The sequence below is a fragment of the Crinia signifera genome, chromosome 6 (assembly GCF_055691185.1).
Source record: "Crinia signifera chromosome 6, ASM5569118v1, whole genome shotgun sequence".
Lineage (NCBI taxonomy): Eukaryota > Metazoa > Chordata > Amphibia > Anura > Myobatrachidae > Crinia > Crinia signifera.
The window spans coordinates 130438691-130572018 of record NC_139222.1 but is presented as its reverse complement, the minus strand read 5'-3'; the positions used below and the strand labels follow the sequence as shown (position 1 = coordinate 130572018).

General features: G+C 44.2%; 3 protein-coding genes across 5 annotated transcripts; all 3 read right to left on the bottom strand.

The window, feature by feature from the left end:
* Window positions 1–37289: 37289 nt before the first annotated feature.
* On the bottom strand, window positions 37290–42108 carry TCAP (titin-cap). Its single transcript, XM_083145453.1, has 2 exons — window positions 41663–42108; window positions 37290–38663 (listed from the first exon to the last, which is right to left on the bottom strand). The coding sequence occupies exons 1-2, from the start codon at window positions 41878–41880 to the stop codon at window positions 38246–38248; spliced, it is 636 nt and encodes a 211-aa protein (XP_083001579.1). The 5' UTR covers window positions 41881–42108; the 3' UTR covers window positions 37290–38245.
* Window positions 42109–54122: 12014 nt separating this feature from the next.
* Window positions 54123–92884, bottom strand: LOC146008179 (melanoregulin-like). Its single transcript, XM_083147196.1, has 5 exons — window positions 92673–92884; window positions 79516–79675; window positions 64420–64510; window positions 62211–62374; window positions 54123–54978 (listed from the first exon to the last, which is right to left on the bottom strand). The coding sequence occupies exons 1-5, from the start codon at window positions 92750–92752 to the stop codon at window positions 54763–54765; spliced, it is 711 nt and encodes a 236-aa protein (XP_083003322.1). The 5' UTR covers window positions 92753–92884; the 3' UTR covers window positions 54123–54762.
* A 5155-nt stretch (window positions 92885–98039) lies between these two features.
* STARD3 (StAR related lipid transfer domain containing 3) lies at window positions 98040–118852 on the bottom strand. Of its 3 annotated transcripts, none has more exons than XM_083147189.1 (14): window positions 118834–118852; window positions 117438–117702; window positions 113025–113102; window positions 109912–109989; window positions 107318–107371; window positions 105980–106097; window positions 105799–105897; window positions 105501–105655; window positions 104691–104753; window positions 104498–104593; window positions 103834–103913; window positions 103653–103757; window positions 101188–101281; window positions 98040–99246 (listed from the first exon to the last, which is right to left on the bottom strand). In XM_083147189.1, exons 2-14 carry the CDS (start codon window positions 117648–117650, stop codon window positions 99139–99141), a joined length of 1341 nt encoding a protein of 446 aa, XP_083003315.1. In that variant the 5' UTR covers window positions 117651–117702; window positions 118834–118852; the 3' UTR covers window positions 98040–99138. The 3 variants fall into 3 exon arrangements, with proteins under 3 accessions (XP_083003315.1, XP_083003316.1, XP_083003317.1); XM_083147190.1 differs by lacking the exon at window positions 118834–118852 and adding an exon at window positions 118489–118643; XM_083147191.1 differs by lacking the exon at window positions 118834–118852 and adding an exon at window positions 118464–118621.
* Between the last annotated feature and the right edge of the window lie 14476 nt (window positions 118853–133328).

Sequence of the window (133328 nt, the reverse complement as noted above, 5' to 3'; positions counted from 1 at the left end):
AATTGGCCACCTTACTTAAAAATGCATGTAGCCATAGAGATCATTGGGGTAGATGTATAAAGAAGTGATAAGGTAGGGTAAGTGAGACAGAGGAGAAGTGGCCCATGGCAACCAATCCGCTGCCCTGTATAATTTTATATTATGCGTCTAATTTGAATATCCACCTGGCCTCTAGCTATGTCATTTACATAATTTTTTGCCCTTGTTCCTCAGTTTATGTAGGGAAAACAGAGAGGCCCTTCAAAGAAAGGATGGCCAACCATCGGTCGGCCATCCGGGCAGCGATTAAGAATGGTACCAGTGATCAACCACTGGCCCGACATTTCGCACAACATCAGCATGCATTAGCCTCTGTCAGATACACCATTATAGATCACATACCCCCCCTATCCTGGGGAGGTGACAGAGGCAAAAAATTTCTTCAGCTAGAGGCCAGGTGGATATTCAAATTAGACACCTTGGCCCCTAGGGGCCTCAACGAGCAACTCAGTTTACACTGCTTCTTATGATTTACTGCAGAATTGATTTCATTTAATAACATCCTAGTCGAACCGAGTTTAGCAGCAGCTATGCAACAACCACCATATGTATGTGTAACATTAACTGATAGAGTGCATGAGCTTACATCTAGTCACTCCAGTAAATCCCCAAATTGACAGTAGAAAGAACGGTTATTAAGGTGGAACGCAGCCATCCTTGTCATTAATTGTGTTTTTTTGTTACTACATGTATGTTACTATATGTCTTCCTACTGTATTGTTCTACCTCATATGCACTGTCACTTTAATAAGGCTAGCGCTGTCAAGTTTTTCAGGTTGACACATTTTAATTGTTCATGGTTTTGTGTGAAGCGTTACATGAGTTTTTCAGCACAGACAGCGGCCTTATCAATAGTCGTTTTTTCCCTTACTGTTCCAACTTAGTGTCACTATTAACTATATGTATATTCACCAGTCCTTTGCACTGATCACGTGGTTGCACATCATCAGACCTAACAAAACGTTATAGACACATGCCAAAATACTGTTGTCTTGTTTCCAAGACGACTGTTCTCCCGACCAGTGACGTCATACAGACCCGCCGAAAAAGGGTGGAGTCCTATGGCTGCTGTTCCCGCACAAACTCATGATACTGCTCTATGAATAGAGGTGAGTGTTCACTGATTTTTTTATGTAAGCTGTTTGATAAAAGCCGTGTAGGCTGAAACGTCACAAACTACACCTAGTGTGTGATTGTCGTTTGTTCATCTAAGTCCCGAGTGCCGCACACATCTCCCCGTATCCATTGGAGCTCTGCATCCGCAGCTCTCTCTGTGAAGGCACCGGGCCATTTCTGCTTTAGGAACGAGTGCCAGCTACCACCGACATTGTGTGTGTGTATGTATGTATGTATGTATATATATATATATATATATATATATATATATATATATATATATATATATATATATATATATATTAGTACTGGGCACGTTAACATACCCTCCAACTGTACCGATTTAGCCGGTACAGTACCGTTTTTTAATGGTCTGTACCGGCTAAATCTAACTGTACCGAATGTACCGATTTTTTTTGTAGCCAGCGCCTCTGGGAGTTGTAGTTTCGGAAACTGTCAGCAATGCATCCAATCAGAGTGAGGATGCTACAGTGAAAGTGCGAGCGACTTGACCAATGAGGGCTGTGCTGGGCAGAGTGATGTGTGCTGCAGCCAATGAAGCTGCTAGTTGTAGGCTGTGTGGGCGCGTGTGAGACTTGGTGACAGTAGCCGAGTGCGCCGGGTGTATCTATCGGTCTGTGCAGGCGAATACGGGACATGGCTGCAGCGCAGGATGAGATGCCAGTGCCCTGCGCCAGCTTCTCCCTGATACCTGCTTGACCTACTAGCGGCTTCCTTGTCGGGTGTGAGGGCCGCTCCGCACCTGATGTGCGGTGACCGGGTCTGGGTGCTGGGGAGTGGAGCGCTGGTGAGTCCTCCCCGGGGTTAGGACGGCATGGTTAGAATATATCATCATGCTGAGCAGGGGATACGGGGATGGGGCAGCCAGGCAAGGAGTATGGAATAAAAAAAAAATACACAGTACACATTTGGAAAGGGTGTGTGAACACGCCCACTTCCCCTGTGGCCACGCCTACTTCACACATGACCACACCCCCTTTCCGAATGTGTACCGATTCCTGCCCTTCAGATGTTGGAGGGTATGCGTTAACGCATTAATATCGCGTTAACGGCATGGAGCAAGTACTGTAAACCCCTCCTGGCATGGAGCACACAACCCCCCCTAGCAATGAGCAAGTAAACTCCTCTGGCAATAAGCAAGTAAACCCCCCTGGCAACAAGCAAGTAAACTTCCCTGGCAACAGGAAAGTAACCCTCCCCTGGCAAAAAGCAGGGAACCCACTATGGCAACAAGCATGCAATCCCCCTTGGCAACAAGCATGTAATCCCACCTGGCAATGAGCACGGAACCCCTGGCAACAAGATTTTAGGTAAGCGGCACTTATGTGCCTAATCGCAGTTAATCACAATAATTTCATGCGATCGTTTAATCATTGTCCACCACTAATATGTGTGTGTGTGTATATATATATATATATATATATATATATATATATATATATATATATATATAATGATTCTATTTCTCCCCCCAGAAATGTAATTGCTGCATAATGGGTGTGGGTTGTTAGGTCTACACCAACTAGGTCGACAAGCATTGGGTCCAGGGCCGGCGGAACCCACTCAGCAGAGGATGCAAAGCAGGGAGGCGCTGGGCAGGAGAGGCGCCATCCCTGCTCTGCACCCTGCCTGATGTCCTGCTGCTGCTGGCTGGCGCTGTGCCTGTCACTCTGTGTAACAGGCAGCAGCGCCAGCAACATGAAATTTTCACACACAGCTGAAGATGTCAACTTCTCGTGTGTGAGCACAAGTGGGGGTACAGTAGGTGCCGGGGATCAGGGGACAAGCCGAAGACAGGAGCAATCAGCAGAGAATGGCTCCAGACGGAGTTACTGCTGAGAATGCAGTACTTCCAGGAGCCACTAGATGCCCCCATCAGAACCCACTGTGTAGCTCTGCAGTGCACTAATTTCCGGAGGATCATTAGAGAGAGACAGCCCTGGAAGTACTGACTGAGTAAGTTATCTATCTATCTATCTATCTATCTATCTATCTATCTATCATCTACCTTTTTACCAAGTATTTATCTATCATCTACCTTTTTACCAAGTATCTATCTATCTATCTATCTATCTATCTATCTACCCACTATCTATCTATTTATCTATCTATCTGTCTACCCTCTATATCTATCTATCCACCAACTATCTATCTATCTATCTATCTATCTATCTATCTATCTATATATATATAAGATTTAATGGTACTTTTGTACTATTACGGCGCCCATCGCATCGCAGACCATAAGGCATGCGATGGTATGCGATGCGATGGTATACAATTGGCACCCGATGGTATACAATTTAAAATTGTATAATCAAATCTACCGTCTGTCTATTTACTATCTATCTATCTATCTATCTATCTATCGATCTACCATCTATCTATTTACCCACTATCTATCCGTCTATTTACCATCTATATATCTACCATCTATCTATCTACTATCTATTTACTATCTATCTATCTATCTATCTATCTATCTATCTATCTATCTATCTATCTATCTATCTATCTGTCTACCCTCTATATCTATCTATCTATCTATCTACCAACTATCTATCTATCTATTTATCTATCTATCAAAGATTTAATGGTTCTTGTGTACTATCACGGCGCCCATCGCATCGCAGACCATAAGGCATGCGATAGTATTCAATTGGCACCCGATGGTATACAATTTAAAATTGTATACCATTGTATATGGCATACAATGCGATGCAATGTTAAATTGTATAAGCACCCTAATGGGGGCTTACAATGTTAAATGCACCCCCACGCCACCCCCACTATGAACGTGAACCCGAAGCGTGGCGAGCGCAGTGAGCCCGCGAGGGGCGGCGGTATGCGTCCTCCGACCTTTTCTTACCCCCACTATCCACGTCGGCGTGGAGTTGATTTTATATAGTGTGGCGAGCGCACCGAGCCCCGCGAGGGGATGCACATTACTTCACAGGTATTACGTGTCCCCTCGCGGGGCTCACCACGCTTCGGGCTCGGTGGCTCACTGCGCTCACCACACTATATAAAATCAACTCCACGCCGACGTGGATAGTGGAGGTATGAAAAGGTCGGAGGACGCGTACCGCCGCCCCTCGCGGGCTCGCTGCGCTCGCCACGCTTCGGGTTCACGTTCATAGTGGGGGTGCATTTAACATTGTAAGCCCCCATTAGGGTGCTTATACAATTTTATATCGCATCGCAGTGCATCAGGTGTATGCCATGCGATGCGATTAAAAGTTGTGCGATTAAATATGGTGGGCGCCGTGCTAGTACACAAGTACCGATTTAATTAAGAGTTGAAAATCAATTAGCTTTGTATATATAAATAAATATACTGAAATATGTCAGACTCAAAAGAGAGCGCCACACATCTGAAAAGTTGTTTCAAAAGATTCATATAAAGATTTATTATATTTAAAGAGAAAAACAATAAAAATGCATATAAAATTACAGTACACAATATCTCGGTAAAGATTATCCCAAATAGGGATGCAATAAAGGCATTAGTCAATGGTTTCTCTTTATAGATTACTAATAAACCCAGCTCTAAAGCAGTATTCCTGCACAAAAATTAGTATAGAATATTTGATTGATATATATAGAGTCAGTCAGGTGGTAGCCCTGTATAATTCAGGGTAGAAGGACTGGATTTTGTTAAGCCGATTAAGTAGACCATCTTTATGGCTCTTTAGTTGAAAAGTATGCACATCCAATGCGTTAGAGTGTTTCTTAATTTATAAGGGCCTCCCAGGAGGTAATTTGCACTAGTATGTACGATGAGACCAGTACCTCTTAAGGTGTTGAAATCAGCTTGTGCGATCCCTGTGGTAGCCTTTTGTGTGTGCTCGCTTATACCCGCCTGGCTCCAGCTGATGACAGCGAGACTTTGATGTTTGTAGCGTGGCGGGGAGCAACCCCACTGACCAGTGTTGATGGACAGGTCCTCCGTGTCCGGGTTCCAAAGTAGGCAGGTTCTTTAGTCGGCTAAAGAACAGCCTAGCCTAGCCTGGCCTAGCGACGTGTTTAAGCACAATTGCTCAGCACATATCCTCTGTATGACATTATTTGAATTTGGGGATACTTTAATGTTACCACATACCAGCAGTTTTTTTGCAGTGCACCTGTCCCTTTATTAGGTGTAGGAGGTAGGGCGCAAATCTATTGTTTGCAGGTAGGCGCCGAACACCCTTGCACTGGCCCTGATTGGGTCGACAGATAGCAAGGTCGACATGGGTCTAGGTCGACATGGGTAAAGGTTGACATGTGTCTAGGTCTTGGGTCTAGGTCGACAGGACACAAGCATTAGTGGGCTAGGCCGAATGTCGACATGGACACAGTTTGAAGCGTGGTGAGCGGACACGTTACGCGTCCTCCCGACCTGTTCATACCCCCACTATCCACGTCGGTGTGGAGTTGATTTTATAAAGCGTGGCAAGCTTCGGGCTCGGTGTCTTGCTACACTTTATAAACTCAACTCCACGCCGACGTGGATTGTGGGGGTATGAACAGGTCGGGAGGACGTGTACAGTTTCCCCTCATGGGGCACGCTGCGCTAACAACACTTCGGGCTGGCGTGGTTAGTGGGCGTTTTTCAGGAACACATTCACACCTGCCTCCTCCTCTGTCTTTGGCAAGCTGAACATTGTCACAAGTTCTGCAGCCATTACACTGTCACTTCACCTTCAGCTATGACAGGGACACTGACTGTCTGACTACGCTGATTCTGCCAGGGACGCTTGCGGGAACACTATGCTACTTCTGACTGACTACGCTAACTACGATGGCTCTGACTGACTATGCTAACTAGTCGGCCGCGGGAACACTACGCTGATTCTGAAAGCGCCGCTATGCTATCTACCTACCGTGTGCCCGGCTAATACACAAGTAATAAATTCCTTATATCTAAATTAGAGATGAGCGGGTCCGGATTCCCAAGATCCGACAGATCCGAATATCGGGGATCCGGGCCAGATCCGAACCGGCTCGGGAGTTCCCGCCTGAATTCCGGACCAATAACGAGGCCGAACGTCATCATCGCGCTGTCGGATTCTCGCGGGAGCGGGATCTTATAAAAGACGCACGTGCGCCCCACCATCTTCACTCCAATCTTGGAGAGGGAAGAGGGTGGTTGGGAAGCTCAGTGTGCTCCGTGCTGTGCTCTGTGCCATGTGCTCTGTGACCTGACCTGTGCCCTCACTGCCCTGTGCTGTGCTCCGTGCCATGTGCTCCGTGCTGTGCTCCGTGACCTGCCCTCACTGCCCTGTGCTGTGCTCCGTGCCATGTGCTCCGTGCTGTGCTGTGCTCCATGACCTGCCCTCACTGCCCTGTGTTGTAGACTTATGGCCTGAGCCCTGTAGTGTGATTTAACTAACTAGGTGCTGCAGTGCTCACACGCAGGGGCTGCAGTGTCCACTGTCCAGGGGCTGTCCTGAGGCCCGTGCCCTGTTGTGATTTATTTAGCCCTAATAAGCCCTTGTGATTAATTTTATTTAGCCCTGAACCCTGTGTTTTTTTTGTGATTTAACTAACTAACTCAGTGCTGCAGTGCTCACACGCAGGGGCTGCAGTGCTGCTGAGTAGTACACTGTGTACAGGGGCAGCATAAAGGGGCTGTGTCCAGTGTGACGGCCTATATCTTATCCATTGTCCAGTGTCACAAGTCACTCACGACATATATCCTGTGTCCTGTCCTGTGTGACGACTGACGACATATCCTGTGTCCAGTGTGATGACATATATCCTGTGTCCAGTGTGACGACATATATCCTGTGTCCAGTGTGACGACATATATCCTGTGTCCAGCGTGACATATATCCATTGTCCAGTGTGACGACATATATCCTGTGTCCAGTGTGACGACATATATCCAGTGTGACGACATATATCCTATATCCAGTGTGACGACATATATCCTGTGTCCAGTGTGACGACATATATCCTGTGTCCAGTGTGACGACATATATCCTGTGTCCAGTGTGACGACATATATCCAGTGGCCAGTGTGACGACAATATATCCTGTGTCCAGTGTCACAAGTCACAACATATATCCTGTGTCCAGTGTGACATGTAATGTGTGCCGGCATATATCCTGTGTCCAGCGTGACATATATCCATTGTCCAGTGTGACGACATATATCCTGTGTCCACTGTGACGACATATATCCTGTGTCCAGTGTGACGACATATATCCTGTGTCCAGTGTGACGACATATATCCTGTGTCCAGTGTGACGACATATATCCTGTGTCCAGTGTGACGACATATATCCTGTGTCCAGTGTGACGACATATATCCTGTGTCCAGTGTGACATGTAATGTGTGCCGGCATATATCCTGTGTCCAGCGTGACCTATATCCATTGTCCAGTGTGACGACATATATCCTGTGTCCACTGTGACGACATATATCCTGTGTCCAGTGTGACGACATATATCCATTGTCCAGTGTGACGACATATATCCTGTGTCCAGTGTGACGACATATATGCAGTGGCCAGTGTGACGATAATATATCCTGTGTCCAGTGTCACAAGTCACAACATATATCCTGTTTCCAGTGTGACATGTAATGTGTGCCGGCATATATCCTGTGTCCAGCGTGACCTATATCCATTGTCCAGTGTGACGACATATATCCTGTGTCCACTGTGACGACATATATCCTGTGTCCAGTGTGACGACATATATCCTGTGTCCAGTGTGACGACATATATCCTGTGTCCAGCGTGACATATATCCATTGTCCAGTGTGACGACATATATCCTGTGTCCAGTGTGATGACATATATCCAGTGGCCAGTGTGACGACAATATATCCTGTGTCCAGTGTGACGACATATATCCTGTGTCCAGTGTGACGACATATATCCTGTGTCCAGTGTGACGACATACATCCATTGTCCAGTGTGACGACATATATCCTGTGTCCAGTGTGACGACATATATCCAGTGTAACGGGCTGTGTCCAGGGGCAGTGTCCAGTGACCACAGGCTGTGTCCAGTGTAAAAAATCAGAAAAATAAATAAAAGTATTACAAAAATTTTTTTTTGGGAGGAGGAAATAGTGGGAGATCAGCAACCTGATAGAACTTCTGAAGCTGCTACCACCAGTCAGATTCATGATGGCAAGGCCGATGGTCAAAGGCCTAGAGGCCATGTAAAAGCAAAGCAGAAATCTCATTTTACAATGGTCCATAAAAAAAAAATTAAGTCACGTGCGGAGAAAAATAAAATTGGCAATATGCCGTTCACCACACGCAGTGGGAAGGAAAGGCTACGGCCTTGGCCTTTGTTTCTGACTGATGGTACAGCGTCTCAGAAGAATGATGGTAGCCCTTCTGCTACTACAAAAAAAGAATGAAAGTTTTTAAGACAAAGGCGAGATCACAAATGTCACAAATCCCAGAGGAGAGTCTAAGTGTGTCCGCGGATGCCATATGTGAGCCGGACCTTTCAAATACTGTTTGTGAAGAGGAGGTTCATTCCACCATTTGCATGCCCTCTGCAAGCCCTCTGCAAGTGTGTGCAAGAGCATCCCCAGTCAAGATTTTGACCTGGTTATTGAGGATGCTTCTGAGGAATTGGATGTGGATTCTGTTGGTAAAGCTGGCACACAGAGGGATGCAGATGATGACGATGTTGGGGATGATGTTGTTTGTTTTAAGGCACCGACGGAGACAGTTGTTGTCCGGGGTGTGGAAAAGCCCATTGTCATGCCAGGGCAAAAGACCAAAAAATCCACCTCGTATGTATGGAATTATTTCTACCCAAATCCGGACAACAACTGTCAAGCCGTGTGTAGTGTTTGCAAAGCTATTGTAAGTAGAGGTAAGGACGTGCAGCACCTTGGGACCTCCTCACTGTTACGTCATTTGCAGCGCATCCATCAGAAGTTTTTGTCAAAAGAAACTGTGAACAAACATGTAGCAGTCGCCCAGCGTCACCGTCCTGCTCCCCTTTCTCTGTTAAATCCAAGGTCCTGCAATCTCCTCAAACAACTGCATCATCCCCATCATCAGAGATTATGGGATTGGGAAGTAGTCCTGCACCCAATGTCATGATCCTGACTGAATCCTCTCCTATCCTGGATTCCTCAGAAGCATCCTTATCAGTTACACCTGTTGCTTCTGCTGCTGCTGGTGCTGCTGCTGCTGCTTCAAAGAAAGGGACCAGGAATGCTAGTCCTGATCACTTAGCCAAGCAACTGACTGTAAGTCAATCCTTTGAAAGGGGAATGAAGTATGCCAGCAGTCACCCCGTTGCACAGCGTATTACTGACGCCATAACAACTATGTTGGTAATAGACGTGCGTCCAGTATCCGCAATTAATTCTGTGGGTTTTACCCAGTTGCTAGAGATCCTGTGTCCCCGTTACCAAATTCCATCTAGGTTCCACTTCTCCAGGAAGGCAATACCCAGACTGTACACGGACATTAAAAAAAGCGTTGTTACTGTCCTTAAAAATGCCTCTGTACCCACTGTCCACTTAACCACGGATATTTGGACAAGCGGAACAGGGCAAACAAAAGACTACATGTCTGTGACTGCTCACTGGGTGGATGTATTGCCTTCAGCAGCAGCACCAACAGCAGCAGCAACAGCAACATCATCTCCCATTGCTATTCAGAGGCAGGCTACACTGTGTATCACCGGTTTCAGTAAAAGGCACACAGCGGAAAACCTCCTAGAAAAACTACGGGAAGTCATTGCGCAATGGCTTACCCCACTCCTTCAATTTCTACCACTGGGGTTGCGAGGAAAAAGCTAAATTTTCCTAGGAGACCCACTGCTATTCAGTCCGGAAATATATTTGACATCTGGTCCGGACTGAAGGAGCTTCCTAGCATAATGGACTTGTCGACTGCTACTGACTATGATGCTATCACAATTGAAAGAATGGTGGATGACTACTTTGCCGATAGAATCGATATAGGTATGTCAGATTGTCCATTCCATTATTGGCAAGAAAAGAAGGCAATGTGGCGTCCTTTGCACAAACTGGCTTTGCTTTACTTAAGTTGTCCACCCTCCAGTGTATATTCTGAGAGAGTCTTCAGCGCAGCTGGGAACCTTGTAAGCGATCGGCGTAGGAGGTTACTTCCACAAAACGTGGAGAAGATGATGTTCATAAAAATGAATTTCAAATTCCACGAACTTGACCTCCTTCACCAGCACTTATGTCCTCCTAATACACACAGTCCTCCTGTATTGGTTGATTCCAGCGACGACGAATTAATTGTGTGTGAAGAAGAGGATGAGGCTGAGGAATCTGATGCTGAGGATGACATCTTGTAAAGCCAGTTTGTGCAATGGCCATTGCCATTTATTTTTCGTGGGGGCCCAAACAAACCAATCATTTCAGCCACAGTTGACAGTCCCTGCCGCTGAAGTCCCTGTCACTGAAATGATTGGTTTGTTAAACTGTGCATGTCCTGTATACTACATAAGGGTGGGTGGGAGGGCCCAAGGACAATGTCATCTTGCACCTCATTCTGCGTCGTTTTGTTGGCTGTTGTAGCGTCCTAATTTTTTTACCTCTTTGATGGATGAATGTTGGGGAGATGGGTGATTTCTCTCTCCACATCATCTATTATGGATGAAAATATGTCCTCATGGACATCCATGGTCTCATCCATTCCTACTGTATCGTACTTTTTGGATGGGATGTCCCGGATGGATGGATGGCTGGGTGGCAGGGCCCCAGCAAATCTTTTTCTTGCACCTCTTTCTGCGTCATTTGTTGGCTCTTTGTAGCGTCCTAAATTTTTTAATCTTTGATGGATGAATGGTGGGGAGATGGGTGGTGTCTTTCTCCACATCATCTATTATGGATGAAAATATGTCCTCATGGACATCCATGGTCTTATCCCTTCCTATCGTACTTTTTGGATAGGATGTCCCGAATGGATGGATGGCTGGGTGGCAGGGCCCCAGCAAATCTTTTTCTTGCACCTCTTTCTGCGTCATTTGTTGGCTCTTTGTAGCGTCCTAAATTTTTTAATCTTTGATGGATGAATGGTGGGGAGATGGGTGATTCGCTCTCCACATCATCCATTACGGATGAAAATATGTCCTCATGGACATCCATGGTCTTATCCCTTCCTATCGTACTTTTTGGATAGGATGTCCCGGATGGATGGATGGCTGGGTGGGTGGCAGGGCCCCAGCAAATCTTTATCTTGCACCTCTTTCTGCGTCATTTGTTGGCTCTTTGTAGTGTCCTAAATTTTTTAATCTTTGATGGATGAATGGTGGGGAGATGGGTGATTCGCTCTCCACCCCATCCATAATGGATGAAAACATGTCCTCAGGGACATCCATGGTCTTATTCATTCCTAGACCGAGTGCGTGGCATCGGGAGGAACACACGTGATTTGGTGAAGTGGTGAGGGAGGTAAGGGAAAACACACCTAGCCAGCCAGCTCAAACAAATTAACCTTAGCGGTGAATTGGGTGACAGATGTCGCAGACTAATTGACCCTACTACATAGATAGCGGTCTATAAGGGTAGACCTATATAGGGATCTCCTAACCTGGGGTCCTAGAGAGGTGGAGGCCACCAATTACCCCACCCCTGCCACCAATTACCCCACCCCCCTCCACCCATTAGGTGATGGATGAGGAGGCAACTGGTAATGCTCCCAGCGTTCAGAAACCACGTGACCTCACGCCAGATAGGGGTCTTGTCAGATATTAAACTGATATAATCAGATACTACCTTGCAGACTGCACGAAACGCCCACTGCTCCTTGGCTGAACATGAGGAAGAGTGCTCAATCAAGACAAACAGGGGTTTTGGTACTTGATTGGATCTTCTACCAGAGGAGCGCAGCTACTAGTATAGCTTTGAACGAAGATCGGTCCTTCTCTATTGGGGAAGAATAGATGTCATCAGTGACATCCAGAGTATTTATCCTCCTTTTGGGATAGTATGGATGGATTGATAAATGTTTGGGAAGAAGTAGTCCCAACAGCTTCTGATGGTCAGCGTACTAGACCAAGTGCGTGGCTTCGGGAGGAACACATGTAATGTGGTGAAGTGGTGAGGGAGGAAATGGAACGCACGCCTAGCCTGTCTGATCAAGTTTGATAACTTCACAAACCACGTGACCTCATGCCATATAGGGGTCTTGTTAGATATTAAACTAATCAAATGTTCTCTTCTCTTGCTAATGGTGTGGAGGTTCTAAAAGAGGAGCGCAGCTACAAGGGGGGGGGGGGGTTATTAAACTGCCACCCTGTCTACCCCTGTAGTGCTGCTCTGCTTCCAACATGTGCCAGGTTGGAAGTGTAAGGTCCACATGTATGTGATGCCCACTGCTGTCGCCTAGCTTAGTCATCCAGCTACCTCGGGATAACCTTATGGCCCTACTACAGTATATGAAACTAATGTGGAAACTAATGTTATTGAGCTTAATAACACTTTAGGGGCAAAAACAGGCCTGAAAACTATTATTTTAGCAATTGTTAGCATTTTTCCAAATAAATCAAGATCCAAAACCAAAACCAAAACCCGCAAGGGTGGTTTAGCCAAAACCAATCCAGATCCAAAACACGAAGGGAGATCCAGATCCAAAACCAAAACCCGAAAAAGTGGCCGCCGCACATCTCTAATCTAAATATAGATGAGCCCCAAAGCAGTTAGTAAGAGCTAATATACTCTAATATAATGTACTTGCTAAAGTCACTGATCAAGGATTGTTCACCTATTGTGTTTTATAAGTGGTTCCATACAAGTGGCCACAAGAAATACATGTAGCCATAGTAATCATTGTGTGTTATCACCAATGCTTGGAAATGGCACTGATGATTCAATGTAGAGTAAATGTATCTATCTCTCATTCCTTTTTTCCCAAAAAATGTAACACCTACTGTACATAATGTGGGCTAGATGAAATGAGGGAGATTGTTAGACTAATCAGGGAGAGAGGGAGATTTCTGCAATTTCAGGGAGTCTCCAGCAGAACGCAGGACGGTAGGCAGCTATGCTGCAGCTGCTGGTGGTTCCAGGTGGGCCAGATTGACAATGGGGCGGATGGAGCTGCAGCTCTAGGTCTCCACATAAAAACAAGTCTATTACCATGACAGCCTGATGATCAGCAGGCAGACACCAGATGGCCACATGGTTGGCCACAATAATTCATAAGTATTAAATTGCATTTCTATTTTACACAAGTATGCAATTTTTTGAACTTTTATATATTTATGGAGACATTGGGGTGTTTAGTGTTTGGGTTCTACATGCCTACATGGCATTGTTCTCAACTCCTGCACTCCTCATAATAGACCCTTCAACATTCTCAGCTCCAGGCCCATTAGGCCCTTAATCAGGCCCTGGGTGGTTCCCCCATGGTACATTCTAGGGAAAATTCATACTTGTGAGTAGCCCACCCAAAAATCCAGTAAATATTATTTCATAAATAGACTCCTAAAGGTTGGAAGGTATAAAATGACAGTCCTGAAATACTAAATACTGTCCAGGAAAGCCAAGGTGCTGCTGGTAGTGGACGAGCAGCCCACGGACAGGTCAGAGCGCCCACTGGGGGAGGGGGTCATGGGAGGCTGCCAGGGTATTGGGGGATGGGGCATGTAAGACTGCCAGGGTCCTGGTGAGAGAGGGTGGCAGGGCATGGGAGGGTGCCAGGTCGTGTAAGGGAAGAAAAGCACTGGGGGTGACAGGACACTGGCGGCAATATGGAATGGCAGGACATGGGACAGTAACAGGGCACAGGCAGTGGGATGGGGTGGCAGGGCATGGGAGGGTAAGAGGACATGTAAGGAAAGCAGGGCACAAAGGGGTAACATGTCATTGAGTAGAGGGTGGCAGGGCATAAGAGAGTCACAGGCCATTGGGTGGTGTCCATGAATGGGAGGATAACTGCGTGAAATGAGTTACCTGCAGCCAACGAAGCCCCCGCCCGCCGCCTCCCCGGTAACCCCGCCTGTGTCCCCGGTGCTCAGCAGCACCGCCAGTGGCAGCAGCTTCTACTCCTCCCTCCCCAACGCAGTAACACACACCACGGCCCCCCTGAGCCACCAGGTGTGCACGGCAGACGGGGGAAAGCAGGGCACTGGGGGTGACAGGGCAAAGGTAAAAGCACATTACATGGGGGAAAAGAACGGTTGGTGGAGCGCTAACATTTACACAATACAATTATTCAATGTTCACCAGGGCGTAAGAGCGCCCGTAGGGCGTGATGAATCACCTAGTTTAATAATATGTAAATGATGTTGACTTGGCTCTCATTACAATGATCAGAAAACTATTCTTCATATTGAATGGGAAGATCTTTTCATGAAGGAGAAGTGGCATAGCTTGTTGTCAATCATAAGAGATAACTAGAGCATGTCTGAAAAATATAGCATTCTTTTATACAGGCACTCGCTTCAATGAAAATTAATGAATAATTGTGCAATACCAGGTTAAGACAGTAGATGACAGTATTAGCAAGAAAAATAATTACCTAAGTAGTTCTGAACAGGAGCTGGTATGGTATGTTTAATGGAGCAGCTACTAAGAAGGTGGGGTAGTCAGTCCCCTAAATTCATAAAATGAACAATATATAGTAGCGCTAGGAAGTGGTATATAAAAAAAATTGCTTATAGGTAGGATGGATGATTGTCAAATGTTTTATGTATAAAAGTACATATTTCATAAACTTGCATGAGCAGGACCCTCTCTCCTGCTTTTTCATCTCTTATATAGGACTTAAGACACAGTATTGTCGACTCTTTATTTATTTCAACAACGAGTGCCGCACCGACCACCTTGTATCCTGCATCCCGCTTAACCTGTGAGGGCACCGTTGGCAGTTATCTCGTTCTTCTGGGAATGCCGGACCCCAACACCGATATATATATATATATATATACATAGACATTGGAGGGGCTCTGCACACACTAAATTAACTGATAATAAATAGTGGAGATTTGGTTCATGAATTGATCAATGCATTTAAGCCTGCAGCCCGTCAAGGGACCCCACTGTTCTGCAGGTCCTACCACTATCGCTAAAAATGGCTACAATACACATAGCTATCACATCAATGTTTGATACTAGGCATGCTATCTGGTCTGAAGCTCACAGCAGACTGTGGTTTTATAGGCGAGCAGCTACCAACACACCTGTCACTAATCATCTAGGGAAATGGCTAACACAAGCTATGGAATCTTAGTTAAAACATGGTGCATGAGAGAATGTGACCACAATAAGACTAATTTAAAAAATTAATCTAATAAACAATATATACACTTAACATCGGCACTCACCTTTCCTAGTTTTGGGGTGCCCTATGGCTTGTGACCACATTGTTTAAACAGACATTGGAGGGGCTCTGCACACACTAAATTAACTGATAATAAATAGTGGAGATTTGGTTCATGAATTGATCAATGCATTTAAGCCTGCAGCCCGTCAAGGGACCCCACTGTTCTGCAGGTCCTACCACTATCGCTGAAAATGGCTACAATACACATAGCTATCACATCAATGTTTGATACTAGGCATGCTATCTGGTCTGAAGCTCACAGCAGACTGTGGTTTTATAGGCGAGCAGCTACCAACACACCTGTCACTAATCATCTAGGGCAGTGGTTCCCAACCTTTTTTGTCTCCCGTACCCCTTGATTAGGAATTTCATTTATGAGTACCCCCTCGCGTATTTTTTAGGGGCGTGGCCTAAAAGGGGTGTGGCCTCAATTGAAGAGAGAGGGGGAGAGAGAGAGAGAGGGGGAGAGAGAGAGAGAGGGGGAGAGAGAGAGAGAGAGGGGGAGGGAGAGAGAGAGAGAGAGGGGGAGAGCGAAAGGGGGAGAGAGGGAGAGAGAGAGGAAGAGAGAGAGAGCGAGCGGGGGAGAGAGAGAGGAAGAGAGAGAGAGCGAGCGAGAGGGGGAGAGAGAGAGGTATCCCTGTGTGTATATCTCTCTACCCGCTGCCATCCCCAGTACAAGTGTAACCTACCCAACCCCACTAACCTGTCAGTAGAACAGATACCTTAAAGGCAGCTGGGGACTTGTCTTCTTGTAAGCTGCGGACCCGGCCGACACCGTCCATGGAAGTAAATGAGGTGTGGTGCTCCTGGAACAGCGGGTTCTCCCTCACCCCCAGCCGCTGCTCAAGTGTAACACACCAGGGCAATCACTTTACGCGCCAGGGCAGTCACTTTAAGCACCGGGGCAGTCACTTTACAGGAAGTAAAAGCCGGGGAGGGAGGGATGACTACAATGTCCAGCATGCACCGGGGGACGGCGGCACGCACTGAGGGGGGACTGGCGTAACTAAAAATATTGCTCCCCCCAGCCAAAATATCGTCTGGCGCCACCCCCCCCCCCCCCCAGGCTTTTTTTTATCAAGGTGCTGGTGTATCTCTATAGACATATATACAGTACATATATATCTCTCGATACACCATGTGTTACTACACTGGGTGTGAGAGGGGAGACGTAGGGTGCAGGGTGGGAGGAGGACATATTAGGGGGAGAGACACAGGGTGAGAGGGCAGAATGATGCAGGTGAGAGAGGGCAGATGCAGGGTGAGAGTGCTGACGCAGGGTGAGAGTGCTGACGCAGGGTGAAAGAGCTGACACAGGGTGGGTGAGTGGGTGGCTTGGACAGTGGCTCTGGGATCAATACTATATACTGTGTTTGTATAATAAATGCACACACGCGATTTCCTAAATGTAACCAGGATTACAGAGGGTTAAACTCACCAGTTTGCTTGTCACTCTCCGTGCAGCAGAGGGGGAGGGCTCAGTAACGGAGCACATGAGTAGTTCCGAATCCATGCTTCCTAGAGACCTAACAACACAAGCAGCCAGGAACAGGAACTAGCAAAGGAGATGCAGTGTCAGCCTATGCGGACAGAGTCAGACTGTGGGAGATTAACCCCTGATGCTTCTGGCTGCCGGCACCACTGCCTGTGTCAGGAAATGTGATGTGACGAAAAGCAGGACTCAGGAGCCAGTTAGGGTCGGGGAGATACATTGCAGAGCAGCGGAGAGAGCATAAGTAGGTGTGTGCCGGGCAGCGTTTGGACTGACGGCTGCGCATGCAGTTGTGGCAGCGAGTGTTAATTGCTAGTGTTAATGGTTGATAGTGGACGCAGGGGTGCGGGTGTTAGAGCAGCTCTATTTGGTGTCACCCCACAGAAGGGTGACACCCGGTCTGGCCCGCACCCCCCTAGCGACGTCACTGGGTGGAGGTGGAGGGGTTACTGCTCCCCACTGCTGGCACTTGTTGCTCTCGGCAGACGCTCAGAGACTGTCTGCGGCGCACAGTGAGCTCTGTGACCGCCACCCTCTCTGCTTCTGCTGCCTGATGAGCCGGCGGCTCCCCGCTGGCGCTTGCTCCCCCGGCGGGTTGGGGGAGCCTGGAGGCTTTTTTAGGAGACTGGAAAAGCCTCCCCTCTCTGCCGCGGCCGCCATTACAGGCTGGGCCACCGCGTACCCCCGAGCGGGTGGACGCGTACCCCCAGGGGTACGCGTACCACAGGTTGGGAACCGCTGATCTAGGGAAATGGCTAACATAAGCTATGGAATCTTAGTTAAAACATGGTGCATGAGAGAATGTGACCACAATAAGACTTCAGACCAGATAGCAGATAGTCTTATTGTGGTCACAAGTGTGCAGTGCATTACTGGGAGTTGACTAAGCCCCATGACACTTTGCATAAGAGGGCAGAGGCTGCTTCTCTACATGCTCATTGCCAAGGGTTCCATGCTCATTGCCAGAGGTTCCATGCTAGTTGCCATGTGGGATTACATGCTCATTGCCAGGCAGAAGTGATAGCCACTGACCGTGTCAGAGCCTGGCTGTATTCAGAGCACTGCAGGTCCCGGCTATTTGAAATAATACCCCTTTCACACCAGAAAATGCATTCCCAGGTTGGCCCCTTTTTACACCAGCCTAGTCCCTGCATTTTCTGGTGTGAGGGGGAAAGAAAACCACCCCTTCCCCCCTTTAACCAGTTATCTCATTTAACCGGCTATATCTTCGGAACCAACTGACCCATTTACATGAGACAAGTATTATATTGAAGAACTTTTGAGTGGGCTTTGAATGATTTTGGTCCAGTGAAACTGGAACGTTTGGTTCCAGAGTAATCTGCCCTCAAAAACATGAACAGCCATGAAATTACATTTCAAAAATAAGGAAATCGGTTTACATGCAATATCTCTGGAACCGATTAACCGATTTCGACCAGCCTGGTATCATATTGAAGGCCCAGCGATTTGGAATTGAATGAAATCAACCACAAGCTTCTGTGATGCCAGGGCGGGAACTGGCAGCCGTCGGAACCGGGTGGGGGTCGGAATTGACGGGTCCCATATTATCCTATGGGGAAAAAACGTTACAGGTTTGCCAGGCGATATCTCCGGTTCCCGGGGGGCTAGAGACACGGGGCTGGGCTCGTTGGAAAGCCCTGGTCCTCAGCTACAAAATAAATGACAGGGGGGGCACGTGCCCGGGTGCCCCCCTGAATCCGCCACTGTGTGTATTGCAGCCATTTTCAGCGATAGTGGTAGGACCTGCAGAACAGTGGGGTCCCTTGACGGGGGCTGCAGGCTTAAATGCATTGATCAATTCATGAACCAAATCTCCACTATTTATTATCAGTTAATTTAGTGTGTGCAGAGCCCCTCCAATGTCTGTTTAAACAATGTGGTCACAAGCCATAGGGCACCCCAAAACTAGGAAAGGTGAGTGCCGATGTTAAGTGTGTATATATATATATATATATATATGAAGAAGGATTCCCGGCACTCACTGTTGGAGGTATGAAGACTTTGGTGCCACACAATCCTGGTGTGGAAAGATATATGTTGAAGCAAGTGGGCACTCTTAAGATTTTTCACCCTGCACGGCGGCAGGTTTTAAAGGTAAATAAGTTGAAAACACACAAGTTTAGTGGGTCAACGTTTCGGGCTCCTGGCCCTTTATCAAGACATGTCTTGATAAAGGGCCAGGAGCCCGAAACGTTGACCCACTAAACTTGTGTGTTTTCAACTTATTTACCTTTAAAACCTGCCGCCGTGCAGGGTGAAAAATCTTAAGAGTGCCCACTTGCTTCAACATATATATATATATATATATATATATATATATATATATATATATATATATATATACATATATATACATATAATGTTTATTACTCCTTATTCCCCTCAATGGCACCTAACCCTGTGTCACTGCCACCCTAATGAATACTTCAGTGCAATCTCCCCTAATGCAACTATTTTTCTGTACCATGTACTATAAATTGCAAAAGTGAACATTTGTATGTATATATATATATATATATATATATATATATATATATATATATATATATATATATGTACAAATGTTCACTTTTGTTGTCCCTGTCTAAATTCAACATTATCTTGGGATAACAAACATTGAGGTTGATGTGTCAAGAAGTGAAAATAGTACAGAAGTGGACAAATGAAGAAATTGCCGATAGAAACCAATCGGCATCTACAGATTAATTTCAAGAATGCAGTTTATAAATGCTTCCTTAAAGCTGGTTGGTTGCTATGGATATATTCACTATTTTCACTGCTTGATACAGTAAGTGAGTGGTTTCCTAAACTTTTTTGAATCACAGCACCCTAGAGTCAGAGCTGCCGAGTAGTATGGCAAAATATTTGGGGCATGGCCTAATCATAGGAGTCGTTGTCTAATAGCGGGAGGTGTGGCCACGCCCTCAAAGAGGAAAACAGGGAAAAACATCTAAATCAGTCGAGGGGGGATTGTTATTTCACACCCCCATGTGCTGTCTGCGGTGCTGACAGGCTCACCATAAGTGTCTCATATGCTGTCAACACTGACAGCGTGAGAGCTCATGCTGCTGCTCGGGAGGGAAGGAGGGGGGGGGGGGGGCGAACAGAGCCCAGGTAATAAGTGCTGGCTTCCCTCCCTCAGCTGCCCTCAGGGCCGGATTAAAGCAGGGGCAAAAAGGATCAGTACCCCTGGAGCCCCCTGTGGTTGGCATGTATTTTTTGTTACTATTTTTCTTTTTTTTTAGCTAAAGGTTTTGTGCATGTGAGTGGGGTAGTGCTGCAGCTTCACCTATCTGCCAATGTGACAATGACTAATGGCGCTGAGCATGGGGTGCCAAGGCACACTGACTGCACAAGTGTGCAGTGCATTACTGGGAGTTGACTAAGCCCCATGACACTTTGCATAAGAGGGCAGAGGCTGCGAAGTTTGTGTTAAGCTCTGATTGGTGGAGCCCATTACATGCTTTTTAGGACTATGGAGGACAGCAGCAGCAGCCTAGTCATGGGAGGGTTTTTATCAGAGGCAGCACTAGGACTGTGAGGTCTCCTACAGAGTAATGTGCAGAGGGACAAACACAGGCTTTTCATGTGGTATGTGTATACTGTAATATTTTTCCATGCAGTTTCCGGCCAGTAAAGACAAGTTGCAAGGGGGGGACCCCCTGTCTAAAGTGCCCCAGGCCCCCCGAAGGCTTAATCTGGCACTGGCTGCCCTTCCTACAGTACCACTATTTTTTTTCATGGCACCATGAGCCAAAAGATTCATATTAAATGAAGTAAATTGTGTTTATATGTCACTCTTCAGTTGTGTGATAAGGGAAAGCACCTGCCTCTGTTTGTCCACACATTTTACAATTGGAAGCCACAAGAACTGTTTTTTTCCTATTATATTCACCATAAATATTTATAATTGGTCCACGACCACCAACCTACTGTACCGCTGCAAGTGCCTCAATAGTGTTGATTCTAGCACCCTGCACCTTTCAAAACCTGTGCAGTTCCTCATTCCTGCCTGGGGTGTTGCTCTCTGTTTCTGTGCTTCTAGCACAGCTGGTCTGTATATCACTGCTGAAATACATACCAGATTATGCAAGAAGCACTGATGTCGGAAGAACTACACAGGTTTTGAAATGTGCAGGTGCTAGAATGAACACCACTTTAAGGCACTCCAGGGTACCTAGGCACACTGTTTGGTAAACACTGCATTAACTTTGTTCCTTATTGTATTTCCTTATTCTAAATGTCTTTTTTGCCATTTTTATGTAACAATCATTAGTGACAGTTATAAAAAAGCAAACAATTGTAATTACATTGAATTTTTATAGAATTAATTATATCAGTATAGTATTTTCATAAGTGTTTTTTTTAATTAAAGGCCCATACACACTTGCAGACTTTGAGCTGAAAATCGCTCAAAACGGCAGTTTTGAGCGATTTTCAGCTGAAAATCGCCCAGTGTGTATGCCCCCCAGATTGCCGACTAGCGATGATGCGCGCTCCCGCATCATCGCTAGCAAGGTGGTTCATCTGCTGGTTTTACCAGCAGATGTAGCGATGATGGATGGTTTACCATCCATCATCGCTGTGTGTGTACGCTGCCGGGCTGAAAGATTAACCACTTTCAGCCCGGCGGACCGCCCCTCCGCCCCGCGCCGCCCCCCCCCCCCCCCCAACCCCCCAACCCCGCCTGTCATAATACTCACCCTGTCCAAGTGCTGCTGCGCCGGCTCCACGTATCCTGCTCCGAGTCCCGGGCTGCTTGTCCCACCCTCCTGCTCAGTGCTCACCACGGAGCACTTTTCCCTCACCCGGCAACAAACTCTGCTGGCCCCGCCCCCTGCTATGCTTAACACAGAGCACTGAGAGCAGGGGGCACTGCTGGCCACCAATGTTTAATGTTTAAGGCAGTAATATATACATTGCTGGCATATGCCAGCAATGTATATATTGCTGGAACCACTGGGCACCAATGTTACATTTTTAAGGCAGTAATATATACATTGCTGGTATATGCCAGCAATGTATATATTGCTGGCACCACTTGCCACCAATGTAATGTTACTTATAAGCCAGTAATATATACATTGCTGGCACAGGCCAGCAATGTATATATTATTGGCACCACTGGGCACCAATGATTATTAATTTGCTTACTGCCCACAAATAATTATGAATTAGCCAGTAATATATACATTGCTGGCACATGCCAGCAATGTATATTTTACTGGCATCACTGCCCACCAATGTTACTTACAGGCCAGTAATATATACATTGTTGACACAGGCCAGCAATGTACATATTATGGGCACCACTGCCCACCAGGTTTAAAGTGAGCAGGAACGGGGCGGAACTGCGTTCCATCAGTTCCATTTTGGAGGGGGAATGTTCCGCCTCCGTCCGCATCGCTAAACAGCTGACAGCCAGGCAGAGCGGTGGGAAATCCGGATGTCTCAAAGCAGGTCCATCCGTCCGTGGCGCAGCTATTTTAAAATGGCTTGTGAGCCAATCAGAGCTTGTGGGACGGCAACAAATGAGCAGCTGCCGGGCCGCGAGCACCGATTGGCTCGCGAGTCATTTGAAATAGCCACACCACGGACAGATGGACCTGCTCTGTGACATGCGGGTTTCCCACCGCTCTGCCCTGCTGTCTCCTTTCCCACACAGTGCACACCTCTGGCACTGGGCATGTTACCCCTGGCACTGAGAATGTAATACCTGGCAATGAGCATGTATGTAAGCGGCACTTATGTGGCATAATAAAAAATGGGCATTACCATGTTTGGCATATTGTGTAATGGGCATTACCGTGTTTGGCATATAGTATAATGGGCATTACGGTGTGTGGCATAATGTGTAATTGGCATTACTGTGTGCATTTCTGTGTCCCTGTCCCATAAAGCCATGCCCTTATTTTTTTGGCACAAAATGTCCTGTTTTTATTAGGTTTTGGGTCGTTTTGCACTGTGGGGCATCATTTGAATCAGGGGTGGTATTATGTGGCCCACATTATTCTTTTCCTGACTGTGTGGCTGTGACATAATGGGGGGGGGGAGAGTCAGGGAAGCGAATTTCCCCACCTCACCAGGACCACTTTAAGCACTGCTGCGCACCAATGTATAGTGATTATAGTTATTAATGTAAACACTGCTAGAGCAGACCTGCAATGTATATGATACCGCTGCCACTGGCCATCAATGTATATTTTTATGGCATTAATGTATACACTGCCGACGCAGGTCAGCAATGTATATGTTACCACCACCACTGCCCCCCAATGTATATTTTGTTGTGGCGGTAATGTATACATTGCTGGGGCAGGTGAACGGATTTCTCCCTACGTGCACAGTGGCAAATTAAATCGTAGTTGTGCACATGGGTGGGATTTTGCCCAGTCGGAGCAGAGTCAGGTAGCGTTTACCTGTTTGCTGGCCTCCGAATATAAGCCCAGCGATCAGTTCTGAATCAGGCCCCTAGAACAGTAATGCACTGAATAAAATGGCCCCTGCTTCCACCCATGGAATTCAAACCCCGCCCATTATGTAAATAGCCTTTTATATGAAAGATTTTCAGCAAAGTCTTTCGCCTCATGAAAATCTCTTGCTCTTTGGGGAAAGTAGCTCAGTGTGTACGCACTACTTTGGTGACAGATATATCTTTCACAGATTTTGGCAAAGTCTTTTGAAATGAAAATCTTCGAGTGTGTATGGGCCTTAAGGTCTCCATTATCACTGTACACTAGTTGCTTCAAGAAAATCAAAACACTATTGATTTGTCTGGTTATGTTTTGGCGCACTGTGACATTAGCCAGTTGGATTGTAGCACTGCAAGCCAGGATTGTTTCAATTGTGGAGAAAAGCTGCTGTGGGCTCAGAAATATGTATAATTATAATATATTATAATATATGGTGGTGGGAATTTTACAAAACGGTACTTGTTTCCTAGCACGGCCACACCGATCATGATCTTGGGCATCGCAGGTAAAAAAAAATGCGTCGGTCGCATCGCATGCGGGCAAAAAAATCGCATGCGATGCGACCGACGCGATGCCCGCGATTTCCCATAGGGAACAATGTTAAATGCCTCAATTTACCCAAATCAACATAGGGAACAATGGTAAATGGGCCAGAAACCCCCTAAAACACCCCTGAACAGTGAAATGACCCCCCAAAATTAGTTAACGCCACCCCACGATCAACGTGAACCCGAAGCGTGGCGAGCGCAGCGGTACGCGTCCTCCGACCTTTTCATACCCCTACTATCCACGTCGGCGTGGAGTTGAGAATAGAATAGTGTGGCGAGCGCAGCGAGCCACCGAGCCCGAAGCGTGGCGAGCGCCGCGTTTATCTGTAAAGGTACCCGCGTTTATCTGTAAAGGTATCCGCGTCCCCTCGCGGGGCTCGCTGCGCTCGCCACGCTTCGGGCTCGGTGGCTCGCTATTCTCAACTCCACGCCGACGTGGATAGTAGGGGTATGAAAAGGTCGGAGGACGCGTACCGCCGCCCCTCGCGGGCTCGCTGCGCTCGCCACGCTTCGGGTTCACGTTGATCATGGGGTGGCGTTAACTAATTTTGGGGGGCCATTTCACTGTTCAGGGGTGTTTTGGGGGGGTTTCTGGCCCATTTACCATTGTTCCCTATGTTGATTTGGGTAAATTGAGGCATTTAACATTGTTCCCTATGGGAAATCGCGGGCATCGTGTCTGGACCATTTAAGGCTTTTTTAGCCGCCTGCGATGCGACCGACGCGATTTTGACTTTTTTCAATGCATTTCAATGGGAAATCGCGGGCATCGCGTCGGTCGCATCGCAGACCACTAAAAATGACCCGCGATGCCCGCGATTGTGGCCGTGCTAGGAAACAAGTACCTACAAAACAATAGAAATGATAATGTCCCATTTCTTAATACTTGTTTAACTGAGGAAAAAGTCCATAAGCAATTATGCAAAATTAAGATAAAATAATTCTCCAGGGCCAGATGGCTTACATCCTAGGGTTCTAATAGAGTGAGTTAAGAAATAGCTTGGCTATCATACTTCATTTTCAAAGTTTAAATTTCATCAGGTTCGATACCAAGGGAGTGACAAATAGCAGATGTAGTGCCACTATTTAAAAAGGGAAGTAAAACACATCCAGGATATTATAGACCAGTAAGTCTGACATCAATAGTGGGGAAATTACTAGAGGGTATATTAAGGGATAGCATTCAGGAGTACATGGTGTGCAATAAGATTGGGAACAAGCATGGATTTGTAAAGGAGAGGGCATGTCAAACTACAGTAACTTGGTTAGCTTCTATAAGGAAGTAAGTGTGAACTTAGACCAGGCAATGTATATGTGGTTTATTATTATTGAACATTTATATATTTATTAATGACCTAGGTGATGATCTAGTGAGCAAAGTGTCCATTTTTGCAGAGGACACTAAGCTATATAAGGTAATAGAATTAGATCAGGATATAGCCTCTCTACAGAGTGACTTAAATAAACTGGAGGATTGGGCAACAAATGGAAGATGAGGTTTAATATTGATAAATGTAAGGGACTAGAAACAGCATGCAATTTAAATTGGGAAAATTATAGAGGAATCGTTAATGGAGAAGGATTTGGGGGTTCTCATTCACAATATACTTAGCTGCAGTGCTCAATGTCAAGGAGCAGCAGCAAAGGACAATAAGGTAGTTACGTGCATAAAAAGGGGCATCAGAGGCAAGAGAAGACAGTGCCACTGTATAAAACATTGGTACGGCTCATCTAGAATACATTGTACAGTTCTGAGCACTATTCCATAAAAAAATACACCATGGAACTTGAAAAGAATTAAGGGGTGTACACACGGAGCAAATTTGTGCTATTTTCTAAGCAATCTGACTAGATTGCTTAGAAAGTAAGCACAGATCTCTCCGTGTGTATGCTCCGAGAGATTGCAGTCACAATCTAGTAAGATTGCTTAGCAAATGACTGCAAATCTCTCTGTGTGTACAGAATGAGAGATACTGATCACAATCTCTCATTCTGAACCATTACCCTGACTTTTTTTGCTTAAGCAAAATTGCTTAGCAAAATCGCTTAGCAAAATCACTTAGCACAAAACTCTGCATGTGTATGTGCTCCCCATGGGAGATCTTGACACCAGCAAAATTGATTAGCAAAATAGCTTAGCAAAATTGCTCAGCACAGATCTCTACGTGTGTATGCCCCTTTAGAGAAAAGCAACAAAATTGATTAAGGGTTTAATGCTGTGTACACACAGTGAGATTTGACATTAGATTTTGATTATATAGTCAAAATCGCATGCAGATCGTAAGCAGATCGCACAGGTTTTTTACCTTTTGATCCCGATGCACGCTCCCGTGACAGCACAAACCCAAATAGACAGGGCAGCAATGACTATACAGTATAGTGCAAATCGAATGTAGATAGTATAAATTGTATGTAAATAGTACAGAGATAGCAAAGATTGTATAGCACTCGAATCGTAAGTCGAATAGCAAGGGAATCTCACCGTGTGTACACACCATAAGAATTCATAACATTCAGTTATGAGGAAAGGCTAGCCAGGTTACTTATGTTTATGTTTGTTAGAAAAGAGGGGTCTAAGAGGGGATATGATTAGAATATAAAAATACATAAAGGGTCAACACAGTGAACGGTACTTGTGTAGTTTCACGGCGCCAGTATGGCGCCGTGCGTCTGAGTCCCCTTGTGGGGCTCACTTCACTCGCCCACGCTGCGGGCTCGGTGGCTCGCTACGCTCGCCACGCTACTTAAAATCAACTCCATGCCAACATGGATAGTGGAGGTACGAACTATCCATGTTGGCATGGAGTTAAGTTACTTTTTTTAACATAGTTTGTGGCGAGCGTAGAACCCGGAAGTAGCACGGCGCCATGCTGGCGCCGTGAAACTACACAAGTACCCAGTGAACTATCAGGTAATATGTTTTCCAAGAGGACTGTATACAGGACACGTGGTCACACCCTAAGGTTAGAGGAGAGGACGTTTCTCACCCAGCAAAGGAAGGGATTCTTTACAGTAAGGGTAATTAAGCTATGGAATACTCTGCCAGAGAAGGTTGTGATAGCAGACTCAATTGATATGTTCAAAAAAGCGCTATACAAATTTTATCAGTAAAAAGTATCCATGGTTATAATCATTATAATGTACTATATTGAACTCAGAAATTTAGGTACTTGTTTCCTATCTGGGCGCCCAGGTTTTCTACGTACGGCACCGTAATGAAATCGGATCGCATCGCATCGTACACATACACGATATTGAACGATGCGATGCGATCCGATTCGATTTCCCATAGAAAACAATGTGAAATGGCTCAATTTAGCCAAATTATCATAGGAACAATAGTAAATGGGCCAAAAACACCCCTGAACATTGAAATGTCCCCCCAAAAGTAGTTGACGCCACCCCGCCATCAACGTGAACCCGAAGCGTGGCGAGCGCAGCGGTACGCGTCCTCCGATCTTTTCATGCCCTACTATCCACTAGGGCGTGGAGTGAGAATAGAATAGTGTGGCGAGCGCAGCGGATACCTTCACAGTTATACGCGTCCCCTCGCGGGCTTCCCAGGTGTCCATGGCGACGCGGACACCTGGGAAGCCCGCAAAGGGACGCGTTTACCTGTGAAGGTATCCGCGTCCCCTCGCGGGGCTCGCTGCGCTCGCCACGCTTCGGGCTCGGTGGCTCGCTGCGCTCGCCACACTATTCTATTCTCACTCCACGCCCTAGTGGATAGTAGGGCATGAAAAGGTCGGAGGACGCGTACCGCCGCCCCTCGCGGGCTCGCTGCGCTCGCCACGCTTCGGGTTCACGTTGATGGCGGGGTGGCGTCAACTACTTTTGGGGGGACATTCCACTGCTCTGTGGGTTTTTTTGGGGTTTCTGGCCCATTTACCATTCTTCCCTATGCTGATTTGGGTAAATTGATCCATTTAACATTGTTTCCTATGGGAAATCGAATCGGATCGCATCGCATCGCATCGCATCGTTCAATATCGTGTATGTGTACGATGCGATGCGATCAGATTTCTCTACGGAGAATAGCATGGTGCGCAATTAACTTAGCGGGTGCCCAGATAGGAAACAAGTACCGAAATTTATTAGACAGCCATTTTGTGTCATCTGGGATTTTGTTTTTTAACAGATAGGTACTGTAGTAACCTCATCCAGGTCATTTACACCACAGGAGATGAAATATAGTTTGAACTTAATGGACTTATGTCTTTTTAAAACCTCATCAACTATTACCCTTTTCAGACCCGACCCAGGTCCGATGCTTTCACATTAAAACCCTTTTTGCCCATTAAACAGAGGGCGACCCGGGTTTAACCATTCTTATAACCCGGGTTGAATTGCTGGGTTGTTCGACAAGGGTTATAAGCTTTGGTGCTTTCACAGCACACCTTGACCTGGGTTGACAAGGTAGCAACCCTGAAGTTCCGCGATTGCCGGCATTTGTCTTTATAGCTGAGGAGGGGATGCAAGTTTCTGGAGCCTCTCATCAGTTTTGGGAGGGTAGGCAAGTATGACCCAGTTAAACTCCATTGTATCTAGAAAACGGCCCCCACTGCAGCCTGGCATCGACCACAGAAGCCAAGTGCAAGTCCCCCTGTTCTTCGATTCTGGAGATTTGGCTCACCACCTCATCATCAAGCATCACGCTCTGCTGTAGACGTTGCCACTTACTTCACATCCTAGACTGACTCCCTAAGTCAGGACATCACATCCCACCAGTCCATCGGCAACCAGCCACCTCCTTTCCCTTATCACCCCTCCCCATATCACTTACCAACTATAACATCCTTCTCCCTTGTATATGGAGAGGAATTTATGACTCTAATACGCTCCCCCCTCTACCTCCTCACTTGACTCTATACCCTCCTGCCTCCTCTACTACCTCTCTCCTTCTGCCTCATCAATCTCTTCCTCTCATCAGGCACTAACTCCTCTGCCTTCAAGCATGCTGTTGTCTCCCCTATGCTTTAAAAAAAAAAAAAAACTACTTTTGATCAAAACAGTTTCTCCAACTATCATCCCATGCATCCCTTTTGCCTCCAAACTCCTTGAGCATAATGCCTACAACTGTCTTACTGTCTTTCCTTCCTCCCATTCCCTGCTTGATCCATTCCAGTCTGGCTTCCATCCTCTCCACTGCACTGAAACTGTCCCCACAAAAGTCTGCAATGAACTTCTTGCTGCTAAATCCAAGGGCCACTACCCTCTGCTTATTCTCCTTGACCTCTCTGCTACTTTTGACACTGTAAACCACCCTCTCCTTCTGCATATCCTTTACTTCCTTGGTCTATGTTATATTGCCTTTTTCTGGCAGTCCTCCTACCTCTCTGACTGTTCCTTCTCTGTCTCTAATCATGACTCCACCCCCACTTGCCATATCATCTCTATGCTGATGACACTAAAATCTACCTTTTCCTTCACTGAACTTTCCCCTGCTCTCTTCTTTCTCTTCTTGGATGTCCTCAACATGTCAGACTGAGTTTAAAATCTTCCCACCCTCCCACTTAACCTCACTTCACACAATCTCATTATCTATTGATGACACAACTATCTCCTCAAGCTTCCAAGTTTGTTGTCTTGGAGTAATTCTTGACTCCTCCCTTTCCTTCATCCACTCTCACAAACCTGCCATTTTCAGCTCAATTTTTTTTCCAGGATCAGATAGGTTCTTACCTAGGATGCTACTAAGAACCTTAGCCACTCTCTGAGGGGTACATTTTTTACTAAAGTTTCATAGCAACCAATCATTTCTCTATTGCATCCTACATAATGTAAGACATAATCTAATTGGTTGCTATGGGCAACATCACCTCTTAATTTTTAGAAGCTTTAGTAAATTTAGCCCTGATAATATCCTGACTGGACTAGTGTAATCTCCTATCTGGGATCTCTGACAACCATCTCTCTCCGCTTCAGCCAGCTCATCTTCCTATACAAACATACATCCACCTCCCCCATCTTACAAGCCCTACCCTGGCTCCTCTTTCCTTTCAAAATGAAATTCAATATTTTCACACTCTCTTACAAAGCCCTCACCCACTCCTCTCCCATTTACATCTCTGACTTTATCTCTTTTTACACTTCTGCCTGTACTCTTTGCTCCTCTAATGCATGCCGCCTCTCCTTCCTACTGATTACCTTCTCTCCTTCCTACTGATTACCTTCTCTCCTTCCTACTGATTACCTTCTCTCCTTCCCACTGATTACCTTCTCTTACTTTTACTGCCAGGATTTCTAAAATAAAGTCCATGCCAATGTGAATAGTTCACACCCCCACTATCTATGTTGGCATTGAGTTGATTTTAGATAGCGTGGCGAGCGCAATGAGCCACCGAGACCCGCAGCGTGGGCGAGTGAAGCGAGCCCCGCAAGGGGACACAGACGCTGCTGCGACTGAGACGCTGCCGCCGTGAAACTAAACAAGTACCATCATTTCTTCAGGAAAGCGGATGTTAATTTCCATATGAATACAATGCAAATGAAGCAGGAGGAGGAAAGATACACCCCCTGCATACATCTGCAATATCTAAGTGCTGCTACTGGCCGCAAGATCTTGTAAGCCATGGGTCTTCAACCTGTGGCCCTCCAGATGTTGTGAAACTACATGTTCCAACATGCATTGCCACATTTTTTCCTATAAGAGCATGCCAAAAAACCTCAGGGCATGCTGGGACATGTAGTTCCACAACATCTGGAGGGCCACAGGTTGAAGACCTGTGTTGTAAGCCATGGCCTGGAATCCTGCATCCAGTGATGCAGACCCTGGGCTCTGCTGGGATATAAAGTAAGTGCGAATCTCCCTTGTCCTGAAGAATGGTGCCAGTTGCTACTCCCGCTCTGTGCTCCCCCCCACTCCCCAAACGCTGCATCATGCCAGTCATGCTACAGCTAAGAGGGAGCTGTGGGAGATATTGCAACATCCGCATGTGCAGAATGGGTTTTGCGCATGTGCAGACCAATAACCATTGGATATGTATGTAAACCATTGAGTTCCTTATGTTCATTAAATTTAACCTTTGCCGTTTACATTTACTTTCACAAATGTATATTTATAAAATACCCCTCCAAATTTATTTTCAGCGTGTTCTATAATCTGTCTCTCAATAGCAACTGTTCCTGTGTTACTGTTGCTGGTGTGCCTAATATTTGGCTTGATAATAAAGGACAATGTTGTCTGTTGAGATATTAAAAGTAGGCCAGTCTACAGTATCTGCAGGATATAAGTGTTGTAAAGTCTTTGATTCATGTGTGGAAATAAACTTACTGGTTTATTCAGGGAGGGATAAAGTTATTAGAGAACAAGCTATGCTTCTGTTCAGTAATGGAGTTTGTTAAAGCTTTGGTTCTATTGTAAATGGGAATATAAAAGTAACCGACTAAGGTTTAGTCTAACAACAAATTATTGTACAGGGAGTACAGACCCACTCTGGGGACAGGAAGTACAGACCCACTCTGTGACCGCCTTGCCTCTTTCAGAGACTGCCACTGCGCGTTGGTTTGAGAGAAACAATGCTTGCGAACTGTCAACTGTGTGTGCTCAAAGAGGACTTTTGTATGCTTTTTACAAAAAAGGGCTGGGGACACTGAGGGGCCACAAGCAGTATCATATAACCCATATCCAAAGTTTTCTGTGTAAATATAAATTTATATTTAGAATATCTTTAGTAAAGAGGCCATCGGTTTATTGAATGTTGCTTTGGTACCATTACTTCAAAACTATAATGTTTGCAAATGGTTATAGTGTGTACAGTGGCATCACGGTTATTATTGCTGCCTAAAAATACTGCTGTAATGGTTTTTTTTGACTAAGACAAGATCTGTTTGCAAGTTGATTGACAGGAAGCTGATGTTTGGGGGTGGTAGCTGGACATTTACTGGGAGTGTCAAAAAAATGCAGGTGTGCCAAGCCGTTTTCAGGGAGGGTGTGTAACGTTAGCTCCGGCCTCGATCAGCCTGTTTGTATCGCACAGGCAGAGTAGGTTCTTATTTTGTGAGAAAACTTATTAGCCTACTCATTTGCTAGATGCTAATGACATCATTGGCGAATAAGACACAAAATGGCTTCCTGCTTTTTGAGTATGTGATTGTTGCACTTTCAGTATCTAAATGTATGATGCATGGCAACACACCATAGAGATGTATGACTTTTTATCAGTCGCTATGACAGGCTTAGCAGCGACTTAGTGCAAAATAAAGCAGGACATAAACAAGGATCTCCCTAGTGGCAGATTTTAATTAGCTGGTGATTTTCCATCATGATTCAGAGCTCCTACTGAATGAGGTGGCAAGCTGGGCGAATGATGTATTTATGTCACACTTTATTTAGTTACAAGCATCTTGTGAAAATCTGATACTGTAGGATCCAGAATTTGTTTACATGAGGTGAAAGCGTCTCTAGTTGTGCTTAGCTTTGTCATAGTTTTAATTTTGGTTCCACAATCCAACAACTTTACTTACTGTTTGTACATGCTTGTACATACTTTCTTGAAGCTTTTCTAAATATGAAAGTAGTGCAGTAGTTTCTGAATGTGCAGTACATAGGTTACAGTAAACAGTATCTGACGGATCTGGTTGTGAACTGTAATCACTGACTAAAGGTTTTGTGAAATGTCAAGGCACAGAACAGTATATAAGCAGCACTGCACACCAAAGAAATCAGCACTTTACCTTCCTTCATGAACTCTTTATGGAGCTCAACAGAGGTCACTGAAGAGCCATAACCTTCTATGACTACTAAGAGCGGTGTGTGACAGCCAGGGCCGTCTTAACAGCAGTGTGGGCCCCTGGGCAAAGCAATTCACTGGGGCCCTTCCCATCCTAGGGGTGGGGGGTGCTATCAGCAGCAGCTGTGATGTCCCACGGGTGGCAGGGGGTGCTCTATCTTCCATTCAACATGTAGGACCTGGAGCAGTAACTTCTGCTAATTACTCATTTACTGCACAGGTGGTGGGAGGGTGAACACTAACGTGTGGAAGATCACTGAGCTGAATGACGGGTCCCTTGTAAATGACTTTCAGGGTGGTAGGGGGTGTTTTATACGCAGGGGAGGGTTGGATAATGGAGTGGGTTTAATATTTGTCATTTTCCGGTGGATGGCAGCTTGCAGATATCGCCATTATTTGGAAATAGATTTCTTAGCCTTCAATAGTAAAAGTCCCAACTTTCAGGAGGTGCTGGGGACTTGGGGATCAGAGATCAGGAGCCAGAGCAATCCATTGACAAAAATATAAAACTGTACACCAGACGTTTGGAGCTGGTGCAGGGACCGGCTGCTGAAAGGCTGATATCTCTGGTTCTGGGCATAAGAGAGACAAGCCACTAGTGTCAGCAGAAAAGGGAGAGTACCAGCTTTTGCAATATACTCTCAGAAAAACTCTACATTAGAGAGAACCTGAGAAATATGACTGGGAATTGCAATTAACAGGTTGGATGTGGACTGCTGATATGAAGTTGGATATCTCCAGTTCCCAAGGGCCGAATTTCAAAATTTTGGTATCCCTAGAAAAAGGGGATCCTCGGCTATCAGCATAGGGCCCTTATACACCTGGGGCCCCTGGGAAAGTGCCCATTAAGCCCATATGAATAGACGGCCCTGGTGACAGCAGGAGCATTTTGATTGACTGCGATTTGCTTTTGGGGAGGAAGCATCGCCCCGAACCTCTGTGTTAATGCAGTTTCCAGAATTTTAGGGCAGGAAATGGTCCCTGGAAAACGATGAGCACTGCAGAGGCCGAAGACACTGTTGCTGCCATGCTTGGACATCAGGGTGACAAAGGCCCAGGTAGAGAGATAGATAGATAGGCATCTCACCAGGATCTATCCGCTTGATACTCCATGAAAACGCTTAAGCAAGGTTTCTGCATGTTGAATGCCCCATCAGCTGACTCAATAGCAGAAAGATGCTCATGTAACTTGGTGCCTCAACTTGCTGGCCAGGTTTGATAGTGGTTGCTCAAATTCTGTCTGGGAGATCATCAGTAGTCATGGCTCCTGGATTTACAGTTTTGACACCAAGACATATTAACAGTGGGCTCTGTGGATCCCAGTTATAGGTGCACCAGCACAGAAGTTCAGACATAAGACAGCGTGGCCAATCAGATGGTGGCTCATTTTGTGGCCAAGATTGATCATGTTGCTACTGTACCACTTGTGCAGCAGCACATAGTAACTGGGGCCTGGTATGTCAACCAATGCCTACTGCAATTGCTGGAAGATATTTCCAGGTGCTTTCCAAAAACTAGCACTCATGGTGCCCTTCTCCATCATGACAATACATCTGCCCACAGGTCCAGAAAAGTGGTGGATTGAACACATCCAGGAGTTGTTACAGTCCATCGAAGTTTACGCCCGGGACATGGCTACTCAACCATTCTGGCACAACGGTCCCTGTGTCTCATTGGCGTAGGGCCAGTGAACAGCAGCCAGGAGTAACAGACAGCTCTTCATTTTTCGGCAGGTTTGGTGGAGAATCCTCTGCCAACTCTTTGGAATGGGTGTCGTCTTCTCTGGTTGGTCACATGTAGCTCCGTGACCGAGGCTACTTGTATCCTCTAGGACAGGGACTGATGTAAATAGCCAAAATACCATATTCTCTGTAAAGTGTTGTGCTATATAAAATAATGGTAATAATACCCAAATAAAATGCATAGAGCTTATGACTTGGCCCCCAGACCATATACTGATTGGCTTGCACTACTATTAATCCAAGCTTTTTGCTCTATGTATACAATATACTGGACTGTGGTGATATCATACCTTTCTATGTCATGTCCCAGGTCACTTTATACTGCTTTGTATGACCATGCTGCAGCAGGACAGGCAGATACCTGAATTATTCCTATTATCATGCCGAGATCCTTGATTTTCTGTTTCTTCCTATCTCTTCACAGATCTACTGTAATTCTTTGATATCTTTCTGTATCCTCTCCCTCTATGGCTCTTGAGTTATGACAATGAATTAGATGATATAACATTGCGTTCTGCAAATCCCTGAATCCAAGTATGACAGCTGTCCCCTGTGTAGCCATGTGTGATAGCACAAGCTGTTCTGTCTGGGCTTAACATAGCCCATCTCAGTATGTACCACATTACATCATGTCACATTGCTCCTAGCTTTGTGGAGCTTCGGAGAGTCGGGTTCCAGTTGCCTTTATGAAGTGTTATAGTGGAGTTTGCAGAATGCCCTATTGTCTGATTATTGATGTTACTTGTGAGATACAGGTGTCTGTGGGATGGAATACTTGGGATTGCTATATATACTGCAGGATGTACATACTGTACCATCTATAGAGAGTTTACGTTTTGTGCATGAGGTGTCCATACTGTAGTTATAAACTGTCCCTAATTTATGGGCACTGCTCCATGTCTGCAAGGTACAGTATGTTCCTGGACATAATTGTTCCTAGATGATAGGAAAATGTCCTCCCCAACAGTACTGGCACTGGCTCAGCTGCAGTATATCCATAGAATTTATTAACAGATTTTGGAAAGTTCGTGGTTACATTTTGTTGGGTTCAATTTCCTGGTGATCATGTTATGTTAATAAAAAAATCTATTTACTGAAAATGTGGGATTTGGATTTCCATACACAAGGGGTTAACATCCTTTTAAACTTTTTTTCTGTCCAGCATGTGGCATCTAATAAAGAACACTTTAAATCCTCGGCTTGGCATGGTACATTCCGCTAGGTGTGAATTCCTAACACTGGCCAACTTTCCAATAAACCACTGAGACAACACACATAACATGTCCCTTTAAATATAACACACATGGCAAACACCCAACTCCCCCCCCCCCACCCCTTCCCCTCCCCTACACACACACACACACACACACACACACACACAGCGTACTGAACTATCTATAAATTAGTACATCTACACAGTCATGCGTCACACACGTACAGCATATGAGGAAATATTTGATCTCCCTATATACACTGTAGTTCACATATACCCACAAACTAGTCGTGCAGGACTAATGGGGCCTACACACTGGGAGATGTTGAAGTGTTCTGAGCGATGCTAAACTCAAAATGATTCAGCATAATCGCTCAGCACACAGCAATGTGAAATTTGGTTGTTTCGAAAAAGCCCTCAAATTGCACCGTGTGTAGGTCCCATAATCAGAGTCGCCATGAGGGGAGTGCTGTGGGTACAGCTGTCCTAGGCCTGGCCCGGCCTCTCTCAGAGAGAGGGAAGGGCCCAGGCAACTAATTTTGCCTAATGCCCACCTGCGACTGCCTAAATTGTACTAACTGCACTCACCTCCAGACGCCACAGCCATTCATAGCTCGTGTACCGGCAGCCGCTCTGATTGGCCAACAGTACGCAAGCTCTGATTGGCTCACCAGCCAGAAGCCTGCGCTCCTGGACCAGGGCTTCCTTCAGCAGGCTGAGCACAGCTGAAGGGGGTTGAGACCTGAAGCCGGTCAGTAAGCTGGACTAAAAATCAGTCCCAGGCCCCAAAATTCCTAGTGGCAGCTCGCCCATATCTGGTGTGGTTACTGTGTCATAAAGCAGAGGCTCTGTAACTCGGTCCTCAGAACCCCACACAGTTCACAGTTTTCAGGTCACCAGGCAGGTGCACAGGTGCATTTGTTACTCACTGACACATTTTAAAAGATCCACAGGTGGAACTAATTTTTTTCACTTGTCATTTTGTGAGGAGACCTGCAAAACAAGCACAGTGTGGGGTCCTGAGGACCGAGTTTGAAAACCTGTGTCATAAAGAAAGGCATTATAACTGTATTTTTTAGTTTTATTTGAGCACCCAACCTGTGGTTCAAGAGTAGACCTCATGTGGGCTTTTAAAGAGTTATTTTCTTGTAACTAGTTTGGTTTAGTGACTTCAGCTGTATGGAAATCAATTGTATTGTGTAAATGTAATTTGATTCAATTTGTGCAAAATATTGTATTCATTATTTCAGTCATGTTTTTTATTTGCTATTTTTTTTTTAAACATTTTGCAGCTTTAAATGTTGTCCACAATTCCAATAATGACACTCTTTTGCAGTATGTATGAAAAAGAAAAAAAAAAAAAACATTTTAAATGACTAGGTATCAGTCTCTTTTATACAGTATAAGAGGAACTATAGTACGCACATCCAGCCAGTTACTAGGGAGACGTCTGTAAAACCTGTAACTAGACATAGCGGTTTGGACAGTTGGCAGCTATGAAGATTATGTCATAACATTCTGCTTATTATATTACTTTGATTTAAATAGAGGCACACATACGCAGAAATATATATATAGATTTGTTTTATTACATCTAAAAAAAAATCCAATTATTGTTACATCACACAAATCTATAATACAGAAATGTATAAATAAAATGGTTCAGATATCTACATATAAAACTGTACTATTCACAGCAACATATAGTCTGTGTTAATTGTATAAAAGCATTTTCCCTTTTAAAGGTAAGTCAGATTTGTATAAGTAGCTTATATGTTTTGATAAACCAGCTTTAGTCAGCCACACACTTGGCTAACATCCATCCATAGAATTTTTCCTCAGAACTTTCCCTTTGTGACTCCGTAACTTCTCAGGCCATTATTCCATATACTTTCTTACCGTCCTTCAAATCAAGAGGAGGTGCTGCAATGTATTGCAGACCCCTGTCTGAGAATAGGTTTAAGGAATATCCGATCCTATTCTTCAATACCTCCACTAAAACCTGTTGAGTGCCCATTCCTCTTTCACTTACATTGACACTGCTTTAGCCCGTTGCCTATTGTTTGCAGTTACATATAAACCACAACCATTAACATTGTTTTTTTTCTCAAGACAACAGAAAAAGGGGCTTTCTATTCTCGTCTGTGTGAGATGTCCACCTCCTACTCAGCATCCATGGACATGAATGTATGGTTTATTTACAGAAACCATCAGACTCCATATGCACACTGATCCTGACTGGGATTCACTGGCTACTAAAAAATTAGCAAGAGACCAGCACTATGTAGCCTATACTTTACTTGTTAATTTTCTAAAAGAAAAACAAAAAACACCCATGTTTTTCAGATAAAGATTTTTTTCTTTCTGTGGTTTTTTTTTATGACACACTGGAAACTTATGTGTAGTTTGATTAATAAAAAAAAAAAAAAAACATTCAAATTAATATTTTACTGTTGGACAGGAACTGATATTCTAGTGCAAACACAATGCAGACACATCCTGCATTCTAATCTGTCCTTCCTATTACTGTCTATGGGTGAGATGGTACACACCCTTGCCTCTGTCCATCCATGTCCTTTACCCTCTCTGGGCTTCCTGTGACATAGACCTGGAAAAGGATTGTGCCAGTCCAGGTTTGCCATGCTCCATGCGTGCTGGCTGCATTACTGGTGGGAGCTCTTTGGTGATTTGAGAGACTGGTGTCTTGTCCTGGCACATCCCATCGCTCCCTGGGTAGCTGAGAGCCCTCTCAAACTCAATCATGCCACGCAGCTGTGGTGGAGTTGCAATGCGATCCATTTTTGTGGAAAGGTCTGCTGGCTTGAAGATGGGCAGAGGCAGTGTTCTCTGGTAGGGAAGCTGATACTGGGTAAGACGGTGCCCAAGACGACCCATTCTCATGACCTGTGCTGGAGAGCGCTGAACCAGGAAACGTGTCTCGCCCTGTTGTCTGAAGCTTTCTCTCTTCCAAACGTTGGCATCTCGGGCATTGCAGCTGTGAGAGACAAGTATAGAAATGAAACAATTTGCCCATAAAACTGTTAGGATAGCTGCAATATTCCCTTGCAAATATTTTTCCCACCTCCTAGACATTAGCTGTTCCTAAAGGCATTAGATGCAGTGGCGGCTCATACCTTTTGGCAGGAGGGGGGCTGCCGCTGGCCGCGATGCAGGCACCCCAACCTGCCGCCGCCGTTCCTCCGAGTCCACGCCTCAAGCGCTGTGTTCACGACGCCTGTACTATGATGACAGGTGCCAGGACTAGCACATGTGCAGTACACACCTCTGTACTGCGCATGCGGACAGATTCTAAGGGCTGCTTCAGCAACAGCCCATAGAAAGGAAATCACGGTCCCGGCTCCTGTATAATACAGATGACAGGCACCGGAACAGGCATGTACGCAGTAGGTACTGAGCATGAGCAATCTCCAGGTTTTAGGGATTTACGCTCAGCAGCCCATAGAGGAACACCTCCCAATGGGACTGCCTTGGTGACTGGCAGGTCGAACTTCCAATAGGAAGTCACTGCCAGTCACAGTGAAGCCAGTGCAGTCTCACTGACTGCATCTGACTTCACTACAATGGCAGATTTTACCTGGGGGTGGGCTGCAGCCCTGCAGCCCATAGGTAAAAACTGCCACTGATTAGATGGTACTTACTAGCACCACTTCTCAATCCCAACTGTACTTCCCATACTTTCAAATCATCCCTCTCAACGCACATAAACCCAGCCTTGTGATATGTTGTACAATCCTGTCCAATGCTAATATAGCCTTGCGTTGTCTGGTTTATCTCAAATGCATTACATAGGGCAGTATTCAATGCAGCCGGCAAGGGGGTAAGGGATCGCTGAAAACAAGCTCCCCTATGTCGGCGGCTCACCGTATTCAATGGTCCGGGGAACCCTCGCTGTCAGATGATAGCGAGGATTCCCCCAAACATCGAGGTTTGCGGCTAATGCAGGGAGCCACCTGCATTTAGCTGTGAGCCTCGCTGTTTTGGTGGCCGCACAGGGCATTTTCACATTGCTGTAAAAACCCAGCGAGATGGAAATGGCATGTGCAGGAGGTCAGCTGAATACTGACTGTGTGAGCTGGGACAGCGAGCAGTCAGCACTGTTCGCTGTCACAGCTTGCAAGAAGCATTGAATACACCCCATAGTGCCGCAGTCTGTATTTAATACTATTTATAATTTCGGTCCTCTGTGCTTCCCACTGTCTAATTTTGTTTTTCTATGTATTTCTGGGAAGACTTTCCTTAACAGAAATGGTATTTTTAGGTTCTCTTAATCAACTTTAATTACATACACTGCTATATATATATATATATATATATATATATATATATATATATATATATATATATATATATATATATATATATATATATATATATATATATATATTGGTTGAACAAAGGAGGCGGCACTCACGGATTTAAAGTCAATAAAAAACTTGTATTAGGCAAAACATCAAAAAACGTGTCACATGGTGTCCGACGTTTCGAGGCGCTGAGCCCCTTTATCAAGGTGTGAACAAAGAGTGAGGTGCTGATCTTACCTTAAATAGTGTGAACAAAGAGTGAGGTGCTGATCTTACCTTAAATATTCACCTCTATTTAAGGTAAGATCAGCACCTCACTCTTTGTTCACACCTTGATAAAGGGGCTCAGCGCCTCGAAACGTCGGACACCATGTGACACGTTTTTTGATGTTTTGCCTAATACAAGTTTTTTATTGACTTTAAATCCGTGAGTGCCGCCTCCTTTGTTCAACCAATATCCATTTCTCCTGGATGGCACCTCGGTCGTAAGTGAACAGCAACCAGAGTGCCGACCGACCTACCATATATATATATATATATATATATATATATATATATATATATATATATATATATATATATATATATATAAACATTGTATAGATCGGCACTGCTGCTGAAGATTATGATGGTCCGTGGTGCCTTCCAGAGAATTTTCAATATACCAAAGGTCCTATTGTGGCTGGCGAATCAGCTCCAATAAGCAGGCGGCACTCCAACGGTAAAAAGTTGAAAAGGTGCAATTTTATTTTCAAATAGCCAATGGCTATTTGAAAATAAAATTGCACCTTTTGCAACTTTTTACCGTTGGAGTGCCGCCTGCTTATTGGAGCTGATTTGCCAGCTACAATAGGACCTTTGGTATGTATATATATATATATATATATATATATATATATATAAATAAATTATGCTGCTTTCACATTGCCTAAACTTTTGAGACCCGCTATTTAAAATGGTATATTTAAGTTTTAAACCCCTTTCACACTGCACATAAATACCGGGTCTCAAGCAGGTTTGCAGTGTAAAAGCAGGACAGACAGTAGCTATAACACAGCATAGTGCATATGTAATGAGCCGCTCATTACATATGTGCATATATAATGAGTGCAGTGCATATGAATGAGCGGCTCATTACATATGCACTGCGCTCGCATAGCTACTGCCTGAGTCCTATATACTGTTTAAGAGCCTTTCCCACTGGCAAAAAAACAGCTCTTAAACGGGTAAAACACTGCTTTTTTTTACCCGTTTAACAAATACTGGTATTTGTTAAATGGGTAAAGCAACCTGGAGCTTTCCCCCTGCAGCTCTACCTGTTTAAAAAGACAAAAAAAAACGTAAATTTACCGTTTAAGAGCGGCAGTGGGAAAGGGGTATCAGGCTGCCTTGTAGACTTTTCAGCCAAATATCTTCCTATAACTAATTTTTTACCTTGGCTACTACACAAAGCTGTTCTCTGGATATAATTATATTAAAAAGCAGAGAATATAACTTAAGCAGCATTAACCTGAAGAAAAATATCTGCCAGATACTATAAAATACATTCTGAAAGGACAGTAGGAAACCAGAAACACTGAACAATGTAGTTTGTCAAAGCTGCATGTGAATAATATACACAATTCTGCCTTTGTCCCCCTGAGGTGTGAAGGCTGGGTCCCTGTTATCTCACCTCTCCTCTGGTCTGCTGAAGACAGAAGTGTCCAGCCATTCCGCAGAGTAGTGCTCATGGTGAGATAAGTTGTCTTCTTTCACCTGACAGCTCAGTTCAGTCATAGAGCTGGAAGTATTACTTGTCTCAGGCTTCCCCAGCATCTTGTGATGATTTTGTATTAACAGGTTACAGTGATTCTGTTTGTTGATTGTTTCCCCTGAGTCTTGTTCTCCCATACACTGCTCGACACAGAGTTTATATATACACTTGCCTGGGTCTATTTTAATTCTGCTTTGTCACTATCTATATCTGCTCTGACTCCCCCCTTCCTCCTTGTCCCCTCACACCAACACAAATTGACCACTGAATGACACAGAAGACAGATATAGAGCTGTACCCAGTCATCACTGCATATAGGAACATAGTCACAGCAGCAAGATGTGAGGAGTGTTATTAGATTTTGTCATCAGGATTAAGTTTACACAGTTCCCAGCACAAGCTACTCTCATCTGTTACAGGAAGGTGTCATCAGATCAGTGCAGATACATGACTGTATTTCAAGATTATATTCTATACTTGGAATTCCATACTGTGAATCAAATAAAAAATTGCAGCTCTTTGAAAATAACTTACGTCCACTGTGCTTCTGGAAGAGTCAACCAGGTGTTGCTAGGGTATCACAGATACCTACAACTTTGAGCTGTCTATTGTAAGGATACCCCAAATCTACAAGTAATAATACATTGTCAGATTACCCCTTTTCCACCAAAGCTACCTAAATTAATCCATTGGTCCTTTACTCTTAGTGCCCAAGGTCTATGGTTATTATCAGAAAGATCTAAGCGACAACACACATTAGTTCAGGGCTGGGCAATTGCGGCCCTCCAGATGTTGATGAACTACTCATCCCAGGATGCTTTGCATTAGTTTTGCTATGTGGCCATGCTGAAACTGATGCAAGGCATGCTGGGATGTGTAGTTCATCAACATCTGGAGGGCCACAATTGCCCAGCCCTGCATTAGTCCAATGGATCCCAAACTGTGTGGGGTGCCCGGACCCCATGCAGGGGTGCGCTGGGTTGGTGATCAAGGACAGTTCAAATTATTTCTGGATATTATAATAGGCAAAACCAAAATACCATCCCTCACCACCTAAACGACCCAAGGGATGACATATAAACACAATCTACTTCATTTAAGATTTTTTTCGTAAAAATGTGTTTTGGCTTGGAGACGCCATGATTCAAACAAGTTTGGGAACCACTGGATTAGTTTATTTTGACACAACAGGTACTAAGGTACTAAGACAATCATACAGGAAATATAAACATGCTGTGTCAAGTTAGTACCTGAGTGTTTCTTCTGAAACTGGCACTGCAGGGGCACTGTCATATAGTCACATGACTTTATCCACCCCATTTAAACCCCTCAGTTGCATCCCCTCATTGCCAGTACAACTTGCACCCTCTATATGTGTCTGGCTCCAGTGTAGACAGCAGACTCCTGGTTATTGCGTTCTTCTGGTGCACAATCCATTGTGCATATCAGTGTTTCTTCGTGTCTTTAGCTCTTTTTTTCTACAGCTTCCAGTTGCATTTCACATAATACTCAGGGTTCTACCTGGGTAGCTCCCAGGGTAGACATGGGATTGACCCGGATCTGAGTGCAGTGCAAATGGACATTATCTGGGTTATACCCAGGTAACACTCAGAGACTGTTATTGGTGCTTCAGCAGCACATGATGATGATGATGATGATGATTATGTCATCCATGGGAGAAAATCTGGGAGATCCTGAATGCATGCAGCCATCCCAGCAGTTTGCAGAGAATCAGGATTAGCACATCTTGGCCTCGCAGCAGCTTCTCAAAAAGATCTCTGGGCACAAGAAGGCATCTCAGCAGCTTCCCCAAAATATCGGTGGGCACAAGCAGGCATTGGAGCAGCTTCCCAAAAATATCTCTGGGCACAAGAAGGCATCTCAGCAGCTTCCCCAAAAGAACACTGGGCACAAACTGGACAAACACAGAGATAAAATGGCAAGCCTAATATTTGGGGAGAGGAAGAAATTAGAAGGCAGATGATAGGAACAGTAAAGGATGCTGTTGTGTACAAGAGCATATCCCTTTTGCTGGCAGAAAGAGGCATAAACAACAAGTGGTCAACAAATTGAAGGCACTACACACAATTTCTGAAAACCCACAACCATAATTGCAATAAAAGTGGTGCAGGATGGATTAATTGGGCCAGTGGCGTAACAATAGCCCTGCAGACCCCGCGGTGGCAGGGAGGCGCTGAGAAAGTGTGGGCGCCAGGGTGTCTGCTGGGCTATTGTTACCCTCTGCCGCCTGCCAGGATCTGCCGCATCTGTCTGCGGTCCCAGCTCTCCTGACACTTACAAAATGGCTGCCCCTATACAGCAGGCAGTTTTTGAGGAGGCGAAGACCTCCTCTAGCATCCTTAAAAACGTAGGGGGGCGCAAATGTAATAGTAACGCCACTGGATTGGGCATAATATGAAAAAACTGCCCTAACATCCCATAACACTATTGTTACCCAGCTGTGCTAGTAGGCAGATGTCAGTACGGGAGAACCATGAGGAAACACAGCACAGCCTGCCCAGCTCACAAAGCAGACCACCATCCCCGCTGCTTATATCTGACAGCAGTTTGGAAGAGTCAACCGGCAAAGATGATTCCATCAGGGATACAATTAAGTATGTAGTGGATTCTCAGGCCGAGATGTCACAGGCACCCAAAACCACAACTTTGCGCTCAAATAGTAAGTATTCCCATTTTAATTTGCACACACACATACTTTAAGCAGGGGTGTCCAAACTCTTGACTCTTCAGCTCCTTTAGAAGTACACATCTTAGCATGCCCTGCCACAGTTGCAGCAGTTCATAATACAAAATCTACCTCTATGTTAAGACATGCTGGGATGTAATAGTGTTTGATGTTGCCATGGAATCTACGGCAACATCAAACACTATTACATCCAACCCAATGACTTTAATAGACCTTAGAGTGTTTAAGAATTTAGTTAGAAAACATAATGGGTATTATTGCAGAGTATAGCTAGTGTGAAGGTGGGAGAAGGCCATGAACATGTTTGCTACCTCTGCTAAGTTTATATAGTGTATGCTCATTGTTTAATAAAAAAAAAATTGTATCCCCCTTCACAGTCTATAATGTTCCATAAAGAAAAAAGAGAAACAAGACAAAAGAGAACAAACGGTCCGAGCAATGACATCCATTATTGTGGATCATCTGCGTGCAGCGGATAGCAAGTTAAATGCCCAAGAATATGCAAGAATTGGCAGATCTCTGGCATCTAAAAAAGACAATCAGGATTAATTTATGACACAAATAGCGGCCATGCATGAGAGGCAGATTTTCTTTTTTGAGTGTATGTTTGCCTGTACTATAGGCAATAATACCCAAACACCACAACAAGACCCAGGCTACACCCAAGTACCATATGGGTAGTACAACATTCTCAAAATCCCACTACACCAAGCCTGCAATCCTCAGATTATTGGGTGTATAGGCAATTGCCTTAAATAAGGCATGTTGTTGATAGAACAATGTTTGTGGTTTAAGTTGCACTTTTCAGGTTATAATTGTTTGATTTGTACGCACTTTAATTGGTTGCCGTTTCATTTTTGTCAAAAATATTTGTTAGAACCTGATACCTGGAAATCATTATAAAATGGTAATAAGGGTACATCACCAAATATGTAGTGTACGTTTCGGCCACTAAGTGGCCTTTCTCAAGACAAGGCATCAGTAGACGTCTTCACAGCTCCAAAGTCAGGATAAACTGACACTGTCTCCAGTTACCCCTTAGAAAGCACTCACTAATGAATAGACAATGCACAGCTTTGCAGCAATGTACGAGTGCCTCACCAGTACATACTAGATGCATAGCATCAAAATGGGGCATGGCCTCGTGGGAGAGCCACAAGTATAGGCCACGCCCCCACAATTAGGCCACACCCCTGAAATTTTCAGCGCGCCTCTGGCACGCAGCAACTACGGCCCGCCTCCAGCTCAGCCTAAGTTGGGAGGTATTTAGATGTATCACTGTTATGATCCGCCTCATGCGGATTGGTGTATATTGGCTGTATATATTCTGTTTGCAGTTTGTATGTTTTCCCCTGGATCAGTACTCTGGGTTTTGCTGATCCAGCTTCCTTGGGATTCATGCATACCCTGCTGCTGGGGTGTGGCTGCATGCTAGGTTATTTAGTTAGGCCCCCAGCATGCTGACTCTGGCGGTTATAGTTCTGCTTTAGTCTTGTCAGAGTTTTGTTTAAGCCTTGTCTTAGTCTGGTCTTAAGTCTTGTCTGATTCTGTCATAGTTCTGAGTATTCCAGCAAGCACTCCTGCCATATGTCCTGTGAAGTCCTGCCTGTGATCCATTGCTGCAGTCTGAGAAAACTGTATGAACAGAGACCCTGTCTAACAGAGATAAGTGCTGTTTTTTTCCACCTTCAGTATTTCAGCTTATCCCTGTTAGAGTTTAGCTGTGTGGAGTATATGTCCTCTTTTATTATGGGTTTTGTCATCCAGCTTCACACAGGTTATATATTGTTTATTATTACCATCTTCATGCACTGTAGCATTTATGCCATTAGCCAGGACATACTGTGTTTGTATCCTGCTGTGTCTCTGTAGTGACTTAGTTTGGGTTTTTGGGAATTGTATTATTTCCAGGTTCCAGCTGTGCATTGTTGCACCCTTGGGTTAATTTCCCCACATATTGGTAGACTGGGTGTGAACGCCATCTCACCCCAACTTACCGTGTTTTCTACTTCCTGCGAGCCACCTTGTTCCACTCAAGACCAGGCGGCACTGGTCTGGTACCGGATTAATTTGGTCCCACGAACTTGGCTGTTATTGGTAAAGCCTTAAGCTGGGTACACATATATACAATTGTCGGTCCGTTCTTCCGTTCTGGGTCGGACGGCCGTTCAATTGAATATGTGTGTACGCTGTCCCGTACGAGCGATAAATGGCAAAAAACTGTCTTGACCGTCCATACTCGGTCGGTCGACTGTTCTTTGCTGTTTAATTTTCATCCGACAGGACGGCCCCAAATCGGAACAAAAGTGCAGTGTGTACGCACGTTCGACCGATATACTGCCGTCCTTGCGACTATACTGCCAAAGCTGGAACGCCCATGTGGGTGTTCCATAGCTGCATGATCTCTCGGCAGGGTGACAAAAAAATAAAAAAGAAACGGCGTGGGGTCCCCCCCACTGCCGAAACCAGCACCAGGCTGAAAGAGCCGGGCTGGTATTAAAAAATCAGGAAACCCGACAAATAGAGCTTCGCTGATTTTTTAAAACCAGCCCCAGGCTCCAGGTACGGGGCTGGTTCCCAAAATACGGGGGACAAAATGACTAGGGGTCCCCCGTATTTTAAGAACCAGCCCCAGGCCAAACCAGCCAGCAGGGTAATGCCACAGCCGGGGGACACTTATTATATATGGTCCCGCGGCCAAAGCATTCAGCCCTCTGACCGGTCAGCCTGGCCAGGGGTCCTGGGGGAGTGGGGACCCCCCCAATTAAGGACTTACCTGACCAGGCTGAAGCCTGGTGCTGTCCCCGGTGACCCTGTGCGGTGGTCACCGGGCTGATTGAGTGTAAAAAAAATAGAATTAAAAACTATTGTCTTTTCCAGTGGAACTATGAGTCCCAGCAAGCCTCCCCCGCATGCTGGGACTTGGAGAACCACAAGTCCCAGCATGCGGGGCATTAAAGGGCCCGCTGGCACTTGTAGTTCCACAGAAAAAAAATAGTCAAATAAACACACACTGACACACAATAAAAATAAAACTTTATTACATCCAAAGCCCATACATACTGATACTTACCTATCTTGAGCCCGTCGGTAGGTCCCTGGGTCCGGTGCCTTGGTTCCGGGGCTGGTCCTGGGCTCCAGGGCTGAAGAGTCTGGGGTCCTGGATCCGAAGAAATCCATGGGGGACCTGTGGAAGGAAATCCTACTGTGCCTTAATGCCTTAATTCTGTCACCACTGTTTGTTGGTACAGGGATGTGATCTATGAGCATCGATTTTATAGAGGCTACCTGGTGACCAAATTCCATACAGTGTTTTGCAACCGGTTTGTCCGTTTTGCCTGTCTCTAGGGCAATATTAAGATGGATTAAGGACATATTAAGATGTAAATGACAAACAAAGACGTACATGTCAGCCGATGTTTTATTTTCAAACTTTTCCCACTATGTGGATGTGCAACCGTGTCTCCAACAAGCATAGCATTGCAGGTTGTGCAACCCTTGTTTACAAAGTGTTCTGTTTGCACTTCAATATTGTATATTCTTACCTCAAAGATATCATTGTGCTGTGTACCCAGTCTTGGGCTGCTGTAGTGTTTACATTTTGTAATGTGTGTGCGTGCCTTATTTTGCACTTAGAAAAGGTTTTACACAAGCAATTTTGGAACTGTTTAAATAAAAAAGAAATACAAATAATATTTGAACAATTTTCATAACATAACTGCAATTCTATAAAAAAAAAATACAAACTAGTTCTGAAACCTAATGTGTCTGTCTCACCCAACTGCAACATTGAGGGAAGATTGCCTACAATGGTTGCCCTTATGCACTCCGTGGCAATATCATCCCCGCCCTCTCATAGCATGCTGCATTATGTACAGTGCCCCCCACCACCTGATCCTCCACATTCCACTCGGAGAAAGTTGTCCTTTCGGATCGCACAAATATTATAGAGAATACAGCAGGCTGCTACAATTTCCAGCATTTTTCTCAAATCTACATGATTCCTCTTCATGAGGCAGCTCCATCGTCCTTTTAAGCGGACAAAATCATTTTCAACTGCCATATGGGCAGAACCGAGGGCATGGGTATAGGCAATCTTTTCAGGAGACAGTTGAACATGCTGGCCTTACCTCTTCATCAGCCAGTGCTGCAAGGGGTAAACCGCACCACCGATGAGGTGGATTGGGATGTCCACACCATCAACAGTCACCAATTTCTATTCAAATATTAATAATATTCCTGGTGGAAAACATAAATATTAATTTAGGGTGAACGTTAGGTTAAGGATAAAAAATTCTTACCTCTCTAGGGGGACATACATCCACCTAGCTGGTGCTCTGGTCCCAGAAAAATGAATCCATTAGGCCTTGAGGAGGGGATGAACTCTGTTTGACAGACACAGCATGAATGAGGCCACAGGTGGAGTAGCACCATGGGGCTGCGAGGACCTGAAGAAGGGGAAAGTGGCTGAAGTTCATTAGTGCCAGCAACATCTATTGATGGGGCAAATGTTTCTATTTTAATTTCTGTGCAGTGCCATGGTGAAGGTGGAACTAGTTCCCCTACCATTACAGGTGGTGGAACCCCGTCCCCCTGCTTTAACCTCTGTTGCCCTCATAACAGTCAGGGACAAAAGCTACTGTAGTCATGGATAATACTGGGAGTGATGTTAAGTCACTGGAAGTCAAGACCTATGAGTCTTTATATACCATATATCTGGAGGATTGTGGCAGGATGCAGTAACAGTCAAGTGATAGTCTGTATGGGCATCATCTTTATGGTCTCCAGCTAGTGACCAGTGTGTAGATTCATTGTGTCTGAGTCATACCAAATACAGTGGGAACATTGATCAGTGGCATCACTTGTATTGGTGACACTCTGTATAGTGGATTTAATGTCTTTGTGTGTGTGGTGTGACCTGGTAAATAAGGGACGTAGCCTTGCAGAGAACACCAGTGGTGTGGGCTTCCCTGAAGAGCAGTGTTAGTGCTTAGTTAGTGCCAGCTTCTACACAGTTACAACAGCTAGGTGTTGCAACAGCCAGCTCTTGTAACTGGAAGAGAGTGGGCACTTTGATGTCATCCCATGACAGGTGACACCCAGGTGCAGCTCACAACCCTCACACCCCGTTGTGAAGCTACTGTCATTGGTTGAATGATGCACAAGTCACTTTGTTTCCATGTGTTCCCAGCAGCAAAAGCTAGATTGTAATCACAGTATGAAAAGCAGGATTCAATAGTGCACACGCAGTGAAGGGCCTTTTGAGAAGGGAAAATATCTGTATCCCTGTTTGGAGCTTATGTGCCCATTTACACCTGTAGTATCAATGCTCATTTCAGTAACAAGAGAAGTAGGAAATAGCTGTAGGTGTGGGCCTCTGTGTAGAGGATTCTAATGTACAAGTGAAATGGTCTCTGTAACTAGTATAATGCTTTATGGGCCTTATCCATGTTTGTTATGAATGGCGATGTTCACGCATTGGAGCGATTATCGGCAGACAGTGCCGCGATTGCGAGGTGCCACTATTATCACGCTTGCACGGCGAACTTTAATGCAGAGTGATTGACAGGAAAGGACCATTTGGAGTAGGTACTGGTGCGCGACAGCAAAATGAATGTGTGCCAAAGCCATTTTTAGGGCGTGTTACTGTCTTCAACTGCGATCATGTTTATAGAGGAACATGGAACCAGCTTTTCTTCTGTCGCGGCCAATCTGCCTACCTATACTGTAGGTCTGCTCCTTCAGTCGATGCTTATCATACTTGTGCTTAGTGTGTATACAGTTGCAAATTTATTATTACCAATTCCCTATCGTAGAAAATTGCAGCTGCGTAGGTTAGTGCATAAAACATGAATCAGGTCCTATTTACGATGGAGGATTTTGTGCAATGAGGAGACCGTAGCCTCAGGTGGGGGGCTCATTTAGAAATTGCACATCTCAGATGCATCTTTATTTCTATTTTCTATATTATCTTTTAATTAATTCCAAATATTAAAACATTGCTATCTTGCCTTCTTATATAAATGGCTGTTGCAGGGGTCATTGTGACCTTCACAAAGCTCCTCCACAAAATAAACAAGTTCAGGGTCATTAATCTCCGTGTCTGATTCCTTGCCAATTTGCAATCTGAGAAAGGCATTTTAAAGCGAGTACCCACACTGCTTGCAGATTCCAGTCGCTTACTTTCAGTTAGAAGAATAAAAATGACTCTGTTATAACTGAATGCAGTAGAGAACCGTACTTGCTTAGTAGGGAAAATAGACACACATTGCCTGTCGAAACAACTCACTTGTAGATCTCTTAACCGTTTGCATCACAAACCAATTTATTGCAGGTACAGTATTTAACTGCTGCCGTTAATTTACTGCAAATGGGCTAAAATAGTTAAGTAGTATATTGGGGGTACTCTTTACCTAGCATGGCGCCCACGATTTTGATCGTGGGCATCGCAGGTAAAAAAATCGCGGGCATCGCGGCCATTGAATGCACTAAAAATCGGGTGCGACGCGACCGATGCGATGCCCGCGATTTCCCATAGGGAACAATGTTAAATTTCTCAATTGACCCGATTTTACTGTTCAATGCCTCAATTGACACGATTTTTCCATAGGAAACAATGTTAAATGGCCCACAGAGGCCAAATAGGCACCCTGAAGTGTGAAATGGCCCCCACAATTGTTAACGCCACCCCACGATCAACGTCAACCCGAAGCGTGGCAAGCGCAGCGGTACGCGTCCTACGACCTTTTCATACCCCCACTATCCACGTCGGCGTGGAGTTGAGAATAGAATAGTGTGGCGAGCGGACGCGGATACCTTCACAGGTAAACGTGTCCCTTCGCGGGCTTCACAGGTATCCTCGTCCCCTCGCGGGGCTCGCTGCGCTCGCCACGCTTCGGGCTCGGTGGCTCGCTGCGCTCGCCACACTATTCTATTCTCAACTCCACGCTGACGTGGATAGTGGGGGTATGAAAAGGTCGTAGGACGTGTACCGCTGCGCTCGCCACGCTTCGGGTTCACGTTGATCGTGGGGTGGCGTTAACAATTGTGGGGGCCATTTCACACTTCAGGGTGGCTATTTGGCCTCTGTGGGCCATTTAACATTGATTCCTATGGAAAAATCGTGTCAATTGAGGCATTGAACAGAAAAATCGGGTCAATTGAGAAATTTAACATTGGTCCCTATGGGAAATCGCCGGCATCGCGTCGGTCGCGTCGCACCCGATTTTTTAGTGCATTCAATGCCCGCGATGACCGCGATGGGCGCCGTGCTAGGTAAAGAGTACCATATTGGGCTATCCTATTATAGCCCATTTTTATCCTGCCGTAAATAACAGGTGTGCCAGAGCAGTGGCGGTCAGCTGCCCCCCCCCCCCCCCCCAGACTCCGGTGCCAATCAGCTTGCGCTGACTCCCAGCGATGTTGGGATGTGGAGGGAGTTGTCAGGCTCCATTTTGCAATTGTCATGGATAATATTATTATTAATAAAATGGTACTTGTTTAGTTTCACGGCGGCAGCGTCTCAGTCGCAGCAGCGTCTGTGTCCCCTTGCGGGCTCGGTGGCTCGCTACGCTATCTAAAATCAACTCCATGCCAACGTGGATAGTGGGGGTATGAACTATTCACGTTGGCATGGACTTTATTTTAGAAAGTTTGCTGAGCACCGAACACGGAAGTAGCGGGCGGCCATGCTGCCGCCGTGAAACTAAACAAGTACCAATAAAAATAAAAAATAGATATAGTGCCAGAATTGCAATACGAAAACATGCTTAACAGGACTATGTGATTCAGTCACACAGAAAAAATGGTTTTGGGATCAGTAAGTTGTTTGAATAGACACATAGAATTATTGGTCTACTTATTAGAAGACAGGCCCTGAATTATTTAAGCCGCCCCAGGTTGGCAATATATGATGGCAATGTTCTTCACAGTGTACCTCTTTCAGGCCTATTTAAGTCTGTCACTACAACCCTCATAGCTATTGTCATCACCGAATGGAAAAACTGTATATACTGTAGAGTTGCTGGAATGAGTGTGAATATGATGAGAGCAAAGGGACCGCAACAAAGGATGTTGTGTTATAAATAAGAGCTGTATGTGTAGTTTGGCTTCGTGGAAATATTTTGGAAAATATATGCAACCAACATAGGGCTGACATAGAGTAGCAGCTGTAGAAGAACGTTTGACAAGTTATTTTAGACTAAATGCTACATTCAAAAATTATTGTAGTGCCAGCCATCTGGTTAGATGGAGACCAGTAATAAGGCAATATACAATGTAGAAAATTATGAATGCATGAATTACAAGTTTGTGTAGTGTGCCATACACATAAGAAACAGTTTATGATTATCGACTTGTCTGTCTCCTGCTTTGGGAACGGGCAGCCATGTTGCCAAACAGTGCTCGTGTTAGACATGGTGCTGAATTGTGCAGCACGATTATGTCATTCCACTGCCACAAACCATGTGTGAGAAAATAGGCATTGTATAGCAGTGGAGGGGTGTTATGAGATTCAGCACAAATTGCATTATCAGGTCCCCTCATACCACCCCCTCATGGTCTGTATGTGGATGGTCGAGGGGGTTATGGGAGCAAGTTGTCAAAAAGAGAGACTTGCCCACCTCTCCAGAGGTGCAAGGTGCTCCACATGATTTAAAAAAAAAAATGATGTGTGTGATGCGATCAGCGATCAGGTGGTCAGGATGTCGGCGTTCAATATACCAACGCCAGTATCTTGATAACAACTGCATGAAGGATGGTGCCAGATTAAAAAAAAACAGGATGCAAGTGTCGAAATCCTGACTGCCAGGGTGCCAAACACAAATAGGGTGTACACACACGGCTTGATGTATTCTATTTTTCTATTCAATTTTTCTTTTTTAAGCAAAATTGAATCTAGATCAAAAGGAAATTGAACGCATTCAATTTTTGATTCAATCCCGAAGTGTGGGCTCTGTAGCATTGAAATCGAATAGAAAAATAGACTGTGCAGGCGAGACTATATGGTTCACATCTGTACTATATAGTCTAAATCGAATGTGTATGCTGCGCCTTGGGACTGAATAGAAAAAGAGTTGCACCATGTGTATAACACTTAAGTACGAACATATGCCTGGGAAAGGGGTGGGGGAGGTTTAGACACTAGTAGGGGGACCTAAGGTGAGGATATGGGGAGGGGGTTAAGTACTTAGAAGAGGGGGATAGGGTTCAGATGTGTGTGCATTTTGGCATCAGTGAGGGTAATTGCGGTTAGGGAGGTCAGAGTTAGGCTACGGTCAGGGTTAGGGATAGGCACTTAGGAGGGGGATAGGGCTCAGGTTAGGTGGAGGTGGTGGTAAGGTTTAAGAATTAGTGTGTAGGGTTTGGGTCAGGCTGCAGGGTTTAGACTGCTGGAATGTAGGGTTAGGTTTTGGAAGTGGGGGGGCAGTGGGAGGGTAAATATACCTACCTATCCTGTTGGGATTCCCGACTTTGGTTAACTTTTTTTAATCTGAGAAATTTTTGCCTCACCTTGTATAAATATTGGCCAATGTCTTTGTATAAGAGAATAGTCCCTTTTTAGAGTTCCTCTTGGGCAATGAATGGCTAGGCATAGTATACATACTCCTGTGAATATATCACAGGAAAACAAAATTATCATTTGTAAATATATATCCAGATGTGCAGAAATGCTAGCAGAAATGCTTACATTATTTATTTATTAACAGTTTCTTATATAGCTCACACATATTCCGCAGTGCAGAATAGATGAACATTCACAACAGTCCCTGCCCCAGTGGAGCTTACAATCTTTTTTTCCTACCACATGTACATGCACACACAGACATTCTAGGGTTAATTGCCCAGGGGAAACCTATGCAAGCACGGGGAGAATATACAAACTCCACAGTTAGGGACATGGTGGGAATTGAACCCATGATCTCATTGCTATGAGGCAGTGATTTACATACTTATATTTCTCTACAGTCTCCCTAATACCAATGACATACTAAAAATGAGGATAAGGAAAGATTCAGCAGACATTCTAGTAGTTGAAAAATATTTTTTCTTTGGATGGTTAATTAAAGAAGCTAATTTCTTTTTTTTTTCTTTAACAGTTTTAAATACAGTAGGGCACTGTAGGATAAAAGTCAGATTTTAAGGACAGGAGAGTGCTACAAATGTTATTAAGCGGGAGTGAAGTGATTAGTAGGGGAGACTATGTTATATCAGTTGTATATAAGTATGCGATGACAAAAGAACACACAACTGCAGATAGCACATTGTTTGAGAGAAGGAACAGCAGTATCTGGAATCCATCTGATCATTTTCACTAGAGCAGATTTACTAGGAAATTATCTTCGTCCACTTCAATGCACTCTTCCTCCTTCTCAGCACTATCTTCCATGCCCTGCCAGCCAGGACTCACCAGGACAGCAGGACCGAGTCCCACACTCTCCTTCTCACTGCAATCCAATATTTCAGGGGGGTAAAAACGTCTGGCAATGGACAGAAACTCTGTTCCCATATCAAGAACGATGAGACGGTCCTGAAACACACAATTTCTGCTTCATAAATAAATGGTCTTTAGTTGTGTACGGTTTACAAATACAGCACAGGAGACACATTTGTGATATAGTTTCTAAACTACGCTTCACATGGGCTTCCTTATTTCTGTCAGCACTAACAGACATCCTCTGTGTAATAAAACACTCCAGAGCTGACATTTAGCACCTGTAATTATTAATTAGGGACTGTCGTGTCACCACTTGCAGAGTATCACACAATCCAGAAGACTGGGTAACATAGCCTGCAGAGGCCCAGAGGCGGAACCTTTATATGCTCTCCATAAATTCAAATACTCATGTGTTACACAGATTTATATGGTGACGCTGACTGTACATCCTGTTTAGAAACCATTTCTGTACAACTTAATCTGATTTCCTAGAACAGCCCCCAGGAGCTGGAATCTGTTTATGAAAATGGTTATGTTATGTGATGTAATAATGGATATTGATAAATGTTTTAGAGTGGTCTGGGTTGTATCTGGTGAATAATATCAGCACTAGAATTAATTTAATATACAGGGACTAAGCGTAACGGAATATGCTGCGCTATATAAGAAACTGTTAATAAAGATAAAAATAAATAATGGATAAACCACAGATCAAAAATATTTCATAATCTGAATTATAGAATATATGCATCTTCAAATCTGTACCTTGAAATGGGCATATTTATTAGAATCTGCATTTTTTTAATGTGCATGTGATATTTTATAGTAAATTTGCTAATTAAAATTTGCACACAAATTGCCCATGTTTATATTGAAAGAGACAGGATGTGATAAGAGGCTGCCCTTGCAGAGAGCTAGAAGCAGTGTTATAGCCAAACTTGCCAACTCTACCTGATTGTTAGGGAGACTCCCTAAAATAGTAGGAATCTTCCCAAATCCCTGAAGAGGCAAGCAATTCCCCCAAACCCCTGCATCATACCTTATACTAGCCTACTCTCCCAGAATGGTCGAGAGGCTACTGAAAATGCTTCCAGCCCTCCAGGAAAGTGGCCTAGTTTCCCAGGTTAGCCCACACCTCGCCACCCACTTACTGAGTAAAGTCTCCCAGCCGATGACAAAGTTTGCACTGAATTCCACCATCCCCCCACAGTTTAACAATCATTGTAATCTCGGGATTGCCATGCCTCAATAGCCTTTCACATTGTGTAATGGCTTCTCCACGCACAATACAACAAGCCAAACCCTCATCTCCTAATGCTGTGCCAACCCCAATGCCCCCTCCAGGTTTTTGCCCAGGTGCTTGCTTTTTTACTTTACTTAAAAACATAAATCAAGCCCAATGATCTCTATAGCTATATGCATTGTTAAATAAGGTACAGTACTGTATCTCGTGGCCACTTATACAGAACCACTTGTGACACACAATACATGAGGAAGCCCTAGGGGCTGATTAACCAATAAGCTAATTAGTCTGCAGCCTGTAGCACTGGGTCCTGTGGGGGCACAGTGCCAGCACGATAGATTGCACTGAGATAGGAGCACTTCCTGGAGCTGCTGGAGTTGCGGCCAAGCAAGGTTTCGCGACATCTCAGTTGGGAATTCTGGGAGTAGCTGTGCATGCTAGGATTTCGGAGCCCAAGATGCCCGGAAGGGGAAATGCTGTGAGAGCCATGGCTGAAGCTGTAATTGATGCCACTGCTGCCGTTGACAGCACTTCTAGGGTGGTAAGTGGATATATAAGAATCTAGCTGAATCCCAAGCCTGTTACAGATTTTTCGATGAGTAGGAGTGAAAAATTTGGTGGTGGGGAAGGGGGGTACTAGGGCCACTTCTGTATTAGCCAAGGTCGCTGGACTCCTTAATCAGTCCCGGGGAAGCCTTAAATATCTTTATAAGTCAACAAGTAGAAGTAGTTTGGGGAAGACACCTTTTTCCTTGCTGTTTTGACTCAACAGCCATGGAACTACTGGCAATGTTAGGGGATGCTCGACTGCCTTCCTCAGGACTGTAGGGGACCATGATCTCCTGGGCCACAAAAGTCAGGATGATGACTACTTGTGTTTGTTGCTCCCTCCCTCTATTATTTTCCTCAGAACCTTGGAAACAAGCGAATGAAAGGAAGAAGTAGCCTATCTTGAAATCCCACTTTGAGGACAGGGCATCTATCCCATGGGACCCTGCTATGTTGTATCGGGAAAAGAAACGTTTCAGATTTGTGTTCTTGGAAGTTGCCACCACGCTAATCAGAGTTCATGATGCCCCAGCTCCCATTCTGCTAGAAGGACCTGGTTGACCATGATATTCGTGACCTCCATTGGCCGAAAAAAAATAGTTTCCTATTGTTTCGTCCTGGAAATGACATATCAACATCCAGACTGCCCTCATCTTACATAGTTACATAGGTACATAGTAGTTAAGGCTGAAAAAAGACTTGTGTCTATCTAGTTCAACCTTGGTTTATTAGCTTAACACTTGTTTTATGTAGTGAATACTGATATTTTTAAAGACAGATTGTTATTCTTAATTGTACCCCTGGATGTTTTTAACCAATAAATATTTGTCCAACCTTATTTTAAACGTATTTATTGTGTCTGCCGACACCACCTCACCAGGAAGAGAGTTCCATAGTTTGTTTGCCCTGTCCGTGAAAATTTTTTTCCTTCTGAGGTAACATAATCTTTTTTTTTTCTAATCTAAACTGTCCTAGAGTCCTTCCTTGCAGTAAAAATGACGCTTGACAGTTCCATATGTTGGCCCCTGATATATTTGTACATGTTAAGCATGTCCCCCCTTAAACGTCTTCTCTAGCATAAACAATCCCAATTTGTTCAATCTGTCCTCGTAGCTTAAATTCTCCATTCCCTTTATTAGCTTTGTTGCTCTTCTTTGGATTCTTTCCAGTTCTATGATGTCCTTTTTATAGTGCGGGGCCCAGAATTGTACTCCATATTCAAGATGTGGTCTAACCAATGCATTTTACAGTGGCATAATTACTTATGAGTCCCTAGTTTTCATACCCCTTTTTAAACATGCTAGTATTCTGTTTGCCTTATTTGTTGGTGTGGAACAAGGGTCCGACAGCCGGGATCCCGACATTCATTAGCCCGACTTCGGGATCCTGACTGGCCGGACGCAGACAGCATGGTGAGCACAACTAAGCCCCTTGCGGGCTCGCCACGCTGCGGGCACGGTGGCTCGCTACGCAAGCCACCTATTCTATTCTCCCTCTATGGGGGTTGTGGACCCCCACAAGGGAAAATAGCAGGTGGCCCTCGAGAACCCGGCTGTCGGTGTTTTGACAGTCGGGATCCCAACGTCGGGTAAATGCCTGTCAGGATCCGACTGTCGGGACCCCGTCCGGCACCCCTTATTTGTTGCTATATGACATTGAGCACTACACCCCAATGTGTTATCTATGTGGACTCCTAGATCCTTTTCAAGTTCTGAATTAGCCAATGCCTCCCCGCTTAGGTTATAAGTAGCAGATTGGTTTTGTCTCCCAAGATGCATAACCTTGCATTTAACCACATTGAACCTCATTTTCCACTTTTTTGGCCACTCATCTAGTTTATTAAGATCGTTCTGAAGCGTGGAGACATCCTCGGTTGATCTAATTACTTTTGCTTAGTTTTATGTCGTCAGCAAAGATGGAAACTTTGCTTAGTATTCCCACCCCAATATCGTTAATAAATATGTTAAATAAAATGGGCCCTAGTACTGACCCCTGTGGCACTCCACTTAGTACTGGTATCATATTTGATACTGCACCATTCACAACCACTCTCTGTTCTATATTACACAGCCAGTTCCCTACCCATCTACAAATTCTTACCCCTAGTCCCAGTTCCTACATTCTGTTTATCAACCTCTTGTGTGGCACTGTATCAAAGGCCTTAGCAAAATCTAAGAAGACCACGTCTACAGCATTTCCATTATCAAGATTTTTGCTGATAGAAGCCTAGTAAATTTGTTTGGCATGAACAATTTTTCACAAACCCATGTTGGTTGATACTAATTAAACTATGAAGTTCTAAATATTTCTGGATACCATCCCTTAAAAATCCCTTAAATAATGTACCCACTATGGATGTTAAGCTCACAGGCCTGTAATTAGCTGGGTCATCCCTTTTTCGTTTTTTGAATATTGGTACTATCCGATGTAGGTGAGTTATCAAAAATGTAATACAGAGGGGTTGCTAATTCCTCCCTTAATTCCATTAGTACCCTAGGATGGATGCATCCCATCTGGGCCTGGTGGTTTGTTTGTCTTGATTTTGCTGAGCCGCAGTTTTATCTCATCTGTCGTGAAAGCAAAATTAAGATCTGGCTTGCACGTCCCATTTGTGGTACCTGTAAGTTCGACTGTCTGTTCTCCCCTGGTAAATACTGATTTAACAGTTCTGCTTTCCCCTTATCCTTTGTAATGCTTTTACCATCAATATTGGTTAATGGGCCTATGTTCTCTTTAATTATCGCTTAATTATTCGTAATCTTTCTTTAACTTAAAGGAGAACATGTTCTCTCGATGGGACCAATCTCCTTGACAATTCTTGCGTAGCAGATGAGCCTCCCATCTGCTTGCACTCGTGTCTGTAGTTTTGCACCAGAAACTGTGGATCAGTCAAAAGCGTGCTTCTAGATCTCTTAGAAAATGCCCCTACATCGTTCCATGTGTAGGGGCCAGAGCAATAGCAATGCACAGAGAACACTAGCCTTAAAGCTCATTGCGGTGTGCTGAGCGATCTTGCTGAGCACTCTGAGCTAGCATCGCTCAGAACGCTCAGCACATATCCCCATATGTAGGCCCCATTAGACATAAGTGATTGTCTTTCCAACGAGACAGCGACTTCTTTGCGTATATGGGGATCCTTTTCCAATGACCCAAGGGATCAGGAACCGTGAGTATTTCAATAAATCCAATTGAAGCACCCGCATCCTCCATCTCACCCACAGAACAATACCTATGGCCAAACGCATCATGCCCAATAGACTCTCTTAAACCTATTTATTAGCATACCCAGAAACTGAATACTTTGTGATGGCTTTAAATGACTTTTTTCCTGTTTAAAAAACACAAAATGGGTCAGCACAGGCCATGATTTTCACAATTTTAGGAAAATATCATGTGAGAGCGAACATGTGAAACTATTTGTGAGAATTTCTTATAATTAGAGGGTGGTGGTGCGCCCAGCATTCAGTAGAAGTAACTGAGTGTATAATGTCCTGCTCCCTGAGGCGGGCTATTAAAGAACCTTTGTAAAGACTCTTAAAGTAGAGGTTAACCCAAAAGGGAGGCAAGTGAATCTCAGATATTTCTGGGTAGATTGGAATATGGAAATAACAGTCTTTTAGGTCTATTAACACCAAAACGTCTCCTCTCTTTAGACATATTAGGATTGTCTTTAAGTTTTCCATATGAAACTTTTTATTTTTTTATTCTTTTTTTAAGGCTATAAAGATCCAGTATATTCCTGAATCCACCCAATCCGTTTTTCACAATAAACAGGAATAAAATTCCTTTCCTTCCTCTGCCTAAAGAACTCGCTTCATTAATTCTCTCAAACTCTATTGTAGAGCTGCAGTACCCACTTCTACATTTGGCAGTCTTGAATTCACAAACTTGACTTGTATTGCTCATTAATTCTATTTGGTAACCTCTGGTGACTACGTCTAGGACCCAATTGTGTTCTCCCTCCAGTAAATTTGCAAATATTGAAGTTCTTCCAGCAACCAGAATTGTCCCTGCTTCTGACTTCCTCTCCTATTGGGTTGGCAAAATGAATATCTTGACATTCTGTACCTGAAGAATATTTCTATTTATATGGATATCCTGATCTCTATTATCTCGCTGGTCTATACTGTTGCCTAGAAGACATTTCCATAAATCTGTTTCTCCTGTCCTTAGGCAATCTTCACGATTTCCCTCCAGACATCTTATGGATCATGAAGTCCAATCCACTTCCAAATATGAAAGAGCCTTCATAAGGCAATGTAGTCAACCTACTTTTAGAATGGAAAGCCCAAATTCTCAGCTACAAAGCTCTTCCTGCCATCACATCAGAAGTAATTGATTTAGATGAAAAAGCCCAAACATCTAAGGATGCTTCACATGCTGTACACAGGGCCGCCGACAGGGGGGTGCCCTGGTTACTGCTGTCCTGGGCCCCGGCCTCTGGATGGGCCGTGACGCTGCACACGACGGTGCCAAACCTTCCCCCCAGGCACCCGTACACCACCTCCCCCTCCCGGCAGACCCCCAGCCAGGCACGCACAGAGCAGCCTGCAGAGCACCGAGCTGAGGACACAGAGGGGCTCGGCGCTCTGCAGGCTGCACTGTGCAGTGTGCGCACTGTGCTCCGGACCTGACCTGACTGACGGTGGAGGCTGAAGGAGCGATGCCGCGTGATGGTAAGTAATGGGGTAGGGGGAGGAGGGGTGCTGGCAGGCACGGGCGGGCGGGGAGGGTGTGCGCGCATGCGCGATGGGTGCGGACAGTAATGTAGGGCGCTATGCCACTGGGGGCCCGGACTGTAGGTCAGTCCCGGGCCCCAACAATTCTAGTGGCGGCCCTGACTGTACATAATCCACTGTTTTTCTGAGTAGGCACCCTTTCCTGCAGATCATTACAATCTCATAGCTCTAGCAACAGAAACAATAGCCACGCCATATTTAATTGCTACTGTATTGGAGATAGATAACCTTTATGGATTTTCTTTTATGGATAGGAAAACATCTACCTTTCTAAACTTATCCTTGAACAATGTATCTAGAAAGTAGTGTATCCAGCACAGGACAAATGAGTATTTAAATTATTATATAGAAACCAGCAGTAGGTACCAATATCTCTTAATAGTTGAATTTGATCTAATTGGTGCTGGAAATGCCCCCAGGAATCAAATAATCTAATACTCGCAGGACAAATGGATGGTTATAAAGAGCCACCATACATTTACAAGAAGATTCATTTTGAGAGGCACACATACAAACATCGACATGTGGACATATGGACACAAGTGTGTCAGGTTAAATACCTCAAACTCCCATCTAGTTAGGTGCACAATTTTAGACATATATATTATAACACAGGAATTGAGCCACACTCCAAAACAAGATATACTCTGGTGCCTTCCAGGTAACCAAAATATACAGAGACGAGTGGCGGCACTCAGAAATAGAAGAAAACTCAAGGCAGGGTGCACCCCCGAATTATAGGGGGTACCCCCCACAGTTTGTTAATGTGAGTAGTAGACGCAATGGGTACATACCAGCACAAAGAGGTACCTCTCGGGTGGGATGGTGTGCTGTTCAAATATGCTGGTCTCCTGGGATAACAGATTAAGCAATCGACGAGCCTCGGTGGGGTCACGCATACTATTGTACGATGAATTAGAGGTGACAGAAAGCAGAGAATCTGCTTCATTATGAAAACCTAGACATGAAGAAGAGAATTCGAGATGATACGGGGGAGAAAGGGGTAGGAATTGGTTAGAATGTATAGTGAGGATAAGGCAGTTGTGAGGAATAACAGAAAGTTAACCAAAGATTATAAAAGAAAGCACTATAAGGACTGAGAGGGCCCATTTATCAATAAATATTTGCAGCATTTTCCCAGTAAATACCCATTTTCATGGGAAAGCTGCAAATGTTTAGTATCACCCATATGGATGATAGAAAAATCAGTTATTTAAGATAGCATTAACGACTAATGATTAGCCTGTCATAGTTTATGGGCTACAATTTCCATAAATCACAGGGAGAGGGTTCTGTCAAGAACCCTTTCTGGCAATGACTGGCCTCCAGGAGGAACGAGCAAGTGCCCCGGTCAGACCCCTACAAGCCCGCAGCCTCCTGCAACCAACACACCTCCCAGCACTAGTTGCAGTTTGGATATTCTAAGGGCCAGATGCATTAAGCTTCAAAAAGTGGTTAAGTGGAGAGTGATAAACTACCAACCAGTTCTTAACTGTCATTTTCCATACCCAGACTAACATGACAGTTGGGGGCTTATTGGCTAGTAATTTATCACTTTTTGAAACTTAGTACATTTGGCACTAAGCATTAGGGACTGAGGCTAAATGGTGGCAGAACCAGGGGTATGGCAATATGAAAAGCGTCATTGTGAACCTTGTCCCCTGTCTCGCACTGTCAGTAATCTCGGCATTGTACAGCAAGGGCAGGGCCAAGTCAGCCCCCGCCGCGCCTCCCACAATGCCCTGGCACATCCTCTGGTAAACTGACCTGGGTGTCGCCTCCCGAAGGGAGCAGCAATGATTTTCGGCATGTATGGGGTAAACAAATTAATAAAGGAGTGCCAGTCGCCAAGCTCTTAACTGGAAGGGTCTGATGGGATACAATGAGTGGGATTTTCAATTGACCACCTTTTATGTTAATGAAAGCAGGGAATCTTTTATGAGTTACATATTTGCATCTAAGAATAAAAATGATTCTGGATTTTTTTCTGGGAATCCACTGGCCATTTTTTAGGGTGAGCTCACTTGTTGAGTGGGTATACGTACAGATTACTGTGGATTCCCAACTCACTATTACAAGGACATATTGGTGGTGCCAGAAGAATGTATTCCGTACCATAAGACATTTGAAAGATCCTTACTAATGGTTCCTATGCATTGATGCTACAAACGACATTAGTCATAAGTAATATAGGTACTTGTGTAGTATCACGGCTCCCACGATGAGCATCGTATAGGAAAAAAGCGCATTGCATGCGATGCGATGCAATGCAATGCCATTTTTCACAGAAATCATTGACATGTGTTAAAATCATGTTAAATGCACCCCAAAGGGCATTTGTTACTGTACCACCCCCACTATGAACGCCAACCTGAAGCGTGGCGAGCGGCGGCGGTACGCGTCCTACGACCTTTTCATTCCCCCACTATCCACGTCGGCATGGAGTTGAGAATAGAAAGTGTGGCGAACGCAGCAAGCCACCGAGCCCGAAGCGTGGCGAGCGGACACGGATAGCTGTGAATCCCGCGAGGGGACACGGATACCTGTGAAGGTATCCGCGTCCGCTCGCCTCACTGCGCTCGCCACACTTTCTATTCTCAACTCCACGCCGATGTGGATAGTGGGGGTATGAAAAGGTCGTAGGACGCGTACCGCCGCCCCTCGTGGGCTCGCTTCTCGTTGGCGTTGATAGTGGGGGTGGTACAGTGTGAAAAAAGACATTTGGAGTGCATTTAACATGTTTGCTAATAATTTAAATGCATTTGGATGCATTTGTGATCAAAATCGCATGGCATCGCATCACATGGCATCGCATCGCATGGCATCGCATGGCATGCGATTTTTACAACAAATGCATAAAAACCCCCGGAAAAATCGCATCGCATGCCATCGCATACCACTACATATGGCATGCGATGGCATGCGATGGGAGCCGTGATAGTATACAAGTACCGTAATATATAATGTACTAGATAATAGATAGATTTGAATTATTTGGCTCACCTAGATTTTCCAATAGCACCCTCCATCGATCCATCACATCTTTGCGTATCTGCCTATGAGCGCTGATATCAAAACTTAGCCTGCGGTAACCCTGAGCAGAAAATGACAAAACAGAAAATGTCACAAACCCGGCCATTCACAAAGCATCCTAAACATTACTGTCATCATTTCTATCCATCTTTTCATCTTCTACTCTCGCTAACACAGTGATGTTCTTTAATCCCTTTACTCCAAATATGCTGATTTTTTTTCCCCTACCAATTTTTTTAATAACCTCTTACTCATTAATCTCAACTCATTGCAGGGAATAAAATTCAGCACAATGTGCCCCTGCACTGCTCAGAGTGCAAATTCAGTGGAAAAATAAGATCAGAGCACCTTTGTGCATGCAATCCTCATCTTCTACTCATCTGGAGTGTCCTGCATTCCTTATGGCTAAGATCAAGGCCCTTATTCAGATCTGATCGCAGTACAAATTTGTTCTCAAAATGGACAAAACCATGTGCACTGCAGGTGGGGCAGATGTAATATGGGTACTTGTTTCCTAGCACGGCGCCCGTCGTGGTACATCGCATGCCTTAACTTAAGGTACTTAAGGCATGCGATGGACGCGATGGACCCAATTTTCTGTCTTTAACTGGCTCAATTGCCGGTAAAAGTGAAAATCGCGTTGATCGCGTCCATCGCGGCCCCTAATAAGGGGCCGCGATGCGACCAACGCGATCAACGCGATTTCCCCATAGGGAACAATGTTAAATTGAAAATCAGGTTGATCGCGTCCGTCGCGGGCCATTATAATGGCCCGCGATGCGATCAACCCGATTATACATAGGTGACAATGTTAAATGGGCCAATATGGCCCATTTAACATTGAATATGTGTAAAAAGCATGGTTAATGCCCCCCCAATTTTAAACGCCACCCCGCTATTGATGCCAACCTGAAGCGTGGCGACCGTAGCGAGCCCGCGAGGGGTGGCGGTATGCATCCTCTGACCTTTTCATACCCCTACTATCCACGTTGGCGTGGAGTTGAGAAAAGAAAGTGTGGCGAGCGCAGCGAGCCCGAAGCGTGGCGAGCGGACGCGGATACCTGTGAAGCGGATACCTGCGCTCGTCACGCTTCGGGCTCGGTGGCTCGCTGCACTTGCCACACTTTCTATTCTCAACTCCACGCCGACGTGGATAGTAGGGGTATGAAAAGGTCGGAGGACGCGTACCACCGCCGCTCGCCACGCTTCGAGTTGGCATCTATAGCGGGGTGGCATCAAAATTGGGGGCCATTTCAAACATATGGGGGGTTTCTATAAAAATGGGGTGTTTTGGGGCATTTCACATTAGAATCAATGCAAAATCGCGTCGATCGCATCGCATGCGATTTGGTTGGCATGCGATGCGATCTACGCGATTTTTTCCGACGCGATGGTCACAATCAAAATCGGTGGCGCTGTGCTAGGAAACAAGTACAGTAATATGTGCAGAGAGAGTTATATTTGGGTGGGGTGTATTGAAACTAAAATCTAAATTGCAGTGTAAAAATAAAATGCAGAAAGTATTTACCCTGCACAGAAACAAAATAACTCACATAAATCTAACTCTCTCTATACATGTTACATCTGTCCCACCTGCAGTGCACATGGTTTTGCCCATTTTGTACTGCGATCATATCTGAATAAGGGCCCAAATGTAGTTTCCCATGTAAACTGGTGGACTTAAAGGCGCTCACAGTAGGTGATGGGCCATCACTTGATCCTCTGAATAAAAGGACATGCACTGGTGTTAGGAGCCACTTATGTACTAACACAATAATTTACACTGCACTTTATTTTTTGAGCTACACCATTTTTCTTTGCCCTGGCCTTCTGACTGGGGCAATGATGAGTTTTTATTTCTTCTAATCCAGCGGTTCTCAAACTCTGGATACTGACCACATAGTGGGTCCCAACCTTCTCAGCATGGAATTGCGATTCCGTGTTACTGACCATCAGGCTGTTATTAATTTAGACTTCTCCCATCACTTAGTGCCTCCACAATGCTGCCATGCATGTGCTGTCTGCTCACTACATGTGATGTGATGACCTTCTGCAGTCACTTGCTGGGGTCCTGTCATTATTTTTATTGCACTTTTCACCTCACCTTTTTTGTGAGTACACCCATAAGGTGCCTGGGGCTCCACATCCTCTTGGGTCTATGGTGTATTTTCTACAATGCATTGCCATTATTAATCTGGTACATTATTATGTATGCCAGTGGTTCCCAAACTGTGTGCCGTGGAACCCTGGGGTGCCTTGGGGAACTTGCAGGGTGCCCTGAATTTGTGGTCCATGTCCAAGGAAAAACTATTTATGTCCAAAGTATTAGGCAAAATGTGGAAAAACATAAGTGAATCCTGTCCATTACCAAATAACTGACACTGAGGATGAGATATAAACACAATTTACTTAATTGAATATTTTTTTTCTAATTATATCAATGAGAAACTTTTGCCCTAGGGGTGCCATGAAAAAATTATGTTACTTAGGGGTGCCGTGATTCAAAAAAGTTTGGGAACCACTGATGTATGCACTAGCAGTATTTACCATTGTTATTTATCAAGGGGTCCAGACCATGCAGTCTCTAATGGTTAGCCAAAAATGTGTGGCACATGGTCACACCTACCTCTGGAGACACACCTCTAAACAAGGGCCCCTAGAACTACATTCCTCAGTGGGCCCTTCATGCCCTAGAGCATGGGTCTTCAAACTGCAGCCCTCCAGATGTTGTGAAACTACAAATCCCAGCATGCCTTGCCACAGTTTTAACACTCCCTTATAGCAAAACTGTGGCAAGGCATGCTGGGATTTGTAGTTTCACAACACCTGGAGGGCCGCAGTTTGAAGACCCATGCCCTAGAGTTTGTCAGATTTGTGGAGTCTTGAATAAAAACCTGTTAGACTTCTGTATGTTTATTATAGCAACCACTGTTCTCAACTGTGCTTATAGATAGATATTGTCAGTGTATGTCTGATACTTGTTGATAAAGTTTTTCAGGTACTTCTTGTTTTCTCTTCCTGGTTGTTATGCAGTAGCTGGTGATGCAGCAAGCAGAGTGCAGCATGTCATCCAAGTTATATGTTCATCATTAAACGTTCTTCTTGAAAATCTTACAGCATCTACTTGTTCTAAATGCGTTCCTGCTAACAGGTTATGGGCCCAGGACTGCAGAAAGAGAAGTAACAAGAGTCAAAAGCACTCAAACAGAAAGGCAGAACCCAGAAGAGACATGGCTGCCATTAACAGTGCCTCAGCCAAATTCACAGTGATGAATCTGACTAACCAGAACTACCAGACATGGAAATTCAAAGTAAAGATGCTGCTTATAAGAGAAGGTATGTGGAAATGCATACAAGAACCTAAACCTCACCCTGTCACAGAGGAATGGACTGAGAAAGATCAGAAAGCCCAGAGTACAATCTCTCTCAGTATAGATGATGATCAGATCGTGCATATATGTAACTGTGACAGTGCAAAAGATATGTGGGATGTGCTGCAGAAAGTACATGAGAGAGCAAATTTAAGCAATAAGCTATATTTAATCAGAAAGCTGTATCAGACTAAACTGCTTAAAGGCCAGGACATGCAGGATTATATAAGATGTACTCTAGAGATGGTAGAACGTCTGCGTTGCATAGGAGAAGAAATAAAAGACTTTCATATAGCAGCCCTGCTACTCAGTGGTCTCCCAGATAGTTATGAGACACTTGTAACTGCGCTAGATGCCAGACCAGACGATGAACTTACATTAGAGTATGTGAAAGGCAAACTTGTGGATGAATATAAGCGCAAGACTGAGAGCACAAATAAGGATGAAGGATCCTTAGCAGAATTGGCATTAAAGGTGCAGAACTGTTTTAAGAAATCCACTCAGAGACATGAAACACGTGAATGTTTTGTATGTAAGAGACCTGGTCACATAAAGGCAGACTGCAGAGTTTGGAAAGCCAGAATGGATCAGTTAAAGAAACAAGATGCTAAGCAAAAAGCAAACAGTGCTATAAAGGAGCCAGGAAACACTTCTAATGCTGAATTTGCCTTTCATAGTAACAGCGGTACCTCAGTGATAAATGCGTGGTGCATTGACTCAGGAGCTACAAGTCATATGACTAATGATAAAAATTTCTTCACTCAGTTGGACCAAAGTAATTCAGAAAGAATAGCTACAGCTAATGGACATTACATGGTTTCAGGAGGGATAGGGGAAGGTTATCTTTACTGTCCAGTCTCTCCAACATTTACCAGAAAAATATTTATGAAGAATGTACTGTATGTGCCCAATCTTGACACTAACCTGCTATCAGTGAAAAAGCTCGCCAAGCAAGGACATATTGTGACATTTAAAGGTGACAAGTGTATTATTACAAATGGAAGCCACATTCTTGCAGAAGGAACTATCAAAGATGAGCTATATCAGTTAAAGTGCAGAGAAGTTGTTAATACCGCTAAGCAGGAGCATGTTAACTGCATCCATGTATGGCACCGTCGTCTAGGGCACAGAAATCCAGAAGCAATAAGAAAACTAGCCCAAGAACAGCATGCAAATGGTATCAAAATTGATCCTTGCACACAAATGATGAAGTGTACCAGCTGCCTAAAAGGGAAAATGACAAGAAAACCTTTTCCAAAAGCAAGTAATAGTATAATTCACACAGATGTATGTGGACCAATGAAAAATATGACCCCAGGACAGAAAAGATATTTTCTTACATTCATTGATGATTACTCCAAATTCACAACTCTTTACCTGCTGCAAAGTAAGGATGAAGTCTCAGAAAAACTTGAAGAATATCTTGCCCAAGTAAACAACAAGTTCGGAAGATTTCCAAAAATAATGCGTGCAGATAATGGCACAGAATACAAGAGTGGCAAAACACAAACCATTCTGAAAAGACATGGAATTACATTCCAGACTACGGTACCGTATAATCCAGAGCAGAATGGTGTCGCTGAAAGAATGAATCGGACACTATGTGAAAGTGGGCGGAGCATGCTCTTTGATGCAGATTTGCCAGCAACTTACTGGGGAGAAGCAATCATGACAGCCTGTTATCTCCAAAATCGTTTATTAGGTAAAACAACTGAAAAGACTCCATATGAACTATGGAATGGAAAGAAGCCTGACCTGCATCATATTAAAATATTTGGAAGTAAAGCATTTGTACATGTTCCAAAGGAAAAGTGCTCAAAATGGGATGCTCGAGCAGAGGAAGGAGTGCTCGTAGGTTACAGTGAGTCTCAAAAGGGATACAGAATTCTACATAAAGAAACCAACAAGGTAACAATAAGTAGAAGCGTTATAATTGATGAAAACTCAGTGTATCTTACATTTGAAGAAATGACACAGGCAGTGCAGCTTGAAGAACAACCACCGTCAGTAGAAGAAAACGATATTGAAGTTGCTATAAGTGATCCTGTTACTGCTGAAGAGGAAAGATTACCTCTACCTCCAGTCAGGAGTTCTACAAGGTGTAATAAGAATATTCCACCAAAGCGACTATCTTATCTTGCACGAACAGCACCAGAACCTGAACCAGAATCCTAGAAAGACATGCAAAAACTGCCCACTAATAAAAAGGAAAAATGGATTAAAGCAGCTGATGAAGAAATGGAATCTCTTAAACAGCTCCAGACATGGGAACTTACAGAGTTACCTGTAGGAAAACATGCAGTTGGATGTAAATGGGTTTTTAAAACCAAATATGACTCTGAAGGTAAAGTCCACAGATTTAAAGCAAGATTAGTAGCAAAGGGCTATACTCAAAAATATGGTGAAGATTATGATGCAACTTTTGCACCAGTTGCGAAACAGAGTACTTTCAGAACCTTGATGGCCATAGCTGCTTTAAGAAATATGGAAGTAAGGCATTTTGACATTAAAACTGCTTTTCTCAATGGTGATATTGAAGAAGAATTGTACATGGCTCAGCCTGAAGGTTATATAGTAGAGGGCAAAGAGCATCTTGTCTGCAAATTACAAAAATCTCTCTATGGTCTCAAACAATCAGCAAGAGCATGGAATAGTAAAATAAATGAAGTTTTACTAAACGAAATGTTCACAAGAAGTAAGGCAGACTCATGCCTATACTCCAAGTTTGAAGATGGGAAGTGGATGTATCTACTCTTGTATGTGGATGATTTGATTATTGCCCATGAAGAAAATGAAGAAATCAAAAAGTTAAGTGAAGTTCTGAATTCACACTTTGAAACTAAAGATCTGGGAGAGGTGACATACTATCTAGGAATCCAGATACAGCGGAAAGAAGATGGAAGTTTTCTGCTCAATCAATCTGCTAAAATTACTAAAATTCTCAATCAGTTTAAAATGTCAGGGGCTAAAGGTGTGACTACGCCAATGGACGCAGCTTATCTCAAACTGGAAGGAGAAGATGATCTCTTGCCCAATAATGAACAATACAGACAAGCAGTGGGGGCACTTATATATGTGGCAACCACTACAAGGCCAGATATTTCAGTTGCCATGTCTCATCTTTGTAGGCGTGTGAGTAAACCTCGTCAAAGAGATTGGAATGCAATCAAGAGAGTCATGCAGTACCTTAAACACACACAGGACTTGAACCTGACATTGTCAGAAAAAGGAAATCTTGAATTGACAGGATATGTGGATTCAGATTGGGCAGGTGATTACAAGGATCGTAAGTCAACAAGTGGCTATTTGTTCAAGGTTGGAGACAGCCTAATATCATGGTCCAGCAAAAAGCAAATGTCAGTTGCCTTATCATCAACAGAAGCGGAATACATCTCAGCAGCTTATGCCAGTCAAGAAGTTGTTTGGTTACGTCAGTTACTACAGGATTTTGGAGAGTCAGTAGCAAAACCAACGATAATGTTTGAGGACAATCAGGGATGTATAAAACTTGCAAACAGTGAAAAGATAAATGCTAGAACCAAACATGTTGATGTGAAGCATCATTATCTACGTGATCTTGTGGAGCAAAATTTAATTCTTCTTGAATATTGTGAGACTGACAATATGTTAGCTGATATTATGACAAAGCCAGTACCAAGGCCAAAGTTTGAGGATATCAGATCTAGAATGGGACTTGTTTGAGAAGCAGTAGTTGAGTGGGGGTGTTAGACTTCTGTATGTTTATTATAGCAACCACTGTTCTCAACTGTGCTTATAGATAGATATTGTCAGTGTATGTCTGATACTTGTTGATAAAGTTTTTCAGGTACTTCCTGTTTTCTCTTCCTGGTTGTTATGCAATAGCTGGTGATGCAGCAAGCGGAGTGCAGCATGTCATCCAAGTTATATGTTCATCATTAAACATTCTTCTTGAAAATCTTACAGCATCTACTTGTTCTAAATGCGTTCCTGCTAACAAAACCTTATGGGTAGCCCTCTCACCTAGTCTCCTGGGGCTCACTTCTTTTGGGCAGAGACTATGAACCCGTTCCCCAGGAGGAAGCATTGACCAACACTGGAGTGCAAAGGGAGACCCCGAGCTGTGTGGCAAAATGAATTCCTGAAGACCCTTGCTTCAAAAGTGGTCTTTTGGCAATGCAGGTCAAGGGTTCAAGGGGTCCCTCCAAGCTTTGGCAAGGTTGACTTGAAGATTCTCTTTTCACCTCATTGGGCTTTCTGGCTCTGAGAGGATGGGGAATTAGGTCAACAGTTATTAGGACGACATATGAAAAAGGTCGACATGGTCAAAAGATTGACACAAGCATTGGTCAACATGGACACCGTATTATTTTCCAAAATAGTTTTTATTGAAGGTTTTGTTCCGTTAACACGGAAGGGGAGGGGGATACAGAACAAAGATGGGGAAGGGGAGGAGGGGGGGAATGGGAACAAGTCAACATACATGATACACAAAAGAAACAGCAATCGGTGTAATAGGCATTAACACTGTCACACTTAATACAGAGAGCGAAATTGATAAAAAAAAAAACATAAAATATAATAATAACATGAAATGGTGTCAACAATAAAGCATGGTGAATGATATGTGGTACTATACCGGAAGAGTTCTCCAGTTATTTAGGCAATGTCAAATAATAGGTTCGCCCCTTCGGGTGAGGTGATATAATTCTGCCAGCAAGACCATGATGTTGTTGAGCGGGATGGATTAATGGAAGAGGGTAGGCCCATTGTTTCCATTTGGAATGAGTGGTGGATTTTCCTAATGATTTTACTGAGTGGGGGGGGAGAGGGTTTTTTCCAATCCTGGGCTATTGCGGCTCGTGCGGCTATGAAGATGTGGCCTAATACGTAACATTTGGGGTGGGGGATATCTGATGGGTAGACATGGAGTAACGCTGGCATAGGGGACTCTTGGACAGGGACTTCCAGGATCTTTGATGCAAGGGCGAAGACTTTTCTCCATATTGGTCTTATTTTCGGGCAGGCCCAGAAAATGTGGAAGCTGTCTCCTATCTCGTTACATTCCCTCCAACATAGGTTGGAGACTGAGGGCCAGATTCTGTGCAATTTAGCAGGTGTGAAGTACAAATTATGCAGGAGTTTAAAATGCATTTCTATGTGGTTGCTGCATTTCGATATCTTGTGTGATGTATTATAGATTTTTTCCCACTGTTGTTGGGAGAGAGAGCACGCCAAACTCTCCTCCCATTTTGTTTGTATAGGGGATTTCACCTCTGTGGTGTCAGCTTGCAAACCAGAGTACCAAAAACTTATTGAACCCTTAGAGTTACCCATGCCTAATTTTGTCAAAACGTTTGTGGGGGGGAGCAATATTGGACCTGACGTTCTTATTGCACTCTTGATCCAATGGACAATTCGGTTGTAAGAGAAAAGTTCCCTATCTGGGAGGTTAAATTGGGATTGCAGCGAGGTAAACGGGGTTATGGAGACACCATCTACTAATGCGGCAATAGAGTCAATGCCGCGTTCCATCCAATTGGCTAGGTTTATATTAGGTATCAATTTTGAGAGGGCCTGTAGGGACAGAGTGCGGGAGGGGAGGGAAACATATTTGGGGGCTATTATCAATGTGTCCCATGCCGAGAGGGAATCTGATATAGCTCGAATCTTAGTGAGTGCGGGGGGTCTTGATTGGGAGGGGGTCCACAGCAGATCCGTCAGTGGTATGCTTGAGAGCAGTTGGCTCTCCAAGTCTACCCATTGTTTTTTGCCTTTAGGTAGGGACCAGTCATTTATTTGGGCCACCAGGCATGCTTGTTGGTATTTCTTTAGGTCTGGGACTTCCAATCCCCCATGCTTCCGCAATCTAGTTAGGCTCTTATATGCTATACGGGGTGGTTTTTTCTTCCATATGTATTTCAGGATGATTGAGTGGATTTTGGTGATGGTTTTCTGTGGGACTTGGTATGGGATCGCGCGGAAGAGATACATTAATCTGGGAAGAATTGACATCTTAAAAGCAGCAATTCTACCTAACCATGATATTTCCAGGTTAAACCAAGCTTTTAATAGGGCATCTATTTGGGATATTAAAGGGGAGAAATTGATTTCTATGGCGGTAGCTAATGAGTTGGGGATGTTAATTCCAAGGTATACAATGTGGTCCTTCTTCCATTGATATTTGTAGGTCTGTTGGAAAGTGGCTAGTTTATCATCGCTTAGGTTAAAGGGTAGTGCCTCAGTTTTGGTTGTGTTTAGTTTGTAGAATGATGCTATGCTGAAACGGTCAATTATGTCGTGTAGGGTTGGAAGTGAAGTATCAGGTTTCGTCGCTAAGAGGAGAATATCATCAGCAAATAGACTTATTTTATGGGAGGATGAGCCCACTTCTATACCTGGGAAGTCTAGGGACTGACGGATCTTCATTGCGAGAGGTTCTATTGCTAAGACATACATGATGGGGGACAGGGGGCATCCTTGTCTTGTTCCATTGGAAATCTTGAAAGGAGGTGTAGTGAAGCTGTTACTGAACACTACCGCATTAGGAGAGCTATACAGAGCTAGTATAGAGGAGAGGATTGGCCCCTGAAGGCCAAACCTATGCAGAGTTTCGGTAAGGAAGCCCCAATGAAGCCTGTCAAAGGCCTTTTCAGCGTCTAATGCTAGAAAAACCGCTTCTTCTCCTTTATGAGAGATATATTCCGCTAGGTCGAAAACCCTTCTAGTGTTGTCTGTTGCTTGTCGACCTCTAACAAATCCCACCTGGTCAGGATGGACCAGGTTGGGTACCAAGGGGGCTAATCTATTTGCAATCAATTTAGAAAAAATTTTTAGGTCAGTGTTTAGTAAGGCTATAGGTCTGTAATTTTGACAAAGAGAAGGGTCCTTTCCTTGTTTATGGATTGTAATAATCCGGGCCTGTAGCATTTCTTCCGGGAGAGTACCCGTGTCGGTAGCATAATTAAACAAGGAGGTAAGGGAAGGGGTCAGTTCATTAACAAATTTTTTATAAAATGCGTTGGAGAATCCATCTGGGCCTGGGGCCTTTGCACGGGGGAGGGATTTGATTACCTTTATAATTTCTTCATCTGACCATTTCGCATTAAGAGTTACTAAATCTTCTGGTGAGACTTTGGGGAAATTTAGGTCCTCTAGGAAGGAGGTTATTATGGTTGGGGTGGGTTGAGGAGTTGTCGAGTCCGAGTTGAGGTTATATAAATTATTATAAAATTTGGCAAAAGCTGCTGCTATGTCGGAAGGGTTTAGGAGCTTCTTGCCTTCCTGCGTCCGTATTAGTTTAATTCTATTTCTAGTTTGGCGGAGTCGGAGCTTATGTGCTAAAAATTTGCCTGATTTGTTACCCAAGGAGTAGAATTTCTGTTGGAGTTTGGAGTACGCATACTTCATGCGATTTAGAAACAGTTTTTGAAGCTGATTGCGGATAGATACTATTTCCCGTTTCAGGGCTCTAGATGGGAGAGATCTGTTAAGGGACTCGGCCTGGAGTAATTTCATCTCCAGCTCCTCTTGTTCTTCTAAGCGTTGCTTCTTTAACCTGGCTCCGGTTTGGATGAAAACCCCCCTAAGGACTGCTTTTAGTGCACACCAATGGGTGGGTATTGAGGTGTCAGATGTATGGTTAAGTTCTAGATACGAGGAAAGGGTATGTGATATGATTACTAAGGTCTCAGGGGAGTCTAAGATGTAATCTGGAAGTCTCCATGGTTTAGGGAAAAAATGGGAGGGGTTGGAGCTCCACACCCATGTCACTGCCGAGTGGTCGGACCAAGTAATCGGCACAATACATGCTTTCGCGGTACGTTGCAGTGACCATTTATCTGCTAGGATTAGATCTATACGTGAATATGAGTTGTGGACATGTGAAAAAAAAGTATAATCTTTTGTGGAGGGGGAATGTGTTCGCCATACGTCATAGAGGTCAAACTCATTCAGAAGGCGGCTGAGTGTGGGAGTTGTACGGGTATTTTGGAGAGGCCTGGCAGGGGCTTGGGATTTATCCAGTTTTTCGTCTGGTATCAGGTTAAAGTCACCCATAACAACTACCTGGCCCTTACGGACCTGTTGGATTGTCTCGAAGAGTTTTCGTAGGAAAGCAATTTGGTTTGTATTTGGGGCATATAGTGATACCAGGGTAATTTCTGCGTCATCCAATTTCCCCACTAAGATCAGGTATCTCCCTTCTTTGTCCGAATATTGGGACCCTTCTACGAACTGTACAGAATTATGAAAAAGGAGTGCTACACCATTTCTTTTAGCAGGGCCATTTGAAAAATAGCCTATGGGATAGCGAGTGTTGTAGAGCTTGGGAGGGGCCGAGGCCATGAAGTGGGTCTCTTGGAGGGCAATTACTTTGGCACGTTCGGCATGGAAAGTGTCTAAAGCCTGACGTCTTTTGTTTGGGGAATTTAGGCCATTGACATTTAGTGACAGAAATTTAACCATTGGGAGGGAGAAAACGAGTTAGCCTTGATCTAATGATGTGTAAGTGCACGTTGGATCCCATAGTAGGGGGGAGGGAGGGGGGATGGGAGAGCGAGGGAGGGGAGAGACAGAACAGGGACAGGGAAACAGAATAAGCCCTGAAATCAGGGCCACTGTGTTTGCCACATGGAAAGGGTGGTGGCAAAACAAAAACCATTTGGGGGGTGGCCTCAAATGGGTCTCACAGATTTATCGTAATGGAATAACAAATGAGAACAATTAACAACATTACTAAGCAAACTTTGGGAGCCTCGATCAACGACACGTCCCCTAAATGCAATAGAGCTATTATATGAAGGCTACTATTAGCAGTGAAGATAAACATGTAACAACTTACTTATAACGGGCATGTTAGTCCAATGGGCCGGGGGACGGCTGCCCCCCCCAGGCGAGGGAAACTACTCAGCCCAAGGGGGAGACAGGCGATCCCAGCCGGACCGCATGGAGAAGAAACAAAACAAAAACCAAGCATAGGGGGCAATGCCCTCACTATGTTTGACATGCAGTCAGTGGGGGTATCTTACGGTCAGGTCGAAGATACTGGAGCCGGCACTGGAACTTTCGTTTGCGGGATCTGGATGTCCCACTCTTCAAGTAGTTTCATTCCGGCTTCAATTGAGGAGATTACGAATGTGGAGGAGTCATAGCGGACAATTAATTTGACCGGGAATCCCCACCTGTACTGGATATCATTGTCTCTGAGAGCCGTGGTAATTGGGCGATAAGAGCGTCTCTTGTCCAGGGTGAATTGGGAGAAGTCGGGATAGATTTGGATGCCTCCCAAGGTGTCGGAGGAGTCCGCTTCTCTAGCTGCTTTGAGGATGTCTTCCTTCACGTGGAAGAAATGGACTCTAAGGAGAACATCTCGGGGAAAGGAGGTGGAGTAGCCGCTTCGTGGTTTCGGCAAGCGGTGGACACGATCAATGATCAGGTCTTGTGGGGAGGCCGTCGGGAGGAGCTTCTGAAATAGTTTGGTGACATAGTCTCTCAATTCTAAAGGCGCCACTGAGTCGGGGATCCCCCTTATCTTAAGGTTGTTCCTCCTTGACCTGTCCTCGATATCAGCGATCTTTTCTCGGAGGGAGGCCACTTCATTTTGGGTCTCCGAGTGTGATGAGAGCAGATCATTGTGGGATGTTACTAACTCCTGCATTTTATCCTCCAGATGGTCGGTGCGGCTTGTGATGCTCACTAGGTCGGCTCTGAGGGACTGTATAGACGTGTCCAGGCCTGTGAGGATATCAGTACGAAAGGCTGAGAGCATTGTAAGCATCGTGTGGGTTGTTAGGGGGGCTTGAGGGTCGATGCCCGCACCCAGGTCCGTTGGAATATCAGAGGGTGGGGGACCAGTCGTGGTTGAGGGGGTGGCGGGGCGTGCGGACGTGCCCGAGGAGGCACCCCGACTTGTGGGTGAATTTTTAGGGAATTGTATAAGTGCAGGAATCTTGGAGGTCCTGTTCCCTTTTTTCCCCGGCATTGTAGTAAGGCTGTATAGACAAAGGCAAATTGTAGGGGTGCAGGTCCCTCGGAGGGAGGTCGCTGGGGCTTACCGGGTTAGTTGAGGTATTATAGAGGCTCCACAGAGAGTGCAGGGTTTAAACACCCATGGTGTAGGAGATGCTGATTATGGTGTGAGACCCATTTAGGTAATTGAAATTAGAGGGCCATTAGATGGGAGAGGCTTCTGTCAGTCTGAACTCCTGACGAGTAGCAGCGCGGCCCGCGGCGCCGCTCATACAAGGACGTCTAGGGCACGTACCTTCAGGGAGATGTCAGGGTGCTGTAGGTGCACGTGTTGGGGCCCCTGACGTCACTAAATGGGGCTGTGGGTAGCTCCTGTGGCTTGGTTGTGCACTGCCCCAACCACAGCACACCCTCTCTAGTATAGACCTTTATTTATTATCTGAGGGTGTATGCCTCAGTCACTTCATTAATTGGGGGGGCCGGGCTGGTGTTATAGCTGGGCTGGGGTCCCCCACTCAGTCCCCAGCTCCCCGGCCGCCTGTGTTTAACAGCGTGTGTGCAGCTGCTGCACACACGAATCCAAGATGGCCGCCGGGACAGGAGAGGGGGAGAGACGCTGGGGCTCCACACTCCCCACTGCGCGCTAGAAGCACCAGGTCGGGGGGGGAACGTCTGGGGAGGGTGGGGGGAGTCCCGCTGACCTTGCTGTGCCGAAGGGCACCCTCCGGAGTCCCGTTTTCGCCACTCGCGGGTCACGGAGCTCAGGAGCCGGCTGGATGCAGAAATTTAGTCCCCGGCTTGAGACAGGCGTAGGCCGCAACCCGCAGGGCAGGGTTTCCCCTACCCCCGGCTCCGCAGCGCTGCTCGCCTCTGGTCTGGGGGTCTCTCAGGAGTGGTGTTTGTGCCTCCAGGGCAGTGGGGCGATCTGGGGCTGGGTTAATTCGTTTTTTTTTGGGGTGTTTGGCAGGAGCTCAGGCAATGTCCGTCCTGTCCTCTCCAAGCGCTAGGCCACGCCCCTGGACACCGTATTATTGTACTGCAGCACTCCCCTTGCTTTGGGCACGGTGCTTCGCTGTACTTGGCACACTATTATATTCTTATTCTATGCCCACTAAGATGGTAAGTAGATTTTAAAAACCCTCAGATTTGAAGTGGGTGAGGATAGAACAACCTGTAGCCAATCAGATTTTAATGTTTGCCGCAGCACAGACTATTTTGAATTATTTTTTAAGCTAATTTTGTGGAAGCAGGGAGTTGTCTAATAAATAAGATTGTTTGGAAGATCTCCTAAGCCTGTAAAAAAACAGCCTGTAAATGTCAGATATGAGCTGATTGGCTGGTACTCTCTCTCTCTCTCTCCACTATATCTGTTTTCTAAGCTTAATGCCTCTCCCCTACACATGAGAAATGTAGGCAGGTATGATGTCAATACTGAAAGATACTGGAAGGAGCAGGGTTTCCAACAGCCAGGTGAGTGTTGTGAGACTGCCAAACAGATGCAGGAAAACTGTGGCATCAAATGCATCTGTTACCATTTGTCTTATCAAAAAAAGGATGCTATTTCTGCTTCAAGTGTCAAATAGGTTTAACACCCCCCCCCCCCCCAACCACCACTTGCAAATACTCTATGTGACACATGCAGAGAGAATAGCCCAAGCCAAATACATAACAAAATAAAGCAAATGTTTAGTGTGTGACCAAGTGTAATCACTGTGTTCATATTTATGACTTGACCTCAGTCACTGACCTCTGAACCACGTCGTGTCTGTGTCCTCTTTTTAAGCAAGTTGTATAAGTCCCGGTCATCATCCCTCTCAGTGTGAGATACATCTTGGGGCTCATTCCACAGGTTAGCCTCCTCTGCTCGCCGTCGCTTCACCTCACGATCGAAGTACAAGAGTGTATCACTTTAATAATAGAGGGAAGAATCCAGGAGAATAACTATATAAAATAGGAATTCAAATCCCCAAAAAACAGATGTTTGTACTGGTCTTCTGTAGGACTTAAAGGGCATACACACAGTTTGATATGGTCTATTTTTCGATTACATTTTGCTTATATATAAATTGATTCGATTCCCGATGCGCGGCCCCCCAGGATCTAAATTGAATAACAAAAATAGACTGTGCAGGCAAGACTATATATATATATATATATATATATATACACAGGTTGAGTATCCCGTATCCGAGTATCCGTTATCCAAATTATTCCGAAAACCATACATTCCAGAAAGTGAAAAAAAATATATTTTTTTTGCTAAAAACTCACTGGGGACATTTGTAACAGCACTACTGAGGACATGATATGTATCTGGCACTATATATGTACAAGAAAATGATTGCTTGGCATTCAAATTTAATATCTGAGATTTTGTTTCATGTTTTGAAACCTTGTTTTTTGAACAAATAAAATATATTTGTGTATTTTATGTGGTAATAAAATATATTTGTGTGTATTTTATGTGTTTATACAGCATACATGCAAGATAGTTCAAAATACATAACTGAAATATTAAAATATTCCGAAATACGGAATAATCCGTTATCCAAAATTCTCCTGGTCCCGAGCATTTTGGATACGGGATACTCAACCTGTGTATATATATATATATATATATATATATATATATATATATATAGATCTGTACTATATAGCCTAAATCGAATGTGTAAGCGATTTGATCCCAATTCGACTAGGATTGAGTAGAATGTAAATCGCACACAGTGTGTACACTACTTAAAGGATGGACTATAGAGGAAACTAGTTACCCACCCATCAAAATGATGAAACAACAGAACAGTAATATATCAGTGCCAGCTGCTGTGAATGCCCCAAATAGAGCAACACTTGAATTGCTCTGTCAGGAGCCATTTAGAATTGCCCTCAGATGGGAGGAGCAGTGTTAGCCTTTTTATACAGGATACTGGTATCATTCACATATAAATCTATAACCTATAATCTATATAATTTCTGTGAGATAAAACAAGGATGTGTGGCAAGAATATTGTCATAAAACATTCCCTGTTAGAGCATGCTTTTGGGAATGTGACAAAGTATTCATACAAGTGATGCTGGGTGCTAAGCATTGAGGGATCATTTATTAGGTGCAAGCACCTTCTCTGCAGAGTGAGAGATAGTGGGCACATATAGGGATGGCCATAGTTGTACACGCCATTGATGGTGATATTGAGAACCTGAGGGCTGGGGGGGGTGGAGCTATGCTCCATGTTCCGGCACCTTGGGGGGAAAAACAATACTCATTTATGCTGTGCCATCGATGTACGGAAACCATCTGGTTCTCCTCCATCAATTACAAAAATATCCTACATCAACCCTAAACCATCGATTAATATGAATCATTGATGGCTAATGGCCATCCCTAGGCAGCAGAGCCAGATTAAGGTCTAAATGGGCCTGGAGCTGAATGATCAAGGGCCTATTATGTGCAATAATAGGGGTTGTGGCCAGCACCTAATAATGTGGGGTGTATGACCAGTGTTCTGTTTGGATGGTCTGCTCATGGGAGTGTCTGTATTTGTGTAAATACTTTCAACTAATTATATATGCAAAGAAAAACACGTGGTGCAGATGCACACTCCACATTATTAATCAATCAATCAATCAATCAATCAATCAATCAATAACAGAGGTTCTTGGTATATCAATTGGCCAAGAAATATTTGCCCATATATAACTAATTATATATGCCTAGAAAAGGCAGGGAGCTGGCATAAGAAAAATGCAGGGAGCTATATTAGCGGGTGCACTTCAAAGGTGCACCCGCAGGACGTCAATGTCCTAAGATACTTGCGGGGTGAGGCGGCACTGCAGTCATAAAAAAAATACTGGGTACTTGTTTCCTATCTGGGCGCCCACTAAGTTAATTGCGCACCATGCTATTCTCCGTAGTGAAATCTGATCGCATCGCATCGTACACATACACGATATTGAACGATGCGATGCGATGTGATGCGATCCGATTCGATTTCTCATAGGAAACAATGTTAAATGGATCAATTTACCCAAATCAGCATAGGGAAGAATGGTAAATGGGCCAGAAACCCCCAAAAAACCCACAGAGCAGTGGAATGTCCCCCCAAAAGTAGTTGACGCCACCCCGCCATCAACGTGAACCCGAAGCGTGGCGAGCGCAGCGAGCCCGCGAGGGGCGGCGGTACGCGTCCTCCGACCTTTTCATGCCCTACTATCCACTAGGGCGTGGAGTGAGAATAGAATAGTGTGGCGAGCGCAGCGAGCCACCTAGCCCGAAGCGTGGCGAGCGGACGCGGATACCTTCACAGGTAAACGCGTCCCTTCGCGGGCTTCCCAGGTGTCCGCGTCGCCATGGACACCTGGGAAGCCCGCGAGGGGACGCGTATAACTGTGAAGGTATCCGCGTCCCCTCGCGGGGCTCGCTGCGCTCGCCACGCTTCGGGCTCGGTGGCTCGCTGCGCTCGCCACACTATTCTATTCTCACTCCACGCCCTAGTGGATAGTAGGGCATGAAAAGGTCGGAGGACGCGTACCGCCGCCCCTCGCGGGCTCACTGCGCTCGCCACGCTTCGGGTTCACGTTGATGGCGGGGTGGCGTCAACTACTTTTGGGGGGACATTTCAATGTTCAGGGGTGTTTTTGGACCATTTACTATTGTTCCTATTATAATTTGGCTAAATTGAGCCATTTCACATTGTTTCCTATGGGAAATCGGATCGCATCGCATCGCATCGTTCAATATCGTGTATGTGTACGATGCGATGCGATCCGATTTCAGTACGGTGCCAAACGTAGAAAACCTGGGCGCCCAGATAGGAAACAAGTACCAAATACTGAAAGCCGAAACTTGGTAGACAACATTTCAGCACCTTTTATGTGGTCACATAAATTTACCACACCATATACCCCTTATATAAATCATGCAACACAATAGTTACCCCCTTATACTGTACTTGCCTCTGTTACATTATGCCACATGGAATGAGCCAAAATTCACACTATGGCACACAGATTGAGTCACAATTCATGTTATGCCACACAGATTAAGGCAAAATTCACATTGTGCCACATGAATTGAGCCAAAATACACACTACACCAGGCATATCCAAACATTGGGGCAGATGAATTAAGCCTTAACAAGAGATAAATGCAAGGGTGATAAGGAGAGATAAACGTCCAGCCAATCAGCTCCTTACTGACTTTTTTCAAACACAGCCTGTAACATGGCAGGTAGCAGGTGATTGGCTGGACGTTTATCTCTCTTTATCACCCTTGCATTTATCTCTTGTTAAGGCTTAATACATCTGCCCCAGTGGCCCTTACATGTTAAGACACACACCATAATCTCCATTACGTATTATGCCAAACACCATAATGCCTATTAAAATGTATGCTACATAAGTGTTGCTTACCTACATGTTCATTGCCAGGAGTTCCATGTTCATTGCCAGGGGTTCCATGCTCATTGCCATGTGGGATTACATGCTCATTGCCATGTGGGATTACATGCTCATTGCCAAGAAGGAATACATGCTTGTGGTAACTTGGGGACAGCCGCCGCCGGGCAGAAATTACAGCCATTGACAGCCGGGCAGAGAGCACGAGGCTGCCCGGCTGTATTCAGAGCACTGCTATTTGAAATCACACCCCTTTCACACCAGAAAATGCAGGGATTTACCCGGGAATATGGTCCCAGGATCATGCAGGGACATTCCCGGACTGGCCCCTTTTGCAATAGCCTAGTCCCTGCATTTTCTGGTGTGAGGGGGAGAGAAAACCACCCCCGCCCCCCTTTAAACAACCAGCTATATCTTCGGAACCAACTGACCCATTTACTTCGAATGATTTTGGTCCTGTGAAACTCGGCCGTTTGGTTCCAGAGAAATCTGTCCTCAAACAACATGAACAGCCATGAAATTACATTTCAGAACTGAAAAAAATTGGTTTACCCGCAATATCTCTAGAACCAATGAACCCATATGGACCAGGTATCAGATTGAAGGCCCAGCGATTTGAGCTCGACTGAGATCAACCTCGAGCTTCTGTGATGCCGGAGGGGAAACTGGCAGCCGTTGGAACCGGGTGGAGGTCGGAATTAGCGGGTCCCATGTTATACTATGGGGAAAACGTTCCAGGTTTGCCTGGCGGTATCTCTGGTTCCCGGGGGGCTAGCAACGCGGGGCTGGGCTCGTTGGAAAGCCCTGCCCCTCAGCTACAAAATGGGCATATTTGAAGAGTGGGCCTGGAGCTGTAGCTCCATCAGGCCCATTGTTAATCCGGCCCTGCTAGGCAGGTGCAAGCCAGTGTTGTTAGGAGGGAGGGAACACAGCAGACAGGTGAGTGCTTGGGATGGGGGAGAGCAGCCAGGTGATTGCTTGCGGGGTAGGGGACAGAGGCTGGGTGAGTGCTTGGAGGGTCATAATAATAATAGAATTATCCTTAATGTACTGAGAAGTACTATGAATTTAGCAGGAGGTAGCCAAATAAAGAATATCTTTTTGTGTGCCATTGTTGTTTTTAAATGAAGATAACAGGTCATGTGCCTTCATGTAAATAAAATGATGGTAATAACAAAACATTGTTTATTGGTCATCTCTACATTAATAGTACCTTGTTCTTGGCACAGTGAGCACAGATATGCAGAATTTATAATCCTTTACTAATTACATATTGCTCCTAACCCAGTGCATGCTACACTTGCCGCCATGGCCATAACTAAAGTGTTGTGGCACAGATCACGATGCGGTGGGGGCAGAACCTGCTATGCTCCCCACAGCTGCCGCAATCCCTATTTCAGGGAACATGCTGCCAAACATGTTAAGGTAAATGTGCGTCCCGATCGGTTTTCATACATGGAGAGAGAATGTCTGAACAAGCAGGTGGATTGCTGCCATAGGAGCCCCCATTTATTATGGATTGCATATACCAGGGGTGGCCAACCTGTGGCTCTAGAGCCGCATGCGGCTCTCCCCCTGTTAAAGTGCGGCTCCAGCTCCCACTGCTGCCCGCCGCCCACCGTCTGTCCCCGTCCCCGTCCCCATCACCCGCTGCCGGTTCCTCGAATCCCTTCTCCTTCTGAGGGGAGTAGAGCGCGCATTGCTTATCTCTCCTACCCCTCACTGTGCATCCTTGTGACTGGGTCATCCGCCAATCAGAGCTCGCGGGCCGGCAGCCAATCAGGAGCCTGTCCCGCGATGTGGGGGCATAGCAGTTTGAGGCACTGTGGGGGCATAGCAGTTTGAGGCACTGTGGGGGGCATACCAGCTTTTTGGCACTGTGGGGGCATACCAGCTTTTTGGCACTGTGGGGGCATAGCAGTTTGAGGCACCGTGGGGCATACCCAGCACCGTGGGGGGCATACCTGGCACCGTGGGAGCATATGTGTATCTGGCACTATTGGGGGCATATGTATATATGGCACTGCTCTATTGGAGGCATATGTGTATCACACCCACCCAAGGGGTCCAAAAATACCATGCCCCTTTTTGGGCACGCGCGTCGAATGCGCGCGCATGTTGTTGGCTCTTTACCTCTGACCGGTTGGCCACCCCTGGAATATACAATGTGATCTAGCTGGGATCTTACCGCCCAGGATCGCATTGTAATGTGTGATCCCAAGGGCCATATGTAGGTCTCTGCTGACGCAGGGACAAGGGCTCCAAAAGGATCTGCTTTGCTGGGGGTCTGTACATCCGCAGTTTGCGCTGATCCCTGGATGACCAGACTGCCCTGCCGGCAATGCAGTAAGTAGCCCATAGGCTATGACATCTCAGAATGGCGGTAGCTGCGGAAGCCGATGCAATGCTGCCCAATATTGGTACATCGCAGCATCACATCCCCCATAGAAACCTACCTGCTGTGGCCTCTCCATGATACATGCCGGGGGGTACTTTATATTCGTGGCTTAACCACGAAAACAGAGAATTAGCCACAAATATTGAATAATAAATGGGCCCCATAGTCTCCTCCCACCAGTCACTCAGCCACCAGCATGGAGAGCTCTTTGACGAGCATACTGTTGCCTGAGAGGCTCCTCAAAAATTATGCTGCTACTATATGAATGGCCAAGGCAAATTTACCTCTACTGCCTCTCTGTGACTGATCTTGGCCGTAACAAGGCCTTTGAATTTTGGATAGAGCAGTTGGCATCTGTTCTTCTTGATGCTTTTTGGTGTGATTCTGCTGCCATTGGTGGTCCAATCAGGAAGGTATTCAGCATACATTACGTATGTATCCTTGGATCTCCTGGCTAGGCGGTCAGCCTTTGCTGTCTAAGCCAGGAGGTCTTATGGGAGGCTGATACATCTGAGTTATTATTTTGGTCCAGAGCTGGATTATATCATGCCTTTATGCTACAAGAGGTAAAATCTAATAATGGCCCTTGTTCAGATTCATCCGCTCCCCTGCATGTTCACTCAAGGGAGCTATGTTTTGTCCATCCGTTATGCGCATGTGCAGCCGCTGTGTACAAGTGGCTATGGCGAATAAATTATTTGCTGGCGCCTGCACACATCAGTGCGGGTGGGGGGCGCGGGTTTGCAGGCCGGGGAATTTGCCCTCAGGAACGCCCAGCGTTTCATGGACGTTACCAGGAAAACACTGGGCGTTCTCATGGTAATTCCCCGATGATGCAGGTATGAGGGGTGGGCATCTGACGTCAGCAGATGTCAGATGCCCGCTCACTTCCCATACAGATACTCGCAAGAGGTGTCTTTCATTTGCGAGCGCTAGAAAAATTAGTTGATGGTACCCGACCATCGAATGATTTTGTTCCCACACACAAGGCTGCGAATGGATGAGTATGCTAATCACCCATTCGCATGCCTGCGGGTAATAATGCCATACAGGGGGGGGGGGGGCAGGTGGCTGTGCGGGTGGTGGGCAGGGCCGGAGCTGGCGGCGGCAGCGGGGGGTCCCTGCAGTCAACATGAAATAACAAGCGCTATCCGCTGGGCAATGCGGAAGCGCTTCTGTTTTGGAAACACTGGCTGCACGGCGCCCGCTAATTGGCTGAATCTCAGCGCGCGGCCAGTGTTTCCAAAACAGAAGCGCTTCCGCATAGCCCGGCGGATAGCGCTCGTTATTTCTTATTGACTGCAGGGACCCCCCGCTGCCGCCGCCAGCTTTATATACGCACAGCGCCGCAGGACAGGTACCCGGGCGGCAAGGGGGGCGAAATACCGCCCTCCAGTGGCCGGCGCCCTAGGCAAATGCCTAGATTTGCCTAGTGGTGGCGCCGGCCAACGACTGGTGGACTCGCAGGCTTGCAAGTCAACCAGAATAAGGGCCAATATCTCAAATGCCTCCAGTTTGGGCCTTTTTAATTTTATGGACAGGTTTGTTCCGTGCCCTACAAGGATCAATCAGGAGCCTGGAGAAGAGGTCAGCTCCATGGCTGCTTCACTGCAGCAGCAAGATATTCTAGCCTGGAGTTAGTGAACAAGCAGTGATGCATAGTTTTAGTTTTGGGTAAAACATCTTCTGTTCCTTTTGCAAGAAGGTTGGGGTCATGGGTTTCGTAGGTCTTTCTTAAAAGTCACAGATTTCAGCCTGTCTCTTTTGTTCCAAAAAAAGGCTGGTCTTTAACTTTAAAGTACAGAACTTTAAACAAGGTGTTCTACCTTATGTCCCACCTGCTATGCACATTTAAATCTGGTCTTGGATTTCCTTTTGAAGGCCCATATTTCAACCTATTGAGTCTGAGATTAATTACTTGGTAGTTCTGCTTCCTGATAGTCGTTGCTTCTGTTAGAAGCGTACTTAAATTGGCAGCCCGGGCTTGTAGTTCCCCACTGTTAGTCTCCCAGTCTGAGCAACATTTCATTAAGGTTGTCTCCAGGTTTTATTGTCCTTCCAGTATATAACCCTTCCAGCTTTTCAGCAGTCTGGTTCCACAAATCTTCTGCATCTTGTGTGGTCCTGGCCTTCCAGATCTACCTTCATCACACTTTACAACTCCACCAGCCTATTGTTGCACTATGATGCTCATAGGAGAGACTGACTGTCCTCCAAGCATTGAATCGCACAGTGGACTACCACAAATATCACACAGGCTTATTTCCATGAACAGAAAGGTAACATATTTCATTAGGAAGCACTCACTCTATTCAAGCTGGGAGTATTTATTGGGAAAGGCAGGCACCTTAGTGAAGCAACTGCAGGGCAGCAACCTGGACAACTGTGGACACATTTATCAAGTTATACCAGTCAAAGAATGCCAGTTACTTGTGTACAGCCTCGACAAAGCATATCCCACATTTTGGCTTGGTTTGGGAGAGTCTACAACAGTGATGGCTACCCTATGACACACGTGTCACGCCAAGGCACTTTGAGTGACACACGTGCTGACCAACCGGTGTGCAGATAGGAAGTGAAGCGGCTAAGCCAGCACGCATGCTGAGCCGCCGCCTGGAAGGGGACAGAGGGGGCGTTGCCTGTCCGCTGAAGTTAGCAGAGCTAGCTGCAGCTCTAGTCCACCCCAGCGGCTGTAGTCAGGCCTGTGCTGCTCCTGCTCTCTATAGTCCACCCCCACTGCTGTAGTCGGGCATGTGCTCAGGACTACAGACCCGCCTCCTGCCACTGAGTCCTGGCACCTGATCGACAGAGGCTACCAGAGGAGCTTTGGGTGAGGACTGGGCTCCGGCGTCCATTTTGACCTTTCCCACACATTGTCTCTGTTGAAAACTCTGCAGGTTCCGAACACCACACTATTCAGTGTTTCTATTGGCACTAGTAGTTGCCTTTTTTGACAGACACTGTATTAGTGCAGCAGTTAAATTTTATATCTTGCTCTTTCACAATACTTTCATATTTATAATGGGCATCACGGTGTGTGGCATATGTATAATGGAGCATCACGGCGTGTGGCATATGTATAATGGGCATCACAGCGTGTGGTATATGTATAATGGGTCATCACGGCGTGTGGCATATGTATAATGGGGTATCACGGTGTGTGGGATATGTATAATGGTCATTACGGTGTGTGCAAATATCACCAAATTATTGATATTTCTTGAAGTGACACACAACTCAAGGAAAGCTACACCTTTTTACGTTTATCAATACACCAAGCTGAAAAGGTTAGCCATCACTGGTCTAGAAGCATCCCCAAATTGGATGCTACAGGACAAAGGATTTTTTTTTGGTATTCACCATAAAATCTATTCTTTGTACTACATCTGGGTACAGTGCACTCCCTTAGTATTGTATGTTGTTTCTTGTTAAGCAAGTTGTATGTTATGTTGTCCATTATGCTTTGTTATAACCCTATCAGACAGAAAATAAATTTGCTGGATGAAGCAGTTCATCCTGGTAATTTTGTGAATGACACAGGTCCTTTTTCTGTGTGAAAGGGCACACCCGTGTTGTAAATCCCATGTCTCTGACCCTGGAATTGACCAGGACACAGGATTTATGACCCGGGTTGACCCCTTTCACACAGAAGAAATACCCGTGTTATTCAGCAAATTACCGGGTAGAAATTTAAAAAACCCGGTAATTTGTTCTTCTGTGTGAAGGGGGGTCAAGCTGCTCCCGGCAAAATGACACGGCATTTGAAATGCCGTGTATTTGCTGGGATTTTCAGACTTTTCTGTCCGAAAGGGGCATTAGTTATACCCCTTTTACATCACTGAAATAACCTGGGTCACAACTTGGTATAAAATGATCCTTGAAGAATAACCCAGGTCCAGAGATCTGGGATTCCAACCCGGGCACCTAGCAGGGTTTGACCTGGGTAATAGGGCGGTATGAATTGATTTAACCCAGGTCCTGATTACAGCATAAGGATGTCATCTCCAAGCACCAGTAGAATAGTTGATACTGCATACACATGTAGAGTAAATGGGGCTAACCCAGAGTTGCAGTGTAAATGGGATCCATCCTGGGATAGAACCATGTTCCAAATTGCAGGCTGTACAGGGGATTTTTGTGTGAATGGGGTATAAACAAACTGGAGATTGTTGAAGGTAGGAGGGCAAAAGACGGGAGACCTCAAATTTAGTTTTAGTTTACTACAGGCATTCCCAACCATGGTCCTCAAGGCACACCAACAGTGCAGGTTTTGTAGATATCCAGGCTTGAGCACAGGTGACTTAATTAGTATCTGAGGGATTCTGATTAAACCATCTGTGCTGAAGCCTGGATATCACTAAAACCTGCACTGTTGGTGTGCCTTGAGGACCGTGGTTGCGAATGCCTGGTTTACTATGTATACCCATTCCTCTAAACCATGGGTCTTCAACCTGTGGCCCTCCAGATGTTGTGAAACTACATGTTCCAACATGCATTGCCACATTTTTTCCTATAAGAGCATGCCAAAAACCCTCAAGGCATGCTGGGATATGTAGTTCCACAACATCTGGCAGGCCACAGGTTGAAGACCTGTGCTCTAAACCAAGACTGGCCAAACTGGTCCTCAAGATCTACCAACAGTCCATGTTTTCCAAATCACCAAGCTGGTGCACAGCTGTAGTCATTACTAATCGTCACATTTTCAAACCTGCTGCATTCATTCCTACTATAGATCCACAGGTTGCCGAAAAACATGAACTGTTGGTAGATCTTGAGGACAGGTTCAACTACCCCTACTCTAAACCAAAGCATAGCAATGTCTTCTATATGGATTACCAGGAATGGATTTTACTGTGAGTACAAAATAACTCCCACTGGTATTTCTGGTTTTATGTATCTTATATATTGTTGTCAAAATATAATTAGAAGTTTCTTGCAACAATTCAACATACATTTGGCTATAATATGTTATGAAATACAAGATATGTTCTGCGATCTGTGAGACCCCCCCCCCCCCCCCCCGTTCTCCCCCACAGCTTTCCTAGCAATCTTATTCATGTAAAATATCAATGTCCCAATAACACATGTTAGCATGTCATCTACTAGCAAGAGGTATAAGGGCGTGACCAGGTCTAGAAAGGTCAGGAAGTGGTGGTCCTGGAATGCATTTTTCTCTTCCACCTAATTAACCCAATCCCCTCCCCCATTAGGCATAGACAGTGGTAAGGTTTTTGGCATCTTCCTGCAAACTATAATGCTTATTTGTTAGAATTAGTTTGAACTAGTTCCACCTCCTCAACTTGGTGGAGGCTGAACTAGTTCCACCTCCTCATCACAGGTGGTGGAACTCAATTCTAACATGTCCCCCACCACCACTTTAACCCCTGTGTATAATACAACCAGCCCAGAACACTTAGAAAAAGGGCAGCTATCATCCACTGGTGTACACAGCTTTACCACTACAAAAAAACTGGAGCAGAAAATTGGTGTTCTTTCAATTAAAGTGGTAAGAGCTGATTAGGACACAACCAAATATTTCATTCCATTTTCTACACTGCTCTAGAAAAGCATTTAGGAATCAATCCATGGTAATAGGTTACAGCACCAGATTAATCAGTAATGTAAATGAATGTGTAATATCTAATATCTATTATCTTCTAGAAAAAGGCATGTCCAAACTGTGGCAAAACGACACATCCCAGCATGCCTTGCCATAGTTTTAGCATTCCCTAATAGCAAAACTGTGGCAAGGCCTGATGGGACTTGTAGTTACACAACAGCTGGAGGGCCATAGTTTGGACATGACTGTTCTAGAAGGTGCTAAATAAGCAGAATCTGATATGGGCAACATCCCATCTTCAATAGAACTCCCATCTTAGTAAATGTACCCCTTCGTGAACAATGCAGTTCAGTAATATGAGAACTCAACTGAAGCACCACACCTTTCCATTAAGCATATATATATATATATATATATATATATATATATATATATTAACCACCATACGACCTATCCCTTCCTTTCCTTAGACTGGGTACACAATAATGATATATCGGCCATTCAAAACAACCACCAATATATATCGCAAGCAGGTCGACGGGTGTATGCATAGTTTACAGACAAATAGTCTTGGTCCTGCAGCATAGCTAATGGCCAAAATATCTTCAGATATACTGGCACATCTGGCTGTGTGTTCGGATGTTCCACAGACCCCATGCACTGGGTGGACAAATTTGAATGCCTGCCCAGGACGTATATATTGAGCAACCAATCGGTATGTGTAAATGCTTACCTGAATTGGCAGGACAGACATTCGAGGAACATTCTGCTGTGGTACTGTATGTAGCCAGAATAAAGGGCCTTATTTTGGTTCATTCTTTCTGACAAAATCCTTCTTAGATGGGCAAAACCATGTGCACTGCAGATGGGGCAGGTGTTACTTGTGCAGAGAGAATTAGATTTGGGTGGGGTTTTACTTCAAAGTGAGATCTATATTGCAGTGTAAAAATAAAGCAGTCAGTATTTTCCCTGCACAGAAACAAAATTACTCACCCAAATCTAATTCTCTCTGCACATGTTACATCTGCCCCCCCCTGCAGTGCACATGGTTTTGTCCATCTAAGAAGGATTTTGTCAGAAAGAATGAACCAAAATAAGGCCCAGTATGAGGTATCCAGTACAAGGTTCATACATAACAACTGAAAACAGTTATAGTATAAGCTGAAACATTCAGTCTACCCAGTGGTTATTTTCAGTTATCTAAAATGATTGTAAACTTCTCAAAATATTCTCTTAGAATATGTCAAATACCTCAGCTGCTGTCTAAGTGTAAACCCGGGAATGCACTGACATATGTTGTCTACCTCTACCTTTCCGTTTTCCAAACTGAATTTCTATATTAGGAAACTTTACAGCAGAATAAGCATAAAAACAGTAACCTAACCGTATGTATAAACCAAACGTTTAACATTTTGTAGATATTAAGTTCAAAAACAGACCTTACATGTACAGTACTGCTTACAGTGTCCATAGCATAAAAGAAGTCTATCCTAAAGCCTTTACTAATAAAGAAGTTTTGTTCTGGATTTTGCGCGTACTGTAGGACGGTTACCTGATTAAAGGACTTTTCTCTGGTCGGTCTTCACGGCAGCAGCAGCAGAAGAGACGGTAGAAAGATCTGCGCTCTGCCATACTGGGGGTGAAAACTGAAGCACAGGCGTTGTCGTTTTAGGGTCTAAGCATTGGTGGTGTTAAACAATTCATTCAGTGTAATTGGGATGAAAGAACAAGGCAGTCACATGGATGGCAGAACAACTTGCAGCCTCAAGCTAAGAAGCATGATAAGTAATGGATAGCATAATAGACACCTTTTATCATCATATGGTTTGCAGACAGGACACAGAAATATTCAGTGTGGGACATTCTCTGTGGTGTCGAGAGCATACATACAGCATTATAAGAAAGCAAGACGGAATATGTGAATAAAATACCTTATTGTTAAATATAAAGTAACCATATGCAACAAATGAGTCTTCTGGCTATATAATGCACAAGGCTGCTGCCTAACCTCATATTTAGATATTATATGTACTGTATATTTATATGTATACATCACTGACCATGATCTAAACAAGTCATGTGACAAGTGATGTCACTGTTCTCACAATAAAGAGCAACTCTGCGACATGCCCCAGCTATTCCAAGCAGTTTCATATGTGGCAAACTAACTGCACCAGAATTACCGTACCATACTGACAGCATCCCCTAAAAGTATAAGTCTATAAATACATCTATAGTTGTGCAGTATTCTCTCTGCTTCTTCTAGGACAGACCTAACAGGGCCCAGAGGATATTAATACTTGTTAGTGAGATTTTTTTTAACAACCTCTTTGTTCTCACATTTACTTTTAAATGTTCTTTTATTTTCATGAATAAACTCCTATTAGAATCTCACTCACCTACTGTGTAACAGCCTCTAAAGCCAGCCAATTCAACCAGCCTCTATACAAATGATTTTCAGGTTATTTTTATTTTTTACAGATGTAGTCATGTGGAGTTGTGCATTATACAGCAATGTATGTATTGTAGCGCATCTTTCCTCACAGGCTATAGCTTTAGTGTTCACTCTCGTACCCTGCATCTTTCAAAAAGGGTGCAATTCCTCATCCCTACCTGTGGTGTCCTAGGTCTGGTCTGCATATCAGTGCTGAAATACAGACCAACCTCTGCTAGAAGCAACACAGCAATCGACACCCCAGACAAGGAAAGGGAACTGCATGGGTTTTGGTAGATACATTGTACATTTTTCCCCCATGTTTCCCCCATGGATATTGGACTTCATTCAAAGTTGACTCTGCATTGCTGAAAACAACCACTAAATTGTCAAATCGGTGTGCATTTTTGTCAAAATACACATGGATTGGTGCGTCAGAGATTGAATAAGTCTTCTCGAAGCGTGGCAATAGTTTCAAACCGTCACCCCCTATACCTATGCAAAAACTAATCTTACCACATCACTAGCATCCGGACCCCTGTACATAAAATACATAAACTTTACCTGAAGACAACACTATCAATTACATTTAGGGATATTTTGTTAACTACATAAATTGCTCCTATGTCAAAAAATGAATTAATGTAGCATACATCACAATTTAGTGCATGGACTGTAATTTAATGGGTACGACACATAAAATAACTGGCCAAAATGGTAAAGATAGCTATTACCGTTTATTGCCATTGTGACCATACAAGACCAAGCAATAGCAGAAACCAACCTGCCCCTGGCCACCCAATATTGGATGTCCAGGATCAACTTCACACATTTATTCTACAGTGCTGTGTGTTTAATATATGGGGTAAGAACATGTTCTTGTATCCTTAGTGAGCAATGGCTCATGCATACTGGACCCCTCAGTGATGTTATTGATACCAATGTGGAAATTAGGCATAACATAAATATCCCACACAGTGATATTGGCAGACACGTGTATTTTCAAACATTTGTTCAATCTGCAAACTGGCTGCTTCCTTTATAGAGGTGAGGACACTTCTCAATGCGAGCTTAATGGGCATCATTCAGGTGTGGTTGCACCTGTGCCCATTGTTACAAAATACAAATTTCAATGCAACGCACCAGGCCTGTCCTTTGCATGTATGAAAGGGCCCTGCTGCATAGGACTCAAGAATACATTTATATAAGAAGAAACCGGTTTGTATAGAACATCTTAAACTTTTGTTTGTAGGTGGTATAGTGAAATACAAATATTAGGCTGCTTAACCACAACAACCCCTGAGGGTTTTAGGGGTCCAGTAACCACAAGATCTTCCCCAAATGTGGTATAGCGCCAATCAATTAAATGAGTCCATGTTCTCCAAATGAAGCAAACAAGAAGAAACTTCCAAGTATGGCTTTGGTTTTATGAAATTTTCATTTATTTATGATCCCTAATCATCAAAATAGTGACTTCAAATCCATGACTCATACCCCTTTTACACCACCGCAAAACCCCGGGTCAGCGGAATTGTAAATGGGACACGCGGTGTCCCATTTACACTGACCTGGGTAGAACACGGTTAGGACCTAGGTAGAGGGTGGTGTAAATAGCGTCCGCAGGTTGGATGAGGGGCACAGACATCCTGCGCTGTTCATTTCATTAAATTGGCGCTATACCACTTATGGGGAAGATATTGTGGTTACTGGTCCCTAAAACCCTCAGGGACCTTTGTGGTTAAGCAGCCTAATAATTGTTTTTTTTTTAATTGTGCTGGCATATAGCTTGTATTGAATATATATATATATATATATATATATAATGTCACATAAAACCAGCAATGGCTAAGTAAATAGAAATACCGGTACTTATGTAATATCTGGGCTTCCGTTTTTCTTATGAGACCGCATCCGCTCGCCACGCTTCAGGCACGGTGGCTCGCTGAGCTCGCCACACTATATAAAATCAACTCCATGTGTAGTTGGATAGTAGGGGTATGAAAAAATGGGGTGCATTTAACATGGGAGTCCAGATAATACATAAGTACCGAAATACCTACACCAAGTTAGGCTTCTGTTTTTTTTCTGTATTGTATCTATTAGTGCAATGTATTACACATACTTCATCACCTCTGCATGTCTATCATATTGTACATTTTGAATTTCTTTTTCTTTAATATTGGGAACAAATCTCAAGCTCTTATCTAGCTTTGGGTTTCACAGGATCAAAGCTCACATAAAAGCTAGACTGTGGTTACACTATGCCAGAACAGAACTATACAGAATAGCCTCACTCATTCTCCCCATCCAATGAGCCGTAACTCATTTTAAGAGAATAAGGTAAGGCAGCCAGAAAAACCCTTGGAGGGGGGGGGGGGGGGATGTCTTTAGGTCTATTTCCGCCATAAGGTTCGGATAGGCCTGTTTCTCAAGATCAGATGGAGCATTGCACAGGTAACTGAAATTTCAGGTCCCCTAAGGGAGGCGTAACCTCTATGACTTGGGGGGAAGGCCTTACCAACCACCCTCTGTTTTTAAGCAGGAAACCAGCATGGACTGCACTGAGACAGAGGCAGAATTCCAAGAAAGTCCTATTTATTTGTTTATATAAAATGTGGGGTTGGCATCAGGGCGTGGGCTGGACTGTCTCAGGGCATCACAACTTAAATACACAGTCACTTTTTATATCATGTTTGTCTTATTTATGTATGCACTCTTTTTTTCACACACTCTCTACCTCCAAACATATAGTACGGACCTTCATACATATTGTGATGCCCTGGGGGTCCTTAGCTGGATCATGTTTCGGGGGTTCCCTGCGTCCCAGGTGGTGACCCCATAGTGTTAGGGACCTGCTCGACAAGAGGTGACCTGGACGATTGGTGGGCAGGCCAATATCACTGGCCAATGATATACTAACAACCTCTTATTATATTGTAATTTAATGATCGCATAGTGCATTTGCACCCTCTCTCTCTCTGTGTAACCCATTTTATTCTCAGCAGATGGCACCTTTCGTTACTGAGGGTGTGCAATTTAGAGCCACTTTTCCCTATAATAAAAGGTAGTTTGTGAACACTACTGTGACTAATACAGCGGAGATGACAAATCAGAGGTAGAGAGCTGCTTTACCATGGTCCCATGCTTACTTCATGGTGTAAATTTGCAAAGTGGCTGTTGGATCATTTTTTAACCTTGAAAATAAGAGGACAATGATTTTTTTAAGCAAAACATGGGCCATTTCACTTTAATATCATCGCTAGTTGAAATTTCGAAGTAAATATGCCCTTCTGTGGATTCACCTAAAGTATGCAGGAAAATGTATTTGTAATTAAAGTGCTACGGTCATCTAAGTACTTCCACATTGTTCACAGAACCAAGTGATATTATCCATCTTTACCAACGTGTTCAGTATGATTTCCCGACATTCAAAATACCGAAAAGCATTAACACACAGCGAAAATACTGACATGTTTAAAATGCTGACATTCATTGGCCCGACATGGTCAAAAAAGTAGACTTTACGACACCTTATAAGTAGGTTTAGGACGACATGGACACCGTATAAAAGTGAACCGTGTCCCCTCTCACATGGATTGCTGCGCTCGGCACATAATTCTAATCTAACCCTATGCTTACTTGGATCGATAAGTTGGTTTCAAAGAAACAAAAAACACATGAAAAACACAAGTTGACTTTTTAAATGTCAGCTTTTTGACCATGTTGGCATTACGAATGTCAGCATTTTGAACATGTCGGTATTTTGAATGTCGGTAAATTGGCTGCATTCCTTATCAACCTCTTCACGTGATGAAATGTAGGGCTGCAGTGATTATAATTCTTTCTCTTCCAGAAGAATGGATTGATGAAATGCAAATTGGAGTGTATAACCCAAATAGTCAGTGGCCTGGACCCCATTCCCATTTTCTAGTTTGGAAATATATGCTTATAGTAGATTTTAAGCTTAGAAGACCTTCAGGGTCTGTTTCTGTAAGGGAGGGGTCGTGGTTGCGGATTAGTTGGTACTTTATCTCGCTCAAAGCTTTAATATACCTCCCACTAAGGGGGTATTCAATCCGGTATTCCAACTGTCGGAACGTCCCAGGAGTTGGAATCCTGGGCTGGTTTCACAAAGTTCAACTGTTACAGGACAGTCGGAACATTGAGTGTCGGAAACCAGGCGGGTCAGCAAAAACAGCCACGAATTGTCAAAAAACGGCCAGGACTTAGACAACCCACCGCCGTTCACGACAGAACAGATCAAACTTGTTCTAAAGTTGGATCTGTTTTGTTGGAATCTGCCTTCAATGCTGTTGGTAACGGCAGCAATGAATAGGAAACTACCATTATTTTCACAGCTGGAAATAACAGCCGGGATTGAATACCGCCCTTACACTGTTACACAGATTTCAGCAATGTGAATTAGGTTTTCTTGAACTACTGTCCATTTGATCACCACACCCCTCAAAAAAAAAAAAAAACACACACGTTCTCAAATTTATTTAAATGTTTTTATCAAGATTTGGTTTTTGTTCAAAATTTGAAAAAAAAAAAAAGTCTGATATTGCGTTAGAAAAAAATAGCAAAACTGAACCTTCTTTAAAAGAATCTGACAAAACACTGATCAATAAGGTTTCTGTAAGGATTGGTTAGACACCACCAGGAATTGCATAAAACCCCTCTGTACTTTGTGATTGCTGAGAGATTAGTGGAACACAATCTTACCCAGCCATTACTAAGCTCTCAGTATGGGGGTATGCTGGAAATTATAACATAAGTAGGCACTGTATGATTTTGACATAAGTAAAAAATAATAATTTGCAGAATAAAAACAAGTGAAATTATGTATGCATTGTGATTCTAGGTAAAGAAAACATTAAGATGTGTTAACACCTTGCCAAATTAAGGTAATGGTATTTAAGGTGTTAAAACAATGACATTTATTTTGTGAACAAACAGCTTTCCCAATTCTTCAGTGCACCCCCTCTACTTACTTTTCCGGGGTATCCTCAATTACTCACTACAGTCAAAAGAATAAGACAAGCAGTCCAAATCTCATTCAGATTTGTAAACTGGATCTCTGCAATCCATTCAAGTCACTTAATTTGGGAGTCGTTAACCCTGCATGCCCAGCATAGGGTAAACACCTAAGCCCCCAAATAAACAGGGAGCGCTGCCAGTCAGTTTAATGTATATAATAAAAAAATCTTGATTAGTGGCTCTATTAACGTGCAACATTCTCCGCTATAGGGGTCATCCACAGTATGACAGCGCAGTGACTGATGAGGCAGGAACATGGTACCACAAACATCAGCACTCGACACGCGATCCTACTTGGAATAGGACGCATGACCAAGCTCCTCCTCATTCTCCAAAAAAAGTCCAATAACATTCTTTAGTAAGATGTGTCAGAAAACTAGTATGAGTTTTCAGTAGCCACAGGGAAAACTGCATGTGTTATGCGGGACGGTCCTTCCTCCGGTTAGGCTCAACAAAGAATGAATAGGCAGAAAGCATCTGCCAGGTCAACAATTTAGCCAATAGCTAGAAGGCAGCACAGTGTAGGACTACTGGCTGGAAAAGTCTATGTTGATCCACTGTAAACTTCCCTGACTCTTTTACGCAAGTGGCTGCAGAATTCAAACATGGTGGCAGCCAGGCTCTGGTGGATGAGGTAACGGGGAAGACGACCCTGCACAGGAAGAAACAAACAAAGCAGTCATTGTGGAGACAAGAAATTATAAAAAAAAAAAAAAAAAAAAACAGGAATACTAGTATACATAATAGATGACTCTTGCAGAAGAGAGATGTAACCACTAAAAAGTGCTATACCATGAATTATATTACTGCTCTATGCTAATTCTTCTACACAGTAATGCTGTGTACACACGGGTCTATATGATTGCTGGGGATATATTGCTAGCAATATATCCCCAGCAATCATATTGCTAGTGTCTCCTTTTCATCAGCGATGAAAAGGAGACACTGCTACGGGGCGGAGGCGGAGCGCAGCAGCAGGTGACGGGAGGAGGGAGGGAGCAGCGTCGCAGGGCATGGGAGAACAGCGCTGATTTCTCCAGCGCTGACCTCCTGCCCGGCGATCGCTGGGGGAAGCCGCTGGTCGCAGGAGCATGCTCCTGCGACCATGAAGGGCTGGCCGCGGGAGCGCGCTCCCAGCCATCTATCGCCGGCTGCACATGAAATAACTGGCAATATGGTCGCTGAGCGACCATTTTGCCAGCGATTTCATACATAATTGCACCCGCGTGTACGCACCTTAACAGACCATCTTCTTAATTTTGTTCTTGCAAAACACAATTCCATTCTGGGTACAGAGGACACTGATACTAGGGTGATCACATGTAGGAGATCAGAGCGGTCATCTGCATGGTGTAAGGTTCTACAAATGGTAGATTTTATTTTGCCTTCTAATGTTTTAAAGATGGGCAGGAGAACTGCTTTTATGTGTCGGAATAGCAATAGTCTTTATAGATGTCCGATCCATACTGCTCAGTTTCTGTGTTCTTTGAAGTAAGAGCAACTTCCCAAGTGATGAACAGATCCTAGGCATGATCAAGCGTATAGGCCTACTTTGTACTCCTTCTGTAGGCCACACACACTGTGATATCAGCAAAGCATGCAATTGACTTATCGCCAAATTATCACAATTTCCGATTGGTTATCGGTTGTCAAGTATTTTGGATAGCCAATAAGATCCGAGTAAAACTGAACCTACTCGGCTCTAATACGGATGCATTACCTGCTGCAAATGCACAAAATACACCAATGAATGAGATAATTGTAGAAGAGTCAACTCACATCCCAGGCTTAATTTTATTGAAACAAAATCTCAAAATGTACTCTTCTTTATGAACAAACTGGAAACAGCATAATTAGTTGTACAATACATCAGTGGTCGCCACAGACTATGAAACTCCTCATAAAACCAATTATATAGCAGCTTCCCTTACATCCGATAACAATAGATAAAATGTAATAAAACCCAACACATACCAAAGAAACCCTAAAAACTGTTTTGTTCGCCAATGCTTTATTTGAACAGAGCATAAAATCATACGATAAATACACAAGGTCACAGAAGGTTGTTCCTATAATAGTATACCTATATTAAATCCAATGAAATGTAATTATAGAAGCACAATGCCCACACCCCAATAGGTCACAAAACCAACAGCTGTTTCACACAAACACAATAATCCCACATTGACAGCTGAATGTCCACTTTCCACAATTTCTTTTAATCAAGTGAAACTGTTTTAGGAGCTGTGTTATGACCTTCTGTTTCTGTGGATGCATGTATTTATTTATTTAGCTTTGACCTGAAGGCCGAATGCAATAGGTAGTTTATATAAAGAAACTTATGATTGTGGATGCTGTGCAATTAGATTACTTATGTATATAAATAAAACCAACTGGGTAGGTTTTGTTAACAATCCAGAACAGGTGCTAAGGTTATAACAATTCTGTTATAATGAATGGAGTGAGGTTTCTATCTATCGCTACAGTGTGTATGTATGTCTATCTATCTATCTATCTATCATCAAGACAACATGAAAGTACAGGACATGTAATGAACAAAAAAACAGATTGCATCACAAGACACCTGCAGTACCTTCAAATCAGTGTTGAGGATCCAAATAAATGTACAAACGGAAGTGTTCCGAGAACTTTTCAGAACAACGAAACCTCCTGGTCCATTCTCCCCCCTGAACAGTGAAAAAGGGTATACATTAATTCAATTCAAGGCTTCCTTCCCAACTCCCTTTTGTCATTACACAGTGCAAAAATTAAAAACATAAAATAAAATGCGCCAGACACAATTAAACATTAATTATATTCATTTAATCAAAGATTATTCACTGGCCAGTGAGAATATATAAAAAATACAGCAATAAAATTTATAAATAAAAGACGGTGCACCTTGCACTAGACACTGACAAACATAGAATATAAAAATCCTGTACTTTGTGGGTAATAGGTGGATAAGTAACACTGTTAGAAATGGTCACATTAATCATCCATCTGTTTGTGGTCTTTTGGGTAGCAATTAAATGGTTATTTCTTATAGTTGTTAGTACAGTCCTCTTTTTAGAAAACGGCTTTAGTAGCGTAACTTACTGTCTGGCCAGACTTTTGTAAGAAGTACCTGCACTGGACTGTCCTCTCGCAGTTGCTGATCCAATGGAAATGCAGCTATCTCTGGAGTACTTCTGGCAGTGGGTTATTTGTAAATTTCCAGGCAGGTGGGTATTCAGAACCCAATGGTGCAGTTTTAGTATCAAAATATAATAAAACTGCACCATTGGGTTCTGAATACCCACCTGCCTGGAAATTTACAAATAACCCACCGCCAGAAGGACTCCAGAGATAGCTGCATTTCCATTGGATCAGCAGCTGCGAGAGGACGGTCCAGTGCAGGTACTTCTTACAAAAGTCTGGCCAGACAGTAAGTTACGCTACTAAAGCCGTTTTCTAAAAAGAGGACTGTACTAACAACTATAAGAAATAACCATTTAATTGCTACCCAAAAGACCACAAACAGATGGATGATTAATGTGACCGTTTCTAACAGTGTTACTAATCCACCTAGTACCCACAAAGTACAGGATTTTATATTATATGTTTGTCAGTGTCTAGTGCAAGGTGCACCGTCTTTAATTTATACATTTTATTGCTGTATTTTTATATACTCTCATTGGCCAGTGAATAATGTTTGATTAAATGAATAAATTAATGTTTAATTAATTCAGTCTGGCGCATTTTATTTTATTTATTTTTTATGTTTTCGACATATTCAAAGTATACTGAAAGCAAGGGTTTCAAGGTCATGTAAAGAAATGCTTTGCTAGCACTATGACTAGCATGGATGCTGGGGCATATTTGGTCTTAATGCCAGTAACCAAGACAGCTCTACTTGCTACCAGATCCACAAGTACAACTCCACCATTGTGCATGAATACAAAGCGAAAGGCAAGAAATGAGAACAATTTCAGATCCAATTATTGTAAATTTACATCCTTCTTGAACAAAACATACTGGCAGGCTCAATGCCTTGGTTCATAGTTGTCATGCTGGAAAATACCTTTAAGCGCCATTATGTTTGAGGTTCTTATTTTAATTCCTCTACAAGTTGTACAATATAGACCGACCCTTTAAGTTTAAAAGGGCTAGTTTAAGCCTTTATGCCACATTGCATTTTTTCTGTGTATCCCAGTGATGACATTGGTAAAGTAGTTATCTGCATGGCTGATAGACAACGTCTAGACAACGTCTAGGTCAACAGTCAATAAAATGACACCATATTGTGAACATACAATGTCTTAACTTTTTTGGACTTTCATATTTTTACAATCCACGTGGACTCCAGATGGAAGTGGTAAAGTGTGCCGAGCACAGCGGTACTGGAGTTGGACACTTTGCATGAAGCATGGTAATCGAACGCAGTACACAAATTGGAGGTCCATGAGCTCAGGTGTCGACAACATTAAAAAAACATGAAAAATTCATGTCAACCTTTTCATTTGTCCACCTTTTACCAGTGTTGATCTTGTGCATGTCACCTAGACCACAACCGGTGAAGTAGACAAATGAGGCAATAAGTAACCCCAAAAATATGTGTTTTGGTCACTAGTTTATAGCACATAAAGCATTGTAGCTTGTACACCAAGATTTGTTCTAATTTGATATTATGATACTCTTGCACCTGATATAAAATCCACAGTATTTTCATAACTTTTGACTATATTTAAAAGGGACATTAGAATTTGAGTGACAACCACCATCACAATTCAATCTATGCAACCCATTCTTTTTATAATGTCCATTTAAATGAACAAGTAGTCAACAAGGGTTAAGGAGACAATATTGTACAAATTCGGGCTTGCTTTTTCCCTCACTAGACAGTTGCATGTTGCTTTGCGTACTGCACCACCTACTGGCAGATGGAAGTAACACAGAACAGTAATCTGGAAGGAATTCATATACAGTATGATGGCACATCTCATGCTACATGGACATTGATGTTTATTCACAAAGGATATTAGCTTATTATGGTAAAAGCACGAAGAGACTCCTCACCTTACGTATTTTGTAAGAGGAGGTCTGGCATGGTGTGTGCCTGCAATACCCGCTGATAAGTATCGGTCCTTTCTTCTCTCAATCCGCCGAATGTTCACAAAATCCCTGGTGTGCAAAAAAAGGGATTAGAGTTGGCAAGTTGTAAAAGCAAGTAAATCATAGAGGGGAAAAAGCTACTAACCTGGGAGACACCACCCCACCTGCTGCGCCTGATGACACATCATATGACACGAGAGTGTTGTCATCCACCCGCTGGAGGATCTGTGTAGTAAATTACAGGGATCAGGTGTTTTATTTTGAGATCTCAATGGAAGAAGAATGTGGTGCGTAGAATGAAGTGTTGCACACCATCATCTATCTATCCATCTATATATCTATATATCTATCTATCAATCTATATCTATCTATCTCTATATGTCTAATGTCCGTGAATCTCCGAAACACTGCCATCTGCTGGCATCTCTTTCTTACACATGCCCAAACACAGAAGGTAGACTATCTTTCGAAGCTTTTGCTTCGAGCGAGATTACTAGTTTGTAGATCTCTATTCTCACCATAGCCATGGAGTGGTAGATAAGAGCAAACACCTCTATTAAGCCGGTTAGCCTCAGCACCTGTATTAGAGATTTACATTTCCACCTCAAGTAGTGCATGGAGTAGCTGACTGGACAATAGATTCCATAATACAATCAGCAACTACATACCACTCCCACCCCTGCACTAACTGCTTGTACAGTAGAGAATGGGAACCACATGCATGTAACTTTGGGATCCAGTGGGATAAACCCCCCTCCCCCCCACCGGAGCTACAAGGTAATATAGCTTTCACATCCTAAACCGCTGACCTGGCATACAGCCACCGTCCTGTTCCATAAGACCATTTTCTCAGGTTGTAGGATTACCTCTTGGTACACAATCTCTGCAGGGCACTGCATAAAAGCCTAAGAACAGCGGGCAGAGAATTATCAGGGGATTGACCATATATAAATGAAATGTATTATCCAGTTCTCTTATCTTACCCTTTAACCACAGACTTACCTTTAAGATAAAGGTCTTTCCGTGAAAGGGGATGTCAATTGTGTACACAACGTCTCCAACATCCTAAAATTCAAGGAAAAGAAGAAATGAAATCTATTGCTATACTCAGCAGCCACATAACAGCATGTATGTGTCCTGCACAAGTCTTTACATTCATTTCTATTAACAGCAAATCAATATCATGGTCCTGGTGGGGAGTTGATCACACATCTGCCATTTACAACCCTGAATGGAAAGAGCAATGGCAGTAAGCATCTATGTGGACTGCTCACCTCTGTCTGCACTGTATCAATCATAATTATAAGGGAGCAGCTTACGTATAAAAGGCCCCCATACACTACTACAATTTGAACGTATTTCAACCATTCCCGACGGACTGTCCGAGAAATCTGCCCAAATCAGATGCGATTGAGGTCCCATCAGATCCAAAGCGTGTTCCTGTGCACATCAGACCAGAGTAGATCGGTCAAACCGACTTGGATCCCCTTTCCCAGTGGCGGGGAACAGGGGTCACATGCGATATATCACAAGTTTGCAATCCTGCTGCCCAGGTATGTCACAGGTGGCTTGCAGGGAAATGGGATGGCCATACACCTCTGCAATGTATCGCAGTAGTGTGTGGCCAGCTTAACTTGTATGCATAGCCCACAGCTGCATTAACATTAACTTCGTGGAGTTTGCCTATATGAACATGTCCCCTTACAGCACAATTACACTTCACTTGAAATGAGACACATGGCCTGGGCTAGCCTAAGCTCCATTCTGGAGCATGTGCATGAGAGAATACATGGCTGGATGTGGTATACTTACATTGTTCTTTTCAAACTTCCAGTTGACTTCCTGTCCTAATATTTGCTCTACAATTTCCATAGCTTCTTTTCCCTTCCTTACATAATCCCGGTCTTGAGAAGTAACAGCATTCCTCCCCAGGGCTTCATCATCGTCATCACCCTCATCATCTGACCCTGTGGTTTTAAACGAGACATGTTTAATACATTATTCCTTCCGGAAACTTTGGGGCCACCTATGATTACAAATAATTAAAGAAGGACAAGAGTCATGGTGGGGGATATTTATAGACATCTCCAATGTGATGAACAGATCTCACCTGCAAATGACTCCGGTGGGGAGTAAAACTGTCCATCAGAGGTAGCCCCTGGGTACATAAGAGGAGGGCGAAGAGCAGCAGCCTGAGCAGCCAGATACCCTGGTTATACAAACATAACTGATAGTGAGGAAAACACACAACCCCTAATTACAGACTACAGTTTACCCCAATTTGCACTCACATCGATCCTCCTCTGCTTCTTGTGTCAATACCTTGAAATCCAGGAACCATGTCTCCAGCCATGCCAACACAAAAGACATAATGGGCAGCAAATACCCAAATGCCCCTTTGGAAAGAAGCTGAGAAAAAAAATTCATGTACAGAATAATTAAGGCAGATCGTGTTATATATATAGTTTTTTTGGTACTTGTTTCCTAGCACGGCCACAATCTTATGGATCGTGTACCTTTAAGTTAAGGTACACGATCCATACGATGGACCAGATTTCCTTTGAAATCAGGTCCATTTTGCCGGCTAGGAGACAATATCGGGGGCATCGCGTCGGTCGGGACCATTAACATTGGTCCCGACGCGACCGACGCGATGCCCCCGATATTTCCATAGGCTTCAATGTTAAAAAATATTTTAACATTGAAATCGTGTCGGGAAAGGTAAAATATCGGGGGCATTGCGTCGGTCGGGACCATTAACATAGGTCCCGACGCGATGCCCCCGATTTTTCCATAGGCTTCAATGTTAAAATATTTTTTAACATTGAAATCGTGAAAAAATTTGAAAAATGTGAAATGGGCCAATATGACCCATTTCACATTATAGATGTCCCCGTCGTCTCCCCACGATAGACGCCAACCCGAAGCGTGGCGAGCGCAGCGAGCCCGCGAGGGGCGGCGGTGCGCGTCCTCCGACCTTTTCATTCCCCTACTATCCACGTCGGCGTGGAGTTAAGAATAGAATAGTGTGGCGAGCGCAGCGAGCCAGAAGCGTGGCGAGCGCAGCGAGCCCCGCGAGGGGACGCGTATAACTTCACAGGTATACGCGTCCGCTCGCCACGCTTCGGGCTCGGTGGCTCGCTACACTATTCTATTCTCAACTCCACGCCGACGTGGATAGTAGGGGAATGAAAAGGTCGGAGGACGCGCACCGCCGCCCCTCGCGGGCTCGCTGCGCTCGCCACGCTTCGGGATGGCGTCTATCGTGGGGTGGGGTGTACGCCGTGACATTTGGGGGGGTTGGGAATATTTTACATTGAATCCAATGTAAAATCGGGTCCCAGGGACCCGATTTAAATTTCATTAAAAAAAAAAAAATCGGGTCCAAAATCGGTCGGTCGCATCGCATGCGACCAAATCGCATGCGATGCGATCGACCCGATTTTTCCGACACGACCACCCCGATGTAAATCAGTGTGGCCGTGCTAGGAAACAAGTACCGTTTTTTTAGTTACTTAAGATTGGTAACAAAGTGGATTGTGGTTGTGCACTGCTGCAGACTGGCCAGCTCACAGGAGGCTCACCACACAACCCATTTCTGGAACGTAATACATAGTGGAGGCACTCACCTGTGACATAATAACTTTGGCAATAAGAAATGCACTGGTGACCAGGGTTGTGACCTAGGAGATAGCAGAATGTATGGTTACTTCCTCATTTATCATTCTATAATAAATTACTGCAGTACATAGTTTATAGAAAGGTAATATGACTATACAAGTTTAACTTCTACTTGTTCATATAAGCAACAACATACCGGTGGACCGGTAATCAGTGACCTGAGCAAAGAGGGACTGTAATCCATAGCTGTTAATCCATAAACTGTTAATTAAAAAGGACAGCTGGATTCAAAATAATTACTGTATTTTTCACACCATAAGATGCACTTTTTCTCCCCCCAAAAAAGTGTGTGTGTGTTGGGGGGGGGGGGGGGAAGAGTGTGTGCGTGCGTCTTATGAAAACTCATGGATGCTGCTGCACCAGCATCTCAGGAGCTGCAGCGGAGCCCGCTTCCCCCCCCCCCCCCCCCCCGGTACTTGTCAGCAACTTACAGAGGTCCGGGCAGCGAGGATCATGCAGCGTGCTGTGGGGTCTGTTCGGCGAATGGGATATCATCGGCAGGGTCCCTGCCGAGATGGGAAATAGTAGCGCCACTAGTAATGCGGGCATTACACTATTTGGTCCAGAATATTTTTTACCTGTTTTCCTCCTCTAAAACTAGGTGCGTCTTATGGTCAGGTGTGTCTTATAGAGCGAAAAATACGGTACATTTTATGCTGTAGCCTATGGACCAGTTTTTATGCAGGTCATCCATTACATAACAGAATATTACACTACTTAATTTTACAATATTATTGAAAAGAAAAAAGAAAAGCCTACATTTTGCTATGAAATACACTCAGAAAAAATGAACATATGAAGAAGCTAACAAATAAGGCAAACAGTTATTTCTAAAAGCCAGCACTGACAATTATGAACATTGGGCCCAATTCTTATCTGTATGGTATTCACGCAGTTGAGTGATTGCCTGACTGCGCAGGTGTTGTGATTGCTTTAAACCCACTGCACTCAGCGAGAATCTACAGACCGCATGATCGACCAGAAGAGGCAGTTTGGGGGAGGTATTGTAACTGGGTCTGGCGAAAAAAAGGGTCCCGAAGACGAGCTATATGCCCGAAACGGCATAGATCATTGCAAATATATATTTTTTATCACTAGTCCTGGAAGGACACCTATATCTATCTATCTTTCCGGGTGTGTTCAAATTGATGCTGGTTCCCATAGTAATCAATAGGACTGCACTGAAGTGATTGCATAGCAGAAGCATATGCCCTCTATGCCGAAGATTGTATGGCATAATGCAAAAACATAAATGGACACATCTACCCTATGGGTCCATTGTAGAGGTGGAGAGAACTTCTGTTTACCCACACATTTTATCACAAGCAACTGTCAGCGCTGCTATTGCCAATCAAATTAACCATAAAATACTTCATCCGGTTCTACTATCAACCCATGATGGTACCCTTTCTAGTGCCTTGTGAAAGCCCAGGCTGTCACGGCACGTAGTTGGTGAAACACTGTTAGAAAGTGTGAGATGTTGGAACAGAAATATTATAAAGAAAATGTAATGGTACTTGTTTCCTAGAACGGCGCCCACGATATTGATCTTAGGCATCGCAAGGAAAAAAATTGCGTCGGTCGCATCGCATGCGGCCAAAAAAAAAAAAAATCGCATGCGATGCGACCGACGCGATTACCGCGATTTTACATAGGGAACAATGTTAAATGGCCCAATTGACCCGATTTCACATAGGGAACAATGCTAAATGGCCCACAGACCCCAAATAGCCACCCTGAAGTGTGAAATGGCCCCCCCAATTGTTAACGCCACCCCACAATCAACGTCAACCCGAAGCGTGGCGAGCGCAGCGAGCCTGCGAGGGGCGGCGGTACGCGTCCTCCGACCTTTTCATACCCCCCACTATCCACGTGGAGTTGAGAATAGAAAGTGTGGCGAGCGCAGGTATCCGCGTCGGCTCGCCACGCTTCGGGCTTGGTGGCTCGCCACACTTTCTATTCTCAACTCCACGCTGACGTGGATAGTGGGGGTATGAAAAGGTCGGAGGACGTGTACCGCTGCGCTCGCCACGCTTCGGGTTGACGTTGATCGTGGGGTGGCGTTAACAATTGGGGGGGCCATTTTGCACTTCAGGGTGGCTATTTGGGGTATGTGGGCCATTTAACATTGTTCCCTATGTGAAATCGGGTCAATTGGGCCATTTAACATTGTTCCCTATGTAAAATCGGTAATCGCGTCGGTCGCATCGCATGCGATTTTTTTGGCCGCATGCGATCGACGCGATTTACATTTTACCATGCATTTCTATGTAAAATCGCGGGCATCGCATGCCATTATAGTGGCATGCGATGTACATGCGATGCCCGCCGTTCTAGGAAACAAGTACCAATGTAATCCTCTGTGATGGTTAAAACCAGCTATAAAGTTCTATTATACTGTATGGGAGACAGATTTACAGCACTGTCTGCACATTGTGGGAGAACCAACATTTGTTGAATGCTGCACTGCATCCACAATCTGCTGGCCATAGAGAGGGTACAAAAACAGGTGAGAATAACAAACATAAAAATAAACACTTACTGCTATAGCCCACCAGTGCCGAAGACGAAGAATGGCATAACTAAGAAGCAGCGCAGAGAACCTGAATACCGCCAGAAGCTGCCAAAAGAAAACAAATGATTTAAATGTACAGATTTACTTTATTAAGAAAACAGCACACAAAGGAATGGAGAGAAATAAGGGACCAAATCAGAAAAGGATGCAGATAAAAACAAAAAACCAAACCCGCTATTCTGAGATTTTTGCCAATCTGCGCATGCATCAGAGGCAATGATGCAGCACTGCAATGTTGCCAGCTCAGCATTGCAGGGGGGGGGGGGGGGACGGGGACGGTCTGGACAACACAGGCATGCTGCACAGCCAGGGGACTACCCTTGTTATACTATTATTCACATAACAGTGAAGTGACCCCAAAATCTTGCGGCTGCATCGCTGGGAGGGACTCAGCATGTGGGGTGGCCATGCTCTGTGCTGGACGGCCCCTTGCATGCTACTGCTGGCAGTCGTAGTTTTGTGAATATTCCTGAGCCGGGTGGGGAGACACTGGGAGCCAGCAGGGGGACGCAGAGAGACGGACGAAAAAAAAAAAAAAAAGACATACAAATGAATGGGCAGCCACTGTTTGGCTGAGGGCTCGCAGCCAATCAGCGGCCACCCAAATGGGAGGCCGCTGATTGGCTGAGAGAGCTCTCAGTCAATCGGTGGCTGCCCATTCATTTCTATGGTTATTTTTGCAGTCTGACTCCCGACTCCCCCTGCCCGGCATCCAGCTCCCTGGGAGTTGCATTGATAAATCGCATGCAAAAAAACTTAGCTTGCCTAATCGTACTTGAACCCTCATGGGGAGCTGCCGGGTAAATCAGGTCTGGCTTTTTCGATTTAGGTGGGATGTGTTCAAACTAAAAACTAAACTGCGGTGTAAGAATAAAACAGCCAGTATTTACCCTGTAACTCTCTCTGCACATGTTATATTTGCCCTCCTGTAGTGCAGCATGGTTTTGCCCATTTTGAGAACCAATTTGCCCTGTGATCAGGTCTGAATTAGGCCCGTTTTCTTGACACAAATAAACATTTAACTAAAGCTCTACTAAATGAAATCATCCATGGTCCTACATGGCCCTGGATGTTGTTTTCTTTTTATTTTTTTTAAATACTATCACAACACCAAGCTACTATTGTCTGGCTGTGCACACACACACACATTTTATTACTATGCATGCCTATATCTATGTCACTGCAAACAAACACCTGGGGCCAAATGTAATAGGGTGAGAGTTTCAGAAAGTGAGAGATTTTGGGAGAGTTTTGCCATGTTTTTTAAAGCAGCAATCAATTACCTGGCAAAATCAACCTGGCTTTGCAGTGTAATTGATTGCTGCTTTAAAAAAAAAGGGGAAAACTCTCCCAAAATCTCTCACTTTCTGAAACTCTCACCCTATTACATTTGGCCCCTGGTGTCCTATAACCAGGGCTTAAAGTGGCCATGCACTTACACTCCCTCATTAGGCAGAGACGCCAGTGGTTGGGTTTTTGGCATCCCCTTGCAAACTAGAATGCTTTTCTGTGAGTATTCCAGTGCAGGGCCAATGTGGAGGTAAACATGTTCCACCTCACCATTAGAGGTGGTGGAACTCAGTTGAACCCCGTTCCCATTACTCAAATAAGTGAAAATCTGTGGCCACAATATCATAGCACGAAGCAGATTTGAAAAAAAAAACCCTGCATTTGCACTGCACAATAGGATTATTTGCTTCATTAAAGACCTTGGTGTAGGAATGTCATGTTTTAAACTAAAACACACAATACATGAGAACATAGCAGTTCATTACAGTTTTTAAGTTCATTTGTATGCAGATTTTTATCATCATGGAATAAAATAAGAAAATTCAATGAAACCTCTATAAGCGTGAAACTTCTTATCTCACCGGGAGTAAGGGTATGCCACCCTATCTTGAAAAGAAACCTTGATATGCTTTTAGTTTAATTTGAATAGTGAGTCTTGGTACGCCATATTCGACTCATTTATATGAAGTATTAAGATTGGTAAAACCATCCTACACATGTTGCCTTTTCTTTTCTTACTTTTATCATCTCGGATGAACCCTGATTGAAAGACCAAAGGAAGACGGATCTTTGCTGTTGAGGATTTGGGACTAAGATATCACAGAAGGGGAGTATTCTAATTTTTTAATTTCTCAAAGTGTCCATAAGAGGAGCGCCAAAAGTTAAGAGTATATTATTTTATATACATGTTTTTGTCTGGGGAATAAGGGTATATTCCCCTTACTCTGAATAGGGGAACTTCTATCTTATTAGCGCCAAGAATATTCTAACCTTTGCATCCAGATAAAACACACAATACCGGTCACTATAAATGAACATTGGCTGGTTCATAGGTAAACCTAATACTGCCTATATGTCAACCTTGCTATTTGTTCCAGAACCGCTTCAGCAGAATTTTAGTAATGTAAAAAGAAATAGGGCTCATAACATTGCGCTCTGCAGAGATTGGATATAAAAGATATTTGACAGACCCTTGCCCATATACACTAGTGTTTATCAAACACTGTGACTGTCTCAGGTGTTAAACCAATGTGGAATAGAAATAGAAGAGTCCTGCTGCATTGGAGTCTCACTTCTGTCAGTATAGAAACTGGAAGGAATAACCACACCAAGAATTTTAGCAACATCAAAAAATCTGTCACTTTTGTGCCTGCTCTGCTGGCACCTTCATTTTACATTGCACCCTGCTAGAGAGGAGCAACATAGCGATTCATTAAGAACACGGCAGGAAATACACCTATTATTCGGTGCCATAAACAAAGATTTGTTTTTCAATTTTTTTTTATTTGAGTTGATATAAGAAATGTGAACGACACTGGCATTTTAGTATATATTTTGAACGTCTTTCAGAGATGCTGGTACTCAAAGGGTTAAAGACACTAGTTTGGGGCTGCATTTTAGGGACAACTATAATAGGATGCATGAATCACAAATATATAAAGATTTTGCGAATCAATTGTGTATGGGCAGAGGGAGTGCTATTCATTGAGATTGCTTGGACAAGACTGATAAACCCAGAAACCTAGTGTAGTCTGAAGGGTGGCACTGGCTGGGAGATGATGAACACTTACAAATATGTCAAAGAATGAGGAGCTGAAATGGTAATTGATGATCTCGTTTTCCAAATTCTGTTTAATTCCATTATTAGTCTAGGAGAAAGAAAAATAACAGTGTCATTAGCTTGTATGTAACACTACAGGGTACTTATGTAATATCTGGGCTCCCGTTTTTCTTATGAGACCGCGTGCGCTCGCCACGCTTCAGGCACGTTGGCTCGCTGCGCTCGCCACACTATATAAAATCAACTCAATGCGTAGTTGGATAGTAGGGGTATGAAAAAATGGGGTGCATTTAACATGGGAGCCCAGAACATACATAAGTACCCACTACAGCAACACATACAACAAATCGCATCTCCCACCACATGACATTATCAATGTGGAAATGCACAGATATAGACCAGTAACAAACATAGCACAAGGCGCAATTATTCTACAAACCAATAGTTGATTCTATGGGCAGTATTTAATGTGAAAAATTCTCCGTGCACGGCGAGAGATTTTTTCTCTCGCCATGCACTCTCCCTGTTCCGGAGGGCTCGCTGCCACTCCTGCTCCCACTATTCAATGTGGTTAGGATGCAGTAAATATATGAATATCTAATGAGCGGCTCGAGAGCTCCGGCCCCCTGCTGGCTGCTCTGTGTAAAAAAAAAAAAAAAAAAACTTACAAAATTAAAAAATATATATATTTTTTTAAATTAAATATATATTCATGTGCTATAAGCACATGAATAAAAATAACATGCCCCTTCATAGAAAAAAAATCCTGATTTTTTTACACAAAAAAAAAAAAAAAAAAACACCTTTTAGTTTAAAAGTTCACATTCCAGTTCTCCATGAAAAGATAGAGAATTGCTACACGGAGAGACACGGCGGAAATCACTTAAAAAGACGGCGAAAATATCACATTGAATAGGGTGGTTCACTTTTGGAGAGCAAAATGCTCCTTCCAACGCAAAAACAGTACAAACTCGCCATAAAACAAGGCAAATTTTTCTCATTGAATACTGGCCTATAACCTGAGTGTTAAACACATGTTGATATCCTTAAGGACTAACTTACCTGGATAAAGCCCCATTCTGTGGTAACAAATTTTCTATTTAATATTATTATGTTAGACTAGTAACCAGCCTGTCAAAATGGAACAAAACAATATTACCGCAAAACACTTGAACTCCCCATTAAGGTGGGGAACCGCATAATCTTTTATTGTATAGGATGCTTAGAAGATAATATAGTAAGAAATTGTACGGATTGGTCTTTAGTAATCAATCGCGTTTGTACTCCGAGAAGTCATATATTAATCATTTCTCTCTTTGGCCCAGATGTTTTAAACTTCAAAAAGTGATAAAATGGAGAGTTGTAAATAACCAGCCAGTCAGTTCCTAACAGTCAATTTTCAAACCCAGCCCGTAACATGGCAGTTAGGGGGTGACTGGTTGGCTGTTTATCATTCTCCATTTTATCACTCTTTGAAGCTAAATACATCTGGCCTTGAGTTTTTTGGTAATCTGAAAAACCTATTTAGGAGCGCCAGGAAATGTTATATAAAGGATTTATAAAAATAGATTAAAGAGGACTGATGGAAAGATTAACTTCCATAACTAGCAGTGAGACTGACTCTGTGACATAACAGAATGTAACAAGTGCCCACAGGTTACCGGTTAGTTGAAGAGGAAATACAAATAAATAAAAGTAGGTGGCAAGGAGTTCCCATTCAAAAACAATTTTGTAGGCAAACCTATAATAAACATTAGAATTTAGTAATGTAAGCCTTTAAAGAGCCAACATTGTACCATATAGATTGCCATGCCGCATGACTGGCCTGCTCATCAGGGCTTGCTATTGCATACAGCAATATTCTGTAGTACTATATCCATCAGTTGCTATTATTTTCAGCATTGTACAGTAGTTTTCATTTGCAGAGCAATAGCCACCCAATGGTGAAACAGTGTATTGCAGGCTGTGTATCTTGCGCAGGGCTGGGCAACACCGGCCCTCCAGATGTTAGTGAACTACACATCCCAGGATGCTTTGCATTAGTTTTGCTATGTGGCCATGCTGAAACTGATGCAAGGCATGCTGGGATGTGTAGTTCATCAACATCTGGAGGGTCGGTGTTGCCTAGCCCTGCTCTCGTGCCTTAGTACACATTAAGCTGGCCATACACTTGAGTCACTTCTTCCCTCAGAGAAGTCGCAGGTGATCCCCCCCATGAGCTGCCAGGGACCTTCCAAGGCAGCAGAATCGCATGCGATAGATCTTGTGCAGTCCTTTTGCATACGATCCCAGCCAGGCCTCCATGGCTTGGCTGTGCTCCGACATGTCTCACCTGCAGCTGGTGCGACTCGAAGGCTCCAATGCGATGCACATGGGAATGTGCATTGCATTTTGGCCTGATGTCAATCGTATGCAACATATCGCCGCAATGAAATTAAAAGTGACCAAATTGCATGGAAATCGTCCTGGTGTATGGGCATCTTTACCTTGCCAACCTGTGCTATATTTATGACACAACTAGGATGCTTGTATAGTGAAGCTAGAGCAAGGATGACCATGGAATCTGTATGCCTGCTCTGCTACTCATCAGTGAACACTTGCTCTAGCTTATACATGGTACAAGTTTTATGCCAGGCATAATTATGCCTACATTCTAGTTTGCATAGCCGACATATGGGTCCTCATGCCCTCAATCTTTACCCACGTGAAAACACCTCATTACAGCCCAGTTATACATCTTCAAAACTGCAAATGGAAAATGTGAGTGAAACGTGTACAAGTCCATGAGTCTAAATCCAGAGTCTGTACAGTGCAAAAACACACAACAGGCATACATACTACCCTGCAACAGCACCAATGTCTACTAAATCATCCATTTTGCTGCCTTGTCAACTGCTTTATAAGCTGTATACCTGACACTTCTTCGGCTCAAACTCTCATTGTGCCCTAAGTACACAGAGCATCACTGACCTAAAGTCTTGTGGCCAGAAGAGCAATCAATCAATTCTAACACGGTTGCAATTCTGGGTGATAGATGTGCTGTCTGCCAGCTGACCTCTTAATTCTAATTTCTTTTTGCTTTTACTTTGACAAATGGCCTTATCTCATTGGGCCCAGGAGCAGAAAGGAACAAGCCATCTAAAACAATAAGCTGTACAAGGTACATAGATTGTAAGCTCCCAAGGGCAGAATCTATTTGCCCTTTTCCTATTGACATATGCCTCATTAAAGAACACACTGCAGGGCATATTAAGAATACATGTTTTTTCCTCTTGCAAACCATATGTACTGTTCATTCTAGCACTCCCCATCTTTGAAAACCCATGCACCCCTGCCTGGGGTGCTGCTGGTCTGCTGTAGTGCTTCTAGCACAGTGTGGTCTGTATATCAGCACTGATATGCAAATCAGACCTATGCTAGAAACACCACAGCAGACAGTGACACCCCAGGCAGGTAAGAGGAACTGCATGGGTTTTCAAAGTTGGCGGGTGCTAGAATGAATACTACATATGTATATATGCAGAAATGTATATATAATCACAAATGGGAGTCCATAAAAGATCCAGTTTATTGGTTTGCAGCAGCAACGCCGATATCGGTGGTACTGCCAGGTGAACGATATAGCGAATACACACTGAACAATCATTATTCAGTGACATCACTGGGTTCCTTCGTATGCAGTTGTCTGATGATATATCAAATTGAGCTGCATGCCCAGTGTGTACACACCTTAAATCAACAAGGAACTAATCTACCCAATAACTCCCATTGGCCATACCAAAATGTTGCACCCTAACAGATGTGCCACCCTGGAAAGATTCTTGCTAGTCTGTCCCATGTTTGAAAGCAGCAATAACATAAGCCAAAACCAGGTCAGTTTTGCACTTTTTAACTATTGTTGCTGTAAAACATCCGGCAGACTCGTTGATGTCTGTATATTGCAGGATATTATTTCCTCATAGTCTTTTTTTCTTCTTTTTATTAATCTCCAAAATTCATATAGGAACAATGAAGGTAAAATGCAGCAGTCAATAAGATACCGTCACTCTCTTTTTGGCTAAAAAATAAAACATTACCAACAGAAGTTTCATCCATACCCATATGGCCAGAACTATATAAGTTATAGAAATATGCATTAATAGCCCAGTTTGCTCAGACAACTCTTCTCAACCTAACTACTTACTGAATGAGGGACATAGACGTTTTACGAAGTGAACTACCACTGCGTTGTGAGCCAACCAGAATCAGGCCCTACATGTACAGTTAGCATATTAATTAAAATTTTCGATTTTATTAAGACTGCAGTGATATATGGTACTTAATTCCAAGAGTACACAAACCAGGATTGGGGACCAACTATAAAATGGATGGATAATACTGGTTAGGTTTTGAAACTTTACATAACTTTGAATAATATACTCACATTGAGCTCAATAATCCACAAAAGGGATATGAAAAGCAAATCAAATGTGACGAAAAGGCAGAATGTACGGCGGACATCTGATATGACCCTGCGCTGTTCTGGATGCAAGTAGTACTGCGGGGAGAGGCTCTGGCTCAGTGATGAGTTTATAGAGGCAATAGCAGGAAGGCTCCTCTCTAGATCAGCCTTAAAATCTCCAGGTAGCTTACTCATCTTGGCCAATTCAAGAAAATATTCAGAATCAGCAACAGTGTCACCTGTCCATCTGTAAGAAGCAGAGTGGGATAAATATAATTGTCAATGTACAGACATCTACTGGCCAACACATCTTCATACTTTAATCTCACCACATAGACCAGCCTCTACCAACCAAAGCAACTAAAACCAGCAAAACCAGCCCCCAGCCCTTACAGTCACTTTTCCAGATTACTCATACCTGTATCATCACCTACAACAGCATTCCCTAACTTCATATCCCCATGCTTTAGCATATATGTGGGACAACAATTCATTAAAACTTTTACTACTGCATACTCTACGTTCATCCAAATACTCCTGCCACAACCACACACCACTGCCCCCCAGTCCAAAGCTCCCCACCACCAGATGAAACAATGACACCCTCATGGCAGCTCGCTCATCTCACTACACTTTGAACATTATCCCAAACTTTATTTCCACCCCCCAACTCGAGAACACCCTTCTAAATGCTATTTGCATCATTCACCCTCTCCCCCAGCTCCACAAACACTCCCTGTGCCACCTACCCATCTCCCTGTGCTCAGCACTCCCCTCAATGATGTGCCCCTTATCCTCCTCCCTGTGCCACCTACCAACCTCCGTGCTCCATACCCCTTCCATCTGCCACCCACCCCTCTCCCTGTGGTCCTTACTCCTTCCTGTGTCACTGCACACTCTCCAAATCTCATACAAAATCTGTCCATAGACAGCCCCGACCCTATATTATTGACAACGTCCCATTTTATATTTGCTCTCTGATCCCGCTATAGAGGAATGTCTATGTACCGCGTCTCCCAACAGGTCCTCTCACCCCGGTACCGCAACTTCCTCCTTCCGCCGCCGGTCGCACAAGCACCCGGATGTAACGAGAAACGGAAACTCCTGCGACATCACATGACCTGAGCGGGCGCAGCGCTGCAGCCGGTGGGCGTGGCCTGTGCTGTGCAGTCGGGGTCAATGCACGCTGCCAGTGTATAGTATCTATGTATGTATGAATAGTATAGGACAACGTGGGGGTAGGTAGTAGGCAGGGAATGGATCCCCTTCCCCTGGTGTCTCTGAAGTATGTTTAACGCATCCCTGCAGTCATGCCCTGTGTATTTGGGTGGTGTATTATGCTCACTTGCTATTTTAGTCTTTATACAGGGTTGCCTACCTGACGCTCTCTTCAGGAAGAAAATGCTCTGTTCCTGGACTTCCCTGGTATTGTATGATTGCCATCACCTGCATACCTCCCAACATGACCTTCTCCAGGAGGGACACATTGCTCTGCTCTTGGACTTACCTCGTAATGCATGATTGCCATTACCTGTGTTGAAGCACCTTTTTTTTTTTTTTTTTTTTTTTAATCAATTAACCTGTTCAACACAGGTGATGGCAATCATACATTAAGAGGAAAGTCCAGTAGCAGAGCAATGTGTTCCTCCTGGAGAGGGTTATGTTGGGAGGTATGCACCTGTGGTGAAACACCTTTCTTATCAATTACCTAGCTCCCCCCAGGTGATGGCAATACTACAATACAAGGAATGTCCAGGAACAGAGCATTTTCTCCCTGAAGGATAGGGTCAGGTAAGGAACCATGCTTTATTATCCATTTTGTCCTGTGTCCCACATAGAATTTTCTGGTTCTCTTGAATGAACAGAGGTTATTTTTATATATGTAGTGTTCCAAAAGGTTTCTGAAACAACACACAATGTACATTTAAATGCATACCTTCCTACATGACCCTCTGCGGGAGGGGATACAGTCTTATTGTCGACAGTACTTAGATCGACAGTCGTTGGGTCGACAGGTGTCTAGGTTGACATGGGTGAAGGTCGACAGGAGACAATGTTGACACAGTCTTAGGTCAACATGGGATTTTTGAGCCGGCATGTGATGACAGGTGGTATTTCATGTCCTACCATCCACTGAGGTTGACTTCCAACTGTCCATGTCAGGCAGCTGACATCACCGAATGTCAGCTGCCCGCCCATCTCCTCCTGAGGGTGCATGCATATGTAAGGTTGCTCAGAGCAATACCTTCTGTTGGCGGCTGGGGAGGGTCGCAGCACGTGGAGCTTTGTTCTCCCATCCACGGAGCTCCACCACCCTCGGCCTCCAGAGCAGCGTTGTGGTGGCAGGGTAGGAGATGGAGAAAGCAGAGGAAGGAGGCAGGTGAACCGAAAGCTTAGCGGAAAGGAGAGGGCTGAGAGGAGTTCCGAGTGCAGGATGCAGTGACACCCGGGCCGGAGGCGGCAGCGCTGCAGCCCCCGGCACCACCAACCCACAGCACCACCATCGATCACTTCAGCCCCTGGCAGCACCATCCAGCACCCCCGGCAGCACCATCGATCACAGGTCAGGTGAGAGGACCATCTCACTCGGCGACCCCCCCCTCCCCTGGACGGGACAGGAGGCACATTGGTCATGGGGCCCCGGCATGACACCCATAGGCCGGCAGGATCACTACACACCCCCCTCCTCCTGACTCTCCCCCAGCCTTAAAATATGACAACAATAGTACTGGTATATATTATGATCAATAGAGCTGCCACCACATCATGCAGTTAAGGGACAGAGCAGAGCTGCTGCATATGCCTAGTGTACCAGCTTCTTATATCACCTTTACTGCCCTCAAACATTGCAATGGACCACAGAGTAGCTGGCAGGAGGAAGAGACAGGAGCCTTACCATGAAGAGGGAGATTATGAGCTTAGAAAGTGCAGTACTGGTTCTATTATGTCTGTGTATTTATATATTATATTTTTAAACATTTCCTGATTATTATCTTTGTTAAATGTTTAAAACAGCCTATACTATAGACCATCTGTACTGTTAAATATTACAGTATCCAGTGTATAAAAATACCAATTTTCAGGGCTGTTAGCACTCCCCCAGACTCCCGTACTTACTCCAATGCACTGCAGAGTAGGAGATTTTGGATTACATTTTGAAACCCCCCTCTAAAAATCCTGCTTTTGCCACTGCAGTCCCTGCTTATATTGTTACCTACCTGGCTGCTGCAACGACCAGTGGCGCCGCTGATGGCTGCCTAGGCGCTGTGCAGCTCTGCGGGTATGTGTTCCCTGCGTCTATATCCCCCAGGGTACTAGCGTATACCTGTTGTGTTTGTATGTCTGTCATGGTTTAACTGTACCTAACTGGCTGTTGCACAGCAGTCCAAATCAAATTCCTAGTATGTGCAAGTATACCTGGCCAATAAAGTTGACTTTGATTTTGATTCTGATATGCGTTTCCGTTCCACATCATTCGATAGTCGCAGACCATCGAATGATGTAGGTTTTCCCCCGCAGCATACGAATGGATGTTTATGTTAAACATCCATTCACAGCCTGTGTGTGGGAACACACGCTGCGAAGGGGATGGGGGGTGGGGTTTGGTGGACTTGCAAGGCTGTGAATTTGCAGTCTTGTGAATCTGCAGTCTTGTGAATCAACCAGAACAACCCCCAGAATATTTAATTTTTTATTTTGTAGTACCATTTTGAATTGATGATTTGTAAATCAAGGGATTTAGGTTGAATTCCTTATATTAATTTCCTTATATGTAAAAAAAAGTTTGTTCATTTTAAAAATCACTTATAAATGTGTTCTACATTTGTAGATATATTTAAAAATCTTTACCCCTGATGAAGTCTCGCAGTGAGATGAAACGCATTGGGTATATGGTTTCCATCTAAAGAACCAAGAAAGCCACTCCTATGATTGAAAACTGCTGTGAAATGAGAATTTTATCCTAAATATTTTAATAAATGTTTTATTTTGGTATATATTTGTATATGGAAATACTGCATTTATCATAGAATAACAAATAACATGAACTGGGGCATATATATATACATTCTCCCTATTCTTTATGCACTTGCACCTTGCACTTTCAGCGCACGTCCAGAGGACGAGGCTCCAGTAGTCTCGAAACGTTGACGACCCTTGCTATGTTTTGATTTTGCAACCCTCTATAAAAATCTTCTACAAAAAGCCGTCTGAGTGCCACCTCCTTTCCTGGGGTAACCCCTTCAAGGCTCTCCCCCCGGATCTCCGTTTTTTATATATATATATATATATATATATATATATATATATAAGTCACAGTATCCGGCACTCCCAGTAAAGATCAGCTTAGATCAAGTGCTCAGGTGCCTTCATTGAACCAGTGTCCATTAGAATAGAATAGAATCAACTTTATTGGCCATGTGTGCTTGCGCACACTAGGAATTTTTTGTGGATTACAGTGCAGCATCAAGCAGGGATGAAATGGGGGGGGGGGGAACAACACATTACATGCATACCATTGAGACATTAAACGCATTACATTGAGAGCATTAAGACATCACTTGCGGGGATCACATGCCTGCCAAGCTGCACAGCGCCTAAGCAGCCATCAGCGGCGCCACTGGTCGTTGCAGCAGCCAGGTAGGTAGCAATATAAGCAGGACAGTACATTTATCACATAAGGGACATGAACCCGCCGAGCTGTACAGCGCCTAGGCAGCCATCGTCGGCGCCACTGGTCGTTGCGGCAGCCAGGTCGGTAGCAATATAAGCAGGGACAGTACATTTATCACACAGGGAACACATACCCGCCAAGCTGCACAGCGCCTTTATTCACCACAATCAGTACCTGCACCAATCAGCAGCGTTCCTAATCAGTCTGAGCACCTGCTCTCACCTGTGGATCTAGACTTACATCCAGCCCACCAGGGAGAACAAGGCCCAGGCTGATCAGGTTAATTGGTTTAACCCACGATATCCCGTGAAATAATAAAAAATACATAACAACATATAAAAAAGATTCTGCAATACAGAGGAATACCTGCAGCATAGTACAATTAGCATAGGACAATTTATAAAGATAAAGCATTACGTTATATCAGACAAATCGATATTGCATACAGACCTATCGGCAGATAATTGAAAAAACTAAACCATAAATGGCCAGAGAGGTTTGTCAAGATAAACCATACATTAAGCAGAGGACTCATAAGAAACAATGCATACCAAGTTTTTCATTCAGGCCACGAGGGGCCAAGGTGTCTAGTTTCATTATCCATCTGCTTTCGCAACGAAGCAACAACTTTCCCCTGTTGCCACCTCGCCTCAATGGGGGGATGTGATCGATAATTTTGGTGCGCAGGCTAGAGACCGAGTGTCCTGCATCCAAGAAGTGACGCGGCACAGGCATATCTGTTGTACCGGTCAATAATGCTGATCTGATTGAGGCTCGATGATTAGCCATGCGCTCTCTAAAACTAGTTTCAGTTTTGCCGACATAGACATATTCGCACGGACAGTATAATAAATATACAATAAATTTAGATGTACAAGTAAGTATATGTCTTATACTGTATTTTTTACCACTGTACGGGTGCAAAAAGTGGTTGCCCACCAATAAAGAGCTGCAAGTGGTGCATCCCGTACAGCGGTAGCAGCCTGGGTGTTTGGTCATGAAATGTGCTGGTCTCTCAGATTTTGTCAAGTCAGACATATCCAACCTGACAAGCCGATCACGTAAATTGGGACCTCTAGAGTATGCCGGCATTAAGCGCACATTGTGCAGTGTCGGCAGATTTTTGTCAGTGTTGACAATTGGCCAAACCCTCTTAACAAATTTATTGAGTATAGGACTACTATTGGTGTATTGATTAACCCATGGGATAGTACTATGTGTTTGAGAGTCAGCAATTGATTTACCATATATACTCGAGTATAAGCCTACTTTTTCAGAACATTTTTTTTATGCTGAAAAAGCCCCCCCTCAGCTTATACTCGAGTGAGGGTCCCACTTGAGTCAATAAGTTTTCCCAGTTTTTTGTTGTAAAATTAGGTGCCTCGGCTTATATTCGGGTCGACTTATACTCGAGTATATACGGTATCAAGACCTTCCAATCTGGATAAGGTTAAAACTCGGGTTTTAGCTTTACACAAATCTGTAGCTGGGTAACCTCGTTGAAGGAAACGGACAATCATTTTATCAATGGTGCTAATAACCTCCAACTCATCACTCACAATTCTCCTTGCTCTCAACATTTGAGAAAATGGTAAGCCCTTACGTAAGGGCAATGGGTGAAAGCTGTTATGTTTTAATAAGGAGTTCCTATCAGTCTCCTTGGTATATAAACCAGTGGAGATTTTCCCTGCTGTGTGATTAATAAGTACATCAAGAAAGGGCACCGATGTGTGGCTGGTTATAAAGGTAAACTTAACAGCATGGTTCACAGAATTATGTTGATTAAGGACTTGCAACAAAGATTCCTCTTCACCCTCCCACAAGAACAGTAAATCATCAATAAAGCGGACATATAGCCGCAACTGGCCGTCTATTTTGAGGGGGGGGGGAAAGTTGCGTCTCCAATGCCACCATAAATGCATTGGCGTACGATGGGGCCACTGAGGACCCCATCGCAACGCCATATATATATATATATATACAGAAGAAAAAGGCGCCACTCCACTGCTTAATACACAAAATAGCACCCCGTGCCTTCCTCAGCAACAGTCTGTTTCCAGGCTGTTATATGTATAGAAGGACATAGGCGGCACTTGGGTGTCTTGGAGAAGAAAAAGACCACACACAGGTTCAAGATCTTTCGAGATTTAATCCTGATGACGAGATTAAATCTCGAAAGATCTTGAACCTGTGTGTGGTCTTTTTCTTCTCCAAGACGCCCAAGTGCCGCCTATGTCCTGTGATACCCGTGCCTGTGCTACCTGGCGTCCTGCCCGGCGTGTGTCCTTCCAGCTCGTGGATTCGGAGTCCTGGCAGCGCAACCCAGCGCGTGTGGTCCCCTTCGGTCCGGAGCCTGTGGATAGTACATCGGAGCGGTGTGCCCCTGGTATTTGATTTGAATCTTGTGGTAACCAGCCCACAGTGTTTATGTTATCGGTACGAGCACTTGCTTTTACTTGATTTAATATTTGTGCTATACATCCATTAAATATCATTTACATGCACAATGGAGCGATCCTCTTCTCCTTCTATATTTATATATATATATATATATATATATATATATATATATATATATATATATATATATATATATATATATATATATATATATATATGTAATTCCTACACAAGGTAGAAAAATGGTCTGCACACCAATTTATGCAAATATGAAAAAAGCTTTTATAAGCAGAAAAGTCAAAAAGCACATGGCAACATACTGTGTAAAAAGTTCTATAACAAGTGGGAAGGTTACTTATCGAAGGTCCAATGCATCAGTGAAACTGCATAATCTGTAGGACACCCATCACCACTTCAAAGCAGGATACCCGACAGCCTGTTTCGGTGGTGCTACCACCTTCTTCAAGGGTACAAAGCATACTGAGACTGTTGCCAATAAATAGAGCAGCAAGTGGCGCCAAAATCTAACAAACAAACCTCACCTGTTAATTCAAACACCTGGGCTGGAAAACCTCATCTTAAGCCGCTGGAACGCAGGAAGCATGCTTTGGAACGCATATACGCTTCCGGTTCCGGTCATTCGTGATACCAGCAAGAATAAATATCAAAACATACCGCAGTGCCCGGAGATACTGTGGACCCAGCTGTAGGGTGCCGCTCATCTCACCAGTCACCGCCGCTGACCGGTGTTCAGCACACCATCGGTGCGCTTCCCACGAACAAACGGACAGGACGGCGGATTCCGCGTCACTTCCTCTCAAGTGGAACGCACAGAGCAGGGCAATGGAACGCACGGCCATTGCTCTGGCTCCACCGCTGTCATTCACTACTCCTATCTGGCACATATACGGATGGCTGTAAAGCACACAGCCGAAGTAAATGATTACCATACACTGGCATATAGGATATATGACTGGTGTCTGCACCTAGTGTTAACAACAGTGAGGATTTACTGTCTGTATATGACTGTAGCCACCACAATGCCGCCCCAAAGAGGACCATCACCATGTGTTACAATAAACAACATATGATGGCATGCATGTCCTACCCGGCTTGGACAAAAATTGCATGCCACCAAGTTTAAATGAAAAAGGTGTATATTATCAAAAACACCAAGTGACATACAATAAAAATACAAGTCAGTCAATCCATATATACATAATAGTTATCCCACCATTACATGTGGGAAAAAATGCATATAATGACACATCAGTACACTCCGATATGTATAACGTTAACATGCGAGCAGACCCACTAAACAAAAACATTCAAGTTCAACTCCTCATTCAGTCCGTTAGGAGCTAAGGAGTTGAAATTATAAATAAATTCACACTCCTTACGTAGAAGAGAAAGGTGTCGGTCACCACCCCTTTTCGGGGGTTTAATTTGAAATAGAGGCATAAATTTAAAGTCCCGCATCGTATGTCCAGCTTCAAAATAATGTCGTGCCACCGGCGGGGTGGTATGATCGCGAACCAACATCGCCTTTTTAATTGAGGAACGATGCATTCCGATTCGCTCCTTAAGCATCCGAATCGTTTTGCCCACATACACATAGTGGCATGGGCACACGACTGCGTAGATGATAAACTTGCTGTCGCAGTTCATACGATGTTTAAGCTTGAAATCAGTCCCAAACTTTACATTGTGGAAGGTGTCACCCGTGATGGGGTCTGATTCAAGTATGTGCCAGTGCGCGTTGTTAGGATCACCTCTAATCCAGTGGAACTCCCTAAGGCCCTACAGGCTATGGGCAAGGACTTCATTGACAGAGGTTACGATAAAATAGAGGTAGAAGGAGCCATTCAGAGATGTCTACAACTTGACAGGAACATTCTACTCTCTCAGCCCGCACGCGATAAATCAATACAACGTATGATCTTTCCAACCACATTCTCTTTTGCTTCGGCGAAGCTTAGAGAAGTTATTTTTGAGCACTGGCACATACTTGAATCAGACCCCATCATGGGCCCTTTTTGTGTGGAGAAACCGCTGTTTGCTTATAAACGCAGCAATAACTTCAAAGATCAAATCACCTCCTCCGATATTGGACCGACAGCCAATAGAAACACCTGGTTAGGTGGCAAAAATGGAGCCTTTAGATGTAGTGGCTGTGTTAACTGCCAGTTTATGATCACGGGTGACACCTTCCACAATGTAAAGTTTGGGACTGATTTCAAGCTTAAACATCGTATGAACTGCGACAGCAAGTTTATCGTCTACGCAGTCGTGTGCCCATGCCACTATGTGTATGTGGGCAAAACGATTCAGATGCTTAAGGAGCGAATCGGAATGCACCGTTCCTCAATTAAAAAGGCGATGTTGGTTCGCGATCATACCACCCCGCCGGTGGCACGACATTATTTTGAAGCTGGACATAGGATGCGGGACTTTAAATTTATGCCTCTATTTCAAATTAAACCCCCGAAAAGGGGTGGTGACCGACACCTTTCTCTTCTACGTAAGGAGTGTGAATTTATTTATAATTTCAACTCCTTAGCTCCTGGACTGAATGAGGAGTTGAACTTGAATGTTTTTGTTTAGTGGGTCTGCTCGCATGTTAACGTTATACATATCTGAGTGTACTGATGTGTCATTATATGTATTTTTTTCCCACATGTAATGGTGGGATAACTATTATGTATATATGGATTGACTGACTTGTATTTTTATTGTATGTCACTTGGTGTTTTTGATAATATACACCTTTTTCATTTAAACTTGGTTGCATGCAATTTTTGTCCAAGCCGTGTAGGACATGCATGCCATCATATGTTGTTTATTGTATCACATGGTGATGGTCCTCTTTGGGGCGGCATTGTGGTGGCTACAGTCATATACAGACAGTAAATCCTCACTGTTGTTAAGCCATTTACTTCGGCTGTGTGCTTTACAGCCAGCCGTATATGTGCCAGATAGGAGTAGTGAATGACAGCGGTGGAGCCAGAGCAATGGCCGTGCGTTCCATTGCCCTGCTCTGTGCGTTCCACTTGAGAGGAAGTGACGCGGAATCCGCCGTCCTGTCCGTTTGTTGGTGGGAAGCGCACCGATGGTGTGCTGAACACCGGTCAGCGGCGGTGACTGGTGAGATGAGCGGCACCCTACAGCTGGGTCCACAGTATCTCTGGGCACTGCGGTATGTTTTGATATTTATTCTTGCTGGTTTCACGAATGACCGGAACCGGGGGCTCGGGGGCCCCGTCGTCAGGTCAGAGAAAGCACAAGCTTTTTGACCTGACGGGGCCCCGAGCACCGAAACATGGTCCTTCTCGCACATGGATTAAATATCCTCACTTTTTCACTGCTACGCAGTCTCTGATTGCCGCTTATTTCCTTGCATATATACCGCAGAGGCCTCATCCCCTCTCGTTGGAGGGCACCGGAGCAAGTTATTTTGGCTTCCACTTCTGAAGAGCTGAGTGCTGGTCTCTTGGATCTTATATATATTAGTCTAATGTCCGTTTGTGTGTCTCCGAAACTTTGGCATCTGTTGGCAATGAGTGACATTACATCTCTTTCTCGCACACATGCACAAACACTGAGGCAATCACAAGCTAGCAGTTTAGCTTTCAAAGCATTTGCTTTGAGCGGGCATTTTAGTCTACATAATATGAAGCTGCAGTTTTCAGAATGCTCTGCTAAAAGCAAGTACAAAGTACACTGTTTTATCTATGTTTTTCACAGGCAGTGTTTTTTTTTATTTTAGTGACTTTGTGTACGTGACCTCAGGGAGCTAAGTACAGGAGAGCAATCATAGGGGTCTATTCCAAGGTACCAAATTTCATTAGTGTGGATTTCTCAGCAATCTATATTCCAGTAAAATAAGCACTGCAGTTTAATAACTGGGACTATCCAGGATCAGAGTACACAAAGGACCTGATTCAACGGGAATAGGATCATTTGGTCTACAGAAAGTTGTTCAACAATCATTCGGTCGACACCATTAGGTCAACGTGGGATAGGTTGACATGGCTTTAGGTTGACCGGTCATTAGGTAGACAGAAGCCTTAAGTCAACATGGTCTAGGTCGACAGTCAAAAGGTCGACATGGGGGTTTTTGACTGTTTTTTGACCCGACATGGACACTGGTTAATGTGCACCGCATCTCCTCGCATGGCACGCTGTGCTCGCCATGCTTCGGGTGTGGTTTCTTGCTACACTCTGCACACTATTTTATTCTCCTGCCACGTCCGAGTGGATGGTAGGGCATGAAATTCCGCTTGTCGGCACATGTTGTGTCGGCATTCACACCGAAATGTAGCACCGCGTCCTCTCGCATGGCTCTCCATGCTTCGGGCACGGTGCCTTGCTACGTTAGGCACACTGTTTTATTCTCCCACCACATCCTAGTGGATGGTAGGGCAGTGTTTTAGTGCAAGCTTTTATCACTTCATGGGTGAAATGTAATAGGATGAGAGATTCAGAAAGTGAGAGATTTAGTAAGAAATCTCCAGTTTTTTAAAGCGGTAATAATTTACACTGCAAAACCAGTTTGATTTTGCAATGTAAATGACTGCCGCTTTAAACAAAAAACCTGGAGATTTCTTTCTAAATCTCTAACTTTCTGAATCTCTCATCCTATTAAATTTCACCCCTCCAGTTTTTTAAAGTGGGAATCATTTACACGGCAAAACCAATTTGGTTTTGCCATGTAAATGATTGCTGCTTTAAAAAACTGGAGATTTCTTACCAAATCTCTAATTTTCTGAATCTCTCATCCTATTGAATTTCACCCCTTGTTTGTTTTGTACAGGAAGTAGTAAAGGTGCCCATACACGTTACAATTATTGTATACAATATCACATATCATCGCATCTCGGTTTTGCGATGAGATGAGATCTAGTACAAAAAGTATGTGCTGCACATACTTTTTGTACTAGATCTCATCTTATCTCATCTCATCGCAAAACCCAAATGCGATGAGATGCGATATTGTATACAATATTGTATACAATAATTGTAACGTGTATGGGCACCTTTTTAGAATGCTGAAAATACAGAGCAGCTAATAGCAGATTTGATAGATTGATTCAGCAGGGGAAACATAAGCTGTCCATAGTTCTACATATGTATTATGTTTGCTATTCAATGCTCAACAATTCATCAACAGTGACTCCATTAATATTAACAGAAACATAGTCCACTCCCAAAGCAATCTGAAAATCAAACAAAAATGGGTGTAAAAATGACTGAAATCAATGCTCAACTATTCTTACAAATCAGAAATGTATATGTATCAATAGCTCAGGCAAATGGGACAGAGAATAATTCTCTAAAGCAGATTACATGTAACCATATTAAGTAAGTCATCACATATTATGCAACCTGGGCAATGGCTGCTTGGGCATTCAATGTCATACAGTAGCAACCTATAGCAGATTAAGCTTCAAAGAGCTTATCTTGCATTAAAAACAATAACAACAAAATCTCATGGAATAGTGAAAATGCTGATTATGCTAGTTTAGCCTTAGGCAAATATATAGAGGATTGAGCTATGAGGATTTATGCCATCCCCAGCAATGGGCAGCTGACCCTAACCTAGGCAATGCACACTGGGAATTACTTCATAAGACTGACCGTTTGCTTCGGGTGTGGTATATGGTTCCAATAGTCGGGTCATTAGCCTGGGGTCAGGATCCCGACTGGGCGGACTTAGACAGCATGGCGAGCACAACAAAGCCCCTTGTGGGCTTGCTGCGGGCATGGTGGCTCGTTACGCTCACCACCTATTCTATTATCCGTCTATGGGGGTCGTGGACACCCATGAGGGAGAGTAGCCGGTGGCCGTCATGAACCCGACTGTCGGGACCCCGTCCGGCACCTGTTTGCTTCCATCACTCCATTTATTTAGTTTTGACATGCTACAGTACATCCCTAAAGTGTTCCCCTCCTATTTTGGTACTGGCAGTTGGCATCCAAGATTATAAATGACCCTTGATCTACTCTTTCGGGTAACCTCTCTTTTCTGACTTTGTTACATTTGAGGTCAGGTTCCCCTGGTTGTCTTACAGAGCGTGTGTCATTTTGTATTGGGATGGTATGCTCCACTCCAGTTTTGCGCTTATTGTTTCCTAAGTAGTATGTTTTATTGATATTTGCAGCACGGAGATGCTCTCTATGTTCACGTCGGTCGTGCAGCCTGACTTTGGGTGTGAATCAGGTTCACTCACCAAGCACATTTGGTTTGCTAATAGACAAAACCATGTGCACTGCAGGTGGGGCAGTTGTAATGTGTGTATATATATATATATATATATATGTGGATTATTACCTTGTGACATTGACCCCTGTGGTCCAGGAAGATACAACTTAGCTTGAAGATAGCAAAGATGGAGATTCGATAGTGTAGTACACTGAAGATAGGACTCCGATAAAGCTGATCGATGGTGGAACACTGATGGAGCAGGAGATTGATGATGGAACACTGATGGAGGTGAGCATCAATGGCGGAACACCGATGGAGCAAGAGATCAATGGCAAGACATCACTGATGGAGATGGGTATCAATGGTGAAACATCGGTGGAGCTGGGTATCGATGGTGGAACACCGATGGAGATGGTATCGATGGTGGAACATCAGTGGAGCTGTGTATCGATGGTGGAACACCGATGGAGATGGGTAGCGATGGTGGAACATCGGTGGAGCTGGGTATCGATGGTGGAACACCGATGGAGATGGGTATCGATGGCTAGGGTAGATAATCCCTCCTTGCTGACCCTTATACTTGTATCATTAGCCTTTACCTTTTACACTCCCTAAATACAGATCTACAACTTTATGTTGCAACATTGGCTAAAGTGGTTATTGCTAAGGTTTAGTGTCTCTCCTACCAGCCGCCTCCCGTGCACATGAGTGAGATCTCATAACCATCACAAGCTCTAACAGGCATTTGCTGTGAATGGGGTAATAGCACCTGCAGCTGTGAAAATTGCTTGCTGCAGGTGTTGGAATGGTGAGCAACAATAATGAGTGCGCTATATGCCCCTGTCATTTAGCATATAACACAGGTGTAATACATGGGGGAGAAAGGGCACTTAGGGCATAATTCAGCATGGATAAGAAAGCAAAACCATATATACCAAAAGGTAACACTTTATAGCTGAACAGTCCCCCTGAGGTAGAGAAGGCTGTTTTTGATTAGGCAGCATCAGTTAAGGTTATCTGCCAGTACCATTTTCTAAAGTAAAGAGTGGTTAATTATTGGCTTTTTGCTAGATTCTCTACCAGCTCATCAACTCAGGGCATCAAAGGTGGGAACTTATTCAGTTTCCTAAAATCATTGCAAAACCATATAGGCCCTGATGGCTTGGGTACCAGCACGATCAAATTATTGGGCAGCACGGATGGTGTAATGGTTAGCATTACTGCCTCACAGCGCTGATGTCATGGGTTCGACACCCACCATGGCCCTAACTGTGCGGAGTTTGTGTATTCTTCCCGTGTCTGCGTGGGTTTACTCAGGGTACTCCAGTTTCTCTCACAAGCCAAAAATATACAGGTAGGTTAATTGGCTTCCTCAAAAATTATCCCTAGAATGTCTGTGTGCGTGTACATGTAGTAGGGAATATAGCTTGTAAGCTCCGCTGGGGCAGGGACTGATGTAAATGTTCAACTATACTCTGTAAAGCGCTGAAGGAATATGTATGCACTATATAAGAAACTGTTAATAAATTATTCCACTGACTGAGTCCACTATAACACCTACAGTAGGCACAGCATTTTCTCTACCCATTATTTTTCTGCAGCCTATTTAGCCTGAGGAATGCGATAAGGCCTTATTTTTATTACTATCCCAGGTTTTGTAATAATATCATGCTGGATTATTTGGGTTTTCAGGTTTTGGACAGAAAAAGTGTGTCTCTATTCAATTCAATTTTTGTGACTCGGCCCCTTATCCGTAATAATATGAGTATAATACTTTAAACAAAATTCAGGGGTGTGCTCCCGCAGACACAGAAATATGAATCTTTAGGTTTAGGACAGAAAAAGTGTGTCTCTATGCGGTGCACCATAAGATGAGTAAGTACACAATAAGATATAACTTTTGGTACTCTTTACCTAGAACGGCGCCCGTCGCGGGCATCGCGGGTACATTTATGGCTACCCGCGACGCGACCGACGCGATGCCCGCGATTTTCCCATTGAAAACCATGTTAAACCTGAAAAATCGCGTCGGTCGCGTCGCGGCCGGCCATAAATGTACCCGCGATGCCCGCGACGCGATGCCCGCGATTTCCCATAGGAAACAATGTTAAAAGGCAGATTGACCGCGATTTTACCGTTAAATGCCTCAATGACCGCGATTTTGACATAGGAAACAATGTTAAATGGGCCACAGAGCCCAAATAGTCCCCCTGAAGTCTTAAATGGCCCCCAAAATTTTTAACGCCACCCCACGATCAACGTGAACCCGAAGCGTGGCGAGCGCAGCGAGCCCCGCGAGGGGCGGCGGTACGCGTCCTACGACCTTTTCATGCCCTACTATCCACGTCGGCGTGGAGTTGAGAATAGAATAGTGTGGCGAGCGCAGCGAGCCACCGAGCCCGAAGCGTGGCGAGCGGACGCGGATACCTTCACAGGTAAACGCGTCCCCTCGCGGGCTTCACAGGTGTCCGTGGCGACGCGGACACCTGTGAAGCCCGCGAAGGGACGCGTTTACCTGTGAAGGTATCCGCGTCCCCTCGCGGGGCTCGCTGCGCTCGCCACGCTTCGGGCTCGGTGGCTCGCTGCGCTCGCCACA

What these genes read in the sequence shown, in the direction of transcription:
- TCAP (XM_083145453.1), bottom strand. Translation starts at nt 41,880, where the DNA reads ATGGGAGAACAAGACTCAGGGGAAACAATCAACAAACAGAATCACTGT. An exon ending in TTCAGCAGACCAGAGGAGAG is followed by an intron (nt 38,664 to 41,662) that starts GTGAGATAACAG and finishes TGTCTCTCACAG; the next exon opens with CTGCAATGCCCGAGATGCCA.
- LOC146008179 (XM_083147196.1), bottom strand. Translation starts at nt 92,752, where the DNA reads ATGGCAGAGCGCAGATCTTTCTACCGTCTCTTCTGCTGCTGCTGCCGT. An exon ending in AGACACGACGTGGTTCAGAG is followed by an intron (nt 64,511 to 79,515) that starts GTCAGTGACTGA and finishes TTTTCTGCTCAG; the next exon opens with GGTTACCGCAGGCTAAGTTT. An exon ending in AGAGGTACCTCTTTGTGCTG is followed by an intron (nt 54,979 to 62,210) that starts GTATGTACCCAT and finishes TGTGTGTTTCAG; the next exon opens with GACCGTCTCATCGTTCTTGA.
- STARD3 (XM_083147190.1), bottom strand. Translation starts at nt 118,568, where the DNA reads ATGTCGCAGGAGTTTCCGTTTCTCGTTACATCCGGGTGCTTGTGCGAC. An exon ending in AGAAGCAGAGGAGGATCGAT is followed by an intron (nt 105,898 to 105,979) that starts GTGAGTGCAAAT and finishes TTGTATAACCAG; the next exon opens with GGTATCTGGCTGCTCAGGCT. An exon ending in CCCACCGGAGTCATTTGCAG is followed by an intron (nt 105,656 to 105,798) that starts GTGAGATCTGTT and finishes TTAAAACCACAG; the next exon opens with GGTCAGATGATGAGGGTGAT.